Source organism: Pezoporus wallicus, unplaced genomic scaffold (assembly GCF_028554395.1).
Source record: "Pezoporus wallicus isolate ANWC-B61680 ecotype Strahan unplaced genomic scaffold, APGP_CSIRO_Pwel_v1 contig_2871, whole genome shotgun sequence".
Classification (NCBI taxonomy): Eukaryota; Metazoa; Chordata; class Aves; order Psittaciformes; family Psittacidae; genus Pezoporus; species Pezoporus wallicus.
Window position 1 is genome coordinate 5,718,602 of NW_026640775.1, and position 144,179 is coordinate 5,862,780.

Consider the following 144,179-nt stretch of genomic DNA (forward strand, 5'->3'; position numbering starts at 1 on the left):
AATTCCCTCAAACTTCACCTTACTGCAGCATCCCCAGTCACTGCTGGGTGGCTATAAATGCTGCCTGGGCCAAGTCCGGTGACCATGAAGGAAGGTAATCAAAGGAGAGGGTGTCATCAAATTGAAGATGTGTTGAGCACTCAGCAGGAAAGCTTGTGGGTTAAAGCAAGTGGTGTGCTTAATCCCCGCCCTGGGGTTAAGATGAGCTTTTCTGACCAGGAAAAGTGGTTGTGATCAGGCCAAGAGATTTAGCACTGGAAAACAGAAACATGGGTGGAGGAAGCCAGCTCTCCCCTGTTGCAATCCAGAACATACGGCTGTGTTTCTTCCTGACCTGAGAGGATGGGGATTAGTGCAGTGGGGTGTGAGGCAGAGTATCAGGTTTGCCACCCTGCTCCTTGGCTGTTCCCACTCACTGGCTCTGCCTCAGTGCTCCCATGAGCAATTACAGAGTGCAGCACCTCTACAGCCCTCTCAACCCCAGCTCCCAAAGGGCAGCAATTTCTGCATTCAACAGGGGCAACCTGCTGCCAATCATGTTATGTCTTGTCTCTTGGAGATGCAGAATCTTTTGCCTGCCTCTGCATTTCACTCTCCTCTGGCTGGGGAAGGTTAGCAGGCCTCATCTTCCCTAAGGCAATCCCTGGCCAGCGCAATGCAATGAGTATTCTCTGTCAGTTCAACTAACTTATCTTGTGCAGTTTCTGTGTATTTTTCACCAGACCCACTATGGGATGGGACAGGTCTCAGTAGCTGCTTGAAACAAAGTCATGTTTGACCATGTCTTAATGTTTCCACTCCCACATGGGGAGCTGCTTTGCTGGCTTATTGCTTGGATGGCTTTGTGACTGCCCAGAGGTTTCACAGTTAAATCCCAGCTTTGCCTGACTGTGACGGTGGATCCCAGCAGGAGCTGCGATGGCCACTGCACCAAAAGAGGCAGAAAATACTATTGGTCTGGAGGAAATCTGCATGGAGAGACAAGAACCCCCAAAAGGTGGGTTTGTATTGACAGGACTAGGAATTTGGGTCCTCATTTAGCTGGGCAAGAGAGAGGGTCCCCAGTCCTGGCACTCTAGCTACCTAAAACCTCTGTACATGGAAACACGAGTATCAGCTCTGTACTGCTCTTCTCCCACCACAGCTACCAGGCTGGTGGCTGCTACATACAGTGGTGGGAAGAGCTGGCTGGCTTGGCTTTTCTCAGGCCTCTGCTTTGTGTATACATTTTATTATGTTGGTAATTCAAGCATTCTTTTCTTTTTAGCAAATAAATAAATGTATTCAAAATGATTTTTAAGTGAAAAAATGTAGAAAACCACTAAAAAGGCCTGAATTTGCAAAAAATAAAGAATTTTCGTCTGTTCCATTACATAGGTAATGTTGATGGGTTTGAGATGACTGAGTTGAGAGATAAATGGCCTGACAGAAAAATTTTTACAGCTCTGACTTCACCTGAATAAGAGCTTAAAAGCATACATATACTGAAAGCTTTCTGCCAGGTCTGTTTATAAAGCCACCCCAGCCCTGATCTTGAGATGCCTTTGTTAGCTCCTGAAATGGGGTGGAAAAGTCAGGAATAAAGGCTTAGGAGACAAAACTGAGCCCAGAGCTCCCAGCTGTGGTTTCTTGTAGGGCTTTGGGACTGGGGCAGCCCCTGGCTCACACTGCCCATGCTGGGAGTGGGCCCATACCCCAGAGGTGCAGAGGGAGTGAGCCTTAGGGCAGTTTGGGCATGGGAAGGGAATAGACAGAGTCCGAGCCATGGGTTTCCAAAGCATCTGGAGTAATTCAGTACAAGGATGTCCTTCAGGCCCATGCCCTCTTCCCTGCTGGCTGGTGTTTCAGCAACCACCCGATGTGTCCAGCCACCAATGTGCCCGGAGGCTGGTCAATGGACACACCACTAGTAGATGTTTCCAGCCTTTTTTCCGGTGCGGACCCACAGTAACAAGGAAAATGTTGGTATTTCATAAAAGGAAGGTACAATTTGACTGCTGACATGGGATTTTTTTTTTTCTCTGTCTTCCTTTCCCTTTGATGTTCAGAACAGAAGACGTTTACAGTGGAAGAAGCTGTGGAAACCATTGGATTCGGGAGGTTCCACATTTTGCTTTTCCTGATCATGGGGAGCACTGGGGTAGGTATCTGCAGCCATCTGCACTGGCCCGAGAAACACTTTCCTCATTTTCCTTATTATGTGCAGTAGCAACCATAAGCACCATATTGCAGCCCATATTTTTCACAAATACCTACTCAAGCAGGATTTCTGCTGTTGTCATCTTTGCTCAAAATAGATCTTGGCCACAACTGACATTGCTATTTCAGGGCAAAGCTGAGCAGGGTGGCTTAGAGCATCCTGGCCTGGCCCCTGCTGCAGAGCACTGTCCCACCTGGCAGCACTGATGGGGCATGTCTTCAGTAGCACCTGAGGGTTAGGTTCAGCCTCCCAACAGCAATTTTCATGCCATCCTGAGGGTACCAAAACCCTGTACACTCTGGCTGCTGTCCTCCTACCCTTGGCTACCCAAAAACCTTCCTAACTGGCAGGGTCTTGCCAGACAGGTCTGATTTGTGACCAGAGGTAAAAGCCTGAGGCCAGGCTGGGGTAAAGAGGCAATGGGGCTACATCCATGAGAATCACTGCAGCTGAGATGTAAATGCCTCCAGCTATGTGTAAATGATAGGCTCATTTCTTAACTGAAGCCAGCTGCTGGGGCAAATAGCCAAAGGAGCAATGAAATTTTTAATGAAAAACAGCTTTAAGAGGTCATCTTTGTGCTAGATGCCTGAATTTACAGCTAAGTACCTAACCAAGCAGCTTGGTTTCCAGAGGTAGTTGAAGGTCTTCCACTAGCACAGGTGGGTAAGAATGCCTTCCTTCTGGAAAGGATGAGTCTTTCCAGTCTTCCTAGTTACACAGTGTACCTAGATACCTGATTTTCAACAGCTTATGTCTTTCCAGATCAGGTGCAGGATTCAGACCAGTATGGAGGCACCTTGGCTTCACAGGGCTGTTTTGACATGACGAGACTGCCATGGCTGCAGGCTTGGTAGGACTGCAGGACTTTACCCTGTGGGCTTCCCTTCTTGCTAACTTGCACATTTGTTCCCAAAGGTGGCTGAAGCCATGGAGATCATGCTAATAGCTGTTGTGTCCCCTCACATCCGATGTGAATGGCAGCTTCAAGACTGGCAGGTGGCTTTAGTGACAACGGTGAGTGACTTATGTTCCCCTCATGCAGGTCATCCACCATGTGGTCATTGTCAGGGCACTGCCATGGGCTTTGTAAAGTACGTTTCCCAGGGGACCAAATAAATTCCTGGGGTCTCCTCTCAGGTACTAGAACTGCAGCAAAACAGAAAGCGAGCTGATGTGAACACGTATCCATGCCCAGAACTTTCATGTCAAAACAAGCCCCCACTTCCATATTGGAGTCCTTGCCACCCAACCCCCATCTTTGAGGGCTGAAGCAGTGAGTGCCTGCTTGGAGGAAGTCAGCCCCTGGTAGCCACCTCCCTCATGGTTCTGGGCACTGCAGTTCATCCTGCTGCTCAGAGAGAGCATTCATCTCACCTGCAGTTCAAGGAGCAGAGCTGACTGGTGCTGCTGGGACTGGGCCCTCCACAGCTGTGCTTCAATTCCCTTTAGATGGTGTTTTTTGGCTACATGGTGTTCAGCATAGTGCTCGGGCTGCTGGCCGACAGGTATGGCCGCTGGAAGGTGAGTGTATGCCATGGGGTGCATGTCTTCTCCTGAGCCCTACAGGAGCCATGCATCCTGCCGAGCCCATGGTCTGATGACGCTCATTTTTCCCCTTTTGCAGATTCTGCTGCTCTCATTCCTCTGGGGAGCCTATTTCTCCCTGCTGACCTCCTTTGCCCCATCCTACATCTGGTTTGTGTTCCTGCGGGCCATGGTAGGAGGTGGTGTATCGGGCCATGCGCAAGGGTAAGGTTATGCCTCATGCCTCGTAGTACAGGCAGCACCAAGCCAGCCTCCATAGGGAGGTTAATGAAGCCACCCATGGGCCCGGAGAGGCTGAGTTCCTGGGTTTGCAGCAAGAAAGGCTCTTCAGCTCATTTTGGCTGACCCTGGAAGTGTGCCCTCTTTCCCTTGAGCTGAGCCTGATAAGCCATGGCTGTGCTGCGACCGGGGGGAGACAGCAGGGAAGGGGCCTCCATCAGGGCTGGAAGTGGAAAAGGGAGCAAATTTCTACATCAGAAAGAGAAGCAAATTCCCACATCTCCTTAAAAAAAATGCCGTTCTGTAATTTCACTGAATCCTGGTTGATCAACCTAAACTGCAGTTCCCAAGGACTCCCAAGCCCGGGAATAGAGGAGGTAGCTGGTTTGCATTAAGCCAGTGACAAAAGGATTATTAAACACATATAAAACCAATTAGACAGGTAACAGATGAGCAAAGGCTGCTTCTTCCTAAAGAAGTCACAGCAATTCTGCTTAAGTAGCAAATTCTTCTTGAACTGATGTAAAACATTTCCACTTAAATGAAACTTTCTGCCCTGTTGGGGTGGGAAGGGGGACATGGCGAGGGAGAGCAGAAATTCCCAGTGTTGGCAACCAATGCACTAGGAGCCTGAGAAAGTAAATTGCTTTTTTGAGCTCTCTCAGGGAAAGCATCTTCCATGGTTCCTCGAAGCCTGGTTGCTGCCCAGGGAGAAAAAAACCAAACCAGTTGTGTTGACCCAAAAGCCCTTTGCCATGGGAAAGACAAGAGGGGCATAGGTGCTGCTGGGAGGGGAAGGCATCCTGCTCCTGGGTCCCATGTCTGCTGAGTAACCAACACTACCTCCTTCACAGGAAGGCCCCCATTCCCTGGCCATGAAGGCTGCTGTCCTGGGTTTAGCAGTAGCAGTCAATTTTTCTCCTTCTTGGCAGCTGGTGCAGCGTTGTGTTTTGACTTTCAGCCTGGGAACAATACTCAGAACACCGATGTTCTCAGTTGTTGCTAAGTAAGGACTTTGTGAGCCTCATGCTCTGCCAGGGAGGAGGGGAAGCTGTGAGGAAGCAGAGACAGGACACCTGACCCAGGCTAGCCAAAGGTATTCCATACCACAGCACGTCATGCCCAGGATGTAACTGGGAGTTACCCTGAAGGACAAGGGGTCTTCTGGGTCAGACTCGTTTCTTGGCCAGTGATATCGTATTCTCTTCCCTTGTTATTTTCTCTTATCATTGTTGTTGGTGGTGGTAGCGGTGGTGATTTGTGTTGTACATTGGTTGCTGGACTGTTCTTGTCTCAACCTGTGGGAGTTGCACTCTTTCGATCCTCCTCCCCATCCCTCCGGGAGTGGGGAAGGGGAGAGCCCCTGGGGGGGAAGGGGGGGTGGTGATGGGACAGGACGGGGGAGGGGGATGGGACGGGACGCAGGCCTCGACTGCTTCCAGCCCAGCACCACTTACTGGGAGTGAGTGAGTGAGTGAACGAGCTGGCTGGCTGGGTTTAAACCACAACAGCTGCTCATGAGCCTATTGAGGATGGAGGGAAATTGCACAGATATTGCACATGTTATAAAACACTTCAACAGCTGAGATAGAAGGAGCCAACATGGGTCTCTCCCCACCACTCTCTTTCCAGCCAAGGAAGCACAATTCCCACCTGTGAACTTGAGAGCTGCCCGTGAGAGCTCCTCCCCCAGGAGCTACCCAACCATTTGATAAAATGTGGAACAGGCTGTTTTCTGTAATGAAAAATAATGATTCACTAAAAATTGTCCATGGCTACAAACGTGCTCTATATCTGTGCTGACACCTTGGTCACCCCACAGGATCTTCCCATAGGTTTTCTGATGCACAGACTGAAGTGTTAACCTGCCTGTATCCTACAGCCATGGCTGTGGGAAAGGATTCGTGGTGTGTATCTCCTTTGCATGTAATTTGGTGCCTGAGTGGAAGGCATATTAAACAGGGATCCATCATCTTGGGGTGCTGCTCAGTGGTGGAAGAGGGACGGTAGTCTGTCTACAGGCAGCAACATCCAACACTGCCACAGAAAATATATGGACCCAGTCAGAGATCAATATGATCAGACAAAAGTCGTCTATTGCAAAGCCTTAAATCCATACATACTATTGCTTACAAGCACTTACAATGTTTTGGCATATTGTGATTGGATACATGCCTTGAAGACCCTTAGTGACTAACATATAATTGGCTAAGCACAGGTGTGAGAACCTGACCTCAAAAGCTTGCCAACAGTCCACAGTTCTCATTAGCTCGGTGAATTCCCGCTTCTTCTTATCTTGCTTGCTTAAGCTTCCCTGGGCCTCTCATGGCCTTGCTGTATCTCTCAGGATTATTCAGAGTTCATGTACCAATTATCCATTCTCCCGTGAGAACACTGCCTCCACATCTCCCCCTTTTTGTTTTATTTACCTTTTGGATGACCCTACGTGAGCAGGGGATTTGGGCTAGATCATATCTCCAACATATGCCACCTACAGGCTGCTGGGCCTGCCCTTTTTTCTCCTGTATGGCTCTCTGATAACAGGGGAGGCCATCCCCCACATCAAGGTCTGGCATGGCATTTTTTTTTATTTATTTATTTTTTTTTCTGCCACCCTGATGCTGCTTGGGTGACGACTCGTAAAGCTTGTGCTTGCACTACCCCTCTCGCTTTTTCAGTCAGCAGTTCTTGTTTCAACCGATCTACCTGTTCCTCCAAGTCTTGGATTCACCCCCAGGTTACTTTAAACATACTAAGCAAGGCTCCTACCGTGCACCCACTGTGTTGCAGGTGCTCTTTAGGCTTTGTCTGTGGTGTCTACAAACTGCCTCAATACCTCAATAGATTGAGAGGACTTTATGTGGGTTTGTTTGTTTGGTTGGTTGGTTTGGTTTTCTTTTCTTTCACTCCTCAGCTCTGGCGTCCATCCTGGCCGTTCCGCTGGTGGAGCGCTGGGAGCCGAATCAGAGGGCAACTGGGGGACCGAACTCTCTTCAAATACCCTTTTTTTTTTCCCCAAAGTCGCTCACCCTGCTTTGCACGGCTACAAACACCGGCCTGCTCGGCAGCTGCTGTAGATGCCTGCCTGCTTCAGCGGCAACCGTAAATACCTGCCGGCAACCGCACTTTTACATTAACCCTTTCTTGCCCGAAATGTTAAACTGCTGCCCGTTACAAACTTTTACATGAACCCGACAACAAAAAATACACAGAACACCATCTGTCCTCAACACAAGCACACGCACACACACACACACGTAAGGGATCCCACAAGCACACTCCACACAACTACAGTATTTGAAGCACAAAATCCAGACAGTCATTACTCCCACTACAGTCCCATGTACAGAACGTGGCACAAGGACCCTGTGGAAACTAACAGCAAACCAGCTCTGAGAAGCATCATTGCAGTGCGAGGTGGCAGGCTCAACCTTAGCGGGCGTCCCTGCAGAGGCTCTGCCTCCCCCACATCGCACGAGGCTTGGGCTTTTATACTGACCAAAATGCACACTCATTCTGACACAGGTGGCCAGCCTATGTTGGAAGAAGTGGCCAGCAATATCTATAAAGGTCTCCAAAGGTGGATACAAACCTGGACATACTTAATATTTACCAACTTCTAGTACATGAGTATCACAGAGAGACTATCAAATGAGTTGTATATGGGGTTCCAAGTCCACAGTCTGCCACAGTCCACCCGATACCCCTGATAAGAGCATACGAGAGACCTTCCCACCGTGGGTCTTGATCCAGCACATACACCACCAGGAAAGCACACAATACATCTGCATCCCCACTGGTCTCGCTTCTCCCTTTACAGCTGTGCATTTAACATGAAGATCTGGGGGATATAAATCAGGCTCCTTTTCTGGATGAATAGGCTCTGGGTCAAAAGGATCATCCAGGGCAGCATCAGAATTATCAGGCTTCAGAACCTCAGGAGCAGCAGCAGCAGTCTGATGGACATGCACAGGCTCCTTCTCGGGGTCAGTAGGGCCTGGGTTGAAAAGATTGTCTTCATCTCTGTCCTCAGTCTTCACAGCCACGGCAGCAACCGCCGGAGGTTTGGCGGGGGCAGGTGGGGTGGGGGGGATAGGGGAACGATGACTGGGCTCCACGATCTCATTTTTTGACTTTAACGTCTCTAAAATAGATCTCCAAGTGACTAACAAATTTTTCACAGTGTCATTGCCTTTTGTAAGTGCATCTCACAGCTTAACTCCTGCACCATTCCACAGAGACCTCAAATACGGTAGACTCGTCACTCTCTGGATAACGCGTCTTTCACCATTTCAACATTAAATTTAAGTCTGTCTCTTTAAAGGTTGCTCCCTTCACCTTAAGAAGGACCGGAAACATCCATAAAACAGAGGCTTCTTCCTTAGCGATTTTTTCCCAAGACCCAAGCTCAAAGGCTTCATTAACCCACTTGATCAGCTCTTTTTCTTTACTCCAGAGCAGCAGTCTTTTTGACAGATTATCATCATACTCTATCCCTCTCGTTGAGAGGATATGCTGGAAGAGCTTAAGGATGGCCATTTCTTCTTTACTTAATTGATTCCCCATCCTAATCCTCTTCCAGACCAGTCAGCTGTTACCTTATTTGCACTGCACAGTGTCTTCCGGGCTCACAAGACTCCGTTCCGAGGCATCTACCTGGTCCTGCTGGATCGAACCCAGCCGACATCCCTGCAGCTCTGCATTTTCCACTTTCTTTGGTGCCACGTGCTTTAATTCCTTCAGTTTCAATATGAAAAACAGGGGGGTGCCCCACATTGGGCACCATTTGCCGCAGAAAATATATGGACCCAGTCAGAGATCAATATGATCAGACAAAAGCCATTTATTAAAAAGCCTTAACCCCTTAAATACTGTTTCTTACAAGCACTTACAGTGATTTGGCATATTATGTTTGGATACATGCCTTGAAGACCCTTAGTGACTAACATATAATTGGTTAAGCACAGGTGTGAGAACTTGACCTCGAAAGCTTGCCAACAGTCCACAGTTCTCATTAACTCGGTGAAATCCAGCTTCTTCTTATCTTGCTTGCTTAAGCTTCCCTGGGCCTCTCACGGCCTTGCTGTATCTCTCAGGATTATTCAGAGTTCATGTACCAATTATCCATTCTCCCGTGAGCACAACTGACTGAGCTGAGCTGGTACTTCATTAGTATAGAAGTTCTCATTGTTGCTGTATTTCTGTATTTTTCCCCCTTTTTCCCTAGGCTTATCATAAAAACAGAATTTCTGCCCACCAAATACAGAGGATACATGTTGCCCTTATCTCAGGTAAGAGTGAGCACATTTCTGTTTTTCCAGCCCCAAGCCCCAGGAGATTTGTCCCACTGCTGTTTGGAAGCTGGATCTCCAGGACATCAGCCTTTCTCCCAGACTATTCACACTTGTCTGGGTCTGGCGTCTGCATTAGTAAAGGCAGTTGCCTGCAGAAAAGAGGCACTAACATCAAGTAACTGGCTGCTCCAACCACTGCATGGGAACTTTGAGTGATGGCTGGCACCGTGGCTTTAAGAGGGCCAGTGCTGATGAGCTGGTAGGCACTAGAGCCAGCAGTACTGCCAGCCCCCTCCAGGCCTGAGCTCATCCCCTCCTCTCTTTGGACCCCCATTGATAATAAGCAGTTAAAAAGGTCATGCCCAGATGAGGTCCTAATCTGTGCCTCTCCCTGTCCCTGCACATTGGACACTGTGCAGGATAGGGGTAACACAGATTCCCAAATTTGGCCCCAGACGTGCTGGGAGGGTTGTGCCCTCTTGCTGGGCAAAGACCACAGCAAGCATGACTTGGGTGGCTGCTTACGCCAGATTTCTGCAACGGGCGCTTGCTGCATGTGCAAATGATCTGTGGAGCCCTCATTGAGCACATGAATCCATCTGACTATTGAACCAAAAGCGTTTGTATATGGTCTTGGTGGAAGGGATAATTTGCTTTTCATTACTGCCTGTTTGATCCCAGGGCTTCGTTACCGAAGTGTCACCAGAAACACAAGGTTTTATAAAAAGGAACAATGTTATTTCTCCTCAGAAATTTATTTCTGCCCTCATGAACTTGTTGTGGCTCCTGTGTGTTTGTTTGTGCTTTGTGTTGGCTGAACTCCCTTGGGTGGTCCCCTGGAAAGGGATGTGTCTCCTAATGGCAACAAGTGAACTTCGGGAAGGAATGTACTTGCAGATCAGGGGGCCACATTCTCCATTGGTATAACTTGGCGTTGAGTCTCCTGGAGACACACCAACTTCCAGTGGTGGAAATCTGGCCCACTTTTGCCTTTGGTGCTAGTAAATCTGCTGCATCCCTGCAGAGATTTAGACAAGAGGAAAATTCATGGGCATGAGCATTAGCAGAGCAGTGACTGGAAGGACAAAAGAAGTGGCTTTAAATACAACATAACAGCAAGTGATCTGTTTGCATCTGTAGCTAATTAAGACCATCTTCAGCCATCCCTCCCCAGATACTTGTCTTTCATTCCCTCTTTCCTTCAACCCAAGCTGAGCTTCTCATGAATGGCATAGAATGGCTCAGTTTGAACTGCAGTGCTCCCCAGCACAGATCCCCACTTATCCAGGGAACCAGACATGAAGGGAAGAAAACAAACAAATTATTGCCATGTGTGCATGTTTTAACTCCCTCTTTTCCCTTGGAAAGGTGTTTTGGTTGGCAGGATCCATGTTAATCATTGGCCTGGCATCGGTGGTGAACCCAACCATTGGCTGGCGATGGCTGATCAGAATCGCCTCCATCCCCGGCATCCTTCTCATCCTGGTGTTCAAGGTAAGAAAAGCTGCCCTGCCCGCTCGCTGCCACTGACCTGGTATCTCCCCAGGCACCAAGAGGCATTGCCCTGAACCCCCACAAACCTGGGGATGTCATAGAATCATAGAATAGTTTGTGGAGGAGACCTTCAAAAGTCATCCGGTTCAAACCCCCCCTGCAATGAACAGGGATGTCTTCAACTAGATGAGGTTGCTCAGAAGCACAACCAGCCTGGCCTTCAGTGTCTCCAGGAATGGTACATCCACCACCTCTCTGGGAAATCTAGTCCAGTATTTTACCACCCTCACTCTGTCCTCCTTTCACCACTTCAGCCCTCTCGCCTGGGGGGAGAGTTGGGAAGGTCCTGATGGCCTGAGGAGGCTACAGATCTGATGCTGATCTTGGCTTTGCTGCCCTCCTGTAGCCCTCCAGCACCCCAGGCTCCAGTGTCCATGGTGCCAGTGGTACCCGGGGACCATGGTGATGGGCACCATCGAGAGGAAGACAGGCTAGGAAGGGTATCAAAATCACAATACCTTCAGTGTAGTGCTGGTCCCTTCAGTCTTTACATGTGTTAGTGCTGGTGAATGAAACCTCAGTAAAGTGTTCACACAGCAAATGGGTGTCTGGGTCAACTGCAGCTTCCCCAGGTTTACTCAAGCTTCAGAAATATCAGCCTCAGATATGGGGACAGTCTTATTTGTGGGGAGTGGTGTAGAAAATCCCTACTTACAGTGCCCATGGGTGCTGCAGCTGCTCCTGGTGCAAGATGTGCAGATGAGAAAGCTCCTCCTGCAGCTGAACAAATAGACAAGTCCATCCGGGGTGCTACCTGGGCAGTCAAATGCAAGGGCACTGTGAATGTCCACTCATATAACTTTGATGTTTGGTATTCCTGATATTTTGCCATTAGAAAGAAAAAGGAAAAAAGAGGGTACCAAAAGTTTTTAGTCTAGAAAGAATAAAAAAAAAGACACAGCATATATGCCTTTAGAAGAGAAGGAATCTTTAACTCCCATTTCAGTGATACAGATGTAATTGTTTATAATTTAGTGGAAACATCATTTAATGAAAAGGTATCTTATTTTGGAAAGACCACAGGTGTGGGTGAATGCTGCGAATGCTTGTGATGAGTTTGTTCCTAAATTTCATCCATGTCTTCCTTTTTTTTAATGGCTTTGCTCTGTCTTCTAAGACTTTTGCTTAAGTAAGTGGCAAGTGCCTCATCGTGTCTTAGAATTACAATCAATAAGGGTTGTCTTTGTTAAAAATGTGTCTTTGGCTTCCACCTCTTATAAGTGCCTGCCACAGTCAGCTCAGTAGCAGATCCCTAGGAAATGGACCAAGAAATGGGTTTGTTGGGCAGGGTGAGCTGCCCACCATGAGGTATGGGAAGCCGGGACACACAGGGATGCGCCAGAGCACGGCTGGGGAGGAGCACAGGCAAAAGGCTGCTCCAGCCGAGGTGGTGCCTGGCCAGGCTCCTGGGCATGGCAGGAAGCTGTGAGGAGGGTTGTGTGGACAGAGAGGTGCGGAAAGGCTTTCTGACGCTGCTCTGCTTTCAGTTCATCCCAGAGTCGGCACGGTACAACGTATCCGTGGGCAATGTGGCGGCTGCTTTGGCCACGCTGCAGAGGATAGCCAAGATGAATGGGGCGGCGATGCCCGAGGGGGAGCTGAGGGAGCCCGCCAAGGTAAGCTGAGCCATTGCACTGCTTGGGCCCTCTGTCCAGGGCTTCTGGGATCTGAGCATCGGGAAGGGCAGGATGGCCAAGCACATCTCACTCTGCCTCTGTTCCCCTCCTTGCCTGGCTTGGTTCCAAACAGCTATTGAATGTGATGATGAAGATGTCATTTTTCTTTTGGAGAGACAGCAATCTTGGCCCTCAAACTGGAATTGAGTTTTCTGGGGTTTTTTGCATTCCCTGTGTTCACTCAGAAAAATACTGTGCTGAGAAAAGATCTGCTTCCTTTGCTACACAGAGGGCTCTTGGCAAAGTATGCTCTCCCTCACTGCCCAGATATCCTCCAGGGTTGTCCCCTGTGCCATGAGACGTGGGACCTGCCCCTTGGGTTCCCTCTCAGGACTGTAGCCTCTCAGGGTCCCAGCCATGAGGTCAGCCCTTGTCTCTCAGAGGCTTCTCCCAGCCCCTGGCTGGGCTTATCCACTGGGTCCCAGTACCCAGGTCCCTGAATGTGGAGCCACGCACCAGCAGAAGGGGGTCAAAGCAGGAGAGGCCATTTCACAGCTACCACTGTTTCCACCTGTAAGCAGCTGAGCACTCAGGAGTTGATTACTGCTGGAACAAAATGCCCAGAAGCTTGTGTGGATGATGCAGGCAGAACAGGACAGGAGCTGGGAACCGGAATTTCCCCCCACAAGGTGGCTCTCCCTTACCCCCAGTCTAAGCAATGCTGACTCCGGGGAGTGAAGACTTATTCACGTGACTCCTTTGACCCCCAGGAGATGAAGATTGGACAAACCTATTGTCCAGGGCCTCAAATTGTTATCCAGCTCTTTTTAAGTAAGTCCCTTTCCTGGACCTCTTTGCTGCTTATTCAATCCCACAGGCACCAAGCATTGTCCTTAGCAATTCATGCAAGATGGTGCTATTGTATTGGAATTAATTAGGATTAAAGCTTCCCTGTAGTTTAATTGAATTTATGTAATGGACCCGCCTTGGCTGTGGGAAGGGGTTTTGTTCACTGTGCCCCCTCTCGGCCTTAACCAATGATGAGGAAAATAAAGGCAACCCAAAACACCCCTGGGAACTCTTGTCCCCTCGGCAGTGGGATGCTGGGGCAGCTGCCAGCTCCTGGGGAGCAGCAGGGCAGGCAGGGCCCTGCAGTGCCTGCATGTGTCTCTGCTCACTGGCATTTCAGGCCTCCCAGCAAGATGTATGTGGCCACAGACTTGCTCCACGTGCAGAGCAGGGGACACTGGGACCCTTTCCTCAGCACATGGGCAACAGGAGCTGCCAGCATCAACTGGGGCACCCTCTAGCACCATGATGGTCATGCTGGGGCCAGGCTGCTGAGAGCTGGGGGAGTTCTGTGGGTGCCAGGGGTGCTCAGGGTGTTCTCTTCTCCTCCTCTCCGTCCTTTGCAGCTCATCTTCCTGTGGACATCCTTTGGGAAGAGGGGCTTTCCTCTATGAAGGGCTGACGGGGTGCTGTCAGTCCATCTGTCAGTCTGTCTGTGCACCAGCAGCTTGGGGCGAGGGCAGGGAGACCCTGGGGTGCCTGCTGCTCTCACAGAACACTCACCCTGTATAAAATATGCCTTTTTAAAAACTTCCTATAATATATAATATTTCATAGTATGTAATTCATAATACCTCATTATATTTCTCTCAAATGATTTGCAGGAAAGGAGAGGAAGATTCAAGGACCTCATCCACCCCAAATACCTCAGAACCACTTTGCAGATATGGATCATATGGTAAAAAAAAGTCTTTTTTCTTCCTTTTTTTTGTTTGGTTATCAGCTCATTCTCTCAGCTGAATGTGTGCAGGGAGCAGAAGCCTCCCCATGACTCTGCCATTACAAGGCAGCTGTAGATCCTTGCCATCTGGAGGAGGAGTATGTGTGCATGGCTCCTGGTCTCAGACATCCTGTGTCAGTCGCTGCTAGCATAAGCAGAAGGCTGGACATCCAGGATGGTGCAGGGTGCTGTGAGCCCTTCCTCAGGACAGGGCAGCTCAGGGGAGGTGGGGTGGGAGCCATAGGAGAAAGGCAGCAGCGTGCACCCACTGTGTGCCTGTGGCTCTGGTTCCCTTCTTGGTGTGAACACGTTCCTCCCAAGAGGAGGACAAATGCACCACCTTCGAGGCCAGCCAATACATCAGTCCTACAGGGCTTCAGCAGAAACACATGAACTGTTTCCAGTGACACTGGCTGGGGAATATTAAGATTGAAGAGGGATGCATTTCATATGCAGTGTTCCCCGTAGCTGTATGCAAGGGTCGTATACATTTCATTGACTTTGCTGTCTGGAATGGAAATGTATAAATAATGAGTCCATGGGAACTCATTGACCCAAACTATTGCTAAGTCAGGCCTCAAATTTTTCATGTTCTCTCACCCTCCACTTGTATGTTATGAAATAATCCTTCTTTTTGTTTGCTAATCCTCCTTTCTTTCCTGGTTGCTAGCATGTTCTCAGGTTTGCATTCCCACCCCCTGTGTTCCCTAAGCATCCCTAGGCAGCTTGTCTCCTAGCCCAGATTCTGCTGCTCGTTTCTGGAACTGACAGGGGGGTTAAAGAAGAGTGAAAATTACTTCTTGGCCTGCTTGTGCTTAGGCGTGTGTAGAATTACTTGATAATGACACAGCCAGGCTGCCATCACCAGTGCTGTGCTCTTGACAGCCAGCCAGGGTGCAATGTGAGCCTCTCCAGCCACTTACTGAAAGCTCCTTTCAAAATCCCTGGGCAGGAAAGAGAAGAACAGCAAAACCCTGGGCAATTGCTTCGTGTGAGCTGCAGCATCAGGGCCTGATGTTGAGACTGCTGGGATTCCCAGGGAGGGGTGGTCTCCACTCACAGCCCTGCATGAGGAAAGGGACCGCAGGGGCAAGCTCTGCCCCGGTCACCTGCTGCAGAGCAAGGTGCAGCACTAATGGGCGAGCAAAGCGAGCGTGGTGGTTTGACCCTGGCTGGGCACACCAGAATAGGGCACCAAAACCTGCTGCATTTCCCCCTACCCTCCCCATGGTTGCTGCCGCTCACCGCAGCGTTCCTTCCCCACCCAGGCTTGGCATAGCTTTTGCTTACTACGGTGTCATCTTGGCCAGCGCCGAGTTACTGGAGCGGGACCTCGTCTGTGCCTCCACAGCTCCACCGATGCAGGACTCCGGCGATGACTCCGAGGAGAGCCGTAGCCCCTGCCACTGCCGCCTGTTCGAGCCTGCTGCCTACCAAACCATGATCATCAGCACTGTTGGAGAGATCGCACGTAACCTCCTCTCCTCTCCCTGCCAGCTCCTTCTTACAGCCAGCCAACGCTCACTGCAGAGCGTGTAGCTGTGTGTGCACTTACTGACGGGCCAGGTGTCGCAATGTCCTCCGCATTGCTGGCAACTGGCACTTCAAACAAAGGTCTGGGACACAGGCCATGAGCTGGTGGCAAGGAGTAAGAGAGGGTATTGCTCCCTAGGCAAGCAGCTCAGCTCCTGGTGATAGCACAGGTCCTTCCAACAGCAAAGACCTCCTTAGCAGTTAGTATGTACTGACAGCCTTGGTTAAAATTGCTCCCAACTTACAAGAACTGATCCCGGCTTCCCAAATTCCCAGACACGTAGCTTTTGGAAAGTCATAAATAAGCAAGGATTGCAAATAGTCAGATTGATGTAAATAAATGCATCACACGAGCGTCCTGCCTTCCAAGAGATGGTGGCCTCAGGAGCAGGTCCTATGCTGAGCACTACAGTAAAGGAAAGCTAAACTCCCAGCAAACCAAAATGCTTCCTGGTGCAGCCTTCCTGGGAGTGCTGGGGGATGGCAGGACATCCCAAAGGCACCCTTGAAAGAACCTGGCACTGTGCGTGTGTCTAGTATTGCAACATGCCTGAGACATCCATGTTTTCCCTGGTTCATGTCTCAGCAGCTGACCTACAAAGTGAGTGGGTTTTGGATGCTGCAGGTACAGCCAGGCTAGGATCAGCCCAGTGATGCACTCAGGTGCCTGCCTGGCTCCCAGTTCATTGGGGTCACGCTCTGGGCCTGGTTTTGGCTTGGCTGTGGCCAGAGGGAGCAAAACCACCCAGGGCTGTGGTACTCACCCAGTGGATGCCTTCAGAGGAGGGAAATGTCGGAGAAGCACAGGCTCCATCCTCTGAGGGCAAGGACAGACAAAGAGGAGCTATGGGAGCAAATGACAGGGTTGGGGTACAGGAAGAGAATTACAGGGTTTGTGCATTTTACAGAGCGTTTGGTAGGCAGTGGGGATGCAGAGAGGTATTTTGAGGCACACTGTACAAGGTTTATCAAGACACAGACAATCATCACAGTGAGGTCGTCTAACATTTTACAGTTTTCCTTTTTATCTGCAGTAAATCCTTTGAACATTCTTGGCATCAATTTCCTCGGAAGACGACTAAGCCTGAGTATCACCATGGGATGCACGGCCCTATTCTTTCTTCTCCTTAATATCTGCACCTCCAGGTAGCCTGGATCAGCATGAGTCTTTCTGGGGGGCTTGCAGTCCTGGGCAGAGGGCAAGTACCTGTGGTAGTCTCGGGTCATCGGTTGGTCAGGCCAGTAATTCCTGTACATCTGCAAAAACCCCACGGACTGGATCCCTCCCCTTCCTGGGAAAGCTGCAGCAGAACATGCTGTGGTGCAGGAGCGTGCAGGGGGGTCACTTGTATTATCGAGCCCACATGGCTTCCCCCAAGCATACAATAAGTTGTTTTCTACTAAATTCACATCAAAATGATGTGAATAACATCTGCCAGAAAGCAGTCGTATTTGTTATTCGTTTTTTCCTTTCCCTTTTTTGGCAATGCTAGATCTATTTCCTCAGTTCTATAATCAGGCACTTCACTGGGGGAAATCCAGCAACAGCCAGGACGGACGAGGCACTGAGCAATCTGGTCTAGTGGAAGGTATGCCCTTTGCAGAGGGTTGGAACTGGAAGAGCTTCAAGGTCCCTTCCAACCCAAACCCGTCTGTGATTCTATGTAACGCTGAAGGCACCAGCTGAGACACTATGGTCCTCTTCAGATGATTCCCTCCAGGGTCTAACACTTGCCTAGAGGAAAACAAAGGAGCAGTAGCCCATTTTCAAACATGCCATGCCCATGGACAAAAGAAAGTTTATTCTTGTCAGCAATCAACTTTTCCTTATGCTTTTCCTCGTATTAAGCTGTAAAAGCCTTAGCACAGTGCATATGCTAGGTTGCATCTCTGCTGATCCCGATTCAGTGCCTAACTCTTTGCTCCAGATAGCTTTCTCTCCAGTGCAGGCATGACTGGGTTTCTCTTCATGCTACGTGCCTTGGTTTCAGCCAACTTCAACACCATCTACATTTACACAGCAGAGGTGGGTGCTCCTGAAACTACGGTAACCTGCTCTGTTGTATGAAAGACCATTTTCCTATACCAAGGAATGTTGCCAGATTTATTGACTAGTTAGGGTCACCTTCCTTGTACTAAGTATCTCTGACTGATTTCATATGCAAGATCAGAGGAGGAATCAGAAAACTAGTTGAAGATGATAAGAGGAGGGGGAAGAGGAATGCCCTACTGAGGCATCTGCTGGTCAGCTACTAGAAAATGTTATTTTTGAAGATGTTGCGTACCACCACCTTCCAAACCCCACAATCTTTCCCCTGCAAAGTTAGAAAATAAGCTACCACTTAAAAATAACCTTTTCCAGTACCTAAGAAGCAGTATGAGGTTATATATACAATTTTTGTTCACTTAGGGCAAATTGCTGTGTTCCATCTGCAAAGTTTCAGTCCTTCCGCGAGCTTGTCCTTTGCACCACCTCAGAGCCATTAGTTCTGTGGGTGAAGTATGCACTGAGGATTGTTGTTCTTTACACAGTTGAGTGGAGTTAAATGGTTTGCCATGCAGATTTTGACTCAAATGATAAAAAGCAAGCAGGAGTAGCTCCCTGTGTTGGCCAGATACTTTTTAATAGTACACTGTTTTGTTTAAGCTTCCACTGGGCTCAAATAAATACCAACATTTTGGTAGTCCTGAATCGCATGCTGTTGATGTAAAGACCATTGCTGCCATGGCCATATCATAAGCTAATACTGCTCACAATTCAATCAGTGATCAAAACCATACTCAGAACTCCCACTTCTGGCCACATGCCTGGACTCTTCTTGACTTACTTCCATTGGCTTGGCCTAGTAAAGTAATTTTACAAAGGCTTGCATGAGTATACTTGCTAAAATCCATTGATAGTAGCAGGACTTAAAGTAAAACAAAATACATGCTTAAGTGTTTTACTGGCACAGGTGTTTAGAAGATATGAAAAAGAAAATAAACAAAGCACATTCTTCTAAGCCTGGAAGTTTCTTACTGGCATCTGTTTTAATTTTTCCTCCTTCTAAACAAAAGTGCTGTTGATACAGTCTCAAAGACTGCAGACAGTATCCTTTCTGCTTTCCAGATACAGAGCCTGACAATATAAATTGAGTTCTTCCTTTAGCATCCAGCCTAATCTCTATAACTTCGGTGTAGGCTGTCCAGCACAGCTGGGAAAAAGGGGGGAAGAGTGGCAAGCAAAGAGCAGAGGAACTGCATCCAGCTTTGATTTACTTGCCTTACAGCTTTCCCTAGGGCACAAAATGGCAGATTTTTAATGGCACAAATGAGACCAAAAGGAGCCTTCATTTCTTTTCATATCTTATCCCACTAGCTGCCCTTATTAAGATGAAGAGAAATTAAAAAGTAAAAATAAGGACACATTATCACAGATCATTGTTGCACTAAAGTCTGATTTCCTTCTGGCCTGTTTTAGGTTTATCCCACGACAATGCGGGCCCTGGGGATGGGAACAAGTGGGTCACTGTGCCGTGTTGGAGCTATGGTGGCCCCATTTATATCGCAAGTAAGAGCACGCTTGGTAATGTTGGTAAACATAGTGCCAACCACTGCTATCAAATATACAAAGAGATGTCCCTGAAGTTCACACACACACACACACACACACACACACACACAGAGAAAAGGTGGATGCAATCAGTTCTCTGCTCCCAACTCTGCATACAGGGTACTTACAAAGTCTTTGCCAGATGTAGCTCTGCATAAATCTCATCCCAGAGCTTGCTAGTATTTATTACTTTCTGAAAGCACTTAAGGATTCACAAGACATTGTTTTCCCTATCGTCACATCTTTCAGGTGCTTCCAAACCTTTGCCCACCCTTTTAATTCCTAACCGCTAGCCCCCCATACCACTGAACTGATGTTTGAACTGGTTTTTGCCTGCAGGTTCTCATAAATGCTTCTTTCCTCGGGGCCCTGTGTCTTTTCTCATCTGTGTGCGTTGTCTGTGCAATCTCTGCGTTCACACTGCCCATCGAGACCAAAGGCAGGGCACTGCAGGTTTGTATTACCACTCCAGGAGCTCCTGCTAAATGCTATTCTAAATGCTCTTTAGAAACTAGTAGATTATGATTCAGCTGGAATCCAAACCAAACTCTCCTGAGGATTAATAAACCAAAGAAAGGCCTGACTGGCAAGCACAGACCCTGCTGTGGCAGCAGCTTAAAGCACTGTCACCCCATTTGCCTAAAGCTCATTTCTCATAAAAGAACAAACCAGCACGCCGCCCCTAGTCCCAGCTACCTCATGCAAGAGTGTTAGCTTCAGCTAGTGCAAGCCTCTCTTTGCTAGTACCTTTCCAGCCCTGACTTGAACTTGCTGCTTCACAGGCACACAGGCCACAGTTCTAGGCTGCTGGTACTGCAGGAAGAAAGGACAGCAGACATGTAACACCTTCAACTACTAAAGCCATTTCTTCGCAAATTCAAGTCAAAACACCCAACTGTATCAGTACGTTAGCCAAGCCCTTGTTGCTAGCGTTTCCTATAAAACACTGTCAAAACACTAAACACGAAGACTATGTGGGAAGTTTAAATTCAGACAGCCTCCCTTGAACAGGTTTCATTAGTTTAATTACAGGAGGTGGTGAGTGGTTGTGTGATTCTAGTCCATTCAGCTACACGAGCGTGGACATTTTCGCATCATGCATGTGGCATGCCCCCACCACACTGCCTGTTATTCTGCAGTCTTACCTGTACAAACCAGAAGACCATGGGCTAAGTAATCCACGTTCTTCAGTGGCTTAGAGCAAAACAGATGTTCAAACAAACTGTTTTACGTCGGCTTTAGCACTACACTTTTGAAAAGCCAGACATACAACATACAAACACACATGTATTACATATATGCGCATACTTCACTGGGTCTTATCTAAGGTTTTCTCACTGGGACCTTAGGGTTTTCAGAAAAACAACATATTGATCATTGCCTGCTTCTTTAAATGGTTAACTTTTAGAAATGCTTGACTTCTATGTTTGTATGCCATTTAAAATATCTATATGATACTCTGTAAAAGATGGGGGGGGGGGAAATGAAAATCAAAGGTTAAGTAAGGAAGTGGACAAAGCAACTTAATCTTCCCTTGTGGGTGAAATTCAACCCCATGCACAGCGGCCAGAGAGCCACTTAGGCTTTCAAATGGTTGGATTTACAATAATTACTAAGCAAAACACTTCATTAAAACTTCTTTAGACATTAAAGGAAAGCTTTGATTCCACTACAGTTGAATTAACTTTGGCTAAGAGTGGTCAAGATAAATGGGAGTGTAATGATTCCTTAACAGGATCCCCCCTTTTCCTGCAGACTTAGCTCAATAGCATTATTATTCTCCTTGCTACAAATGAGAGTTATAAGCTCCAGCTGCTGGCCTTTACATGCACAAGTTGAAAGGATGGAATAATAAAAACCTGCAGAATTAGTTGTGTACTCTGGGAAGTTGCCATTAGATCTAAAATTGAACTTGCTAGCTCTCATCTCATGGTCATTTCAGAGATTACGTTTTGTGTACGTAGTCCTTCAGGGATTGCTGAATCATGACTACTGAACATATTGTCCAAGGGCCTCACAGAATAGTCATCCCACCCATACAAGAATTCAAACACATAATGTAAAAGCTCTGTTAACATGGAAGAAGTTCATCCCTGTGAGGGTGGTGAAGCACTGCCACAGGTTGCCCAGAGAAGCTGTGGCTGCCTCATCCCTGGTAATGTTCAAGGCCAGGTTGGACAGGGCTTGGAGCAACTTGGTCTTGTGGAAGGTGTCCCTTGGAACTAGATGATCTTAAGGTCCTTTCCAAACCAAACCATTCTATGTTAATATCTGAAGGGGGCCTATAGGGATGCTGGAGAGGGACTCTTCATTAGAGACTGTAGTGATAGGACAAGGGGTAATGGGTTAAAACTTAAACAGGGGAAGTTTAGATTGGATATAAGAAGGAAATTCTTTCCTGTTAGGGTGGTGAGGCACTGGAATGGGTTGCCCAGGGAGGTTGTGAATGCTCCATCCCTGGCAGTGTTCAAGACCAGGTTGGATGAGGCCTTGGGTGATATGGTTTAGTGTGAGGTGTCCCTGCCCATGGCAGGGGGGTTGGAACTAGATGATCTTAAGGTCCTTTCCAACCCTAAATATTATATGATTCTATGAATATTTAGACCTAAGGCTTCAGACAACAGATGTGTTCCTTCATTTAGAGCTAGTTTAAGCAACAGAACAAAAATTATGTAAGTAACTTTTTGTGAAATCTAGAAAATGACATTTAAAAAGCATATTTACTCATCAGTCCTCTCTCAAAGCACCCAAGGGGCAACAGCATTTGGGCAGATCCAAACGCACATTGTTTTCCCCTGTATTCATATTTCTGTTGGTTTTCATGTGCATTTTATTAATTTTATGTTTTTTCTTTTCTTTCCCCTTTTTAGCAAGTAAAATGAAAGCGAGTATTTGATGTTGGATTAGGTTGGAAAGAAAAATAAACCTTTGGAATCTGTCATTTCCTGGCAACTGCATTTGATGTTGATTATTTCTCCATACCATTTCCATTATTAAAAATGGCAACTGAACAGTGCAAGAGCTATGAATTGTATAGACAAATGGCAAATTTCTCAAGGACAATCCCTTTCTTATGATTCAATAAACAGATGCTTTCTACCTGTCCTGTGAAGTGAAATGAAGACTTTTTACTACCAAGTACTATTAGTAGTGACATTACACACACACCCCCCCTCAAGCAAAAAAAAAAAAACCAACCCCAAACCAACCAATCAAACCACCCCCCAAAAAAGGAAAACAACCACCATTCAGTGGACTGAGGCAAAGGGGGAAAAAATACATTAAAGTAGATAGAGTCTTTGCCATAGCAGCTTGAAAGAATGTAGTACTTTAAAATTGCTTCCTCAAGTATTTGTGCCTATACCACCTGTGTTAAAGTAGCTAAATTTAACATCTCAAAAACCTCACTGCAGAGACAATTTCTGACGATTCTCAGGGTGACATTCAAGAGCACAAAATGAAGGTTGAGTCAGATTTTTCCAGTGGATTAAACAAGACAGTTTCAGTTTACAGAAGACAGATAAGCAGCTGTACTGCAGGACTACATATATGCTCTTCTCCCCCGTATCTTGCACTGGGAGAAGAACTTGAGTGTGAAGCTGTAAAGGTATCTAACTTCACCTCTAAACGCAACAAGCCACCTAATAAATCTGTGCTTGCAACTTATGGTCCAGAGAAACATGCAGCACCTTCCTCTGGAAGCACTGTTAAACTTGATGACAAGGTAAACAGGATTTCCAGGCATTGCCAGATCTTTAAGATATCAAATGTTGCAGTGGCAGTGCCTCCTGTTTCTTAAGTCTGTGCTACTGCAGTGTGCACTGATCACATCTGTTCTGTTAGAATGGTCACCTTCCTGTTCTGCTCCTTCACCTCTATTCTTTCTTTGGTACTGTTGTGATGGTAAAACTCCTGCTGCAAACAACTTTCTCCAAGTAATAAAAACTTTCTACAGAAAACCACAACCAAACAAAAGGAACAAAATAACAACAACAAAACAAAAAGAAAATGAATGGTTCCTCTGAGAACCAATGAATGGTTCCTCTGAGCAGCTTAAAAATCAACCAATTTCAAAAGCTACAAAGGCTGCTGCAAACACAACCAAGTGTTCTTTTCTTGGAGTCCACTACATTTAAGCATGCAGTGCCACCCTACGACAAAGGCAGGTGGACAATATCTCATCTGATGAGAGGGGAAAAAAAGGGCCTTTTTCTGAGCGCATATGCACACAGCAGGGAGGCACAAGCAGCACTTTTATCTAGTCTCCTCAATGATCTATGCACAGCACCACATCAGTGCTACATAGCAAATCAGAAGCAGGCTTGTGTACACTCGGATATCTTCACGGGTCCACCTGCAAAATTCTAGCACACCAGAGCTCAGTTAATCCAAAGGACTGCCTGCACTCACAACAACGCAGTTTTCATTTAAGATAACAAATTAAGAATATAAACCACTAGCTAGAGCAACAAGAGACAAAGTACTTCTTTAACTCTGCAATCTCTGAGGGCAGAAACAACCATCTGCATTGTTGTCAGTGCTTCTGGGAAGTAGACAGAACTGAAAAAGGCCATTTGTCCTCACCTAACGGTAATTTTAGCAGGGACAGATGAAGGGTCAGAGAACAGTATCTTCCTTTTTTTGTCTACCTCTTCAAACTTTGTACTTCCAAGTGAATAATGGTGCTGGTTGCATTCTAAAATTTGGAAAAACAAGAACTTGTGGACAGAAAGGATGCCCTTGCCCCCCATTCTAAACGCACACAAAGACTTGCTGATAGTTGCAAGCAAACATTTTTCCCTTCAAAACTTTGTTGTCAACTCCATTAAAGAGAAATACATCAAAACTTGAGACACCATTTAACAAAAATAGTACAGAAATACTACTGTTTCTTGCTGGTGGTAAGAAAAATGGCGCAAATCGAAGTATTGTCCTTTACCTCCTCCATTAAAAACTCCCAAACAAATTCCTTTGTTTTCCTTTTCTTTTTCTTTTTTTTTTTTGAAGTTATTTTTAATACACTCTCCCTTACATTTTAAAATTACCAATAACTTCTTTGGGGGTAACTACACTTTCATTGTACGAGTCAATATTGCAGGACAATATTACACCATCTGTTCTCATGGCTTCTGTTAAATACAGTACAAAGAAATCAAATTATGGCCAGCCACATGCCTTTGGTAAAATTAAAAGTCTGGTGAGATCACATTTTCTTCAAACTCAGAAAGCCACATGTTGAACCCATGTAATGTTTTGAAGTTCAGTTCTATACAAAATTCTTTTCTTCGTCAAAGTAAACAGCTGTCATGCCACCCAAATGGCAATTTCTGTGCTGTTCCAGAAGTATGAGGAAAGCTTGGAACTTCAGAACTCTCCACGTGCCTTGATCACCATTAAATCTGTGTTCCAGACAAGGGGTAGAATGTCTAGTGAATACCCACAGACCTACCAGTCAAAGCAGTTATGACTTTTCCCCTGTTCACAATTAATAGTGATAAATACCCTTAGTTTTTTAAGAAGCCCATAGCAACACATGCAGCTCATTTGAGTGACTGACGGTCTTCTCCTTTGAGGCGTTTTTTCCGGGGCTGTACAACGTCATCATCTGAGTCACCAGTAAGTTCTGGATTATCTTTGTCACTCTGGCAGTTGGGTTGTACGGGGAACTTTCTCTCAGGATAAAGGTTCCTCAGAAGGTCTTCAAAGTATGCTTCAAGTTTCATGCCAGCATCAGCCACTTCGGAATCGGGCTGTTGGGTGAATTAACAACATCAGTGCACCACAAAATAGGCTTATAAGCAATTCACATTTGGTTTTTTAGGTGCTCTTACAAACTACCCTCAAAAACCCAATCAGCAGCAAGAATGTCACCTGTGGAACACTTGGTCCAAAAGAACACAAGCCTGCAAAACAGAGGGTAAGGACATCTTTTGGCCAACACCTCTAATGACTTTTTTCACTGATGGATTATCACAGAAGCCAATTGCAAAAGCCATATTGCCATCCTGAAAGCTATATAAAGAGATTCTAAAAACTCTTAGGTATTTACTGGAAAATAAATAAATAAATAAAGAGGAAAGTTGGGTTATATTGTGAAATACATAGGTATGCCTTCAGGATGTTAACATGTTTTGGAATGTCTGATTCACTCAGTATCCGCATTCCTTTTTCACCATGTGTTCCCTTACGCGCAGTGAGGGTAATAACAATCACTAAACATGCAACTACAAATCATAAGGGTGAGTATAGACCTCCCAGAATAAAAACCCCACGGAATTTAATATTTGAGGCAAGGAGGAATAACCCAATTTTTAAAAAGCAAATGGCCACCATTAATCTTTATGATAAAAAAATCATCCTATTCTTTACCTGCTATCCTGCCATCCAGCTAGCATGTCTGTTACAGTCCTCCTTCCTTCTGTGGAAGGATCTCCACTGCACAGTAACCTAGCACCCCAGCAGTTTCAAACGTGATGTTTTCACTGCAATCTCATCAAACTAAGTTTAATACTGTTAATTCTTATGCTGTAAGTTCTACCCCCACTACAGTTTTCCTAAAAGAAACTACACCTACAAAACAAGATAAAGTATCTACTTTTCTAACCTCATTAAATTCAGCACAGTTTTGGAAAATCAGTCTGAAATCAGCCACAAAATCTTCTGGCTTTGTGTAGAATGAATTGGTCACTTCAAGCCTTTTCTTGATGGTTGACAAGTCCATAGGCTTTTTGATTATTTTGTAGTAATCAGGAACCTACATGGAGAAAAACAAAATTTACTGAACGCAGTCACATTCATTACTTACTGTTTTATAAACCTTTGCCTCTGAGGGAGAAACCAAGATTTAGTCTCATCTTCAAATTACAATTCTAAGATGTAAGAATGGTACTTTTTAACTACGGTGTATGCATAGTTTCTGGATTAACAGTGGTGTACGCTAGCTTTGCTGCCTAAATATACTTCTGCCTATTTTAAAATAAAAAAAACCAAACCAACAAATAAGCCCCCACTTACATTGATTATATACAACAGAGGAAGCAATATGGACATTATTTTTGGATGCAGTCAAATGAGCCATCTATTAAGTTTCACTCTCAAGACCACCATATGGTAACTTTGGCAACCCACTCAAACGGAGATGGTGCATCGGTTGCTTAAAATGAATTTTCTGAATGCATTATGAATTAATGCATTCAAAAATAAAAATTAGTGAAATACGTCCTTGGAAATGGTGGCAAATTTCAGAGATAAATAGATGATTTTGGAACTCAAACTGTGGATGTAGGGATTAAGATTTATTCTTTCTTTAGAATTAATTAGAAATTATAAAATAGGGTATGAAAGCCAATTATAATGGTTTTATACATTCTCCTAAGTCAATTCACATTTTGAGAGATATGCATATTTTAATGTTATAATACCTGAATTTACTATTTCATGACCATTATATGAATTAATCTCTTGTGTCATTTCTTATTATTAAACTCTGCTGAATGTTCTCCAAAAGAAAAATTCTTATTCAAATGGAATAAAAAGGGCGCATAGGAGCATATTGCTTATTGATGAATTCTTTTCCCACTGACTTGTCTTGAAGAACATAAAAGAGGTATTTTTCACCTGATCATGCTGGTAACTCTTCTGGGCACCCTTGCATTCCCAATATCCCCAGGTATTGTTTACTATCTTAACCTAATACATTTCAAGCTAATAACAAAGAAATTCAGCATCATATTAGTATTATGGAGTATCCTAATTCTCAAAATAAATTGGAAAAAAAGAAAGAAATCCAAAACCAAACAACATACTCCAATTCACCTTTCCAGTGAGATCACTCAGCATTGTGAAATCAGCTTAGAACTTACTTTTTCTGTCTACATTTGAAGTGTTAAGTAAAATCACTTCTTGAGGAATTTTACTAGTAAATCACCTTCTAACCCAGTGCTTCAACTTTAAACTGCGCTTCAGACAGTATTAATAAAACACATTTAATACACTCAATGCCTGGGAAACAACTGCTCATAACGATAAGACGTAAAAATGTCATTAGAAATATGCCAGTTATGCTTCTTAACATAAAATGGAAAGAAGCAAGGTACATACTGTGGGAGAAACTGGATCTTGAAAAGCAAGACTCATTTCATGACAGTAGAGATACAGCAGCAGTCTTTCACACTTCTGTGACAAGAAAAATAGGTATACAAGTTAATAGAGAACCCTGCATGATTTCTTCTAAAATAACAGACTACAGAAAATGCAAAACACATGCCCTGTACTCCCTCAGACCTAAAGTGAAAAGTGAGCACAGAAATTGTATTTGGAAGCAAGATTAACTGCAGTATTCCTTCTTGGCAATAGTTACATCCTTATCAACTCTCAAATGCAAGCTACAAAATCTCATACAGTTACTAACAGTGTTATTCAGCATTTGCTGAGCCCAGCAGACATTCAAGGGAATAAATAAAAGCATGCATGGCTCTTAGTGCTTTACAGATATTCAGAATAGCTATAATGTTTTTCCTGGTCTGGGTAGAACTGCTCTGTAACTGCAAAGCCCACAGTGTTTTTGTTAGCAGTGGGAAGGAATCTCTTTTCTTTGCATATTCAAACACATTTAACTGCATCTTGATCCTCAAGCTTCTTAAAATAGATTTGAGATTTTGTGCTTGCTGGTCTCTTATTGGAATATTTACAGTAAGTTTATAACTTACATTTTTATAATTTACATTTAAGACAAAACACAGATGGAGCTAGCTTTTTTCCTTTTAGATAGCAGCACATGTAAATAGCTGTAGGTAGACAAAGGCCCCAAATAAACTACCAATTTCAGTGTATTTGCCAACTGAAAGCAAGTAAAAAACTGCTGGAAGTTTTAATAGAGCTCAAAATTGCTTAAAAAAAGTTTTGAATAATAATAACAACACACAACTACAAAGAAAAGAAAAATCAAAAAAAAAGGCAAACACCCCCTTTCCCAAAGTCCCCACGAACCCAAAAGACTCTGTTAAGCAGTTCAGCTGTCTGCTCAAATGTTCATAGACACAATTTTTTTAACACTGAGACTTAAGGGGGGGGGGGGAAGTTGTGAGACCCACTGTTTCCTTTGTCGCTGCTTTCACAGTAACATTCAAAGCTGCAAAAGGACAGCAGTTATTCTTGTGTTACTCTCTGGAGGATCAGTATTGTATCTCTGTATATCTTCATTGTGAAAGAACCACCTTAATTTTATGTAAGGATGCTGACACAGTGCTTTAAAGACTAAAACCATCAGTTGATAACATCAACCTATGCCAAATTTGGAAAGCACAAAGAAAAATTCTCAGTGCAAGTCACTGTGTACAAGAGTTCTGTTAAAAACAGCACTTGGTAATTCCTAGAACACATTCCCACTTCAGAGCACCAGACCACAACCACTCCTCAGACATTCATGTGTTTTTCAGCATGTTTACATGAAGGCTGCTATGACCGCAGAGCTTATTTCAAGAAGTTAATTCTCCTTTCTTACCATCACCTTTAAAAAGATGAATGCATTTCAGAATACAAGCAGCAGCAAGACAGTACTCATTTTATGCTTACCCTGCGGTCTATTGGTGCCAAACCCACAGTGTCTTCCAGTTTTCTTTTTTCAGAGCTGTGTGCAGGTTTATCACAGTCATATTCAACTTCTGGCTTGGACAAATCCCGACAGAATGTGCAGATCCACTCTCCACTAAAAACAAGACAGGCACATTGATCTCAATGACCATAGCGCACTCCCAACAGAAGGCTTTCCATATATTTCTGCATTAAGTTCCACATTTATGGGGTGTTAGTTTTTCCCCCACCCCGTATCATGTGTTGTTTTGGTGGTGGTGGTATTTTGAACACCACAAAAAGGCAGAGACTACTGGTAAAAGTGCTTTATTAGAACTTGCTTTTTATGGCACTGGTGTCATTAAAGGTGTCATAACAGAAAAATGTTTTTTTTATAGTAGACAAACTGTGTCTACCTTTGTTAGTACTGAAATATTTCACTTGAACTCGCAGTATTCAAGCAAAGCACTATTAAGAGTTTTGTGGCCTAACTTCAGATGCTGAAGGAACTGTATAGGCCAAACAGAAGGAAAAAGCATTATATTGTGAGAACTATATGTTATTTCTACAAGCTTGATCTACAGCGTGTTACTATTCTATATAGATTGCCCTAGACAAGATTTTTTGGAAAACTAGGAATTCTTCACTCCCCAAAACTTTTACATGTTCCTGATTTTATCAGTTGGTCTAGGAAAAACCTACAGATTTAAATGACAAAATAAGATTAGGATAAAATTAGTTCTGCAAGATATGTTAACTGATTCTGTAACACAATTTCTGAACTTCAAAGTGTTGAAAGCTCTGGTTTTGATGTTATTTCTCCACAAATGAAGAAACCTGCATGCTTGCAGATAACCACAAGAGGGCTGAATTGTACTTCTTAATAGTAGAATTCAGCAGTAACCAGTTTAGAGCTCTGGGTGTTAGTTACTCAGGGGTATATTATAATATGGGAAATAGTTTCTGCAGCACCTTTTAATTAATTTCAATAGTAAGGTAGGAGACTTTCCAAGTTAAAAGAAAAAAAAATTACTGTTTTTTATTCAGAGTAATCAAAAAATTTCCACCATCTGCTAGTTCTAGCACACAGTAGTGAGCAATGGGCATCTTACCACAAAGAGACTTTTACCTTCTACTGTCCTAACTGGATGGAGTTATTTATATGACAGCATCACCTCTGTGCCTGGACTAGCATCTCAGAAACGTGCTAGATATACAAAAATTGATATAGGCCATGACTAAAAGATCTTTTGATACAAGAAAACAAGAAACATGAAAGATGGCAGAATGATGCATTTAAATATTCGAGAATCAGAAAATTGTTGTGAGTTGGAGTGAAGGAAGAAAAGATGCAGTGACCTTGTGAATCTATGAGAACAGTGATAGGACAAGGGGTAATGGTTTTAAATTAAAGTAAAGTAGATTCAGAGTAGATGGAAGTAAGAATGTTTTTATGGTGAAGGTGGTGAAACACTGGAACAGGTTGCAGAGGTGCTCAACCTTCCATCCCTGGAAACATTCAAGGCCAGGTTGGACAGGATTTTGAGCAACTTAATCTAATTGAAGATGTCCTTGCTCATTGCAGGGGGTTGGATAAGATGACCTTTAAAGGTCTCTTCCAATCCAAACCATTCTGTGATTCTATGGTTCTATGAAATTGTTCTATCCACCTGAAGCAAGAACAAAAAGCAATCATGAAAGTAGAATGACACTGCTGACATAATAATAAAGGAATTATTTTGTGTGTTTGAAGGAACTAATGCTAAGAGACCAAAGTTTGTTAAGTAGAATGTTACAGCTGAAAACAAAACCCACAAAGATGAGAACAAAACCCTGATACATCTAAAGCTAACTTAAGATAACCTTGGTTCTGAAGTCTAGGAACAAAGTGCACTTGTGCCAATATGCACCTTCAGAGATCTAAATGGGTGTCAGAAAAGTTGATTTTGTTTCCCTTTCCCCCAGATATCATCATCTCAGTTCCGACACAGTGATCCAGTAAAAACAGAAATTTTAAAGACTTATTCTTGAAGCTTTAATTTTCATAGAAACAAAGCCTTGTAAATACATTTTTTCCTATCTGCCTGAAGATTTCTGTTTTCTTGTCAAGCACAGATGTTTATTAGTTTAAGTACTTACCGTAACTTTGCTAGGTTTCCCTTATGGCACAAAGCTGTAAGGTAGCATCATTTTACTAAAACAAACAAACAAAACCCAAGCGAAAACCCCAAACTGTAATTTGAAGCTTCAGAAGGTAGGAAACATTTTCATGTGCCATTTCAGCTGACATTTAAAGGAGCAGATACGGTTGCAAAAGTATGCTTGCACAGAGCAGCACAGAGATGATCAAAACCTAAGTTGCTATGCAAATGTTTTACTCCAGCAAACTATGCTGATATTTAATAACGAAACCTAATATTTATAAAAGCATTAAACAATGAGCATGTTATGACAGATGTTTTTATCCTTTAATACTAATAAGCTTATTGCATGGCATTTCCAAGTTGGAACATTGCAAAATACCATTTATTTTCATCAAAGACACTAATTCCAGAAGCAAATGCCAGTAATGCTTATAAGAACAACCTATTTAAGACTGTATTTTGAAACTCAAGAAACTGAGTAGTTGTTCTGTAACAGCCAGTCAAGAAAGCCTGCTGCTTGTTTCAACACTGCCCGAGATATTACTAGATGTCAGTCACTACCTTCAATGCTTGGAGTGCAGCCATGTTTAGCACGATAGTAAATAATATATTTAATATTATATTGGCTTGGATTTTTCTTTAAGTTTTTTATTGTTATTAAAGAAATGTAAATCTTTTCCATCACCCTTAAAGCATCTACGATGGACTGGCAATTTTGTGGCCTAGTTTTAACAATAGATGCCCTAGATGTTAAGTGATCTTGCTTAACTGTAAAATAAGTGAAGAATTTTGTTACAGATTTTGCAGACACAAGAAAGTTAAATTGAAGTTTCACCATAGTTTCCAATTTTCACCAGTTACTAAAACTTCTGGATTCAAGACTTCAAAACCACCACTGCTTCCTTTGAGGCTGAAACTTCTTGTACTGGATTTCACAATACAAAGTTTGTGTCTTTTAATGCAAGTTTATACAGAATGGAAGGGGTCATAGTTACCTTGGAAAGCTCATTAACGTAGGGACATGACAAGATAGATGGAATACTTTGGGACATTTCTCACAGCAAAGGAGCTCCCCTCCATTTTGACATACTGCGCACCAATCTTCATTGGGATCATCCTCTTTTCTGCCCTCCCCTGTGTGAGAGGGGCCTATCCATCCTGTCTTTCCACTGGATGAGTTCTCCTGCAGTATCCCTGGTTGATCATCTGTACTGTCTGGTGCATCTGTTCTTAAGACAGCTTCATCAGAAGCAGCATTATTATTGCTATCTAACAGCAATGAAGTAAGTATGCTTCTTGAAAAGTTGGTCTGTAAGAAGACACAGAGGAAGCCAAATTGTAGTATTTATGTGAATTTACATGACCTTAACAACAGGTAAACTGTTCAGAATAACAAATTCATACACAAGCAGCCACACAACTTGCAATATACATCCAAAAGTTACTACTGTAGTATAACATCAAGCAACTAAACATGCGAAATTCAGTATAAAAGACTATTTACTGCTCCACTAATAAAAACCTAATCTTTGATGCCCCAGAAGTCTAGCAATCTTATATATATATATATATATATATATATATATATATATATTTAGTTTACTATGTATTAGAAACACTTCCTAGCACACAAAAATTTGTTGTTTGCAAGCTATTTCCTACTTCCCCAGGTTTTCAATGGATAAAAGCACCCTGATCACACCAGTTAATTGAATTGGCAGTAGAGCTAGTCTGATTTTGAATTTCACCTCTTCCTTTTATTTAGCTTTTTAGCTTTCCCCTTTGAAAGTCCCCAACAGAATATTAGTAAATTATTTTATTCCCCAGAGATGCAAAAGACCCTCCAAAAAGCAAGGAGATATTTATAACTGTTAATATTACATTCTGAGGCCGGGATTCCTCCTCCGTCTCTTGCTTCACTATAACAATTGGGAAATCAAAGTTCTCATTTGATGCACTTGACTCCTGCTTAATTCTAATTGGCTCCAACATAACAACCGGGACTTTGTGCGTAGAATCAGCTCTTGGTGGCCTGCTGGAGGAGCCAGAACTGTAAATGACAGAATAAAGTAGTAAAAGAGAGGAAACTGAGTCAAAACTGGACACCTTTGGTACACTGATGGTTTCTGAGACCTCAGGATGCTAATCCACTTTGCTTCTTTGACTCTTGAGCACTACCGTATTACTTTTACATAATGGCACATCCAAGTTTATTCCTTTAATGTACATGGAAAATGCTTTACAAAAAGGGAAAATTTTAGTGGTGCAGTTCCAGAATTGGAAAACTGCTCATGGTTTGACTTAACATTAGCACAAGATTTGCAAATAATCTGTTTCTTTAACACAAAAAAAACCCCACTTCCACTGAATATCAGCCCACTTTGGAGAGGATGCAGCATATTTTGAGAAAGGCTAGTGTTTCTCCAGAGCCGAATTGATGATTGTAAACCACCCAAGTGAATGTGACAGATAAAACACATTTACATTATCTTGGAAGAGTTTCTTACAGCCTTGCTGCTCTAAAGAAACTGAGGCCCTACTTTTAGAACTAGATCCACCTTTTTTCGTGTGTTTAGTAGTAATAGGATAAGAATTGACATCCAAACTCAAAAATATCAGCTTATTATTTTTAATAATAATGAAGAACTTTAAATCTAACAAAATTAATTCAAGCAGCAGCAGATAGTCACATTTTTTAAATTCAAGTAAAAGACTCTTCAGATGAAGATTTAAACAGCTCATAAGAGTCCTTCACAGAATTTACCGTGTAAATGGAATAGAACAAAAGGTATTCTATATTAAAAAGCATCTGCATTTCCAATTTAAGTAGGATGACTGTCATCTGATTTTTCTCTGCATGAAAAATTAATCACATGTCAGATGTATGCTCTAATTTATTGAAACACATTAATGGATCTGCACTCTTCAAACAACATTGTGTAAATATATTTGTTCATTAATATTCCATCACTAAGGGATAAAAACATTTGTGTAGACTCTCAGTAGATAGCTAGTGCTCACTTATCTAACTGTATCATGGCAGAAAAGTCTAAATAACAATTTGTAGCATCAGTTCCTTAAATCTGAAGTAATTTATAGTTCCATGAGGACTTTCAATATGCAACTTTTTCCTTTAGCAGATTTTTCTGAATTTAAAGCCTAATTTAGAATTCTTTTACTAACGCCAACCTAGCCATCATTTACAGAGCTCATGTTTTTAAATGTGCTATTAATACATTACAAATGAAATTACTACTTTTAGAATGCAAAGAGTGCCGTAATAACCATCATGCCTGGCCTGTTAACACAGAAGGTGAAGCAAATTGACTTCTGTATGCATGAATGAGAGAAGAGACTGAGAAATGTTCTATGGAGACTGAAGTTACATTTTCTTCTCCCCCACTCTGTCCTTACCTCTCTCTGCTCCCAACGCTGGAGGCACTGGGTGAACGAATTGGAGGGTTTATGTTTGTCACACTGACTCCTCCTAGGATAGAAGGATCAGATTAGAACAAAACACAGGTCTGTGCCAAGTCTGAGATGTGACTCAAATACACAAGTTTTGGGGAAAATTTCCCATGCAGTGTAGTTTATTTAATCCATGTCTCATTTAATACAAATTCATGACAGGGTGAGAAGCATGGGATAATAGAGGCAAAGAGAGGATTTAAAAAGGGGCCCATTGCAGGTAAGCAGGCTAATGGTAGTACCTTTGCCTGGCTGAGCCCCCCACCTGATCACTGCAGCTTATTTTGTCTTACCTTATTAAATTCTAACAGATCTCTCAGGACATCTGCTAGGAAACTTTAAGCCAGACAAGATAGCAAGTAAGAAGAAGCCTAGGGGTCAGATATGGGAGAGACCAAGGGTATGGGAACCAGATAGCTGAAAGACTTATGAAGGATACTTTTGCAAGCATTGGTCCTGAGAAACCAGATTGGGCTGTTTGTGCTACCTGTGAATGCATTATTCACCTGTCTCAGCTAATCTTCCTAAGCACATAAACACCATGTAAGTGCATGAATGTTACACAAGTGCTGACTGGGAATTCACACTCCCAGAGGCTCACTACAGGTCAGATCAGGAAATGGGAGTAAGGAACAGCTATTGATTGTCACCAGTCATGGTGACAGGAATCCCCTGGGTCCTTCAAGTCCACCACATTTAGCTACCCACAAAAATAACTTTTATTAACCTTTATCACTGCTGCACTACTCTTCCAGTGAAAAAGAAATTTTTAATATCCAAATTGAACTTCTCAAGTTACCATTTGTAGCCACTGCCTCCTGTTACATCCTATCCTGCTTTTTCAAATACTGGTCTCTTACCACAGCTTACAGGTATTAATTTGGTGTACCCCTAACAGTACCATTTTTCTATAGATTTTTGTGCAATTTGAGAAAATCTGCTGCATTTTTCCTCCATATTTTTAAGATCTGGCCATTTTTGATCACAACACTAAAATATTGCTTCAACTTTACCCCTCCTTAGTAGGGTTTCTACATCTTTGCATTATTTTCATTACCAGCGTTAACACTGCCACATGACATTTTTCCATTACACTACTTAAACAGAAAATTGCACGACATTGCAGTTACCCGAGAGGCCTGGTGATGGTACCGATGAATTTGGTGACTGCACAGTCCTGTTTGAAGGGGGTTTTGGCTGATTCTGCTCCACAGTGCCATCCTTCCTTACAACATTATCTAGTGTGATGTTTCCTGAACAATCAATCTAAAAGGTGGGGGAAGAGAGGGAAAGCAGTTAGTGTTGAGATGGGTGAAAAAAAATAAACCACAAAACACACCCCCTCCAACAACAAAGCACCCCATGCCTCTGCCATCCTGTTACTTTGAAGGTGAAGACAAAATGCATTTCACCTAGCTCTGGCCATCCAAAAAATGAGATCGTTACTTTAAAACGGGTCACCTTGTTTTCTCTAAAATGAAAAGAAATGGCCACATCCAGACAGTGCTTCATTTTAAGACCAGGTATTTGTTTAAGTGCCTTTTTTTCCTCCATCAGTTCAGAGGAGGCTTACATCAGACAGCTACCCTTCACACACTGAAGTACGAGACAAACTTTTATCTCCATACTTTTTGTTTTGACATGCTCACCTTATATACTCTATATATAAATAAAAAAGTAATAAGCAATACACAAACTACCCATTAATCCACTAGTGTTTAACAGGACTGGAAGAATGTCTATGAACACTCAATTCCATCTGTCCCACGTATCTTCTGGGCAGCTGCCACGCATACCGATTCAAAATGCAAACAGCAAACCAGCACTTGTTCTTTCCACCCATAGCTCAGGCCAGACAACTGAACTTGTTTTAAGGACTCACAATTTACCATTCTAACTTTCTGTAAAAATTACGCATCCTGGTTTGATACAGAGAAAAGACCTTTTGAAATATTAGGGAGTTTTGCAATACATAGGTTATTTTTGTTAAGTATATAGGTTACCTTGATATAAGTTCTCAATTATCCAGATACCTCATGAATTCACTGGTATAAACTGCATTGATCACTGAAACTTCTATTTATAAGCTAGATTTACCAGGAGCAGATGCCAAACCTCAGCTAGGCCACCAGCATATTTACAGTGATTTGGGACACGTATTTTGATAACAAACTTCACCAATAGAAGAGTTCATAATACCGTGTACAAAATTCAGTATACTAAAGTGTCTCAGACTAATGAGTATACTTGTAGTTTTATGATCGTGTAGTGTAGTTCCTCTTTTAAGCCTGACAGATACTGTGTTACTGTACTCTACTTAAAAAAAAAAAATATAACACTTACCTGAGGAAACAGGTGGGAAAAGAGGGAGTACCAGTAAGTTATGACTAGAAAACCATGACATTTCAGATATCTACAAACCTTAGACCACAAAAATGGGCTTGGCAGTTGGTTGAAAGAATAAAGTCAACTGACCAGAACTCAATAGCTAACATGCATCTCTGACAAACATGCACCAATAAGAAGAAACTATGAATATGTCCTGGGTTCAGCAGTAGCAGTCATTTTTCTCCTTCTTAGTAGCTGGTGCAGTGCTGTGCTTTTGACTTTCAGCCTGGGAACAATGCTGATAACCCCGATGTTTTCAGCTGTTGCCTAGTAATGTTTACTCTGACCAGGGACTTTCTCAGTCTCATGCTCTGCCAGGGAGGAGGGGAAGTCAGGAGGAAGCAGAGACAGGACACCTGACCCAAACTACTCATAGGGGTATTCCACACCACAGCACGTCATGCCCAGAATATAAACTTAGGGAAGTTCCTCGGAAGGGCTAGATCGCTGCTTGGGTCGGGCTGGGTATCGGTTGGCGGGTGGTAAGGACTATATTCTCTTCCCTTGTTATTTCCCTTAACACTGTTCTTACTGGTGGTAGCAGTAGTGATTTGTGTTATACCTTAGTTACTGGACTGCTCTTATCTCAACCCATGGGAGTTACATTCTTTTGATTCTCCTCCCTATCCCTCCAGGAGCAGGGGGAGGAAGGAGAGAGTGGGCGAGCAGCTGCGTGGTTCTGAGTTACCAGCTGGGCTTAAACCACAACAGAAGGTCAGAAGCATAAGAAAAGATGACCTTATGATGCTCTATCGTCAGCTCACAGGCATGTTAGAAGATATATGAAAAAAAGAAGTACCGAAAAGATAAATGGAATTTATCTCATATACCAACAGTTAATACCTACCTAAGATAGACCTTTTGATGAATTAAAAGTATATTTTAAAATGTTTTATAATTACCAGAAATATCATCAGCAAACCAATGCTACCCATGGACACTGCTACGCTAATTCATTTTTGTTAGTATCATTATGGGGGCTGAGGGAAAAACATGCACCACCCAAATAAACAACTCCAATTACAACCTGCAATATTATTTTTCTTAGTTGTCCTAACAGCTGTCTCCCAGAATAGTTCTGAGTCTTGCCAGAAACATGTAGGCAATCCTGCAGTGTTGTTTTCTGCAACTGTTTTGACAGAGCAAGAATTTCAGACTAAAAGGCTTCCAATTCTCACAAATATTAAGACTTACTTCAAAACAGAATCCACAAAACATCACCCTTATGTTACACTTACATCAGGAAGAGATGGTAGGTTGTAAGAGCTACCCACTGGAGAACTCAAGTCTATCACAGGGGGACCATATGTCTTCCCATCACATCCTACAGCACTAGTGACTGTGGGGCTGGATGGAGTAGATGTTGTGCTGCTTGCAGTTGAAGGGGCAGTTGAAGCTTGTCCACTACAGATCTGCCACTAAAAAGAAGAGACAACAATCCACAATTAATCTTTGGATCCCCCCCCCCCCCCCAGCTGTTCACATCTACTGCATATACTGGTTCTAACTCAGCAGTTAAACAAGCAGCTTAGTTCAGGAAGCTGAATTCAAACATAAAATCCCAATTTACTCTGAAGATATCTAATTTCAAGAGCCAATCTTACACGACAAGGGAAGATGACAAGTAGCTGAAAACTGAATAGAAGAAATGAATGTGAATTCTTAAATTCAAAGCTGTATCTCCATGTTAAGTATCTATTAATATTTCATGCTAAATTGACACTGTTGTGGGAGAAATGTAACAGTTTTAGTGAAATAAAAGCATTACAGATAATAGGCTGAATGCACGACTTTTCCAGTGCTTTATTAAGTAAACAGCTATAGTGTCACTTGGACACCATCAAGTATTTGACGTTGTGCTTCCCTTAACTTAAAGAGATTAAGAATTTGAAATGCTGACTGGATCTCTACCCACGTATACATTTAATACTATGATATGAAGTGCACAGTCAAGTCAGACTAAATTTCTTTCTCATTTAGGCATATGCAGTTTTCAACTACTTTAATGGAATTTCATGGCAACCGTAGGCAAAATTTGATCCTGCTCAATTCCTTTGTAATCACTCATTCTATTTACTCATTTCTAGTTTCAGAAAGACATTACTAGATAATGGAAATGCTTGAAAGAAAGACTTGCAGACAGGCCAATCTTCTTTTCAAAGGCAGAGAATACAAGTAACTTAGTTTTATTACTACAGGTTTTCTTAAGATATTTTACAATTTCTTCAATTTAGTTGAAATTAGTTCTCTGACATCATAAGCACTGCAAAGATGAATGGTATTACTCCACTTCTCAGGTCACGGATCAGTCTCATTTGATTCTTCCCTGCTTACTTCTAGTGACGTGATTTTCTCTTTCCCTCCACATAGCTAACAACTCACGTGTTAATATGCTTTTCAATGAGGATCTGCCTTCCTGAGCATCCAGAGAATGTATTATGTATTTGCTTCTGCCCCAGTTAAGTCTTACTTAGCAGAGGTCCCACAATTGTGCACTTCTTTTTAATCTCCTTCTCAGTAAAAGTTAATATGTGGCATACTCTGGAGAGTGGTGGCAGCCATAGCTTTTTTGGCAAGCTTTTACCTGGTTCCTAGCGAAATCATTAGCATCAAGTGAAAGAGAGGGATTTTCTATCTCACCGATTGCTGTGTGTAGACTAAGGCTGTGCTGTCTTGCATAAATGGCCAGAAACCACAGTAATAGCAAGCAAGAGAATGAAACACCTACATAGCACACACAGTGGCTCACTTCTGTAATGCTTCAGCTGCTTAGAACTGTCAAAATGAAGCTTGACAGTTATCTCATTAACAAAACTGAGTAGCTTGTCATAGGGAAAATGCAATCTCTGTTCTAATTGCAAAGCACTCTAGAAACATAATCTAAAAGTAAGATGATATAAAGCACATTTGATGTTTTACTTGTACATGATGAGTTAAAAGGGAAAGAAACTCTACCTGTTTTATAGCTTGCTGTGCCAAGAATGCCATTTGCAGTGGGTTGGGCTTTATTGCTTGCCTTGGTAGGTTCTGAGTTTGGGGAAATCTCATCTGTTGTGCAGGAAGAGCTGAACCATTAGGCTTGGGGCTATGATTCTGAAAATGAATCAGGCGTGGAGGTGCCTACATGAAAACAAACAATTCTGCAAGTTAACTGATACATATTCAATGTTCCACAAAGTTTTACTAAGTGGACCTTTTAAAGTTCTGAAACCCTTAAAAAATTAGATGCCGGCAAACAGTACCACACCATTTATCTGAATGATCACACAATGATTTTCAATGTTAAAAAAAAATCTAGCAGATGGGTTTGAATTATTCTGGTATAATAAATGCAGATGCATGACAAGAGCCAATGAGAATATTACCAACTTTTAAAGTTACATGGGAGAATCACAAAGTTCTGTGCAAAAACACCTTGGAAAAAATTAATGACAGATTCACCTTTTAATCATTTGACAAAAAAAAACAAAATATGTAACTCAGCACTATACATGGTTGGATAACATATGTTGGGGGTTTTATTTATTTGTAAAAATAGGCTAAGAAGTGCTACTGCACAGGCAAGTTTAAAGTGCTGATTCAATTCTCTGTGAAGAAAACGTTCTGTAACCTAATTTTAAACAGCCATATGCTATGAAGATATCTGAAGTTATGTATCTAGACTTAATTTCTTTCTCTTTTCTTATCTTTATTTTCTCCTTCACTGCCATGGAAAAAGACTCTCCTCTGGAAACAGTCGTAACTTACCTGATGAGTAGCAGGAGGCTGCTGCATGGTTCCTGGCATTCTTGGATTTGGTAAACTTACTGGACCTGCTCTGCGTTGAGCTTGCTGTCTCTGAGCCATGACCTGTTGCTGCATGTGCTGAAGTCGGAGCTGGGCTAAGCTTATCTGAGTTGGGAACTTGGAGAGCTGGTTTGAAGGTAAGCTGCCTGGCGGCTGTGAGTTTGTTTCCATCACAGGGTTCTTGGGCACATGTGGTGGGGTTTCTTTATCTTCAATTACCAAAGAACCTAGTTTAAACCAGATAAATAGAAGACCAAAATACTGCAATAAGCAAAAATGTTATTTTTTCCACATTTAGTTCCTAGCTGTCATCATTCATTAATGTAAAGAATGGATAAACATGAGCTAGAGGGCTCCCATTAATTTTGTTTCCCTGAAAAGAAACAGGTGTATTTTGAAGCAAACTGTCTTATGCTGCAGCCTCCTCTATATGGTAGAGTTCCCTAGAAAAGTGTCCTGGTCTCTCCAGACAAGCAAGAGAGCAAAGGAAAAAGGGGATCTTGATACAAACTGATAAAAATCATATGATAAAAAAATAATAAAACGTAACTGTATCATAAAACTTAAAGGATCACAATATCTTTCTGGCCTCTAAATTAACATCATGGAATACTCAAATGATACTTTCAGTTGCTGCACACCACCAATTCAAGGATGTGATGGGCACCTCCAGGAGATATTTTCTCTCCACTGACTTAGAAGGAACTATGACTCGACAGGAACTTTTAGAAATTAATGCTGGGTGATAGATTTTATCTTAAGACGCGTATAGTGTGGTTACACAAAATTCTCACTTAAAGTTCAGGATACCTCATCCAAAGAAACATGAATTCCTACTAGAACAGAGTCTGATTTGATTCAAGGGAAGAACACACTGTACAGTAAAAGAGACACTGTTTAAAACAGAGTTAAATTAAGAAAGTTATGGTCCAAGATGAGCTAAAAAATTCCAGTGATTTTTGGAAGGCTGCACAATAGCTTTTCAATACAAGTGGGAGATAAACAACTCATACTCCCTTCTCTCCCAGAGATTCAGGGCTGCTTCCCAGGAGAGTTCACTTCATGAGGTGGGTATGCCACATGACAGTTTGACAATCCCTGTTACAGCAAAACTTGAAATCACTCACTGCAGCTTCTCTCCTCCTCTCTCTGTGGATCCTATGCAGTTTAGCCTGGCTCATTTTGGGGCAGATTATCTCAAGAAGGAGGAAAAACTTCTTGCATTTTGTATTCTTTTCATCCTAAGAGCTGAGAAGCTGAGCAGCATCAGCTCGGTGCCCCATCTAGACACAGGCACAGAAGGAATCTAGGCTAGTCAACATAATGTAGCACAGAACAGGTAAGAAAGCTAACAATACTATTCCTGTATTGACACTTGGTAATTTTGGTGTTGCATATGTTTTAATTATGATTCTACCACATCAGTTATTAACAAAGAAATTAAACACATCAAAATTGAAAAACCCTACCAACCTATTGCCTAACACCCTTTATTAAGCTCATAACAGGTCCAGTCAATGTTTCCCATAAAGTGAGCAGAGTAAATTGAAAATTAGTACTACTGTTTCCTATACACAGCTGTATGAAATATTCCACTACAGTCATACAGTCAATAGAGCTGTTTAATTTTCTGTCTCTACAAAAGGAATTGCCTTGACAGAGAATGGTATTGACTGTACTACAGTCAATTGTCAATTGACCACACCTTTATTCTGCTCTCTCCAAGTCTAATCACACCTTCAAATGTCTTTCCAGACTTATGACCTGTGGTATAGCTATTTACCCAAAGGTACTATAGATTCCATTATTCTAAGAAAATCAACCACGGGTTATCATACAATTTATGGAATCAAAACATTTTAGGTGATTTTTTCCCTAAATACATTCTGAAGTTTGTAAGAGAGCTATCCTATTAGTGTGCAGATGCTATCACTCTGTCAGCAACATGCTGCCTGACTAGAATTCAAGCCATTCAAGCCAAGTTGCTTCTTTACTCAGACTTAATTTTTAATTCAGGGGTTCTTAAATCTGGTTTATCTACAGAAATTGAACGTGTTTGATCACAAACATAACAGCCTAAAGGTTCTGATTTCTGAAACCAGATAGATAAAACCAGAACACATTTACCTATCACTGTTACAAGAACTCCTGTAGTGATCTATACAGGTGTCATCTCTATGGTAGCACTTTTCAGAATTTAAGGGAACATATTTAAGCATCTCATTGAATAAACAAATTTTCTTAAAAGAGCCAAAAACAAAACACACGAAAAAGGCCCCTCTTGGCAAGCATCATTTCAGTTTAGCAGCAGTTCACAATTATTACCACACAGCTTGACAGTTTGTTTCTGGAAACGAGAGATTCACTTTCAGTTCCTTTCCCAAAGAAAAATACAGAGAAGAAACTTGGGAGAATTTCCCTGCTACCATCCAATGTCCCAGGGTGTGGGAAAAGGAGCTTGTTCACCTTAAAGCACTGCTATAACACCTTCTTTCTCTACCTTTGTAGAGAATCACACATTTGCACCTCTCTGTACCTTTGTAGAGGTTACTGTACTTCCTGATAAAAGGCAGAAAAAGATCTCACAGGTATCTCACAAAGCATTCTGCACATGACAGAAGAACAAAATGCCCATCAAGCTACCAATGGAGAGAGAAAGGAAGCATAACAGCAGTCAAAAACCTAAAAAGATCCCTGTTTTAATTCCTGCTCCTAAGCTAATGAATTCCTATGGTTATCTCCATTAAACTCAGGATTTCAGGCAATCACATAAGCTTCCAGGTTCTGGAATTCACCAGTATCATAAAATTCTAGCAACTCGGAGTTGCAAGAAAAAGAAAAATGTAGAGACCAGTTTGGAGACTAGATCAAATCTATTAAGATAACGAAGTACGTTTGCAAATCTGTTAAAAACATGCTTTCTTAAGATTCCACCCCACAACTTCACAATCTAAAAAGCCAGACAACTGAAGTTATGAAGAAAGGTGTTCTCTTCCCTGCTATTCTGGTTTTCTTTGGTATATTCTTCCCTTCTCTTCATCTCAGTTCTGCAAGGCTTATTGTTCAGCTTGACAGGGGAGCAAATAGGGGTTCTTGGACATTTACGCTGCTGCTATGGATTTCATCTTGGGAAGACAGGATTGAAAGAGATGAAAGGGCTGGAAGATGTAGAATGAGGATGACTTCTGAAATCCTTTCTTAGGATGTGGAGTAGGGTTATAGGTTGTGCTCCTTGTTTTATTGTATTGCCCAGTAAACTGAAAGTTTCTATTTTCACCACCACATGTACCATTCAAACAGCGCAAGACTGTTAATACTTTATCGTAAGTATTCATGAACAATACTTTTCTCCATACAACACAGTTTAAATGTCTTCTGTAGACAAGGAAATAAACCTAACAAAGTAAATCAAGAACTGAATAGTGCAGAGGCTATTTATCTTCACAAAAATAAAGCTGCTTTCAAAATGGGATCAAGACACCAAAGGGCTAATAAAACTTTACCATACCTAGATTGAAAATATTTTGAGCCCAGAAGCTAGGATCACAGTGAAACTGGATGGTATTGTTAGTTACTGGTGAAGCATCACACCTTGCTCGGAGAAGATACCGTAGTCGATATGTAATCTAGAATGGGAGTAAAACAAGATTATTTTTTCTCTGGCGTCAGAGCCATGTAGCCAAACTGCATAAAAGGCCTTTAACAAAAAACACAAAACAAACAAATAAAACCACCATCACCACAAAAACTCTGTACTCCCCAAAATGAAAAAGCACAAACCAAGAAAACAAAAAAAAAACAACTGAACAAGCACCTAGAGAACCAAGGTGAAAAAGAAATTTATCCAAGCTACAAATAAAGGAGGTGTTCTCAACCTTTTTCCCTTGTTCCTAAAGTAGTTCTAAAAGCAATCAACTGCAGAAAAAAAAAAAAAAATCATTTTTCCCTTGTAGAAATACAAATACTTCCACAAACTTGGTCATTACATTAAATAACTTAAACTACTTGCAAGTGAAGTACAGATTCACATAACCATTGTTGTTCTGTTTTCTCCCAAACCTACGCTAGCCCATTCATTTTTCTTTCAAAGAAAAGTATCAAATCCTACTGGCAACCAGTATCATGACAAAGATTTTTCCTTTTCCCCGTAATAAATTTTAAGTTTTCTTCAGATCCAAACAGCATATTTTATAAGCTTCAGTCACCTTGGTTCCAAAGGACTGGACTATGATCATATTACACAAACAGAATACTCCATCAAATGCTCAGTATTTATCTAGTTCCCAGGAAGAAAGTATTTTCTCACAGCTGTTTCACTAGAAATAGCTAACACGGGCACTAGTTTTAGAATAACAAGCAGCAGGTACAGGAAAAACAACACTTCTATACCTATTTTTCTTGAATAATAGATGATTTCCTGGAAAACTTATCTGCTTAAAATTACACTGATTATCTTTTACATAGGATTTTGTAAGAGCTTCCAGTTAACAAGTTTTTTCTTTCAGTTTTAGACAGGTCAGTTTTAGATCAAATACAAAAGCATTTAGCAGGACTTCAATATTTTCTATGAACATGGAAAATTTTAAGTAACTACTATTTTGAATATAGATTTCCTAGGATTTCTATGTACACTACCAGAATCAAGTATACTACACTATAGAAATTCCAGTCCTGTCACTAACACTGCTTGCACACAGTTCTTGTCATAGCTTGTTCCACGTATTCCTCTTACTGTGCACATACACATATATATTGTTGATAAACTCATGAGTAGACTACTTACCCCCTGTAAGTAACAGTAGTAGCTACCAGTGTTTTGTTCATGCGAGGCGACTAGGCTGGCAAACTGCTGTCTTTCAGCAAACCATTTAGTGTGTTATTTCCCTGAAGCCCAGACATTACTTCCTAAGTCCAACTACATTGAAGTCTGCTGAGCATTACCCCCTCCTACTTTCAAGTGGCTGGATATGCTGGAGCAGAAGTCTCACAGGCTCTCTATGCATCACTATTCAGGAACAGATTTTCCAGGGTCCACAGACAGGACAGCTACTCAATTCCCAGATAACACCAACTTTCACCAAAAAAAACCCAGGAGCCTAAAGCTTATCTTTTGAAAAAATATTTCTCATTTGTTGAGGCCTTATGGGCTCAAAGCTCTTTTTCTTCAAATGCATGTTTATAAACTTAAGATGCCTGCAACAACTTGTTTTCTCACTCACATAGCAGAAGTCTTTGTAGCAACACTAAGCAGCTATAAACAATATGACTCAGACTGATGTCATTTTTCTCTATTCAATTAAAAAAAATATGACTGGCTGAGGCAGTACAAGGCAGGCAAAATGAATTTAACTACTTGAAGTTGATAAAACCAAGTAATATTCTGCTATCTGCTATAGCCTGCAGCATTTTAATGAGTATCAAAAAGTAATTCTAAATTATTAGAAACATTCTGTATTTATGTTTAAGAGAAAACTGACATCTGTACACAAATACACCTATTGGTAGAGAGTCATTAGAAAGTCTAATTCCCTAGCATTACTGACAAGTGTGTGTGTGTGTGCACGCGCGTGTGAGAGAGACTAACAACAGTCACAGTATCACAGTATGCTAGAGATTGGAAGGGACCTCGAAAGATCATCTAGTCCAATCCCCCTGCCGGAGCAGGAACACCTAGATAAGGTTACACAGGAATGTGTCCAGGCGGGTTTTGAATGTCTCCAGGAAAGGAGACTCCACAATCTCCCTGGGCAGCCTGTTCCAGTGTTCCTGGGCAGTGTTCCTGGGCAGCCTGTTCCAGTCTCTAAGTAAATGGAGAGAGCTATCGTTCTAACCTTACCAAGCGTTTGCTGTACAGTAGTGCTGTGCTGCTCCCACTGGAGACTGCCCATTTGGAAAAATTCATGACATGTTCCAGCTGTTTAGAGAGACCTGCCACTTCCTGCTGCTGCTGCAGAAGTTTCGTTCGATGCTCTTTTGCCAGGGTCTACAAATGGAAATGCAGTTCCAAGTCAACAGGTTCAATTTACAGTTAACAGGCGTTAGTTTTCATATTTGTAATTCACAACGATTGCTTAGCTCTCCTGAAGAGCACTCCTGCCCCCAGCTGCAGCTATCAAACAGAAAAGTCAGTATACATTTATTCAAGATATCAGGGCTTCCTGTACGTATTCTGATATTCTCTTATGATACATTTTCACATACATACATGCCTCCCTATGATACATTTTCACATACATACATGCCTCCCCGTGCGCACACACTCTTTTGAAAAAAAATAGCTGGAGGTAGTATTTTTCCAGGTATTCATTCTAGACAATTCTCTACTTTGGTTTGTCACTGGATTGATGAATTTATGGAAAATTCTGATGGAAATACTTTTCATGCATGACATGACTTGTAAAAGCATGGAGAAAGAAACTGGGCTCAGAGGCAGCCCTGATTCACAAAGCAGGGAACACATAATAGTTACAAACAAAACAACCACCACCCCCTAAACACAAACATTCCTCTCCTCCCCCATCAAAATCCCACTTCGTCATATAGCTTTCGTGGGACATCTCTGTACTTTGGAACTGTGACAGGACATGCACAGGTGTCTGATACTAGACATCAATTTTATTTTAGAATCATCTAGATTGGACTTTTTAATGTGAATCTACAAATAAAAAAGAAATATGAAGACTGATTTTTTTTTCTTATGATAGAAATTAAATTACCTCCAACTGATGCAGCAAAGCTTTTCCCTTTTTATTTATTTCCACCATCAGTGTAAATATGGCAACTTTAATATCTTGCTCCACCTGCTTTTGATTCTGATTCACTTCAAGAATTCTGTAAGTAGACAGCATAGAAAACGGTGGTTTTTAGTTCACAAATCCACCTCTAATCTGTTGCTGAGATTACAATATTTCTTGGTCATATGCACCAATTAATACATATACCATCAGATACTTATGGTCAGGAAAATTACTGGGAGAAATAGAAAGAAAAAGTAACAGTAAGCTATGATAAAATTAACTGGTGGCAAATTCTGCCATAAGTCTGTAAAATTACTGACATGTGCCACTGATAAAAAAATAAATGCTTACTGGAATTAAAATTCTTGATTTTTAATGGTCCGGTACATATCTTGAATAGCCATAGCAATCAAAACTGTTTAAGTCTAATTTCTATCTAAGGTAGAATGATACTCCACAAACAAAACAAAACAAAAAAAACGCCCAATAAACAGATTTTCCAATTTAGCTATTTCAACAACAGTGGTCAAACTTGTAACAGCAAATCATCATCTTACACAGTGAAAACCACTACTGCTAATATACAAGGCAGAATAACTACTCAGATGCAGCAAAACAGAAGGATGTCTGCTGGTTTTTTCCACCTCCACCATACTCAAAGACAGGCACAGAGAGAGGAAGAGTTCAGGCTGCACTCAACATCCCGTACAGAGTTGAGTCTTCTGGGTACTGCCTTTGAATTAGGCTGAAGGAGCAGTTACAAAGGCCTACTGCAGCACGCATTTTACAGATTTATTTTTCTCCTAGGTTTGTAATACCCAGTGAATAAAGCCCCAAGCATAGAAGTATTACATAAATCTTCAAAATGTGTCACAAGCATTATGGAAACATGAGTCACAGCCTTTCGCTTTCTAAGAGGGATCTACGCAGAGAAACTAAGAGTGCTGATGGTGGGGAAAGAATGCAAGATGCCTTGCACAGGCTTTATTGCCTCAGTTCTGTTGCACCCAAGCTATTTGCTGCCTATGAAGTCTTCTGGCTAAACAGAAAAGTTACCTAACACAACCAAGCCCATTAAACAGGCCACAGTTACTACAGTAAACTGGAGAGTTTAGTATTTCTCTTTCTGGAAGGATAAAAGGAGAGAGGTACAAAACGCACTTACCTAAACATTTCAAGAAATTACAGTGTATATAAAGTTGTCCCCTGTGGCAGTTTTAACATCAAAACCTGATACTTACCTGTTTTGGATCTGCTTCCCTGTATATTTTATGTACTTAGTTTTTTCCATCAATTTGGTGATTAGTGTCTCAATGATCACTTTCTGGTTCTGAAAAGCTTCCTCTATAAACTGGTACCTGTAGTAAAAAACAGTGAGTATTTACACATGCAAAATGCACAGTTATACTTGCTAAAAAGCAGTCTGCCTTACAAAAAACTTCTTTAATTCAAGAAAGATGTTGCTCAAGTCCAAAACTTTAACTGTCATCATGGAAGTACGTCAGCAAACGCTGATTTTATTTATATTTGAATTTATAGTATATTTTCTGTATTTTTTGAGAAATTTATTTTCATAAATATGAGGGGATACTGCAAGACAATAGCCCAATTTTAGCAAAGTAAAAATTAACGTTGTGCTGTAGTCATCACTTTGAAAATGAAAGTGCATGTAAGCTATTACTTCATGCAAGATAAGGTTGTAGAAACAGAATCGAGATTGCTGAGTCAGTAGAAGTCAGCAACATTTTAAATCATGGAACTGGAATCATCAAAAATTTGAGGAGAAAAAAAAAGAAAGGGATATAAATTCTAAGAAAAAGAAAATTGAAGAGGAAGACTGCAGTTATGCAGGAGCAAGGCCAACACTTCAGCCAACTGATGTTCACCTTGTTGGGTGAGCAAGTTCTTTGGGGGTTGCGTCAGGAATAACAAGCACATTAATATTTAACCTAAGATTACATCTGTCCCAGACAGGTACTGTATGTGTTAGCCAGCAAGATTATTGTCTTGTACTAAGAAGTTGTATATAATCCTGCTTTTCAGCTTCTACGGCCAGTAAGAGATAACCAAAAACCAGCAACCCAGAGGCCTGAGTGCTATAGTGTTGTCAAAGTACAGTACAGCCAAACTTTAGGTCAACTTTTCCATTTAAAGGGCTCTTTACAGGAAAAAAAAAACGCCCATTTGTTCCATTCTGAAATTCTTCGGTAATGTTCCATTATATAATCACCTTGTTCAAAGACAAATTAAATTGCACATAAGTGTACAGTTGCATAACACAGCCCCTGCACTTTAAGACTCTGAAGAGCTGCATACCAACAAATTCTATCCAAATAACTTGACAGTAAAGAAAGGTCTAGCACTTAAGTCACCAGATTAATAATGGGAAGAATCAGGCTTTATTCCAAACTCAGCCGCCACACTCTCAGATACAAACTCCCTTTATCTGTGGGCTTCGTTTCTAAGCCAAAGATTTTATTTTGCACTTTTTCCACCTGACTCTATTCCATACAGTTACAATCAACTTCAGGCTATCTTCCTGTAAGTGAGTTGCATAAAACATGTACTTTGTTTCAATACCTGTGCTCTTTGTGTTCTAGTAACTGACAGTCTCGGCAGGTCAACTTGTCACAGGTTTCACAATACAACTTCAACTGCTCCTTTTTGTGGTAAGGGCAAAACACAGGTCTCTGACTGGTCACACCAACTGCTTCTGTTGAATAAAGGAAGATGTCAGTCCAGTCTTCTGCAATTATTAAAGATTTGCATTCTTTTGTTTTTCCTTACCGCATTCCTCAACTAGACCCTACAAGCGTGTATCAGGCCACCTAATCAAGAATGTAACAGCTGTAAGCTCAAACTGCAATGTCTCACTCTTGATCAAGCATGCAGCTAACACCCTCTCTCATGGAGAATGCCTAGCACCAATTTTACCATACCTTATTGTGGCCCCACAAAACTATTTACAGAAGGAGTAGCCAGTATTGTTGCAGTTGCAAAAGACATTGCACAACCAAGCAAGTTCCTTTTTCTTAAATGGGAATTAGGAGATTGCTGATTTAAGTCATTACTGTGTTCCTTCTCAGTCAAATGGCTGAAAAGGGGTCTGAGGATATCAAGACACAGGCATTCAGAAGTGTACAATATACAGAACATAACAATCAGAAGTTACCAGAAGCACCCCTTCAGGACTCCATTCTAGATGGATGAGAGGTCCTACTTCAGTTTACAGTGGGCAAATACCAAAGAGCATAGGAAACACCACCAGATGATAGATATGAAATCTCTTCTTTAGAACAGCTGAACCAACAAAACTCAATTTGTTTCGAGTTAGATTGGACACTGAATTCATAAGGATTATATGGCCTCTGATGAAAATTGGCTTCACACTGCACTTGTCCTTCACTGCAGATCAATAAGGTTTCTTTTCCACACCCATTTGTTCACTTATTTTCATGAAACATGGAAGAAGTTATTTTCAGACTTGTATCCTTCAATCAAAGTCCAATTAATTCAAAATTCTTGGAAACTGACCAGCAGACTCAGAGGAGGCCTGCATGCACAGACAGCATTCCTACCACCAAGTCACACTGAATGTGACCAGCCAAACACTTTTACCTACTGCTTTTGTCCTCTCCTGAAAGTACACACAGTACTCACTTTTGATTAACCACATCTGAACATGGGATACAGAATACAGTATATACATTCAAAGTATCATATTGGGAGCTTCCCTTTGAACAATAAAGATTACAGAAGTAAAAGCTCATGTTGCATATAAAATTCACACGACTAGATATAATGGAATGAAAATAAGTATGTATTACAATACATATGTTTATAATAATTTATAACAATATATAGTCATTTATAAAAATTTTATAAATTTACAAGATAAATCATGCAAGTCCAATGGACTCACTAGCACGAGTAGAATGACAGCATCCTATTATGTTTATAATTGCCTGCAATGTCACTAAAAAACAAGACATAAGAGGCATAAACTGAAACAGAACAGGTTCTCAAGGAATAAAAGTACAATATTTTTAACCACAAGAACAGTCAAGATTTCTCAGAGGCTATACTTTACACGATGTCCACCCTTGTTGGTACTCAAGGCCCAAATGGATAAAGCCCTGAGCAACTTAATCTGATCTCACAGCTGACTGCTTTAAGCAGGCTGGACTAGAAGTGTAGACAAAAATTTGCAATCACTGTGGCTGAATGATAAAAAAACAAAATCTATGTGTATTTACTGGTTTAAAACACTTTGCATAAAAATATGAAAAATCGATTTCTGGAGTTTCTTGCCACTATGTAATGTATCTGACAGAAAAGCAGCTGCCATGTGCTCAGGCATGACAAAGATTCCCTTTTCAATAGCTATGTTATAATGCAGCCAATACTTAAAATAGTTTTCCTCTTTGTTAGGTGGACCATTTAAGAGATCCACTTCAATGGAGAGCTGGCAAAGGAACACCAGAATTTGTCCAGATGCTCGCAGCCTTCAGCAATGTAATTGAAATAAGCGTGAGGCAGGAGACTGCTAAAACATATCCATTCCCAACCAGAAAAATAACATAATTCCATCAATCCATATACACCAAAGGGTTACATCATAATTAATCTGTCTTTTTACATTTACTAGGATTAAGGAATTTATTTTTTTTAATCACTTTAAAAAGAAATGTGGTGGCCTAACAACACAGTTTTCCAGTGCTGACACATATTCTTTATGAAATTATATATCAAGTATGTTACCTGGAGATACTTCCTCTTTCTGTCTCACAGTATGATCCTTTGTAAACTTAACCCTCTGGTGAGCTCTGATGCAGGTCTTGCACAGCCATTCTACACATTCCACACAAAACCCATTAGCTTCTGCATTGTCGTCACAGCTTGTGCAGACCTGACATGAGAAAGGAGAGCTGGCTGTTAAAATAAATATGGAATATACATACAAGCTGTTGTTCATGTATCAGTGCACTTCTACAGTTTTCTGAAAACACTGAAATGAGAATGGAAAACTGCCTGAGGTACAGGAACACTATAAATAACCGCATAAAAGTAACTGAATGTGACTTTTCAAAGATAGTGGTCATTTTGTCAGCGTTACTCTAAAACCTTTACTTTCTGCCCAACACTGCACGCTTAAGTCATATAATGTTTCCTATATATACGATACACTTTTGTGAAATATTTACTCCAGACAGAGCACGATCAACACTGTTTCAAGTTTTTAGAAGCCTCCCTCAGTTCACACAGTACTGAACAGAAGGATACTTCTCAGGAATCTCTGCATCACTGCTTAGAGAGAGCATTCCAGTTAAGCTTATCAGTAAAGCTACCCCAGAACAGATTTGCAACCAATGCATAATAATTTTCAAACTACTGCCTGTTAATTCCTGGGCCTCTCTGGACTATACCCAAGAGATCTAGGAAAAAAAACATAAAAAGGAAAATAAACCTGAAAGCAGACCAAAACCTCTCTGCACAAAGTCAATACACACAAGAACAAAATCCTATGGATCCACAGTTTGAACAACAGGTTGAAAAGTATGAATGAAGGACACTACCACATGTCCGTAACTTACTTCATTTTTAACTCCTCCTTTAAAATGCCTCTGTAGTCATGCCTTCAAGGGTTTTTTGGTGGTAAACCCAGTGAACATGCTTATGCAGATACTTGCTCAGGTAATTACCATCCATTTCTATCAACATCTAGCACTGCTGCAAATGAAAGCCTCAAGATACCTGAAGATGTCTATACCCTACAGATCAGAGTGATGGAATTCTGCATGCAGGAACAACAAGGTGAAAATTTTATATTTTAGTCTAGTTTTCAGTTTGATTTAAATAAAAAAAAATAAAAACATAGCCAAAAAAAAAAGCGCCAACTCCTGCACCCACACGAGATAAATGTAGGTTAAGTTAAAGAGGAAGCAAGTATTTACATCCTATGCAAATATACATGTAGAGCTATGTCCCAGTTTCCCCTTCAAGAAAAAGAGGAAAATTAGCACAGAACTTGCCTTAGGCCACACAGCAAGTTACTGACAGAACTGGAATTTGAATATAGGCGTTCCAGATTCCCAGTGCTGTGCTTATTCTTCTGGATCATGTTGCCTCTCAAAGCAAGTATCTTCTGAGAAAGGAAGTGAAAACACAAGGGTTGTTGACCCCTCTCTGGTTGTCACTTGGAGTTTGAAGCAGTTCCTTTTCATTAAAGGTGACCTGCAAAGGAGAAAAAATTGGGCTTGTGCCCCTTTTTCTGTTTCTCTACAAAAAGGAGGCCTGAAAGTTTTATTTTTAAAAATCTATTTTTTTAATCTTCTATTTGTTTTTCCTTTTTTTCACCCTGTTCTCTTAACAATAAAATTCTAATCCTATCCAGTCTAGGTGACTAGGGAGAAATACAAAATTCAAGATGTCATTTAAAAGTCAAGAAAATGAAAGTATAGCAATTGAGAAGTTAATTGTAATTAGAAAACTGAAAATTTTACTTGCTCTTTTTGTTTCAATGATATTTTGGAGGGAAAAAAAAAAAAACACAACAACCTATACTTAAGGACTCAGCACAGCTTCTTGAAGAAAAAAAAAGAAAAAGAAAAGTTCAATTTAAAACAAGCAGGTACACTGAAGCATTACTGCAATGGTACATTTTCTCTGGCAGGAAATCCTATGAAAGTGTCCTGGGTTCAGCAGTAGCAGTCATGTTTTTCCTTTGTGTTAACTGGTGCAGTGCTGTGTTTTGACTTCTAGTTTGAGAGCAGCGTTGGTGAAGCCGATGTTTTCGGTTGTTGCTAAGTGATGTTTACCTTGACCAAGGACTCTGTGAGGCTCATGCTCTCCCGGGCTAGCCGGGGAGGTATTCCATACCACAGCACGTCATGCCCGGGGTGGGGGGTAACTGGGAGTTACCCGGAAGGACAGGGGCTTCCGGGTGGAACTCGTTTTTCTTGGCCGGTGGTATCGTATTCTCTTCCCTTGTTATTTTCCCTTATCATTGTTTTAGCTGATAGTAGCGGTGGTGATTTGTTGCTGGACTGTTCTTGTCTCAACCCGTGGGAGTTGCACTCTCTCGATCCTCCTCCCCGTTCCTCCGGGAGCGGGGAAGGGGAGAGCCCCGGTGCAGGGAGGGGGGAGACGAACACGGACCTTGATTGTTGTCAGCTCGGCACCACTCACTGGGAGTGAGTGAACAAGTTACCTGACTGGGTTTAAACCACGACAGTTCTTTTTTGGCGCCCAACGTGGGGCTCGAAGGGGTTGAGATAAGAACAGATCTGACTGGATTGAGAGTCACTCGTCACAATGCTGATTTATTGGCTCTCAAGGTTTTTCCTCTTGATCTCACAGTTTCAGTATACCATATCTTACGTCCATCCGGTATTGGCTGTATTAGTGTTTTTCAAGTGTGGGGCTTGGGCTAAGGTTTTTATCCCATTGTACTTTATGGTAATGACTTGTAATACAATAGAATCGTTGATCATGAAACTGATCTGGTTTATGTTCCCAGTGTGGTCACCACCTTTATACTTTGGGAGGTATATGATGGAGGTGCTTAGCAATTACACATCTTTTTTCTCCTTCTCAGGTGCTCAACCTGTGAAGGAGACATCCTTTTACCCTCCTAGTCGTCCCCCCAGACCATTTACATTTGAGAGTTTTGAATTTTTTAAATGGCCTTTTAATGCTCTTGAGACTTGTTTACTGATGGTGATGGGAATCACCATGCTAACACGCATACAGAGTGTGTTTTGCCCACTACTGATTTCAAGAATTAAGCAGATTCAGGTTTGGGTCTTGTCTGGGGTCAAACGACGATGTAGGAGGACCGAGAGATTTTCCCAGAGGCTGGACAGCCATGAGTGGCAGGGTGTGTGGGATAGTATGGGCAAGTATCTAGGTCAGTGGGCCCCTCCAGTATTTTGGAATTTCACTACCGAACAACTGCAAAATCCAGAAGAATTAGTAAAACACTTAAATGAGGTGTGTGGTCATTCTGGCCATACCAGAGATGGACAAATCACGGCAACGTGCTGGGGCTTGGCCTATGCTTACAGGGCCTTGTTCAACACTATCCAGCACCTTCAAAAGGAAAAGAATGTCGGCGGATTTGAGGGCAAAGTGACAGTCGCTACTCAAACTTTGGCTGCAATGAACTGCGCAGCTACCCCAGTGGCAAGTACAGCAGCTGCTCAAACTTCAACTGCAACAGACAGCGCGGTTACCCCAGCTCCAAGCACAGTAGCTACACCACCCCCAGCAACAAGTACAGTCGCCACTCAAACCACAGTGATAATCACTGCAGCCAAACCAGAGGACCAATTCGTACCAATATCAGTTGCCCCTGTACGCAAGAGAACAAGCAAAAAGGAGGCAAAAAGGGTGAAGCGAGATGAAGAACCAATGAATTCACCACCCGGTCCAGAATCTGATCAGGAGTCATCCTCACATGACGAAGAAGAAGAAGAAGAGGTAACTTCTCGAACTCGGACCTCAACCGAGCTGCGGAATATGCGAAAAGATTTTACCCGTCAACCAGGGGAGCACATCATCACCTGGTTACTCCGATGCTGGGACAATGGGGCCGATGGTCACGAACTAGAAGGTACAGAAGCCAAGCAGCTGGGATCACTTGCTAGAGAAGGGGGAATTGACAAAGCAATTGCAAGAGAGAAAAAGTCCCTCAGCCTTTGGAGGAGGCTCTTGGCAGCTGTGAAAGAAAGGTTTCCGTACAAGGACGATGTTACGAGTCGTTCGGCCAAGTGGACTACTATAGACAAAGGCATCCAGTCTCTGAGGGAATCGGCCATCGTAGAGATGATCTATCACATCAAGCCGAATAACGGGGATACACCTATAGATCCAGATGAAGTTGAATGTACACGACCCATGTGGCGAAAACTTACACGGAATGCACCGTCATCATATGCCCATTCATTGGCAACAGTGACCTGGAATGACATAGTACCACTAACAGTGGATGAAATGGTTCATAAACTCCGAGAGTTCGAAGACAATCTCACTCCTTCCATCATCTCAGCTGTGAAAAAACTGTCCCAGGACCTCGACAAATTGAGGGACGATGTATCTGATTTATCCAGCTCCTCACGTGTACCAACACGCGTCTCAGCTATTAACAAAAGACGTCCTATTGTTCAAGAGAGGAGATACAGAAGGTATACGCCACGGGGTACCCTATGGTTTTACCTGCTGGATCACGGAGAAGACATGACAAAGTGGGATGGAAAACCTACTTCAGCTTTGGAGGAACGGGTGAGTGAACTGAAGAGGGGAGCAAGGGCCAAGACTGATCGTCCCATGAGAGCTACGGCTTCAGTCTCTGGTGAGCAGTTTCCCAGATGGAGTGGAAGAGCTGATTTTACTCCAGCTCCTGTGATAAGGAAGAATAATCCCTTTCAACACGACTTAAGTGTCCAATGCTGTGACGACCATTAGAGGGGCCCTGCCTCCAGCCAGGTGGAGGTAGGGGACAATCGGATTTACTGGACTGTGTGGATCAGATGGCCTGGCACATCAGTCCCACAGAAGTATAAGGCTCTAGTAGATACCGGTGCACAGTGTACCCTGATGCCATCAAGCTGTCAAGGGGTGGAACCCATCTATATTTCTGGAGTAACAGGAGGATCCCAAGAGTTGACTGTGCTGGAGGCTGAAATCAGCCTGACTGGGAGGGAGTGGCAAAAGCACCCTATTGTGACTGGTCCAGAGGCTCCATGCATCCTCGGCATAGACTACCTCAAGAGAGGGTACTTCAAAGACCCAAAAGGGTACCGGTGGGCTTTTGGTATTGCTGCTTTGGAGACTGAGGAAATTGAGCAGCTGTCCACCTTGCCTGGTCTCTCAGAAGATCCCTCTGCTGTGGGGTTGCTGAAAGTTGAAGAACAACAAGTGCCAATTGCGACCACAACAGTGCACCGGCGGCAATATCGCACCAACCGAGACTCCCTGATTCCCATCCATCAGCTGATCCGTAGACTGGAGAGTCAGGGGGTGATCAGCAGGACCCGCTCACCCTTCAATAGCCCCATATGGCCAGTGCGAAAGTCTAATGGAGAATGGAGACTAACAGTAGACTATCGTGGCCTGAATGAAGTCACACCACCATTGAGTGCTGCCGTACCGGACATGCTAGAACTTCAGTATGAACTAGAGTCAAAGGCAGCCAAGTGGTATGCCACGATTGATATTGCCAATGCATTTTTCTCCATTCCTTTGGCAGCAGAGTGCAGGCCACAGTTTGCTTTTACTTGGAGGGGTGTCCAGTTCACTTGGAACCGACTGCCCCAGGGGTGGAAACACAGCCCTACCATTTGCCATGGACTGATCCAGACTGCACTGGAACAGGGGCAAGCTCCAGAACACCTGCAATACATTGATGACATTATTGTGTGGGGCGATACAGCGGAAGAAGTCTTTGAGAAAGGGAGGAAAATAATCCAAATCCTGCTGAAAGCCGGTTTTGCCATAAAACGGAGTAAGGTCAAGGGACCTGCACAGGAGATTCAATTTTTGGGAATAAAATGGCAAGATGGACGTAGACAGATCCCCACAGATGTGATCAACAAGATAACAGCAATGTCTCCACCAACTAATAAGAAAGAAACGCAAGCTTTCTTGGGTGCAGTGGGGTTCTGGAGAATGCACATCCCAAATTACAGTTCGATTGTAAGCCCTCTCTATCATGTGACCCGGAAGAAGAATGATTTTAAATGGGGCCCTGAGCAGCAACAAGCCTTTGAGCAAATTAAACGCGAGATAGTTCATGCAGTAGCCCTTGGACCTGTCCGGACCGGGCCAGATGTAAAAAATGTGCTGTACACTGCAGCTGGGGAGAACGGTCCTACCTGGAGCCTCTGGCAGAAAGCTCCAGGGGAGACTCGAGGTCGACCCCTCGGCTTTTGGAGTCGGGGATACAAAGGATCTGAGGCCAGCTATACCCCAACTGAGAAAGAGATACTGGCAGCCTATGAAGGGGTTCGAGCTGCTTCGGAAGTGATTGGCACTGAAGCACAGCTCCTCCTGGCACCCCGGCTGCCCGTGCTGGGCTGGATGTTCAAAGGCAGGGTCTCCTCTACACATCATGCAACTGATGCTACATGGAGTAAATGGGCTGCACTAATTACACAACGAACTCGAATAGGAAATCCCAGTCGTCCAGGCATTCTAGAAGTCATCATGGACTGGCCAGAGGGCAAAGATTTCGGAATGTCACCAGAGGAGGAGGTGGTGCGTGCTGAAGAGGCCCCACCATATAATAAACTGTCAGAAAGTGAAAAGCAGTATGCCTTGTTTACTGATGGCTCTTGCCGTATTGTGGGAAAGCATCGGAGATGGAAGGCAGCTGTATGGAGTCCTGGACGACAAGTTGCAGAAACTGCTGAAGGAGAGGGTGAATCGAGTCAATTTGCCGAGGTGAAAGCCATCCAGCTGGCCCTGGACATTGCTGAACGAGAGTGGCCAGTACTTTATCTCTATACTGACTCATGGATGGTGGCAAATGCCCTGTGGGGGTGGTTGAAGCAATGGAAGCAGAGCAACTGGCAACGCAGAGGTAAACCCATCTGGGCTGCTGCACTGTGGAAAGATATTGCTGCCCGGGTGCAGAACCTGGTGGTGAAGGTACGTCATGTAGATGCCCATGTACCCAAGAGTCGGGCCACTGAGGAACACCAGAACAACCAACAAGTGGATAAAGCGGCTAAGATTGAAGTGGCTCAGATGGACTTAGATTGGCAACATAAAGGTGAATTATTTCTGGCCCGGTGGGCCCATGACACTTCAGGCCATCAGGGCAGAGATGCAACATACAGATGGGCCCGTGACCGAGGGGTGGACTTAACAATGGACACTATTGCCCAGGTTATTCATGAGTGTGAAACATGTGCTGCAATTAAACAAGCCAAGCGGTTGAAGCCTCTTTGGTATGGAGGACGATGGTTGAAATATGGGGAGGCCTGGCAGATTGACTATATCACACTGCCACCAACCCGCCAAGGCAAGCGCCATGTGCTTACCATGGTGGAAGCAACCACCGGGTGGCTGGAAACATACGCTGTGCCCCATGCCACTGCCCGGAACACTATCCTGGGACTTGAGAAACAGATTTTGTGGCGACACGGCACCCCAGAGAGAATTGAATCAGACAATGGGACTCATTTCCGGAATAACCTTATAGATATTTGGGCCAAAGAGCATGGCATTGAGTGGGTATATCACATCCCCTACCATGCACCAGCCTCTGGGAAAATCGAACGGTACAATGGGCTGTTAAAAACTACACTGAGAGCGATGGGTGGGGGAACTTTCAAGCATTGGGATACACATTTACCAAAGGCCACCTGGTTGGTCAACACCAGAGGATCTGCCAACAGGGCTGGCCCAGCCCAGTCAGAACTTTTACATATTGTAGAGGGGGACAAAGTTCCTGTGGTGCATATGAAGAATTTGCTGGGGAAGACAGTCTGGGTTATTCCTGCTTCAGGTAAAGGCAAACCCACTCGTGGGATTGCTTTTGCTCAGGGACCTGGATATACTTGGTGGGTAATGCGGGAAGATGGGGAAGTCCGATGTATACCTCAAGGGGATTTGATTTTAGGGGAAAACAGCCAGTGAACTCAATTGTATACTGTTGCCTGCTGTGTAATGCTTTTATAGCCCATCAACTAGATGTCTCCAGGTCACCAGCGACTGGCCCTGACTTCCTTCCAGCCATCATCCCAACAGAGAATGAACTTGGAACATCATGGACCGAATGGACTCAGCAGCATTATAGGGATTGGTCCATGCACTAAGAAAATGATTTTTTTTCCTCTTGGTCTGTATGTATATGGATGTATATATGTGGGAGAGCGATGGTGTATTGAAAATGTGGGATCTGAGCACGACGTGAATGGTATGGAATAAGGGGTGGATAATGTCCTGGGTTCAGCAGTAGCAGTCATGTTTTTCCTTTGTGTTAACTGGTGCAGTGCTGTGTTTTGACTTCTAGTTTGAGAGCAGCGTTGGTGAAGCCGATGTTTTCGGTTGTTGCTAAGTGATGTTTACCTTGACCAAGGACTCTGTGAGGCTCATGCTCTGCCAGGGAGGAGGGGAAGCTGTGAGGAGGCAGAGACGGTCAGATAACCAGAGGTAGTTTTGCAAGCTAGAGTGGAGAGTGAGGGATTGGGTATTTGTTTTTCCAGTGCAAAAAAAACCCCAACAGTGAAAACAAAATAAAGAAAAAGACAAATAAAACACAAACAACAAAAAAAAAAAAACCAAAACAAACCAACAGAACAAAAAAAGTACTTCAGGCATTCTCTAAACCAAAAAAAGCAAAACAAAGACAAAACAAAAACCAGGGGTGGGGAGAAGAAAGAGGCAGGAGCCCAATTAAAAATAATAGTAATATAAGAAATGCAGAAAAAAAAAAACAACAAACAAACCAAAACCCAGATCAGCCTTTCCAGGTCACCTTTAGCAAACTTGGGCAAATAAACTTGCTACATGCCAGGGCATTTAAGTAAGTTCAAAAGATTTTTGAAGTTAGTCATTCCTCCTAGATTCCAAGACCTTCATCTATTTTCTTTTTTCGATATGCTTCAGGGGCTTTTTTCAACTGGTTTGACCTGCTATAGTTAGAATGAAGGCTGTCATTCAGTAACCAATAATCAGGCGGTGCCAAATGAACTGCAATTCCTCCTTTATAGTCTCAAATATATATATACTCCAGCTTTATACATCAAGTGGAAAAGAGTCATTTCTACAATTTTTCACAGACATCGTAACTCATGCTGTCAAAATAGCTGTGCCTTCTAGGTAGAAACTAGATTCCCTTCTACTCACTTCTTATTTGAAATACCCATTTCCAGATATACCTTGGATTTTGCTAGAGAACTCTTAGTTATTACAATAAGTCATATAGCCAAAGTACATGAAGTACAATTACTACAAGTATTTGCTGTGGTCTTACAAAACACAAAACTTATTTCATTCTTATTTTTGTGAGTCATACAAGCAATGCTTCAGTGATTTCAAAGAAAACTCTCCCTAGTTAACCTGTAAGCCTTTATTCTGGTTGGACAGATATTTATTTTTAATTGAGTTTCCCTTGTAATTATATTTAATTCAGTTACTAGTTCTAGTATTTATAACCCCGGGAAGTATTCATTCAGCCTTCATTCAAATGTAACGAAAGCTGAAATTACTCAGCATGTTGCAGGTAAGTACCATTTTTTCTGTTGTAAAAGCTTATATATTTACTTAAAAACAGAATTACATGCAAGGAGTTGAGATAATAAAACTGTCTTTTCAACTACTATAGTAACTAACCACTCTTTCAAATAAATATACTTTGAGTATTAAAGAGATTAAATGAGCAAGCAAAGGTTTCTGAGTTTCAAAGGAAAAGAGCAAAGTAGTCCAGTGGAATATTCCGTGAACTAACATTCCAAGCTTCATCAGTGTAAATTAGACTCAATTGTTTCCTTCATTGGATACTGCCCTGGTTTTGGCTGGGATAGTTAATTTTCTTCCTAATAGCTGGTACAGTTCTAAGTTCTGGCTTTAGTCTGAGAACAACACTGATAACACATCGATGCTAAGTAATGCTTAAACTCTGATCAAGGACTTTTCAGTCTCTCATGCTCTACCAGTTAGTAGGGGCACAAGAAGCCAGGAGGAAGCAGAGAGAGGACAACTGACCCAAACTAGCCAAAGGGGCTACAGCACATCATGCCCAGTATATAAACTGGGAGGAGTTACCTGGAAGGGAGATCATTCTCAAGGATGGAATGGGCATCTGTCAGTAGGGGGTGAGGAATTGTACTGTGCATCACTTGTGTTTATTGGGTTTTATTCCTCTTTCATTCTCTCCTTTTCATTATCATTTCCATTATTAAACTATTCTTATCTCAACCCATGAATTTTACCTTTTTCTGATTCTCCTCCCCATCCCACCAGGGGAAGATGGGAATGAGTGAGCAGCTGTGTGGTCCTTAGATGCCAGCTGGGGTTAAACTACAGTAGATCCAAAAAACATTGATGCTAATAGTTACATAATTACCTCACGGCGCACACACAATTACCAAAGATAGCACCTGGGACAGCCACCCCATATGTAACTCTAATACGAACCACATGCTGATGTCTCAAAAATGCATGAATCCTGATCAACATATTGTCCTTTCCCCTATATCTAATCATCAGCTGCTTCTCTTTGAAGCACAACAAAACCTTATCATGACTTGAGTATATTACTCACTGCCAGTGGGCATGGCTACAGCTTTGATAAGCTATTTAGCATACCAGTTCTTTGGAAGAATACATGGTGGAAGAATACATGGATGGCACCATACAAAACCAGGTAAATTTTTTGTTCTAAATTGTCCTCATTAATTACCCTATTATGCCAGTCAGACTTGCTGTCTTACTATCCAGATCTAGGAAGACATCTGGACTTGTACCTTGTTGTGTTAGTACATTCCCAGTATCTCACAAAGTCCAACTGTTCCTCATTCCTACTACAACATTTCAAACTCTCAGGTCAGTAACTGGTAAAGATACAGAAAGTGTTCTTACTATCAAAAATAATTTTACATATGATCTCTTTTGGACACAGAAGCTGTAAGAATTAGGACCTAAACTAAAACACATTACTCTATATGCTGCAGCAACATCAGTTATCACTATGATCTTCTGCATCAATCTCACACTTTGCATTTTTACTTTCATGGCTTTCCACATCCATTAAACAATTTTCTTCTGTTAAGTTCCTAGATTTCCTTCACTTGTCCACCCTTTAGTCTTATTCAAATTTAGAATTTGCTTCAGTAACATCTCCTGGGCTTGAAAATCCTTTGCATTCAATTTCATGAATCAAGTCTAATTAATTTATTTTTTAACTTCTCTCCAGCATTCAATACTTTTGCTGAGACTTTTAGTAAATCATAAAGTGAAAAAAATATAAAGGATCTGCTCTTCCCAAGTATTTAAGTTCCAGCTGCCTACAACCTACAGTGATTCTTTGAGAAAGATCACAAATGCATTTCCCGTTAGTCTCTCTTCTTCTGGAAAGCTTACTATGCTAATAGCCAGCACAAAATCCTTAATGTTCTCTAATGTTAGCCAAGGAAATTCCTTGCAGAACACATACTAGGGAGTTTTACACTTTCTTTATGCTTACTTCTTTTGCCACTGAAGTTTGCAGCAGTAATTGCTAGAAAGCATAGCTATGTAAGCAGAGTACTAAACTGCCAAAATCAGGCTCAGATAAGATAAACATGATTTTAGACAGATGGCTAGCACGTTCATGGGTTCTAGTTATTATTCTTATCCCACAGTGCCAGGCTCCATGATATTTTATGATATTTTAGCATTAGTACCCTTTTAGAACTGAAACAACTGATCACTGAATTTGAAAGGGGGGTGGGTTTTTTTCTGCTGTCTTGAATTGAAATAAACCAGTCTTTCCTGACAACACACATACACAGGCTACTCATAGATATGGACCAGTGGTTCTAAGCCACCATGTCACTTGCAGAAAACCTACAGCTTACCTCCAATTCCAATTTCTTCAGCATCCCGCTAAAGCTACTAAACTATCAAAGCCAAACTAACCAGTAGAAAATGTCTATAAAATGTCTATCTCAGTAGAAAATGTCTATAAAATAGCCAAAGAATTTGGATGATCCGTCATCCAGTACTCTCTGCAAGTCTCAGTATCTTTTCCACTTCAGTTCCTCTGATCTGTTCCCCACCTTCCTACTCGCATTTTTTTCTCATTTCTCTTTGCTCCTTCCAAGACAAAACAAGACAGGCCAATTAGAAGGATGCTCCTGCCTTAAACCTCCTAACAGTACCGTTGAACAAGACACTGATCTATTTAAGTGTTATTAACTTCACTATTCCACACAGGGAGCTTTATAGAATGGTGCAGCTTTTTTTTTTTCTCCTTTTGTTCCAACGTGAAAGTCCAAAAAAACTTCATTACCAGACCAAAATAAATCTACTCAAACAAAACAGAACTATGTATCATTCAATTCCAGGAGGTAAGGCACACACTTACTTGGCAGGTATCTCACAAATCATCTAGCTCCATTTAAAACAAACAAACCAAACCAAACTAAACCCCAAACCAAAAAAAAGGTCAGCAAGTGTGCTGGTCTGCCTTCAACTGCTGCAGAAAGTATGCAGAGTTCAGCCAGGGAATTTAGCTGAAGAACAGACATGCTTTCTGAATGGCAAGCCTGCTGGTTTTTGTTAGGGAGAGAGAGAAACAAACATGGAAGGGTAAACAGAAGTCTGAGGAGGGAACATCAGGAAACACAAATGCTTTGAAGAACCTCCCTGACGTTTGCTTACACAATGGATGATTCCACAACAGCTGCTGAAATACGTGGAATTTCTCTGTATTTGCCTCCAGCAGATCAAGATCCAAAAGGTAAACAAAAAAGACATTTCCCTCAATTCCAAGGAAGCGCCTGACTTACCCTGACATCACTGACTGAGTTTGGCACATACACCAACTTTTGACACGCTATGACCCACTGGAGTCCATCCAGTTGTACATGATTATGATCAACATATATTATTATGATCAAGAATATAAAGAACCCTTCTTGAATTTTCAGTTGCTAATCCAAGTCTCAAAGGCATCAACTGCCCACGTAACTTTCGCTGAAAGTAGGAAAAAAAAACCCCAAACAAACCACCTCACAACCCAACTTTGTGACTAAACGCAGGAAAAATAATTGTACTTCCATCATCCTTCCCCAGAGAAACATCTTAGAGGACTTGTTACATAACTGAGCAGAGGTTATGGCACAGGCCCAAAAAAAAGTTCAGGACTGCTGCTGCATAACAAAGTTATTTTTTATCTTTTTTTTTCTTCCTGATTTTAAAGTCTCTAAAAAAGTTCTGATCAAATTTTCAATACAAGATGGACTATTAATTTTCTCAGCCTTACTGTTAGAGTATTGAGAGAACTTGTGTAAATCTCACAACCACCTCCAAAACTCAGATGTTTTCCTGCAAAATCCAGGAGGAAAAACAAACAAAACCAAAACAAGCAAACCAAACCCCAAATAAAACAAGGAAAAAACCCCACAACAAACCAAAACACACACAAATGCAAAAAGCTGTCCTACATTAAGAGAACACTGCTTGTACTTCTGGCAACTCCCAAATAAGATTCAATTTCTGGTAGGGTCTATCATTTCTCACAAATCCAGCTGTAAAGCTCCTTATAAGCTGAATGCAGATTAATGATTTTCAGACGTAAGTTAATTCCTCTTCCTCAGAGATTATGACAAAATTTATGCCCTTAATCATCAGTGAGCTTGTATCACAAACCTGACTAGGTGCTGTCACCTGTTCCTGAGTGACATACTCATTTATAGATGTAAGCACAAATTCCAGTTAAGCTTTGAGAGAAGCAGAGTACATAATAGAGGACCTGTAAGAAGCTGCCCCCAAGACAAATGGATCTGGAGCCAGTGGTACAGGTCTCAAGCAGAAAACTAAAAAGAGGCATTTTCAAAATAAAAGGAGACCACCATCCAAATGTTGGAGGAAGAGTTGAAATGCAAGCAACGTTGACATAGCAACCCTGTGTACTATTATTATGAAGAATGCAGCAACATTTAAAGAAGCTGATTTACAGTAAGTTCCTAGAGTTCAATAAAAAGTTTATGAGTAAAGAAATACTTGACATACTCTGTTACTAGCTAAAAATGAAGACATGCAATATTTTGTTACCAGAAATAGCTAAACTGTGATACTATAGAGACGTGATTTATTAATTTGGTATGCTTCCACATTAGCACTCTTCTCCCAAAAAACCATCATGAGGAAAAACCCAGTATTACTATTCTTCCAGATAAGCAGGTTCTGGTTTTATGAGATGGCTATTATTTGACTACAAAAGGAACAATAAGCTACCTACATAAGAAAAGCAAGAAACCACTACAACATACCATCTTCCTCAGTTAGAAGTCTGAGCCTCTATTTAGTGCTATGCTTTGTCAGTGATGAGATTTAAAAAAAAAAAAAAAGGCCGATTTAACTAGAGGATTCCATTTTACACTGGGATCCCTTAATACAGTGTTGCTCAGGTTTCTGTTTCAAAAAGCGCTTTAAGTGCCCTGTCCTAAGTATAGGAACTTCCACTCTTATGCCCACCCCTTACTTACAGTATCAACAATACCAAGCAATATAATCTTGTATCAACAATTAAAAATAGTTCAGAGTAAGAAAACCACTTCTTCCCATGTGCTTTCATCAATTTTAACTGGTTTTTTAGAGTAGCTACCCCATGTGATGACTAGGCACTTGAAGTATTTTTCTGCTTATAAACAGCAAAAAGGCCACACAGCAAGCAGTCAAGGCTACTCATACACATCCAAAAGGTGTTGATTACATGTTAATGAACTTACCTGATTTGATTTCTCAACTGTGCTACTGGGAACCTCTGTGGTATCCTTCACAAAAAAGTTATCTATGATGTGTCTCTCTGCACATTCCTGACCACAAATTGGACAGCGGATAACACCAACTGGGGAAAAAAAATAAAAACTGATTATGGTTGTGCAACTTAAGACAAGATATATCAAACAACTTCAAAGACAGCTTGTAAGGATAAATCTTTAAAAGGATGTTTTAATACCTTCTTGTGAATAAGATGTGAGTAAAAGCAGCTAATTCACATTTATCACTGAAGTAACCTTTACATGTTATTCCCTCATGGTGTGTTCTTTCAACCAAGGTCAAGCACCTTTTTGTTTCTTTCCTATAAAGTACTTGCCATAATCTTACAGAACATTAATTCCTTTTCTCTAAAGGGAAACTATTCCGTTTGAAAATTTGTTACAGAATTGATTAAAGTAAACACATATTAGTGTGGAGTATTAGTGACACTATTACATACACACCAGCAGTGTGAAATGACTGACTTCCAACTACATAATATGAGGAAATGAAATGTAAGAAATTTTATTTTCATTATTATTTCAATTTCATAATAAATGAGGCAAGTTCTATAGAGGAAGAACAGACCTGTATTAACATTGTGAGTATCTTTATACTAAGCAAGGGAAAACAAGCACAACAGACATAAGAATAAGCAAACACAGTCATCTCCCTCCACTCCTCTGCAAGACACACTGGGGAATAATTCTAAGACAATAACATTAGACTCCAGGTTGAAGAAAGACCTGAGAACCAGTCATCATCATCATGGCTTGACTTCAAAAACAAAGATTTGGGAAGGGCTTTAGCCATGCTTACTACAAACACGCTGATGACTGAAAAGGACAATGTGAGATAGGCAAATCCGGCTGCAAAAAGCACAACAAAAGGTCTCCTTGGGTGGTATAGGCGGGGCGCGATTCTTTCTACTTTGCCTTTTCTCCTCGAGACTAGTTCTGCGTGAGTTCTCAAAGGAGTCAGTGGCACTATGTATGGTGCGTCTCCAAGTCTCCCAATTGGAGGCCAAGGCGGACCACTGATGGTAGTCAATATGGCCAAGGCTAAGGTACTGTTTCAGGGAGTCGTTATATCTCTTCTTTGGGGCACTTCTCTTGCGGCAACCGGTGGCAAGTTCACCTTAAAATGTTATCTTAGGGAGGTGGTGATCCTTCATCCTAGAGACGTGCCCTGCCCAATGCAGCTGCAATTTCAGCAATATGGCCTCAATACTGGTGACTCCTGCCTGTTCGAGGTCAGTAACATTTGACACACAGTCAGTCCAATGGATGTTTAGAATTGTACGGAGGCAACGCTGATGAAAGCGTTCAAGGAGTCGCAGGTGATGACAGTAGATGAACCATGATTCAGACCCATATAAAAGAGTAGACAGCACAATGGCTCTATAGACACTAATCTTTGTACCTTTCTTCAGATGTTTATTGCACCAGACTCTTTTATGGAGTTTTCCGAAGGCTCTATGTGCCTTTGCTATTCTGTTGTCTATCTCTTTGTCGATCGTGGCATTTGAGGAAATAATGCTTTCCAGAGATCTGAACTGCTGAACTGACTTAAGCTCTGACTTGCCAATGGTAATGTGGGGATGATGGTAATCTTCTTGTGGTGCAGGTTGGTAGAGAACTACTGTCTTCTTCAAGCTGACTTCCAGTCCAAAAAGCTCAGCCGCCTCTGCAAAGCAAGATGTTAAACGCTGCAGATCTGCTTCTGTGTGCGCGACAAGGGCGGCATCGTCAGCAAAATGCAGTTCACGGACCAGAGGATTTACAGTCTTAGTGTGGGCCTTCAGTCGCCTTAGATTGAATAGGCTACCATCAGTACGATATCGAATATAAATGCCGTTTGTCCATCGAGGTCTACCGTAGCCCTCTGGAGCATCAGGCTGAGGAAGACTGTGAATAAAGTTGGTGAGAGAACGCAACCTTGTTTCACACCTTTGGTTATTGGGAAGGGCTCAGAGAGTGCATCGCCGTATCTGACTTGCCCTTGCTGATCCTCATGCAACAGAATAATTATTTTGAAGAACTTGGGGGAAAACCTAATCAGCCAAAATTCCAAGATCAGCCACAGGCCTTCTCTGCTCATAGTGTCAAATGCTTTGGTGAGGTCAACGGAAGTTACATAGAGCCCCTTATTCTGTTCTCTGCACTTTTCTTGCAGTTGTCTGACAACAAATACCATGTCTGTGGTACTTCTATTAGCTCTGAAACCACACCGACTTTCAGGTAGAAGTTCTTCTGCGATAGCGGGTACTAGTCTGTTCGACAGTAATCTTGCAAGAATTTTTCCAGCAATGGAGAGCAGAGTTATACCTCGGTAGCTTGAGCAGTCTGACTTTACACCTTTTTTCTTATACAGAGTGATGATGATTGCATCAGGAAAATCTGATGGTAATTTACCTTGGTCCCAACAGCACACAACTAGCTCGTGAAATTTAGCATTAAATGCTTGGCCTCCATGCTTCCAGACTTCAGGTGGGATTCTGTCAACCCCAGCTGCCTTGCCAGTTTTCACCTGCTGTAGAGCCTTAAGAGTCTCTCCCATAGTAGGGGCTAAATCCAATTCATTTTTCAGCGGTTGTTGTAGAATGTGCTGGATTCCTTTGCCTTGGACTACACGGTTAGCACTAAAGAGTGAAAATGTTCAGACCAACGATTCAGGATGGAGATTTTATCTGTAAGAAGCATTTGGCCATCTGCACTAAGTAAGGGGCTTTGAACCTGAAATGTTGGTCCATACACTGCTTTCAGAGCCTCATAGAATCCTCTGTGGTCACCCAAATCTGCACGTAATTGAGTCTTTTCTGCTAGGTTGAGCCACCACTTGTTCTGGATGTTTCCAAGTTTCTGTTGGAGTTTGCTACATGCAAGACAAAAGGCTGCTTTTCTTACATGGCAAAGTGGCTGAGCGAGGTGTGCTTGATGAGCAGATCTCGTCAGCAATTCCTGGACCTCCTGGTTGCTATCGTCAAACCAGTCTTTGTTTTGTTTTTTTTTTTTTTTTAAAAGAGAACCCAATGGATTCTACAGAGGACTGCAGGATGCTATTTTTAGTATGTTGCCAAAGCGCTTCAGGATCTATAAGCTGATCTTCAAGCCTAGTTTGAAGGTTAGCCTGAAAGCTGTCCCTCACTGCAGCTATTTGGAGATTATTAACATTGAGCCTCTTCCTCGGAATGCTGCCCCTCTTAGGTTTGGGCTCGAAGTGGAAGTTAAGTTTGCAATGCACAAGGTGGTGGTCTGTTTGACATTCTGCACTAGGCATCACTCGGGTGTGACATCACTCAATGTAATGCAAAGGCTTAAACAATGAATAATTTTCTCAAGAGAAGAAAAAGGACAAAGTCAAGGTCAAAACTTGGGGTTTAACAATGAGTAGAACAGACTGAAATGGAAAAGATCTATACAAACATTTTAAAGTAGACACTTTTCCTAGCTGCAGAAAACAGAACGTCTTATTAGCACTGAGGCTTGTTAATCATCCAAGGAAAATCTCTATGCATTAACATCTTGCTTTAAGAGAATTATCACAGTCATTAACTCCCCAAAAAAGCTAATTGAAACTAAGTTAGGTTAAAATAATCACTTAAGAGGTGGAAGTCACCATGCAAAGCTAACAGTAGAATAGTCACGAGTCTAGAGATTGATTCTAGACATACAGCTGCCATTTGAGAGAAGGCACAATCGTAGGGCCTTAAAGAAAATCAGAAGCACCGTTTAACTCAGGGAATTTAACACTAGTATATAATTCATCACTTGCATATTTAACTAAACCTGAATGGGCTTAATTCTGTTCCTGCTTCACTTTTATAATAAAATGTAGAAGAAAGAAACTACTCAAACATTTTGTTTTCTGCAGAACTTAATTCCTTACTCTAAGTGCATCATACAAGATTTAAGTAACTTTTTCATTACGTTCTTCCAACGCATGCTAGAGATTTAACTGGCCAACCCACTAGAAAGCAATTCTCTAATAAAAGTCCACCAGTTTTACTAAATTAGGTCTTCACTCTGAAAATTTAGCTGGTAGTTTTCATCACTTGTATACAAGAAGGTATTTTATCTGAAAGGCTACGATGTTAAGCCTGCTTTCATTATAATTGCTGTTTTGCAAGTCTGCATTTCAATACATATTTGTGTAGCTTCCTTTGATAGAAAGTCTGTAGTTTTGGTTAAAACCCTTGTAAAATTTTTATACCATCATCATGAAGGATAATTAAGAAGTCCAATTCTGGTGTATCAGGTAGTAGAACTCCAATGACAGTATTCCTCCTTTTATTAAGCAAATCAATTTACCACAGTCAACAGTGAACAAACCTCTTAATATTCAAGATACATGCTTGCTGAAAAAGACTATTTTTTACATTTTTCAATAGTGCCTATTACAAATTGCCCTCTGTTCCTCCACTGCTTATTCCTGACCCTGACAAAACACAGTGCTCTGTGTCAGCGTAAGTGACTGGGCCAGTCTTTGCTTGTGTTTGGGAGCTGGATATAGAGAAAGAATGAGACAGGCAAACTGATTCAAACATGGATGTCTTTCTCCAGCTCTCCCAAGCATCACCTTCAGTCCCCAGTCTGCTTCACTGACCAAATGCACTGCTGTTTACACTGAAGCAACATGAGAAGCAGGATGAGGATGGGAAAAAGCCAACACTGCCACTGAAGATTAAACATGGAACCACTGAAACAGATTAGTTCTATTAAGCTGATGTCATGGTTTAACCACTGCTTATAAATCAGCTCAAATTGAAAACATGGTGAGCAAGGAAGGGGCAGGGTACAAGTTAGGAAAAGTGTTAATGTAAATCAAATGTTTAATCTGCATGCTCACCAATAGAATACTGCCAACTACATGTTCAATAGATGACAAATTCTAGACTGAGATGAGAGAAGGAGAAAAGGAAAACTGCCCAAATCTCTCAAATCCTCTTGAAACTTTTTCTAGAATTCCTTACGCTGTCTACCCTTAAGTCAAGGTTTTATTCTGCAACTGTGTGTGGGTAAATTTGCTTTTGTTCTGATCCTGGATTGATGACTGCTACACAAATCAGTTTTAAACTAGGTTTAGTCAACCTCAGCATCATGGGTTTGAGTGAAAATACCTAGTATCATGATCTCAGTGTGTTACAGCCAGCTTACATTGCTAGGCACACAGCTGGCAACAAAGGCCTTTTTGGCACAAAATGTAAAATGCAAATTTGTCAGGCAGTATTTCTTTCAGGTCCTTATCTACCGTTTCTAATGTATCCAAGGCTTTTTCAGTAACGTACTGAAGAATATAAACCATGTGTGGTCTTTTCCTCTCCACTCTCCACATCAGAAATGGAAGGTACAAGCAGGGTGCTCTGTACACATGCTTTCATGCATGGTGCTTTTGAGACAGAAAGGCTCATGGCAAGCAACAGTGCCTAACAAACTCATGCAGATTTGTTTCAGAACTTCAGTCTAGCCACCTAGAGACACTGGAATTTCTATCCATGCTCCTTATCAGTAAACAAATAGTACAATGAAGTGTGCTGCGTGATCGCCACAGTCCTGCAGAACATGGTGAGGGGCTGGCAGCTCACCAGAACCCATGTAACTAAGAGAGACACTAAGTTACTGGGAAAGAAAACTATGGTTTACAATGAACCCTGAATTGAGAACTTAGAAAACTGGAGATGAAAGACAATGACTATTCTGGAATTAAGTGGAAAACTTGAGTAAATATGAAAACAATACATTTAAAGGTTAAAAAGGAACACCGATTACGTTCAAGGAAAGACACATGCTCTAAGTTATCAGAACTCATAGACAAACATATCTCCGTTTTAACATCAGCATTTTACTGACTTTGTCAGCATTACCGGTCATAAGCAAGTACTAAAGCTTTTTTCGCAAATCATAATTTTCAAGTGAATTCTTACTTTGCAATAATAGTTGCAGAATTCAGTTTTTTGTACAAAATGATAAAACTACATATAGGACAAGCAAAGTTTTCAGCCATGCATCCAATACAAAAAGTACAGGTGTCAACTATCACAGATCTGATGGCATTTGCTTACAGCTGAAAACGCATCAGCACAACCCTAAGAGCACACACCTGTAAACACCAAGCTGCAGAGATTTATAAACAAGAAATACTAGGAAAAGGAAAGTTACTGGATTTGTTCAGTTTCTGAGGATGATGCATAACAGTCAGGTTTTTTCATGTGCAGAGTCCTCTTTCAGAATAATGTTTGGGCAAGCAACACAGTGCATTGCGTTCATATATCCATGGTTTGGTAACAGGGGCAAGAGGGAGCTGCAGGGGTGTACTCTGGGAGAAGACGCTGAGGCAGCCCCCATGTCAGATAGAGCCAATTCCAGCTGGCTCTGAGATGGACCCACCATTGGCCAAAGCTGAATTCGTCAGCAACACTGGTGGCACCTCTGTGTGGGTGATTAAGGGTAAAAAACTGCAACAGCACTGGGAGAGTTAGAAGGAACTGAAAGAAACAGCCCTGCAGAGATCAGGTCAGTGCAGAAGGTGGGGAGAAGGTGCTTCAGGTGCCAGAGATTCCCCTGCAGCCTAATGAGCAGACCATGGTGAGGCAGGCTGTGTCTCCTGTGGAGGTCCCCAGGCTGCAGGAGGTGGATATATGCTGAAGGAGGCTGCAGTCTGTGGAAAGCTCATGCCAGAGGAGGTTTTGTGGCAGGAACTTGCAGCATACAGTGGACCCACACTAGAGCAGCCTGCTCCTGAAGGACTGTACCCCACGGAGAGGACCCATGCTGGAGAAGGTCTTGAAGGACAGTATTCTGTGAAGAGACCCCACACTGGAGACAGGAACAAGTGGGTGGAGGATGAAGTGGCAGAGAAGAATTGCAATGAACTGACCACAACCCCCATTTCCCATCCCCACTCTACCACTTGAGGAGGTAAATTTGGGAATGAAAGAGTGAAGTTGAAGAGACGTGTGAGGGGCAAGGCAATCGGGTTTTTAGATTTTATTTTTGTGTTCATTTCTCACCATCCAAATCTATTTCATAAAAATGGAAATGCTGTACAATAAATATCAACACACTAATGAGTTGACAGTTTAAATAGTTTTATCCCTACTATCTCAAATCCTGTTGCTGATAATGTATTTTGTATGTACAGAGATAATTTGATATACGAACCACAGACCTTGTTTGAAACCCTTTTTTCCTCATCCAATTTTCCAGTACAAAGGCTTAACTCAAGACCATGGACAAGTATGCCTCTCCTAGATACAGTGGTAGTAACAAAACACAACACTGCACACTAAGCATTACTGCACTCCCCAGCCTACTACAAGTCCTGATAGAGGAGTTTGACTTCTTTAGATGCATAAAAAGTAAAGCTGGTTTAAAATCATAACTGACAGTATAAAGACAGATGGCTGAAGCAAACACAGGAACACACAAGAGCTTTTTGCTAACAAGCCAACAGGTGCTGTAGCAAGCAATTAACTAACTTTTTTTGAACAACCTAAAGGACAGTGGTATTTTCCAAAGATATTTATGCTTGTATTTCATTAAAGGGTTACAGTAACATACAGGAAGAAGGAATGCAACACAAAGGCAGCTTTAATAAAGCTGCAGCATCCAGCATTTTTTTACTACATTCAATATATGTATTTGCTTTTAATGTTCATTGGTACGCCATTTTTCCTAATAAACATTTAATTACATTTTTAACTGTTCCTTAAGCATGCATAGAATGGCATTCCTAAATTTACCTCTGAATTAGTTAACATTTGTTCCACTGAGTCCCTCTGCACTTTCCTACTGTAACAAGGAAACCCTTTTTGGGTTTTTCTGAAGTGTTTGGAAGCAATCATACAATCGCTTTCTAAACATGCTTAATCTTATTGCCAGCACTTACTTCCACTTGTTTCAAGACACCTGCTTTCTGAAAATTATATCACAATTTATTTCAGTCCTTTCAAGGTTGGGAACCCTTGCTATTCTATTATGGTCTGTTCAAGAAAATTCAAATTCTGAGTAGCAGGATATTAAAAGCCATTTAGTTGATTTCTTATATAAATTGGTAAGGACAATCATTCATCATCTAATGAAACTATAAGAGAAGCATACTATGACATCAGAACAAGAACTACATTACTGCTTTAAAGAAAAATTCCCCAAACTTATTGTTCATTTCCCAACTACTAACTGCTAAGGTACTGCCAAGTACATTACCAAGTAAGCCCAAACCTAGTATCCTCACAAAAGAGGAAAAAAAACCCAGTACCTTTATTTAAACATTGTCAGATAAATTATAATGCACTAGCAGTAGAAACAACATCAGATTCAGGTTAGCGTTCTGGCTAACCTTGTTCAGGTTAAGCATGTTCCTGGATGCTGATGCTCTACTGTTTATCCTGATTAAATCAGGAGTGAGGAAGACCTCTAATTCCACATTAATGTTCCAATGCTCAAGTAATTCTTGATCCAACCAGCTCTAAAGAGCTTTGAGATATTTGTGTGTGAACTGAACAATATATTTAGGAGACTTCCAAGACAACGTTATATTTTAGTGAACAAAGTAATTTTCTTTCCTGATGGTTCTCTTAAAGATAACTTGCTATGATAAAAAATTCCCAAAAATAGTTGACACTTGGCATTTTTAGTGTCATTTCCTTTCAGAATGCCTGATGTTGCACTACAATCTAGAGACACAAGGAATATCTCAGAAAACCAGATCTAGTATAACTTATAAAAGGAAGCAAGTTGAGATCAACTACCTTTCCTGTTTTTCCTTAGAGTGTGGGGGAATGGGGAATTGAGGAAGGGTGACCTTACATTTTCCTAAAATTGCCTAAAGTAGCATCACCTAACACCATCTACATCCTGCAGTTTAAAGGAAACAAACACCAAAGAGGATCCAGTGGTGACTCCAGCACAGCACAGCAGCTACAGGAGTAGTTAACCAGGGACTTTTTGTGGTTGAACAAGTGATAGATCCCCTTCCCTCCTACCATCAGATAGAAGGAGTAAACTTAAGGGACAAGAAAGTATGGAGAGAGGTCCCTCCTCGGAGAGGTAAGCGAAAACCCTCACAATCCCTTCCTTCCTCCCAGTTGCCCTTGAGTAACAGGTATGAGGTCTTGGAACTACAGGACCAGGTAAATGGAGATGGAGGGATAGATCCATCTAGTGAGTCACCTAGGGCTTGTCACTCACTCCCATGCCTTAGAACTTCCTCAACGAAGAAGAAGAGTAATTGTGGTGGGTGACTCCCTTCTGAGGGGAACAGAAGGGCCCATTTGTCAACTTGATCCATCCCACAGGGAAGTCTGCTGCCTACCTGGGGCTCGGATTGGAGATGTTAAAAGGAAACTCTCTGATCTGGTGCAGCCCTCTGACTACTATCTGCTGCTGGTTTTTCAGGTTGGCAGTGATGAAATTATTACAAGCAGGGCAAGGGCAATGAAGAGACTTCAGGGCCCTGGGACGGCCGGTTAGAGGGTCTGGAGCACAAGTGGTGTTTGCCTCCATACCTGTTACAAGCAAAGGTGAAGTGATAAATAGGAAGAGACTGCAGATTAATGTATGGCTATGGGACTGGTGCCAAAGGCAGGGATTTGGGTTTTTCAATCATGGGCTGCTATATGAGACACCTGGTTTGCTGGTGGCAGGTGGGATACATCAGTCCCAGAGGGGGAGGTTTCTGGGACAGGAGTTAGCAGGGCTCATTGACAGCGCTTTAAACTAGGTAGGAAGGGGGAAGGGGAGATAACTGGGCCTGTTGGGGACAAGCCCAAGAGAAACATGCTAGGGCTTGAAGAACGGCAGACTAGGGAGAACTCTCAATCTATTGTTTCATTTGAGGGAAAGGGTAGTTGTTTAAACCCTGTCCTGCAGGGGAAAAAGGGTACCAGGGCAAGAGTTAGGAGAGCTCACTCACAGAGCTCTAGGTTAGATTCAAAGTGCGAGGGGGTTGTAGCTGGGTTTGAACTAGTGGGGCAATGTTCTAGTATTAATTAAGACCAGAAGGCCTCCCACCTTCCAAGGGTGCCACTAGTGTGCTCTGCTCACTCCCTGGAATGTCTGTACACCAATGCACGCAGCATGGGGAATAAACAGGAGGAGTTAGAAGTCTGTGTGCGGTCTAATGGTTATGACCTGGTGGCAATTACAGAGACATGGTGGGACAGCTCACATGACTGGAATGTGGTCATGGGTGGCTATGTCCTTTTTAGGAAAGATAGATCAGCAAAGAGAGGTGGTGGAGTTGCTCTTTATGCGAAAGAGCGACTAGAATGTATTGAGTTCTGTCCAGGGGCAGATGAGGAGCAAGTGGAAAGTCTGTGGGTGCGAATTAAGGGACAGGCTGGTATGCGTGGCACAGTTGTGGGGGTCTATTACAGACCTCCTGATCAGGACGAAGGAGTTGATGAGGCTTTCTACAGGCAATTGAAAGCAGCCTCACGACTACATGCCTTGGTCCTTATGGGGGATTTTAACTACCCTGACATTTGCTGGAAGACTTACACAGCCAGTCATTCACAGTCTAGGAGGTTCCTCCAGTGCATTGATGATACCTTCTTAATGCAAATGGTGGACGAACCAACTAGGAGAGGAGTGCTGCTGGATCTGGTACTCACCAACAAGGAGAGTCTGGCTGAAGTAGTGATGGTCAATGGCAGCCTGGGCTGCAGTGACCATGAGATGGTGGAGTTTAGGATCTTGTGTGGGAGGAATAGAATACCTAGCAAGGCCACATTTCTGGATTTCCGCAGGGCAAACTCTGGCCTCTTCAATCGCTAAGGGAAGTATCATGGCAAAGGGTACTAGGTGGTAAAGGGGCTCAAGACGGTCAGCATTCAAGGACCACTTCTTCAAAGCTCAGGATCAGAGTGTCCCAGTGAGTAGGAAGTCAAGTAGGGGAGCCAGGAGACCTGCATGGTTAAACAAGGAACTGCTGGGCAAACTTGTACGGAAAAAGAGAATCTATGGATTATGGAAGGAGGGGCTGGCCACTTGGGAGGAATATAGGACAGCTGTTAGAGGATGTAGGGAAGCAATTAGGACAGCTAAGGACTCCTTGGAACTTAATCTGGCAAGTCGGGTCAAGGACAATAGAAAGGGCTTCTTCAAATACATAGCGAATAAAACTAACACAAGAAGCAGTATAGGCCCATGAGATGGGTGCCCTGAAGACAGAGGATATAAAGAAGGCAGAGGTGTTGAATGCCTTCTTTGCCTCTGTCTTTACTCCTGCAGACTCTCCCCAGGGGACCCAGATTCCTATAGCCCCAGAAGGAGTCAGGATAAAGGAGGAGTTTGCTTTGGTAGATGAGGATTGGGTTAGGGATCAGTTAAGTAATCTGGACATCTATAAATCGATGGGTCCGGATGGAATACATCCGCGGGTGCTGAGGGAGCTGGTGGAAGTCATTGCTGAGCCACTCTCCATCATCTTTGGTAAGTCGTGGGAAACAGGTGAGGTGCCTGAGGATTGGAGGATGGCAAATGTCATGCCAGTCTATAAGAAGGGCAAGAAGGAGGACCCAGGTAATTATAGACCGGTCAGCCTTACCTCCATCCCTGGAAAGGTGATGGAACAACTTATTCTTGACACCATCTCTAGGCATATCAAGGATGAGGGGGTCATTAAGAGCAGCCAACGTGGCTTTACCAAGGGGAAGTCATGTTTGACCAACCTTATAGCCTTCTATGAGCAAGTAACTAGGTGGATGGATGATGGTAGAGCGGTAGATGTGGTTTTTCTTGATTTCAGTAAGGCATTTGATACTGCCTCCCACAGCATCCTCACAGATAAGCTAAGGAAGTGTGGGCTTGATGATCAGGTAGTGAGGTGGATCAAGAACTGGTTGGAAGGAAGAAGGCAGAGAGTTGCGGTCAATAGGGCAGAATCTAGCTGGAGGTCTGTGACTAGTGGAGTCCCTCAGGGGTCGGTGCTGGGACCAGTGCTGTTTAATATTCTCATCAACGACCTGGATGAGGGAACTGAATGTACCCTCAGCAAGTTTGCTGATGATACCAAACTGGGAGGAGTGGCTGACATACCAGAGGGCTGTGCTGCCATTCAGCGAGACCTGGACAGGTTGGAGAGTTGGGCGGAGAGGATGAAATTCAACAAGGGCAAGTGTAGAGTCTTGCATCTGGGGAAGAACAACTCCATGTACCAGTACAGGTTGGGGGCTGACCTGCTGGACAGTAGTGAAGGGGAAAGGGACCTGGGGGTCCTGGTGGATAGGAGGATGACCATGAGCCAGCAATATGCCCTCATGGCCAAGAAGGCCAATGGCATCCTAGGGTGCATTAGAAAGGGTGTGGTTAGTAGCTCAAGAGAGGTTCTCCTCCCCCTCTACTCTGCCTTGGTGAGGCCGCATCTGGAATATTGTGTCCAGTTCTGGGCCCCTCAGTTCAAGAAGGACAGGGAATTGCTTGAAAGAGTCCAGCGCAGAGCTACAAAGATAATTAAGGGAATGGAACATCTCTCTTATGAGGAGAGGCTGAGGGAGCTGGGACTCTTTAGCTTGGAGGAGACTGAGGGGTGACCTCATCAATGTTTACAAGTATGTAAAGGGTGAGTGTCAGGATGATGGAGCTAGGTTTTTTTCAGTGATGTCCAGTGATAGGACAAGGGGCAATGGGTGTAAACTGGAGCATAGGAGGTTCCATGTGAACATCAGGAAAAATTTCTTTACTGTGAGAGTGACAGATCATTGGAACAGTTGCCCAGGGGGGTTGTGGAGTCTCCTATGTTGGAGATATTCAAGGCCCGCCTGGACAAGTTCCTGTGCGATGTACTCTAGGTTACCCTGCTCTTGCAGGAGGGTTGGACTAGATGATCTTTTGAGGTCCCTTCCAACCCTTAGGATTCTGTGACTTTCAGTCAGCTGTTCCATATTTGACTGGACTTGCCCTTCCCCAATTGCCTGTTCATTTAAAACCCTGTTTCCCTCACAAGCTTTTGTCAAGATTCAGTTGCCAACTGATTTGTCATCATTCCTTCCAATTCAGAGTATTCACTCCTACAGAATCTCATTTTCTATAGTGGTAACAAGAATGCCGTTTTCTGGTTCTAACCATTATCAGTATTATTCACATCAAACGTAACTTCCTGCTTCCAGTCCTGTAGTGCCCACCACAATGGGGCAGCTGCAGAGGAAAAGAGAATCAAGAAAAGCTCACAAGATTCATCCGTAACATAACTGAAAATTTCGTTGTGTTTGGGCCTGAAGCAGGATATAAATCAAAAAAGGAAAAACATCCAAGGAGTGGAGACCACAAAAAAAAACCAAACCCACAACAAAACAACCATGTCTTGTTAGATAGGTACAGTTCTTCCATAGTCTTAGCACCTCCTGAATCTTCAAAAGGTCAACACTGCAAGGGATAATACGTGTTAAAATGCCTTTCACTGAGAAAAGTCCCATTTTACATGGGGTTACAACTTCAAATTTTAGAATCCTAACAGGAATTGCATAGTCTGCTCTCTTAATAACCAATAGTTACATAAGTACCTTAATTCAAAGGTATAAAATGAAGAAAATATTTGTCTATCAAGAATGAAGTGAGGCTTGAAACTGTTTCTCCTTTCATCTCTGTAAGATTCAAGCTGTGGGAGAGCCTAATTCTAGGCAGGCAGTCCACTAAGCTTTAAGTGTAGGTATTTTGAATGTGTCAGTTTGTAACTGTGTCTAACATGGAATCACTACAAGAAGTAAGATGTTACAAGCATACTTACCTGTTTGTTTTTTCTCAGAAGAATGAAGCTCTCAAATGTCTCAAACGTCAGGGTCTGTTTTTGTCAAAATAATCCTATAAGATTTTAAACTTTTTTTTTATGGAGCAAGCATTTCCAGAGTGCTCCAGTGGGTAGGTGAAAAAATATTACTTAGCTTGGGAGGAGTTCCACAGTGTCCATCATTATTATTGTGAGGATGCTAAGTGAAAAGAACCCACATTTTCATCTACTCCCTCGTGCTAGGATAGTTGTTTATGCAGCTTTACAGTGAGTTGGATCAAGAGCACATGGCTCTTGCATAGGAGGAGTAGAGGGGAAAGACCTCCAGCCTTTTTAGCAGCAGCATCCATTCATATAAAAATCAAGCAGCTGTGGAACCTTACATTCAGACTTTGCTTGAACCAGGCCTGGACAACAGACTGCTAACAATAGTAACAATGCAGAATCCTCTGCCCATTCATTTCTATACCGTGCTAACACAGATTTATGCTGCCATGCAATGAGCTGGATTAGGGAATAATGGTGCCTGTAACAATTCTCACTGCTTCAGGCTCACAGTGCATATGCCTCTTCAAGTAATGCTAGCCTGCATTTTAGACAAGTAGGAGAAACCACAGCACATTCTCACTCTTCTTCACAACACTCTAGCCATTTAGCAGAATGGATTCACAGCAGAAACTATTATTTCCAACTCAATTCTCAATTTCCTGGGAGTACATTTCAGACTACTGAAGCATCCTGAGACAATAGGAGGACACTGCTCTGGTCTGTGCCCCAGTTTCATCTCATTTGCATCTTCACTGTAGTGAACAGGCTTCAGAGATGATTTAATAAAGCCACTGGATAATCACTTGTAGATCCAAAAGGGTAATTTTGTTTGTAGATGCAAAGTATTTTAATAAAAAAAAATTTTTTTTTTTTTTTAAAAGGGCTTAAGAGTTCCCTTTCTTCAGTACAGATCAGTCAAAAATGCACTAGTTTTATGAAAGAGAGCTCTCTCTTTAACAGAGTGCTTGGAAACAACTGGTAGCTAGTTTTATCTAAAAAAAAACCAGTCATCTACAGAATTAATTAGGCTTGCACAAGGCAATTTTCCTCAATTTTACAGAAACCTTGTTTGAAATTTTAACTATAAAGATTTCAGAATAGAAAACACTAATAGAGCAAGTCACACATATAGTTAAAGTCTTTTAACTACAGATAGCCCAGTTAACATTAACAAAAAGTATGTCGGAGACCCAAAGACAGTGCCAGCTGTAGACATAATGACTGAGACCAAGCCATTAGGCCTTAGTTGACGTAACTTGGCTATTTAGCATGAGGATGACTCAGCACTTTAAAACACCACCACAAGGAAGGAGCTGCCCTCCTGGTAGGGCATGATTTACATTAAGTTACAATTCAGGTATGTAGGCAGCCTTGCATCTGCTTCTCTAAGCTGCTTTTAAGCAGGGACATCCCTAATGGCAAAATAGGATAACAATTTGAATGAAGAACCAAGCACATAATTCATAAGTATTAGCAGTTAACCAATAATACTAAACTAAAAGGTAAACAGCTGTAAGAATCCTGATTAATACTGTGATGAGTAAATTCCTGTTTGTTAACCAAATCTTGCTTGCTTAAGAGTTACTGGAAAATTATGACACTTTGACATTTTGCTTATAGACCATAGGCATCCGTTAAAGTGAGCAATGTATGGGGAAGGAGATAAGGAGCCTTCCTCCCCACGCCCACCGGGAGGCAGAATGAGACCCCTTATCAACTGGCCACACAGACGCAGAGTACACCAAGAAGTGACAGGTATATCGGATGAAGAAGAGTATAAAACCAGTGATTTTGGGGAAGTGGGGTGCGTGCCACTGGCGGAGCAGAGACTCCCCAGCTGCCCAGAGCTGTTTTGCTTGCTGTTGCTTGCTCAATAAACCAATTCAATTCATTGGTCTGGTTCTCGTCAATTTATTTGAGCCACATTTATAACAATACTAACCCATAGACTATCGCTGTAGCCCTAACTCAAATGCACAACAGGGTAAAAAAAAACACAGTTATGCAACTTACCAAATTGTATGAAAGTATGCTTTAGATAAAATTGTATTGAGATGAAAAGTAGGTATAAAAGAACCCCTAAGATTTACTGTTCTTTGGACACACGTATGGAGGTTTGAACCCCCACGCGCTCCTGGCACTAATAAGGGTTTCTGCTTTACTTTACACTGCGTACTGTGGAGTGATTTCTTTGAATCACATCAAAGAAAATTAGGGCATTTCCATTGTGACCTGCAGAATCCTTTCTCCCCTCGCTGTGCATATAAACACCATGAATACTCTCAAGGTTTTTCATTAAAATGCATGGGGTTGAAGTTAAACTGGTGATATTTACACAGGTCATGTTTTTCTGTTAAAAACACTTAGAACACTTAATTCAAGAGACAGTTTCATGTGCAATGATATCTGAATCAATTTTAAAAATAATTACTGCTTTCCTCTTGTTTCTCATTAAGCCAACACTGGTGCTGCAAAATTGGCAACTTCTTCCAACCAGTTTGCTCCGGAAAAAACTGCTCCTATCTAGTTCTGACAGCCTGTTGTTGCTAGTGGAAGGGAGATAGGTTAAACCAATAAGCAAGCTTATCTCAAGGGGAAACTAGCACCTACTGCCAAAATACAAATACTCAAAGCAACCACTAATCAATTGGCTAAGTTTATTAAAATCAGCATGCTTTATTTACCACCTTTTAAAATGTAAACAGGTGAAAAGCAGACAAAGATTACTAGCTGTAATTCCCCCTCTGGAAGAGTGTTACAGGCCAGTTTTTATGCTGCAGTGCATTGACTTTCTTGGAAAGCACTGCAGAGCTGAATTAAAATATTTCAGCTGCTCTGTGAAATGGTTCATTGTTTTTGCTATACATACCCAATCTTCAAACACTTCAAATATCATGTATTGCACTCCATAAATTGTAATTTTTGAAAAGGCTGACTCTCCAGCTATTCCTGAATACGTTCAGAAATGCCGAAGGGAGAGTTTATGTTCACATCCAAGGCTGTCCAATGCATTTTCTTCAACAACACAACTATAAGAAGTGTCATAATGGTAACAAAGGAAAACACTGCTGTTGTGAGATACGACAATATTCAAATACAAAATGATGAATAAGAAACTTCACTGCCTTGCAATGAACATGCTTAAACAACAATGCAATGCAGAAGCTGCCAACAATTACACCAATTGTCACTGCTGCCTGTGATGAGCATTTCTTTCATCAAAATTAAAATACACTCTTTCAAGTCCTGAAACTGTCAAGTATTTCCACCTTATATGTAATGAATTCAAGCATACAAGATGCAAGGATTTTTAAGATTCAGTTCTATGCTTGCATTGTTTTCTCTGAGCAGCCAAATATTTTTCAAGTTGCTAACATTTTGAAAGTGGGTTTAATGCTGTCTAGATTCATACATTCTACTGATATACCATTTTGCAGACACTCTAGGATCCTGCCAACAGTGCTTAAGTCCATTGTACCCATGTGCTTCTGGGACAAGTAAATTAATAACCTTTCTCCTTGAATAGCAGCATGTTAGAATGTTTTATTACTATTTATAAAAGATCACCAGGGTAAAAAAACTCTGTTGCCAGAATCTCTAGTAAGGAGATGGACCCCACCTTAAAAGAACTACACAGCTACTACTCATTTCTTTGTAGCAAGAAATGTCATGCTCTGGTCTTCATCTTTTCAAATTCTCAACTACTACCAGCTGACAGTTTAGTAGTTACAGTACAATGTGTTTATTACCAGAAATTATAGAAGAAGTACGTAAGCAGATTAACACATTTGGGCAGTTGGAATAGGTCACAAGCCAAAGAACCAAGCCTTTCTGGAAGGCACTGAAGGAGCTGGCTCCTCTTAACCCTTTGTTGAAAAGATTGCAACTATACAACATATGACACTCTTCACTATTTAATAGAATCATAGACCAGTTAACAGTTGGAAAAGACCTTAAGATCATCTAGTTCCAATCCCCCTGCCATGGGCAGGGACACCTCACACTAAACCATGCCACCCAAGGCTTCATCCAACCTGACCTTGAACACCACCAGTGATGGAGCATTCACAACCTCCCTGGGCAACCATTCCAGTGCCTCACAGTAAAGAACTTCTTCCTTATATCCAATCTAAGGATAAGTTTCACCCACTTACTCCATTTAGCCCCAGATACCATAAAGTTCCCATCAACACTGATCAGATGTGAAGGTAAAAAAATCAAAAGCCTTAAAAAAACCGAACATCTAAGAATCTGGACCACATTGAGGGAATTAAGTTGGAAGCAGTAGGGGGAACAACATTAGTAACAGGCTTTACTCAAGAGTATTTCAATAGAAATATCCCAAACAGGATAATGCAATGAAAGGCTTTTGACTGGCTCATGTTTCTCCCTCTCTTTTGAGTGCTCAGATGCACGCTTGCAACCTGTTCTTTCACAAGTCTCCTCCCATTCTCAATATAATCACTGCTCAGTAACTGGAAATTACCTATCAGGAGTTAGGAAACTAGTCTCTTGGCCCTCATTTTTCAAGCCACTAGCCTCAGGGGAGCAATTCAGATACCTAAAAAGGCACACCTAATCTAAGGAGAATATCCTGCCCTGCTTTAAGCCACTGTTCCATAAGGAAATAAGTTTCCCTAGATTATGCAGTACATCTGCCAACCCCTTTTTAATATCACAGTCATCCCAGAAACTCAAAAGTGGCCGAGAATATTCCAGTTTGGACAGATGAATCTCAATTTACCCATCTACTCTATTCCAAAATAATATACTCTATATCTTCAAAAATGTGATGTCAAATTTCTGGTGGAAAACACAACCGAGGCACACAGAAGATCTCTCGCATAGCACCCAAACAAACTGCAGTCTGTAGCTCCAAAGGAAAACTTGGTTAAAAATCACTTAAGTGTCAATATTCAGAGTCATCAGCTTATTAACTGCAGTGTTTACTACATCCATCTGTATTCTGCTATATAAATGAAAGAGTGCAAATGGCAGCACAGAAATAGTGATTTGTTCACAGAATAATAGGTTGGAAGCTACCTCAATGATCATCTGGTCCAACCTTGCTAGGCAACAGATGACCTAGACTAGATGTCCGAGCACCCTGTTCAGCCAAGTCTTTAAAAGCATCCAACACTGGCGAGTCTACCACTTCCCTGGTGAGAATATTCCAGTGGCCGATTGTTCTCATCGTGAAAAATTTTCCTTATGTCCAGTTACAATCTCCTCAGGGGTAACTTGTACTCATTACCCCTCATCTTTCCCATGCGACTCCTTCTAAAAAGGGAGTCATCATCTTCTTTGTAGCCACACGTTAAATACTCCCCTGAGCCTTCTTTTCTCTAGGCTGAACAAACCCAACTCTCTCAGCCTTTCCTCAGAGAGCAGGCTTCCCAGTCCTCTGATCATCTTTACAGCTTTTCTTTGGACCCTCTCCAGCCTGTCTGCACCTTTTTTTGCACAGCGGGGACCAAAACTGAAGACAGTGTTCCAGGTGTGGCCTGACAAGCACCAAGTAGAGTGGGATAATAACATTTTTATATCTGCTGGTGATGCCAAGTGATTCCATAAAGTTAAATTTTGCACTTGAAAGGGGGATGAAGTTTCTTTGTAGTGTTGCCTAATTTTAATACCTTTGATGGAATTCAACTGAGTGTCAATTTACACCAAGTTCCCTTCATAGTCAATGCAGACCTAAGTAATACAGTTAGGTTATGAGGTGTCTCATCCTAAAAGCAGGTGGCAACACTTGGTCAGATGAATTGTGCCTTAAAAACATTCGCTTCTTTCCCGTAACTACATTGATACTCTTATCCACTACTAGGCATCCATTTCAATTGCAAGAATCCCTCTAATATTCTAAAACCAGTAACTAAAGACCAGAATGTCCTCCAAATTATCTGCAAGCATTGCACTTTTGGGTATAGATGTGCAGGAATAAAAAGACAACTCACTGTACATTCCTCTCATATGTGCCTAGTATCCCACATGGCAGATGTTAGCGTTCAAAATCCAAAGTAACCAGCTTTTTCTAGTTCCCACATAACTTTAAGACACAAAGACACCAATATATGCACTGAGATCAAATCAGATTATACAGCCTCCAAACACCAGCATTAATTAAGCAGTAGGGTTGCTCCTTCTACTCTGACACTGCATTAATGAATTGCAATAAGAAAATTACTGAATGTTAACTAACAAAATGTATTCCTTCTGGGTTGAAGAGCTGCACTGATTGATCAAGAAAGAACAACAGTGATTTCAAACAGCTGCTCTACAGCTCTCAGAAAACAGCACGTTACAGAAGCAGCACTAACACTACTTGTGTTTCCACTTCATATCTCCTGATCACTTTTGCTGTAATCTGCAGTAGACGAGTAAACCATGAGCTAGACCCTGTTGGCTGATGTGAACATCCACTGAAGATATGTGATCTTCCTAGTTTTCCCCTCATCTTCACAAAACCGAAGAGTTCCTTCAAAAGCACTTTCTCAGCATGACACACTCTGTATTGAGAATGAATCTTCTATCAAAACTGCTCTTCATAAGTGCCATTTACCTGTCCTTTAGATTCACTTCATCTGTTTTTACCTTGTTCTGCCATACTGCCTGATAGTATGATCATACACTAGCTTAGATAATAAAGTTCTGGGAGCATTACACTTTGCCTCCAATACCAGTTTGGGAATGAACTAGGATGATGCTTCTATTCTTAGTTTATTTTTAAGGAATATTCACAAGGGTTCAACCATGGCATTGTGGCTCATAGCATACTTGGCTGGCATAATGACAAATGAAAAAGACAAAACGAGCAACCAAAGCTTTAAGGCAGAACAACTGCTCTGGCAATGGCTTGAAGTCGGACATCCTGCAGCTCATAGCACCTACACTGTATTCTCAATTTAAATCAGTCAAAAGGCAGCCAAAGAAAACAAGAAAACCTTATTAAATCTGATCTCATTCCAATAGAGCTGGGAGCAGTAAAAAAAAAAAACAAAAAAAAAACAAAAAAAACCCCCACACAATAAATACAACCATATTAGAACGCAATACAATAATACTGTTGTTAAATGGACTTTAATAGGATTGGCATTTAGCTTCTTAAAGAATCCAAAATACATTCAGCTCTTGCACAAAGGGTGGAATGCTGGAAGAAGACTGTCAGTTCAGTCCATTTGGGATGCCAATACATAAAGTCTTCTTCATTTTGCCAAAGCAGCTTCTAGAATGATTATTTTGAAAATAGATCTTTGGCCCCATTGAGGTAAACAGCAGTGACCATAATCTAGAAGACATATGAGCTACCATAAATTGTGGTTTTGCTTTTAAGTTGGATCTGGTCCCAGTTATAAGGCCATTTCTAAGAAAAAGGCAACAGAGGACTGTCTTTCCATCCACAGTTGAATCTGCTCAGTCTATCAAGATACACACAATTTTACTGATGGTGCAAATCCCAACAACCTATACAAAAAGCACTTACATGGGTGCTCACAGCAATTCTTGCAGGTCATTCTTAACATACAGACAAAGAATTAAGAAAAATGTAAAATAAACCCCTGCTACTAGGGGTCTAGGTTTTGGAGGGTTTTTTGTTTAACCTTCACTGCTAGATATGGGAAGACCACAGGCCCTCCCATACGTTTCATCCCAGGCTCTTCCGAACACTTTCACAATGTTGGACTGCTATGAAGCAGAGAATAATCATTCTATTTTAGTTTGGAGCATAATATTTGAAGGAAGAGCTCCTAGCATCTCTGGACTCACATTCATGTAGACTATGGGAGGTAAATTATCTTACGTTTATCCCAGGAAAGACCTCTGTATTTCTATATTTTGAGATAATACTTAGGAAAATTTAAAGCATGAGCTCTGAAACCACATTTGAGTTCCTTCCATAGAAAAGGGACTGAGGAAAAGTTAAGTAGAGCTTCTCAAGGGAGATCAAGTTGACATTAAACTAGCAATCCAAAGTATTCTAAATTATTTTGGGGGTGTCGTGGTTTAAGCCCAGCCAGTAACTTAGAACCATGCAGCTGCTCACTCACCCCCCCTCGCCCTTCTTTCTCCCCCTGCTCCCAGAGAGACAGGGAGGAGAACTGAAAGAATGCAGCTCCCACGGGTTGAGATGAGAACAGTCCAGTAACTAAGGTGCAACACAAACCCACTACTGCTACCACCAATAATAATAATAATGAGAAAATAACAAGGGAAGAGGATACAACTGCTCACCACCTGCTGACCGATACCCAGCCCGACCCGAGCAGTGATCTCGCCCTTCCGGGTAAACCGTCCCCAGTTTATATAGTGGGCATGACATGCTGTGGTATGGAATAACTCTTTGGCTAGTTTGGGTCAGGTGTCCTGTCTCTGCTTCCTCCCAGCTTCCCCTCCTCCCTGGCAGAGCATGAGACTCAAAAAGTCCTTGATCAGAGTAAGCATTTCTTAGCAACAACTGGAAACATTGGTGTTATCAGCATTGTTCCCAGGCTGAAACCAGCTACTAAGAAGGAGAAAAATGACTGCTACTGCTGAACCCAGGACAGGGGGTTTCAAAGATTTTCTAGCTAGTGGGTTATAACCTCACAGTGCCCTTTCACTACTAGCCATGGAAAGAGAAAACAGAACCACCGAAGGCCCAGTAGTCTGTAGCTGGTAAACTCAGCAGTTCATAGGCTGAAACAGATGAGAACAGTAGCTGCTAACAGGTGACAAAGACCCCCAAAGAAGAGAAAAGCAAGCAAGAAACAGAAATACTGAGGGTTGAAAACCAACTGCTGAAGCAAGCAGAGACAATACTGGAAACTGGGAATCTGTAAAAACTCAAAAGAGCTAAATCTAACCCTGATGTATGCTAGCTCCAGGATTTCAAAGTTACCATGACATTTAGCCATTACTGAGGTTCCACTATTGGACACTACATATCATTTAATTGCTCTATATTCATTCAGCAAAGCTGGTCTACTAAATAGACTGTGTTTACCTCAGCTCCTGAGTATCAGTTGCTCAGTACCCTAATTTATCACTTTGGGGCTGGACAGAGCTACATATTTGAACTTTTAATTGAAAACATTGAAACAATACTTACAAGTCACAGAAGTTTTGCAAACAGCAAAGAGATTCCAAAGTTACTTTCACTTCTCTTTAAACCAACTGACAAGGAGGGCATGTAATTTACACTCCCACATTACTTCAGCAAGTAGTTTACTCATTTTAAAGCAGAGTCCAGGTTGAAAAACAAACAAAACAGAAGTACGTTTCAACTTCAACTTCTGCTGCTCAGGCCAATCTTATATACCGCTCATTTCTAGTAACAGACCTGTTGGTGCTGGGCTGTTTTATGAAGGCACTGCTCCTTGCATTTAAAGTCAGATCCTTGCAACCACTTTAAATGTCTTATTCTCCAGCCCCAGCAGACTGCTGCAGCTCTCCACCTCTCCTTCCCACCTACTCATTCCCTGCACAATTGCCAGGCAAGCAGCATTAGTGTTACAAGTATCCTGACATACCAAGTTGAGCAGCAGCCTAGGGGGTAACATGAATTTCTGTTAGGCTGGCTTACAGACTAGTTCAACAAACTTCAACTCCTCACATCCTTAACCATGCTGTGACTCTGTATCAGATGAAATGAATGAAGCTGACTAAGTGAACCTCATTACACACTTTCTGAACTCAAGCAGACATCCTAGAAAATACATGGGGCTTTCCAAGTCAATATTTACATAAAAATAGCCATGTTTCTTTTTTACTATGTACAGTACAGAAACATGTGTCAGGTCACTGGGAAAATATAAAGTCACTTTTTAAATCAGAATCATTTTAGTTCAAAGGGTGCTTCAGCTACAGCTGGTTTCATTCAAATTGCACTATATTCCCTTAAAGGACAACAGTGAATATACTGAATACTACTATATACAGAATATAATGCGGGAACTCACCATTTAAAAAAGTTGCCTATGGCAACTTATTTAATCAGAAGCAGGAATCTTTCTACAGTCAGAAAGCAACTGGCTCAGTTCTCGTGTCCATGTACTCCCACTTATGGAGCTTTTAGCACTGCAGTTGCAGATTTCTTTTTTGAAACGAGGATGTGCCTGTGACCCAAATCCATGCTAGAAACAAGGGCCCTCAAAACCCATGAGTGCAGTTCAAACAGCGGAGCCCTGCTTACTGTCTTTGCTTTTCCCAAAGCCCACTGATACACTTCAAAAATAACTAGAAACCTTGTTTAACATCAGTCCTCCATCATAAGTTAGTAATGTATGCAAGGTAAGACACAATTCTCTCCCACATAATACTTGAAGCACTGGAGAGACAATACCAAGTAATTACGAACATTCTTTAGCTCAGTCTTTGGTTTTATACCCGATTTTACAAGACTGTTTCTAATTAAGAATGGTGTAATTTTCTTAGCTACTTTACACAACTATTTAATGCTCTTTGACGGTAAACATTTACGGTTTTATACATTCTATCTGGCCACTAGGACAAAAGCCACGCAGACATTTAGTCAGTTTGTCTGACACCAACATCTTCAAAGCACATTTGAGTTACAAGTACATAGTATAAACATTAAATAACTCCACAGCTACCTAGCTGCTGAGGTAAATTTTAACATCATCACTGGAATTTTATTAGGAGAAGAATTTTTCTGCAATCTTGAAATTAGACAGACAAAAAAAAGAACTGTTACAGCAGATAAAAGTTAAAGAAGAAACAGTAAGTTCTATAGGAGACCTTGCTACTATTCACAGTTCACCTTGATCAACTGCCTAGGTCCACAATGCAAGCTATGGGGCCATCTTCACCTGAAGAACCCTGCCTGACCAGCATACTATTGTTAGGAAATCAGTGAAAATTATTGCAATTAAAAGTATTTCTTCTTATTGTAAAAATATTTTAAAAGTCCAAATTTCCAGTTTCAGAAATAACTGACTTTTCAAAAACAGCCACTCATAATGAAATACATTCACATTAAAATTCACTTAATATTCTTTTTGGGTTTCCCCCACCTTGTTTTTCGATTAGATACAGTAGGCAAAATACCAGCTTCACAAGCTGGTACCATTACCGGGAAATTCTACTCAAGACTACGGAAATTCCACCTACAGCATCTTAACATTAATGTAGACTATTGTACAGGGGGGTTGTACAAGGGGGTACCGTTTAAGTTACATGACTTACTCAACAGATATATCGCTCAGCAAAAACCCACTGTGCCTTACCCAGAGAGTTAGGGTTAAGGAATGATTTATTAGGGGCTGCAGCTGCTTGCTAAACAATGTACATTGCTTGCTTAACATTTCTTGTGCTTGCCAAAGCAGGATGGGAGGATGCAAGGCTATTGATAGGAGAAAGGAACCATAACCTGGTTCCTGCTCTCTGGACCCCTAAACCAGCTGAAACTAGCTTTACAGTCTGGATGGTGGCCAACCAACCAGGGAGCATGCGTGATGACTAAAGGTGAAAAGTTCAGGCCCGAGGAAGACTCATTTACTCCATCTGAAGACCCTAGCCCACGACCACCAGGAGGCACTGCGCATGTGCAAAGGACCTTTGAGCTCATTATAATGTGAAGCGGGGATAGGACATGAATATGTATAGGCGTATTGTGTAACCTAATGCATACGTAGTACTTTAGAGGATAAATACAGAGAACAATGCTGGGGCGCGCATGCTTTTGGAGGAGCAATCCCCCATGCGCCTCAGCTGAATAAAGGCATACCTACTTTACAACTTTAATGAGTTGTGGAGTCTATCTGCATAATAACAAACTCACAGAACCCAGCACAAAGCCTTTTCTGTACAGAAGAACAGCTTCTTCAAACAGCACTACATTCAGAATCAAAAGTTTCAACAAAATTCCTTTCTTAAATTTAAGAAGCTGGGTAAAGCTGAGTGAATGTGATCATTTTGTAGTACTTACGTAAGTCACCAGGCCACCTTAAGCATGCTGCATGGCCTACAGTACATTTCTCCTACAAATGAGCTATCCCACAGAGTTAGGACAAATATGCTTCCTTGACTTGCCTCTTCATGAACATATGCACCATTATCTTCCCTTGCTTTTCAGAAGTAATTTTCTTACAAAGTCTCTCATATCCATTAAAAAAATTCAATCCTTTCAACTAGGCATACATCTGAGAATTTCTAATACATTAGTATATATTTCCTCTCATGTTACTTTATGATCTCAGATTCCTTTCCATTATTAAAAGTACTAATTGCTTACCAGAGACATTATAAGCTGATTTTGAATCAGAACAGAGCTAGGTTGGCCTCTGAGGATTTAAATCATTGCTTATAAAAAAGCCAACAAATAAACCCCCAAACAAATGAAGAAAAAAAAAAGTTTCACACAAGCATTCAGCAATTTTTATAACTTCTACAGCCTCATTTCTAAAAGGCTTCTAATTCAAATGAACCTGGGTACATAAGTGCAGTAGTTTTAACACTCACCTGATGTTTCTGATGGCTTCAGCTTCTCAATCTCCCACTTCCTATTAGTAAATGAAGCAACTATGTATATGCATCTAACCTACCCTTGATGTATTATCCTGTAGATATACATGAGATAATAAACATATACTATATGCTTATATTAAGCATATATTGGAGCAAGCACGGTTAAAGCTTCTTTCAGCATCATGCTGTTGTCCATCTTAATAATGGCTGCATAGGTATATTCACAGATTTCTGTGGAATTCTTGGTAGAAAAGAATGCAGGAATTTTTGGCAAATACATCCTCTACTTCAAATTACACTTGCACAATTAGTATCATATCTCATCATATATATCTTGAAAGTACTGCTTTTCTAAACAAAGGGCATTATAATTAGAAAAATAAAAATCTTCTCTGGATAGCTTAGTGATTAATATTTTAAGGTTTTACTAGTTTCATGACTTTCTAGCCGAGAGGTTTGTCCATTACAGGCTATCAAAACAATAATATTACCTTTCACCTGCAACAATGCTAATTTATTTTTTTTTTTTCACATGCACAATCTCTGGGGCTCCAGGATTTTTCAATTCAAAGTAAGCACAAATCAAAACCAGTAAGAAAATCAGGTGTATCTTTCCTACACATATTCCTATAATAGACATTATTTTCAAGTGTCATCATTCCCAAATATCCTTAGTTAAACAGGTTAAACAGTTCTGTTCTTGATGGCACCACAAGAGAAATAAGACTTGTGAAAAGATACACAAATGCAACTATATATGTTCAAGTGTGAGTGTTTACCCACACAGGATATGGACTCTTTCTATTGGTGAAGATGGAGAGAATTCACTTAAAGCAAGTAGTAATATGAAAGATGAAATGGAAATAACTATTATTATAACTATATATAACTATAGCACGCAGATTAAAAAAAAAAAAATGTTATATGACTTTTTAGAGTACCAAGACCTGGAAGAAAAAAAAATTATTTTCACTGCAAGAAACCCCAAATGAAGCTATCATATCCTTCATACTAGCTAACTGGGGTCTTAATCATTATCAAACTGAAAGAGGGAAAGAACAGGTTACATTCAGATAAATAAGAAAAATTTAAGTCAATTTCAAAAGCTGTATTTTCAAGGTCAAACTGATGACATCAAAGTCAAGATATCAAGATGAGATGAGAGTCTGAAAGAGTTTAAAGCTATCTGGATAAGGACTGACTGTGGGACATAATAAAACAGCAGATGCTATCCACACACAAGGGGGTATGAAGGTCTTCATGCCATGCCTTATTAAGCCTCCAAATTCTATTAGTAAACAAATACTTTATGGGAAGTAATAATCTGAAATATGAACATCACCAAAATCCTTGCTTTGTAAATATGAAGTATGCATTCCTTAAATAACATCAAGTACTGAACATATTCAAGTTGTTGGTCGGGACATTCTCCAGTAATTTATATCCTGGGAGCATCAAAATATTACATGCTTTCAACAACTTCATAGATTTGTTTGCTAGTAGGTTTGTCTATAGATAAAACAAACAAAGCAAATCATCCCTCCACTATTTTTGGTATTGACACATTTAATCATGACATCTGCATAAAACTCTGCTACACATTTCCATTCACAAGTTTTTTCCCATACCAATTCCCAATCTATTTGCTGTACAGATTGATGATAAAAAGTAAACAAAATTTTTGGAAAGGAACAGAATCTCACCATGTAACTTTGCAGTTTTCATATACCTTTTTCATTTAAAAATTACACAAGAGTACTATGATGTCCCGATACTCCTCACATTATGAATGCTGTCCTTTAATTAAGGATGAACTACTACTCAACTAGCCACTGAAGCACCACTCTGGACAAAATTTGGGCAAATGGCAGATTTCTAATAACAGCCTTCTTGTATGCACCAGTTACAGCTCACACAATCAAGTAGTACATAATGTCCATTTGAGAGACAAAAAAAGAAAACGCACATGAAGTTAGCCAAGTTATTTAGTTGCAGAGTCATAGAATCATAGAATGGTTTCGGTTGGAAAGGACCTTAAGATCATCTAGTTCCAACCCCCCTGCCATGGGCAAGGACACCTCACACTAGACCATGTTGCCCAAGGCTCTGTCCAGCCTGGCCTTGAACTCTTGCTCACAAGCTAATATCACACTTACAGACCTACATTTGCAGCACTTCCCATAGGTTGTAATGTTCTGTACCTGGAAGCCTGGTTTCTGGCAATGCAACAGGAACAACAAAAAAATCGTATCAAGTAAGCTGCCACTGGACATTGAGAAAACAAGCTGTGAGTTCTTCAGTGCTAGCTAAGACCACTGAAGGCTGACACACAGCTGATTCTGCAACATCTTAAACTTCAGAAATGGTACAGAGATCAGAAACTCCAGGTTTCCTTTTCTATAGGAATTATTTTATTACAAAACTGAATGCATGTGGCAGTGTAATGTACACCCATGTCAACTGGCCTTGCCACAATCATGCCTTTGCAGGAGAAATACTGATTAACATCCACTGCAGGAAACTCCTTTGCATGCCTTGACATTTGTCTTTGCCATTATCAATGCTAAACTTCATATTCAAGAAAGCAACACTAGAATTGTTAACCCATTCTAGATCTTTATGTTTGAACATTTTTTTCACAGCACTCAGTTGTTAGCATATTTACAGGAAGCAAGCCAACATTCTCCCAGGTAAACTTGTCTGTACCTTGGAAGTTGAAGGTATGAATTATTCCAGTAAAGCGAAGGACCATTTCTGCCTGGGAACACTCCACTGAAGACAAAAAGCATATCCAGAACATACTTGAACCTCAGTTCCTCTTTGACTAACTGTTTCTCAACTCATTTGGGTGTTAGCACTCCTTCTGAAGGCTGGCCTAGTGAAGCACTTTTCAAATGAAGAATGGGGTTGATTGAAGAATGGGGTTGTAAATAAGTAACTTCAAGGAAGTTAGGCTTTGTTAGCAACTATAGACATAAGGAAATGGCTAAGATAAGCACTGGACAAGAACTGGCCAGAACCAGCCTGGTGGTTACTGACATGACAACGATCCTAAAACAAAGTGATGAAGAGGAAGATGAGGAAGAAATAACTACTAAGGGTCCCAAAGCCCACTACCACATTTTAGTGCGTATGCGGGAGGAATTCTCTAGAAGCATGATGTAATGTATAAGTAACTCAATGAATATGTATGTAATCTAATGAATATGTATGTTTAAGGACAATATAATCACAGCCTGGTTCATGGTCGGACAAGACACGCTAGGAGGAGCTATCCTCCGTGTCTCCAGGCACCGCGATAAAGAATACCTGCTTGTCAACTTAAAGATTTTTTGAGAGTTCCTGAAGATCTCTCCAAATCACAAATCACATCACCTGCTTTGTCCAAGCCAGACTCCTTTCTACCACTCCTTCTTCAGGCTTCTTTGTGTAACATCTTACTGCACAGCACATGTACATAAGCAGTCTGCTTATCTTTCAGTATCTTTTCATAGTTTGCAGTACTATTGTATTCCTTACCTGGGACGTTCCTTCCAGCACAAACAGCTTCCTTGCTGTTCATTTCTTCAGTTTAGTCATAGTAATCTCATAATTTAAATTATGAGGGACATTTACAATCCAACTTTCTAAGATTCTACTCCAGTTTATTTCTTCAGGTCACTCCACAGAAACATTTTGCACAACATATTAGCAGAAGGGGTAACAGATTTGCACTGCTTTGTCCTTCCTTTCATTTTCTGAGAATTTAAGAACTCCTCCAACCATAACATTTTTCCTCAGTATAATCAAAATCAGCTCCAAGGACCGACACTTGGGTTGTTTTTGTTTGTTTGTTTTTAAATCAATTCTAACTTAAGCTCAGAACTTTTTTATATCAACTGGAAAACAGCAGCCCACACACATCATCAGGTTAGGACTTAGCTTGCTAATGTACAGACATCATAATTTTAAATGGGCTAAAAACCTCGAGAAGATGTAAGAATGCATCAAGGAGAGCGAGATCTATACAGGTTTCTTCTTCCCATTGGCCAATGAATGGTAGCATAGAAGCATGAAAATAACTTGAAAGAAAAGACAACAGGGTAAAAATAACATCACCAAACAATAGTATGTCTGTAGATTTGTAGGAGGAGGAATATATACTGTATCCGTCATTCGTACAGAGCCACCACACTTAGGCTCCACATTTACTGTTGCTATAATTCATTATTTTGCCTAATATTTTTCCCTTCAAGCAGATGTTTGAATAGCACTAATCTTTTCATTCTTACGATGCATCTTATTTCTTACTCGAGAGCCTTTTTTTGCTATATTTAAACTGAACATCTGGGAATTGAGGTACACTGTTCATGACCTCAAAACTTGTAGGACAATGATTATGTTGTTTCTCAGCCTGTGTTGCAACCCCTAAGCTAGCTACGTCTCTGCCCTCTTTCTCACTTCTCATCTTGAAATATCCCATCATACGCCAAAGCTTGTGCTGCTTCTGTTCCTCTCATGCAGAACTTTACAGTTCTACTTGTAGATGTACAAGGAATAACACCTCCTGGATCAACCAAGCTTAAATATACCGCAGCTTTGGGCTCAGATTTTCCCACTCTGGAACTACTGACTAGGCAGTCTGACTACTATACAAATCACATGCTAAAATTAAAGACTGAATGAATACACTAACACAGACATTCACACAGATGATGAGGCTTAGCGTATCCTGTTAATAGCATACTCGGGACCTTCTCAGATATTCTGAAGCAAGGTTGTCTCTGGTCCAGTTGTCCCAAATATTCCTTTCTCTCATGAGGGTGTGCTCCTGTATGAATTGCTGCAAGCATATTGCATATTCATGTCGTAATCTTTCTGTTCATCAGAACTGCTGGCACGACAGCAAAGGTTTCCTAAATGTACTTCAAGGACAATAGCCAATATTTATTTAAGAATGGCCAACCTGGAGTTACTACTCCTTTCTTCATGAAGAGCTTTCAATTGAGCCCCCACTACACATCCCAATAAGCACAACCTCCACTGATACTTAGAGAAACTCAGCTTCCACCACAGTTGCTCTTTTCTATTTAGTTTCTCCAGGATCTTCACCCATTTACACTAGAGGATGCTTGTCTGCACCTTCTCCTCAGATGAAGTTGCCTTTTACAAAATTAAACAACCCACTAGACCTAAGAAAAACATTAGGAAAATACTTTTGGATTGCAGGAGTTTATAAAACCGCACCTCGCTGTGGAAGATGTACCGTAAACACACTGACATGAGTTACTATGTCAGTAGCTGTCAGTACCAAAACTTCGTCACGGCATTCTCCCTTCAGCGCCACAGTCAAGCACGTAATTTACACAGTAATGCGTGACCAGATCCAGGCTGCCCATCACGTGTACAAGTATTGCTTGCCCGACCGCACTCGGTACGGCCCCGGCGCTCCGACCCTCCCCGCGAACCCCGTGTGAAGAGGCTGTCATGTGCCGGATCCCCCCCCACCCCCCCCACCCCCCCCCGCCGTCCATCTCCCTTCCCCCCGGCCACCAAACAGAACTCAAGCCTATTTCCTCGCTACGTTTTCGTGCCTCACCACGCCGATTTCAAGTTTCCCGCCGGCCGCAGTGCAAAAGCAAACCCGTTCTAGGTGCAACCCCCCAACACACACAGAGGGAAGTGGCCCCGTACCCGCGATCCTGCGGGGGGAGAAGAGAAACTGCTCCCGCCTCTCCGCTCTACCGGCACAGAGAGAGGTCCTGGGAAAGTGCAATTACCGCCGTCCCTTCCGAGGTGGGAAATTTAAACACAAATAATTAAAACCCGAAACATACACAACACACACAGACCCTTGGCGCTGGCGAGCACAGCCCGCCCCGAGCACTGACAGGTCCATGCCCCAGCAGCCCCGCGCCCGGCTACCGGCGCCCCGCCATTGCACCCGCTGCTTCCCAAGGGCCCGTCGCGACAGCTCCCACCCCCACGTCTATCGCGACACACACGGCTCCGGCGGAAGGGAGTGAGACAGCACCCCCAACTTCGGGCGCCGGCAGCGAAAGGGCGACTTACCGGGAGTGCAGTGCACGGGTGAGGCCGGAGATGAGACGGACGAAGAGGAGGGCACCGGCGGCTGCGGCTCCTTCGGGGTACCGACGGCCGAGAAGGGGATAGCGGGGGGAAGCATGAGGTAGCGTTCGGGCTGCGGCAGGCAGCGGAGGCAGACGGAGTGGAGGCAGGGCAGCAATTTGGGACGCCGGCTCTGGATGGGCTGTCCGCACACGCCGCAAGTATCCAACAGGTTGAGCGGGGCCACCTCCCCGCCGCGCTCCGCCGGACCTTGCCGGCTCTCGGCCTCGTTTTCCCCGCTCAGCGCCGCCGCTCCCGTGCGATCCGCCGGGCAAGGCCCCCCCGCCGCGCCCGCTACCGTCGCCGCCGCCTCTTCCATTGTCCTGCGCCGGCCGCCGCAGTCCTGAAGGGAGGCGTGGCGGCCCCGCTGCTCCCTAGGCTCCTCCCTCTCCCTAGGGCGGAGGGTAGCGCGGGAAGGTAGGTAGCGCGCCGCACGCACATGGCGTTGACGACTGGAGCCCATGGTCCTCACAGACCCTGCCAAATAACGGGTTGACACGGTGGTGAGAAGGGATGGGATCCAGAGGGATCTGGACATGCTTGAGAGGTGGCCAGTGCCAACCTTATGAAGTTCAACCAGGCCAAGTGCAGGGTCCTGCAGCTCTGTCAGAGCTGTCCCAGGCACAGCTACAGGTTGGGCAAAGAAGAGATTCAGAGCAGCCCTGCGGAGGAGGACTTGGGGGTGTTGGTCGATGAGAAACTGAAAATGAGCCAGCTTCATTGTGCGCTCACAGCCCAGAAAGCCAACTGTATCCTGGGCTGCATCAAAAGGAGATGTAACACTTGGAACTTAAGTCCATGTGCAAACATGAAGGAAGCACTGCTTACATGTTTGTCACAGGTAAATCATAAACTGCTCCGAGCTTCTGAGAATATTCCAGATACCTGCGTTTAAAATCCCAGAGCCTGTGTGCTTCCCACTGTTCTGCATTCCCGTCAAGATCCTAACATCAGACCCATAATAAATAGAAGCACAGAAAAGCCTTTCATGACAAATTTCTTCAGTGCATAGAACTGCATACAGAGCGTTGTCATCATTCAGCGTGTCTCACATCCATAATTTACCATCATAACAGGAGAACAATACTACAAGTTGTTTCAGGGAGAGAAGCAGATTTGGCTTTACAATGAGGAAAAGTTAAAGAGATAAGTGTCATTCCCTGCTTAAGTCATGCCTTCTCAACCCCTGGCCTGCCAAAATTATAGGGGAAAAGGTGTCACCAGAAGCAGTTTCCTGAAGCACACCTTCTGCCTCTCAGCCCAGCTTCCTCTCTCCATTTGCTAAGAATCACCAGCTCACAGGGCAGAGTTCCATTGTACGCTTCCTCTAATCCCCTCCACACTGCCTTGGCTATCCAACATCGTACAGTGATGTTCTAATAATTCCTTGTGACAGGAGCTAACATGCTCAGAGCAGTGTAAGTGTTAATGATGAAATGGATTGAGGAGTTAAAGCTAAAGAGAACAGTACAGATTCCTTAAGGTGAAAAAGCATCAAAAAGGCCATTAGAATGGGTCTGTCAGGGAACAGGCGATAACTGAAGTACGTTTGATTACTTTTAATAGCAAACAGGAAAGTCAGTGAATGATTTATTTGTGAGGAATGATAGCAAGTCATAAGATCATCAAACTAGATGGCTTCTTTAAGTAGTATGAGCTGTCTCTCCGATAGATGTCAACACAGGAAAACGGAGATACTCTCTTAAGGCTATGAAGAACATCCTGCAAAAGATCTGAGCAGACACTTGAAAATGATGATCCCCACGAGTATCCCAGAGATTAGCAAAATGATATGATTACGTTTCCTGAAAAATTTGTTTGCTTGGGATGTTTGGAAAGCTCCCTCAAACTGCTGTAAAATATGTAGTCACATGGCATCTGAACAGCATTTGATTTAAAATACTGCATCATTTGAATTTGAAAGTGAAGAAAGCCCTGCTCTCCTTCCTCCTAGTGGTGGCATCGTGTTAGGAGTATTTAGGACAGGAGCAAAAAGCATGAAGAGGAACAGAAATAAGCTTGAGATAACAAGTTGTTCAGTGTATGAAGAAAAGAGAGTGAAGGAAAAAGATTTTAAGTGTAAGTGCATTGCTCAGACAAAATGTGGAAACAGTCAGTGAAGGATGCTGCGTCCATTATGCTCACCTGGGTGCGCTGCTTGGGACCACAGCTGTAAGGTATGTGGCCAACAGGGACCCCAGGCAAAGCTGGCTTGGGGCTGCTTGTAAAAGGCAATGTAGACAAACTCGCCATAGGGCAGTACTTGCTACACTGCCTTCAGTCTGAAAACAGCAGCTAGTTTTGTCTAGTTTCTGTCAGAAGATTTGTTGGGTTTTCCGGTGATTGACTGGGATGAGGCAAATCAATGGAGAAAGAAAGATGGTGTTAAACTGATAGAGACAGTTTAGAAATCATAGAAATCATGTTGACTGGCTGCAGGAAATGACTAGAACTTGAGATTACTTCATCTGTTGTCCCCTTTTCGATACTCACAGAAGAGCATAAGAGCTGTTAACAGTATGTGAATTTTATTAAATCCCAATTAAAGCAATATTATTCCTCCAGCATTTCGCCTTCTGTTCAGATATGCACTTTGTGACCACAGTCTAGATTTTTGCCATTTTTAATCTGGATTCCTGCAACATTCTCTACAAAAAGTTATTCAGAAACTTTGACTGCAGAAGGAAATGGCTGACAACTGCCCAGCAGAACTTCTCAGTGGAGGGCTCATACCTAGGAGCTCTTTGTACTCTGTGTTTCTAGATTTTCTAGTAGTCAGTCACTCAGCCTTACAAAACACAACCCGTCACAGATTACCCCTAACCATCAGCATGTACATTTCCTGCTCCTAAAACAGCCATGCAACATGAAACAGTCTCTTTCCAAAGTTTTTCCATAGACCAAAATAAAGCTGCAGGGCTTGCAGTGTGATCCAGACAGCTGAGTTTTGTCCTTTGTGTGGCAACTGTGAAGGAAGTGGTGGAAGAGACTCAGCACTCTGTATCATTAAAAAATGCTTTTGCCACTGTGGTCATCCAAGACCTGGGCAGAGCAGCTTTTTGGCCAGACTCTACTACCAATAACATGAAGCAGTCTATAGGAGGATCTGCTCCAGAACATAAAGCATTTACTAGTCTGGCTACTCCTGACAAATGGATGTCTTAATATATGTTTGGTTTTGCTGTTGGGTGTAAACCATAAAATATAAAAGATGTTCACTGGGGACAAGATGAGTGCATTAGAAACTCACAGATAGGTATATGTAATGTAAAGAAAACTTTACGTACCCAAACAGTTGGAATAAGCAGTGCATGAACATAGTGCCTCCCTAGCTATAGTGGCTGAATTAGGAATTAAACTAGAATATGGTTTAGGCCTGTAGACTGCCTTTTTGAACTCCACAACCAAGGGTCTATAAAGCTATAGTAGACTGCTTGTTACAGAGAACCTACTTGTCCTCTCAGCCATGAAAGAGTGAGATAAACCTGATTTGGGTAATTTTCTTAGGAATTTCAACTTTCTGTTCTCTATACTTCACTAACCCAACATATGCACACACATGAAAAAAAACTTTTCTTCCATGTTGAGGATGGTTTCTTAGAAACTTTATTTGTTCTATATGATAGGGCAAAAGAATATTTCAAACATTTCTTCAGTACCTTGGCAAATGACTGCTGGCATTCTACTTTCACAATCCAGAGATTTACTTGACCAGCTTGGTCTCAGATGGAAACTCACCACAGATGGGTCTGTGCCCAAAACCCTGGAGTGGGCCAGCCGCCCTGTGATGTTTCTCTTGCCCCACCCAAATGCCTCCACTGTAACTATGGAATAACACCACTATTACATAGCTTCACATTAGTTTCATGTTCAGAGAAGTCACTGTGCTTTTGCAAATTAACCCTGCGGTCATCCCATTGGGTTCCTTTTCATGGAAAAGGGGCTTGCCCAAGGGGAGAGGCAACATGCTACTTCTGAATGCCCAGTATTAGACAAAAACTGCTGAAAAATACCTGTGGTGTTCACAAACCTTTTTTCTTCAAAAGTGTATGTTTTAGGGTTAACCTTCACTTCCACAGAAAATTCCACAAATACATGATACCAGCATGGCTAAACATGAACGCGTCCCAGTTAATGTCCCTTAACAATGCTCTATCCAGTTGTTTTATCACACAGTTACAGGTCCCATCTCTAATCCCCCCTGGGCCTCCTAGGGATGAGCAGGATGCTAGGACTGCCCGTGTAGAGGTGCTGGGGTTCAAAACTGTATCTATTCCCTGTTCCAAGTCCCTGTGCCCTCTGTCTGTTCAGCCTCAGTGGAAGTGGGGCATCCCAGAATTGCAAGTACAGACTGGCCCAATGATAATGTAAGAGTGCAGTTGCATGCCAACCCCTGATGAGTTAGACATTCATCCAAATAATCAGGTCAACGGACCATATTCCTAAATTATCACAGGGCAGCTCCAAATCTATCACATCCAGTTTCTTTTCTGACATGTAAAGGGCCAGAAATATCTTTCTGCAGCAGCACAAGTAACCTTGTTGGGTATAAGGCTCATTTCAAGGAACTCTGGAATTATCCAGTGCGGGCAACAGCTTCTGTTGATATGTCTCAGTAATCTTAGGAATTATAAGGTAGGGGGTATGACTATAGTGTCTGTAGATCTGAAATTCAGAAAAAATTGAGTGCTTAGCTCCCTACCTGCCTAAGCACTTGCCTTGCCCCTGTCTCTATCTGATGAGGGTTTCCTACTCAGATTCTGGTTAGCATTAGCCCTGCTAGAAAAAAATGAAGCATTGCAAACTCCTGTTAATGTTTTTGGGAAGGTCCAAGGAGACCTGCAGAACAGTGTTGAGAAGTCAAGTCACCTGGCTCCACTGGGAGACTGTAATGCACCAGGATGAGACTCTGCCCTGACTTCACTCCTGGAAAGGGACTTGCTTATTTGAATTTTTATGGGAGGGTGGGGTAGGAAAAAAATACTGTTTTAACAGTCACTTTCAGCGTCAGCATTGATTATAGGAAGTGAATACATATGGAAAGGAAGCTCGTGTGACATCTTTTTTCACTTCCTTAGTGTTAGTCTTTAGCTGTAAGGAGAGTCAAAATTTTATTTAACAAAATATTCTTACGTTTCAGAATGTGCTAATTCAGATTAGGGAAGTTTCCCCAATTTTTAAATAATTTGTGAAGAAAAGCTTTTGAGACATAGTCTGGATTAGATTAAAAAACTATGCTGTCAATGAAAATATTTTGTTTGGATTTTTGTTCTTTATTTATTACTATGCTAAATAAATGTTATACTGCAACAGAAAGTATTTGAAATCTTTCTTGCTTGTTTTCTTCCCTACAAAAAAACTATCTATATTTACCAAATTACCAGAACTCTTACTCCAACTTCAGAATTTTCTGAAGCATTTTTATTAAAATGACAAAACCTGAAAAAATAATAATTAAAAAATCCCCAAGCCTCTGCAGACGGCAAAGAAAAATGGTTATTATCTCATTAGTGGTATTCCTCCTGTCACCTCACTTGCTGACCCCACCTGGTTTTCAGTAATGCCTTCACAGGCTGTACCATTTTTCACTCTTAGTTTTTTGGCTGAATACCTACAGTAAGGTACATTTTGTTCTCATTCTTAATGAGTGTCAGAGGTTTGTTTTCCCTCTTGTGGACCACAGATCACATTAAATTACTAAGAACAGCCCAGGACCAAAAAGACATTCATTTTCGCTTCTGTTCTGAAAAGTAACTATAAAATTGAGTTATGCAATCACATATTTGTTTTCCCAGTGACTTTAAGGTCAAATGTACTCAGTTTAAAGGCAAAGAGTGTTTTTAAAAGTATTCATCTATCTGTAAAGCTACTGCAACTTGCAACCTAAAGGTCATGATACTCCTTCACGATCGATGGTACTCCTAACGAACCCTTATTTTTGACCAGAAAGTACCTTTCTTTCAACTTAGGCTTTCAGGGCCATCCGTATCTATCACATTAAGGAATCAGTTGGGACGAATAGCATCTCTCACTTTCACTTCATTTTAAGTATTGTATATGTTCAGAAATGCCCTACTTTGCACACAGGCATTACATCTGTATGAGGGATTTGCATCAGTGTGACTAAATTGATTTTGCTGCATCATTGCACATTTGCTTAATGTAAACAAGGCCTTTACTGTCGGCTGTGCTGAACTAATAAGAAAAAAAACAGCAAAAACTTTCTCTAAGGTTCTTTGGTGATATGATTCTAATCACACATCTAGGGAAAATAAGAAGGGTTGGTTTGCTTTTGTGTGTTGCTACTTTTAAAGAGTTGGTTTTCAATGGAGCAAAGCAGATTAGAAAATTCAGAATCCATCAATTTAAGCCAAAGGAGCATGCTACAAGTTTCCTAGCAGAAAGATATAACCAACATTATCTTGGTTACTGAAAATTTTATTTGCAGTAGCAATTAGCTGGTAAATAAAATGTTCACCTCCTAAAAAGCCCTGGAGCTATTTTGAGTTTCCCTTTCATTGTGCCCCAAGTCTCATCCACACAACTAAACTGAAGCCATAGTGGACAACAGGCAGCAGGACTAGCCAGAGTCAAACCAATTCCTCTGTTTTATTATGCATTTTTTCCTAAACAGCCCTGAATGGAGGGTGGGACAATGAAACAGAGGATAAACAAGTCACAGTCTTGGCTAAAAGCCACAGTGGGTGACACAGGACTGCATTACCTAGAATAACACTTCCAAGCCCTCCAGCCATCTGAGTCTGGACAGATGTCAGAACTGTTGCACACAAAGTTCAAGGCTCTCACCTGGCCTCTCAGCTCTGCAAGCCTTCTTTGGGATGGGAGACATTGCTCTCTGGACTTGTTTAAGCCCGAAGACTTAAGGGAAGAAATAGCCCAAGCCTCTGTCCATTTTTTTTTCATTCTGTCATCACTATTTAAGGTTCTAATTCTTAGGGGATTATATTATAATGAAATAAAAGGTAATAGAAAATATATATATATATATGTATATATATATATATATATGAACTTGAGACAGATAGACAGAATCTAAACCCCACACACTTTACTCTCAATTAGCACCATTCATTTATGGATATAGGCAAATACGGAACATCTAAGAGCATTTCCTTCTCAAAGTCTTTGTGCTTCTTGGTTAGCATCTTGGGAAGAAGGGTGGGAGACAGGGAAAGGTATTTTTTGCCTTTGCTTTTCCACATGCAATTTCCAGCCATAGAGAAATTTCTTACTGGGGTTACAATTTGACATACAACTATTTGGCGCCAGTGCCAATGATAAGGTGGTGTCAACATAGCTGTTCAAATGTTGAGTCATGGCCTACAAGAACATAGCACTGATAAGATGACAAATAAGACATTTTTTGTGGTCCATTTTTTTGTGGGGCAAGTCACAGTCATCCTTCTGTGACTACTGGAAAGAAAATCTTTAGGAGTCAATGACTATGCCAATGGCAACTCTGCTGTCCCATCACAATGGACTTATAGAGCCTTGATGATAATCTTATGACTATGTTTCAGTTTCGCAGGCACTCACCTCTTGCTTTAAAATAAAGGCATGATTCTTGATTACATTTATGATCAGAAACAGTATTGTACAAACTAAAAAAGAATACATAAGCTGACAGAAATATTTCTCTAATTATTGTGAGCTGAGATGCACACCTGTCGGTGTTGGTTCCATCCAGTTTCTTTCTTGTTAAATACCCTAACAGAGCAGCCATTGCTGGAGAAACTGCAGTATTCCAACCGACTCTTTCAGTTCTGACAGGCTAAAGAAAGATTGACTGTAAGATTGGCCTATGTGGTTCACATGGATCAATGGGTGACTATTGATTTAGGGTGTTAAATGACTGGGGCAGTCCATTCAGTCTGGCAGATTTGAGAGGAATGGATAGCAGATTTGAGAGGACATGCTAAAATTTTTGCTTTCTGCTCCATTACACTGGTGTAGCAAACAATAGGATTTGAGATTTGCATAATCCAAATTTGTACAAGCAAAATTGATGAGGTTAAGACTGAGACCAGCTTTTGTATTTGTTGACTTGCTTTATTTAAATTTGTAATATTAATAGAAGGAGTCACAATGATGCTTCAACTGCATAGATAAGAACCTTCAGAAGTACTGGTAAGTAAAGGAAAACAGCCATATATCAGGATTCAGTTAGTTATATTTCCTATGAAATCATGCATGTGCTGGGACACCTATTAGAAATGTTCTTACCAGATGCTGTCATATTCTGCCCCTCCTAGATTAATACCTTAGTATGTATTTTTATGTTTAAAGCAGTGTTGGCATTGTGCAGCCATATAATACTGTGACAAAACCTACTCCGTCACTCATGTGCATTTCCATCCTAAATCAAATGTGAGTAAACCAAGCAGAGTTTGACCCTAAATTGGAGAGCTTCATAAGCAGAAGCTATGCATTACAGTCACAGAAATCTAATGTCCAGATCTGCGGAGCTGCATGTTTATGATTTTCCAATACTTGAACAGATTTTAAAATAAGCCAGTCTGTAAATACAAGGGAAAATCTGACTGCAGCATTATGAAACTGTGCAATGCAGCACTCCAGATTTGTTTTCTTCACAACTCTGTAGAACTGTAGGCAATATGTAATGCCTAAATGCCTAATTTATTTCTTTTACTTCTTTTCAAACAAGCTATACCCCATAGGAATAATTTAGTAATCTCCAGCATTGTGAATTTTAATGTATTTTTTGAAAGTATCATTTGACTTTTCAGCTAGGGTCAAGGGTGATGCTTCATCGATTAGAGACATACTCTGGGATTAAGGACAACAGGCTTGTCTTGTTTTATATAGATCACATACTTCCCTGGGAAGATTATTGGATCTATAGCTCTATTTGCATTTGCACAAAAATAGCATTTTTCTGTCCAAGCATGTTGTGAGGGACCTCAAAGATTGAGACATCTCACATGTTGTTGTAATTTGAAATCACATAAAATGTGCAGCAGGAGAATATCCTAAATGTTAAAATGAAGTTGGAACTCAGAAGTAATTTCTAATCTATTATTATTGTCATCCAGTAAGAGACTAAATTTACGCATATTGCTTTTTTTTTTCTTGCTTTCAAGTAATAACTGTGTGTATTTTTGTCTTGGGAGACAACTCACAGCTAATGACATAATTTTCAATTAGATATTGGCCAAAATGAAGTTATTACTCTTACAAAGACTATACTGTGTAAAAAAGAACATACGAGGAAACTCAGAATTGTGATTATCAGCAAATATGGCTCAGCATAACTCCACTGAAGTAGCTTTAACTAGATGGAGTTGGACTTCCTGACAGTCTGTCCTAGTGTCCCCACTTACGGTTTTGCAGTGACTGATATCTTAGTTCATCTTTACAAAAAAAATAATTTCATTTCTTAGCTTCTGCTTGATTAATCACAGGTGAGTGACAAACTGAGAAGGATTAATGTGAAATCAGTCCTGAATACTATCAGTGTCAAGCAATGAACATGACATTTTTTTTTCCCTTGAGATAAATTAACAACCAAACAGGAGCAGTTAAAAGAAAAAAGAAAAAAAAAAGAAAAGAAAAAAGAAGGAAAAACAAAAAAGGGAGTACTAGCTTAAAAAAAAAATTTTTTTGGTAAAAGGAATATAAATATAATAAAACTACATAACAGCATAGTCAACTGTCCACTGAATTGTAGAAATCAAGACAGAAGTTGCTTTAAATTATTTATGGTTATCCAGTAGGCCAGTGCATAATATTTTCCCTCTGTAATTTTCTACAGATTTGCCCAGAGAGGAATGCAAAATAGCTCAAGTGAGTAATCCTTCCTCTTGCCACTGGAATATAATGGCACAGTCCAACATCCTTCACAGTTTTGGGTGCATTTGTTAATGTTTTTCTTCTATTTTCCTAACTCATTTTTCCTACATACTTATTCTTCTCTATGCCAGTATCTGCATTTACAGTAGAACCCTTGCTCTCCATTATTTTTTCCTGAATGTATTCACTATTATTATTCCATTTCAGTCTTTCCATTCCTTTGCGCACGTTTTGTCACACTTGACTCCTTCTTCCCAATTTTGCTGCATTTCTGTTGCAGCCTTTGCACTTTCCCACCAGCATTGTGGCAGCTCTGTGCTGACTGCAATGTAGTAATCACGTCCTGAAAGCGTTAAGATGAGCTTGTGTCAGATCAGAGTCATGCAGTAGACATATCAGATATACTACACTCTTCTTATATGATTACCTGTGATGTGTTGTAGCCGAGGCACAGGTTTATATTAAGAAAAATGCCTAAGGACTATTAGAGGAAATATAAGGAGCTGAAGAAAGCCAATGTTTCAAAAGGGAAAGGCTTCTTCCACTTCAACAACATAGAGGAAAAAGGTAACTCTGTCAGTGATAATGCACGCCGCTAAAACTTGAGTAATTCAGACTTGCAAGCAATCGGCGGTTACCTCTAATATGTCAGTCTTGATGAAAGCAGTATTTCAGTCCTTCCCTCTTCAGGCTGCAGGTCCTGTGGCCATCACCAGCTTGTCAGAGCCTGGAAATCCTGTAATTGGGCAGTGTGAAGGAGACAAAGCAGGTGGGCCCCTACACTTTGGGTACTGTAGGAGCTGGAGTGTTGGAACCGAAGAGTACTGAGAATTTTTAGGCTCCCTCTGTGTCCTGGGTTCAGCAGTAGCAGTCATTTTTCTCCTTCTTGGTAGCTGGTGCAGTGCAGTGTTTTGACCTTCAGCTCAGGAACAGAGCTGATAACAAGGATGTTTTGGTTTGGCCAAGGACTTTGTGAGCCTCATGCTCTGCCAGGGAGGAGGGGAGGCCAGGAGGAAGCAGAGACAGGACACCTGACCCAAACTGACCAAAGAGGTATTCCATACCACAGCACGTCATGCCCAGGATGTAACTGGGAGTTAGCCGGAAGGTCTGAGACTGCAGGGTTGGAGGAGGCATCGGTCAGAGCTTGGTCGGGCTGGGGGGGGGGGGGCGAGTTATCGGTTGGCTGGTGGTGAGGTGTTGTATTCTCTTCCCTTGTTATTTCCTTTATCATTGTTATTATTGATGGTAGCAGTAGTGATTTGTGTTATACCTTAGTTACTAAACTGTTCTTATCTCAACCCGTGGGAGTTGCATTCCTTTTGACTCTCCTCTCCGTCCCTCCAGGAGTAGGGGGAGGGCAAGAAGGGGGGGAGTGAGTGAGCAAGATGTCTGGCTGGGTTTAAACCACGACACTCTGTAATCTGCTCAGCCAAGGACGTTGTTGTATGTCAGTTTATAAATTCCTCCTCTCAGGCTGCATGGGGAGAATGGTTTGGCTTAATGGGGAGAAGAGGAAAAGAAAATAACAGCCCACTTAGAAACATCTCAGTCTGTTTGGCCAGACCAGGAGCCTGCAGATCAAAAAGACCGGACACATTTCAAGTAGATTTCCCTGAAACAGGGAATGAGCTGGTTTATGGCTTAAGGTAGCGGACTGTTTTGCCCAGATTATAATGTTTAACATAAAATGGGGGAGAAGGGGAGGGGAAGGGCGAAGAAAGAAAATAAAAGCCTTATCTGACCAACCCTTAATTCTTTTCCAATAGACTCACAGTGCTGAGGTGAAAGACGTATTCCTGGCTTCCCGTAGCCAAACATGGAAATAAATGTCATTTTCCTATAGTGGTTTACTCCAGCACATCCTTAAACAGCTGATTTATCTGTTTTACTAGTTAATGAATATTGAAAAAAAAAAAGAAGACAATAAAATTTGCACACAAAAGTATATAGCAAGAGGGAAGAATAAACCATGTTGATTGGACAGTATGGAGTAATTGCAGAATAATGTTTCCATAGTTTTCTTATTTGCAATCACATGGAGAAACCTTTCAAACATAGAAAATGCCATCTTTTAGATTTTGTTCCAGAGCCCGTCATTACAGACCAGTTCCCCAAATTAAGAAAAAATAAAAAAATAAATTCAAAAAGAGCTAATAATAAAAAAAAAAGGTTACTTCATGGTATCCAGTCAAGAATTGTGCTTAATACAATGAGAGTATTCTCCTCTCCCCTTACATAAAAATATTACCTAAGCCAAGGAAAAAGAGTGTCTGTAGACACAGTAATTAATATACTGTTTATCGTTCCAGTACTCATTAAGCATCCCATAGAAATTAAGTGCATTTCTATAAACCCACCACAATTTCTTTTTCCATTCGGCCGCACTAGTGCTAACTGGTATATTGGGTGGGAGTTGATTATGCAGCTTAAGAGATGAATTGGTTTGTATTCAGACATAAAATGAGTTGTCTTGCAGGATGATATAAGGGGTTTTAACTTTGCTGAGTCAAATTTCAGCAAAATAAATAGACCCAAAGGGTCAAATGTACTAAAGGTATTGTGTCACTCTAACAAAACTATACTGCTAAACATGTTTTGGGGTAGGGTTTGAGGTTTTAGGTGCATGAATCTTAGCTTATTTGTTCCCATGGCAACATGAAACACAGCAAATCTTTTAAATCCTTTATTAAAGAGAAAAAAATAATAAAAATATTTGGAATACAAAAAAGTAAGGCTTTAATTTTAAAAAACCTCCAGTTTCCATTCACTGTGAAGAATCTGTGTAAGGAAATTACCATTGTTTAACAGGCTTAAAGAGATAGTAAGAAAGATAATGTACTGTTGTTTTTTTCTATTTTAGAAAAGAGAGTTATTCAGCTCACTGAGATGGGCTGGAACTGCTACTGGAGCTGCTGTCAGAGCTCAGTCCTTCCCTAGAGAGGCAGGCAATACGAACAAGGCACAAAGACAATGTAAGAACTGCAGGGGAAGGGAACTCAGCCTCTCACTCTGGTGTTGGCTTTGAATAGCAAGTTCATTGCTAGAAAAACTCCAGCACAGCGTACTGTCTGTTGGTCACACTGAAACATGGAAATTGTAGCAGTGCCCTGCTGTTTCTAACATAGCTTTTTGGAAGCTGTTTATTAACAGCGTTGCAGCAGCTCTCCAAAGGACACAGCTTTAACATCTCAAGCACATTCTTCTTAAACAGCAAAGGGAAACACAAGCGAAAAAAAAAAAGAGAAAATGGGAGGGAAGGAAAAGCACAGACTGGGGGCCTATGACAGTCTGCTTCCAGGTGTTGTTCAGGATTTAGCCAATGCAAGTGGAGGCATAAGGGTACCTGAATTCCTCCTTCTGGCCCAATCCATTCTCTACACCTTTCATACTGATAATAAATGCCCATTGCAAAGGAGCTGTGGTGGACTGACTGCAGGGGATGGGGCATATGACTGCAACCATACTGGACTGTGTTCCTGCTATCTACCTGTCTTCCTGCAATTTGGGTCAAATTAAGCATCCTTCCAGCTGACTTACAAGGTTGGGAGCACCAGAGAGGTGGAATAGCCCATCCACTCATGATATTGTTCATCAGCAAGGCTTACTCTACAGTATATCAATTTTGTCCCACTTAATCCAGTCCCACACTTTTTTCCTTTACTGGACATGATTTATGTCTTTCAGGCTTATCACTGGGTCTTTTTTTTCTCAAAAAAACCTTGTGATTTTGTCTTTAATTTTTACTGACCTTTTCAAATTATTTTATGTAGCAGGCTGAGCTGCACATAGGTCACCTTGAATGATTTAGAGCGTAGGCCTTGGCACAGCAGGATCTAGTTTTTCTTACTTGCAAGGACATTACTTATCTTCTCTAAAAAGTGAAAGTCTGTATATTGGTCATTAAGATGCTTTCTGCGAGATTAAATGTATCAGCCCCATTGTCCTATCTAAACAATTTGGAATCGTACAATTTGAGACTTCTTCTTGACACACATTCTCAAGGGGAACTAGTGTAAAACAACTCAGACATATCTGATGTGTCTGACAGGCTGTAGGAGAAGGTGTTCTGCACTTAAAAATTCCAGTGTCTTCTGTGACAAAACCTAGTAGAAGATAGCATTTGTGTCAGGCATGTGTTGTTTATATCCTCTTGAAATAAATGTATGAAAAGTCACAGTGCACATTTAATAAAGATGACTTTGATTTTAACAGCAAAGTTTGCAAAAGGTCCCATTTGCTATAGCTAGGCATCTGCTACCATGAGCAAATGGAAAGCAAAAGTCTGCCTTCCTCTGGTCCCAGCTGCCCCGTTGCTTGAACCAAGAGTACAAAGAGCAGAGCTGTTCAAATGCACCATGGAGAAAATCTCAGACAGATACACTGAATCCCAGAGCTGTGTCATATGAGGAACAGGCTTGGGAGGAGGGACTGGGGAGTTAGGGCAGCCCAGCCAAGTAGACTGGGCATAAAGGACATCATACTGGGAGTAAGCAAAGGGCTGATTGGATCAAGAGATCAGGAGTTGGGGGTCTACTGTGACTTGCTGTAGGAGGAGACTGGGTCTGGGATGAAGCAGGGAAGGCAAAGGGTGAGGATGGTGAGAGGCTGGAAGAGGTGCAGCAGGTTATCTTACATCTGGAGTATACATCTATCAGATTACTTGTTACCCCAGCTGAGAATCAAATCCTCAGTTCATGTTTCTCACGAGTGCCCATCAGTGATCCTCTTTTGGGAGTGTTTTACTCAGAGGATGAGAACCCATGACTGGTAGTAGCACTCCATTAGCTCAAGTAGCAGAAATCTCTGCTAATTCTGCAGTTCTCAGCCTGCTGAGGAAAATTAGGTATTTTGATGAAATCCATCTTTTTTTCATTTTGTTTTAATTTTTCTCTTTTTTTCTATTTCAGAAAATAAATAAAGAATTTGTTGAAGAACATTACCAAGATTGCTAAGTCAAGCAATTGAAAGAGGAAATAGCAGAATCAAATAAATTATGTTTATTCTGTTTAATTAATTTTTTCTAATGAGATTTTAGGAGCTTATCTGCCCCTCTTATCCCTGTGTGGCCTGATAAATAATTAGCTCAAGCTCATTTAGAGCAGAGAATATGCTAATACAACATAAATATTTCTTTCAGTATGTCTTTTTTTCATGTCTTTGCTTCACAGGCTTATTTTGTGCTCCCTGTGAGTTATTACAGTGGAAAAACAAGAATGCAACTATGCAGTCCTTCTGATTTATCTGTTTTGTACATTGTGCCTGCTGCCCTTGTATTTAATCTCAGTTGTTTCTAGGCTGTCTGTTCTTGTCACAGACTCTCTTTCCACCTCTGTGTGGTATCTGGAATATTTGGAAAGTGACCTGTGGGATAAGAGAGACAAGGTAATTTACCCAAATACCTGCAAAATATAAAGTATTCTTTGCTCACTCAGGGGAGTAGCATAGTGCTGCCTAAGAAGAAAATGAAAACATAATCATATTTTTCAAAGTAACATAGGGGCCATACTTGTGTCTCGGCTCACATTCCCTTTCTCTTTGAAACAAGCTTTAATGTTCCATCTTATGTGAGCTATGGCTGAACCTGCAAGATCACCCTCAAGAGGCAAGGTCTTGTATCAAAAGTCATTGTTTTCACAGAGATGAAATTAAGTCAATATTAATCCAAGAAAATTACTGAAGCCGTTGAAGAGTCTTAGCTATTCCTAAGGCTTGCAGCTGCTCCACCCAGCCATTAGCCTGTGCAAGAGCAGAGCTGCAGCTGGAATCCAAAGAGAAATAATTTATTAGCGGATAATAACAAAAAGCGTGCATCACCCCACTGTTCTCTGCCATGGGGGCTCTCGGTGCTGATCTGGCTGCTGTGGCCATAGGACCAACACAGGGGAGCTGACATGGCAGGGCAGGCAAGCACATCACTTGCTTAATTTTGTCCCCAGTCAGTGCTGGGATCTTATCTCCACCTCTTATCGCTGCCTGGCCTGTTAGGAAATTAACCCAACCTCATTTACAGCAGTGAATGTTCTGATATAGTGTAAGTTTGTCTTCCAGTCTATAATTGAATGCTCTAATTATATAACAAAATTGAATGTCATAACGTAGCTATTGCTTTGTCACGGCTGTATTCTGGGACCCATGGCCTTCATCCTCATGCTTCCACTGCATAAAGGCGTGATACTTTACAGCATGATCTCAGCCGAGGAACTGTTGTATAATTACATGCAATGTGTACAATGCATTCTTGTATTATTGGTGAGGCGAGCATGAGCTATGGTTTATACACCCTTGTTGCTGGCAGCCTTGTAAGCAGTAAGTGATCCAGGCAGTGACACTTCAGTCAAGGTTTTGATTCCAGTAAGCAAGCCTGTTCTTCCATGCACCCCCATTCAGAAAAGCATGTAAATGCATATCGAACTTACTTTCAGTAGGTTCTAAAAAAGAAGGCACAGATTTAAGAACCTCTCCTGAATAAGGGTCTTTACTTCAACTGCTATATACGTATAAATACATATGGGCTTTGGTGGGCAGACTCACACATCTAAAATAAAAACAAAACACAATGTATTTAGCTGTTTTACTTGGAGAACAAGAACAATGTTATTTTGAAAATGAGGTTAAGCCTCTATGAAAACAGTGAATAAATTCTCATTATGAATACATGTGAGAAGCACTGATGCTCCTTTATGGAGGCAGATATCTAAAATAACAGCAGTCTGTATTCAAAACACAGACACATGCTACTGCTCAAGACATAGGAATATATATAGCACAAGAAGGTGGAAAAATTTCACCAGATACCACTGAGGAATCTGGGCTATGTGTGGGTCTGATTTTGTGAGAAAAGTAAAAGAAAGATAAGAAAATACTTCAGAGTTTTTTGTTTTTTTTTTTAAATATAGAAATAGTGGGTTTGTGTTCAAACTTGGCAAAGAAAATGACTGGGAATTGTAGCAGAGATGACATATATCCTGAATGTATTCAGGATACAGTGTAACAGACCTCCGTGTGCCCTCTTCCATCAACTGCATTACCTCAAAAAGCGCGTTCGGATCTAAGCTCCAATTTAACAAGCTGAAGCTGAAGCAACAATCCGAGATCACTCAGATAAAAATGTCTACTTATTTATAGATATTAGCAACCTTGCAGATCAACACCAGATTGCACACCCAAATATTTATGGTTAAACAGCAGAACTGTCTCTAATGCAACTCAGTTTGATTAAAGATCTGTCACTTACTCTAGGTAATAAAAAATAATCCATTGTTACTTATGACACCAGTAGGCTCCAGATACTTGAAAAGCAAAAGCCCTTTAATCATGGATCATGTAATTTCCACTGTGGCATGACTACCTGAGTCCCACACCTGCCAAGTTTTCTTGGCATGGGCTTCCTCACCAGTCTATCATGACCACAGCAATCACACGGCAGTGCCTTAGCAACAGGACCCTGGCTCCTTGAAGCATTTGGCAGAGTGCTTTAGCCTGGACATCAGGTACTCTCTGCATCTCTGGAGCGAGAGCTTTATTTTCCACCCTTTCAGTAAGGCTCACAACCATTATCTCCAGTGGCAGCTGATAAACCAAGGTAGCTAACACAAGTTTTGCTTTACAGAGAAAACAAAGCAATTATGGGGAATATACTTGATTCTCTAGTAGCCCTTATGTTATTCTTACTGTCTTTTTCCTATAGCAAGGTTGGGACATGCAGTGAAAGCAAATGTCTTCCATTCCCCTCTGTCATTCACTGGTGTTTCTAGTGGACACAGTCGAGATTGATCCTGACATTTGAGACTGGTCTTCTTAAGATCTCTAATGATCTTTATACACACTGGTGTCCACCAGCTTGTTTTGGGAGCTGCCCTACAGAGAGCACATGCCAAATACATCCTATGCTCCTTGCTGACTCTGGTGAAAGATGAGCTAGTGGTTGTTCAACTCTCTGCTGAGAATGTTCAGACTTTTACATCGGCACTTTTTTTTCCAAGGCATCTGGTTTTGTAGAAGCTTTGATGTCTTTACTTTGCAGGGTCTATTTTAGCATTGTAATTACATGCAAATAATAATTTTTAAAAACCTTGTTTTAATTCTGGGATTGAATATCTTGGATTTCCATATGCTGAAATGAGCATGAATGGTGGGAGACTCTCCTGTTCCTGCTGTCAGTTCCTTCCTAATTACTCAGAAGTGGGGTATGGACAGGACAGGCAAGCTGTTCTGCTTTCCCAGAATTTATGTTTTCTAACATGACTTTGATGCTTGGTGTTAAGCTTTCAGGGATGTTTGCTTTGATAGCTGATTTTGAATCCTGTTTGGTTTACTTTTTTTGCTAGGCTTATGTATCTTCACAGTTTTTTTCAGGTCTGTGTTTCAGTAACATGATACTACTAGCACAATTTACACTTCCAAGATATGTGTAATCCACCCCATGGTATGCTGCTACTTGTGCTGCCTACGTAGTAGCTGTGTATGATAATGTGAAACAGCAACAGAAAGCAAGCATACCCTTGTTTTACATTAGTGTTGAAAGCGAAGCAGTCTGTTGCTTAGATGCACTCCCAGATGCAGCCATCCATGCCTCTCTGCAAGGCTGTGATGACGGAGGATGAGCTGAAGTGCTGTAGTTCACAGGGCATTCCCGAGGCTGCCGTCAAGTAACCTTAAAAAAACAATCAATGAAACTGATGACGAGCAACGCCTGTCATTGCATGCGTTCTTTCAGGAGGCTCTTTTTGAGCCTGGATATTTTTGTGTGAATATCCAGTTTCCTGGGCCTGAGTCCAGAGGCTGTTCTCCTCCAGTGCTGCATCCATCACTTGTGTCATTTTGTGTGGCATTGCACTGCAAATGACCTCCCCTGTAATGGCAGCGAGAGACACACTATCCCAGACTAATTTTAAAATATTTTATCAATTCTATATTCCCCCTCATCAAAAGTTGGGGGTTTTCCCCAATTTCATTCAACTCTTTTTAAATTTTACGCTTGCAGTGAAATTGTCGGCTCTTAATATTTCTGATGCAATCAAATTGTCTTTCATTGTGTTGTTTTTGCTACAACTTGCTTTTCTGATATCCCCACTGAGCCAGTGGCAATCTCCTGTTATTTGAAGTCACATCATCTCGTGTCACAGAATCTCATGTCAAGGTAGGGCTAAGGTTGCACTGCTGACTTCTTTAAAACGCTTTGCCCATCAATTTTATCTCTACTGTACGCATTTCCCTATCTTTGCTTCTGATCAGCCCATTTCCTGTTTAAACTAGCCACACAGGATTTTTATAACTTGGTAAACGAGATCTGTGGCTTCCTACCATGGTAGGAGCTTCAGTTTCAAGTGTTAGGTCTTCAATGTATTTCTGTTCAGCTTTCCTTGAGCATTATTTTTCACTGATTCCTCTCTTTTTTTGTAGTTCCACACTTTTCATCTGTCCTAACGTTAAATCATTTTAATTTCTGAGGTTTTATTTTCTTTATGATGCATCCTTTTTGGGCTTACGCAATTGTTGTTATGCCCATATTGAAGCAGTTGCAGATACATCACATTGTTTCATGAGGCAGCAAAGCAAATTTAACGGCTCACTCCCACTGGGAAGGCCCTGCCCAACCTTAACTCATTCCAATTTCAACCACATGTTCCCACCTCCTCTTCATGCTGTGCTGCTCATCTGTCTCTCAGTGAAATAGTTCAGCTAACTAAATCAGCAGAAAGCCAACCAGTTTAGAAAAACTAATCAGCTTCTGCCAGGCCGGTGAGCTGAAACAGCTCACTGGGATGTTGGACAAGGGCCAGTGCTAGCTCAAGAGGGAGACTAGGAACACCAGGACAGGACCTGGAGAGAGACGGGATCACCTTACACAGGAGGACGCAGTTTTACAGAGACTCAGTCATACTAGGAAATGTCATGCTAGGCATTCGCCCTTTGTACCACCGTTTCTCCACCTCACCTACCCCTGGCTCCAGCAGTAACTTAAACCACAGGATGACCAAATGATCCAAGCTGGAAGAGGACTCAGGAGGTCCTTGGTCCATTCACTTCATTCAATGCAAGGTCAATGCTGAGCTCACACTAGGCTGTTCGGGGGTTTATCCAGTCATGCCTGGAAAACCTCCAAGGATGGAAACAGCCAAACCCCTCTGAGCAACCTGTGCCAGTGATAAATTGTCGTCACAGCAAATTATTTATTTTTTCCCATAAATCTGTATATGGTCAAAGTCAGAATATCCTGCAGCACTGTTTCATTTTCATTTTGTATCACTGATTTATAAGCAATTTTCCCTTTGAGGTCCATCCTTCCCAGAATTTTCTCCTTGGTATTATGAAGGACATCACTGATACCACCAGTTATAAAGCCCATCTGACCCCCACATGGTCTTGTCAGTATCTATTTCTTGAAGTCTTTTAGCCATCTGGCAAGATCCATGTTTTTAAGCCAGAGAGGTTCTTAGGAGTATGTCAGACAAGAAGCATAGATTGGTGTCTGTCTATACATTTTGGTAGGTCTTTCACACACTCTTACCATTTTAGCGCGAGGCCTAGGTCAGCTGTATGACCCTAGCTCTGCTTTACTAAAAGAAAAGGTTGCTAAGCTATTTGAGTGACAGCACATAAACTGAAGCCAAGCAAAATATATAAAAGGAGCAGAAACAAGGACAGAAGTGAAATTGTTGAGTCGGTAGCAGTTACTCAAGGACTGAAGGGAAAAAATATTAACTGAAAAAAATATCCAAATAGAAGATAGCAACTCAGCAAAACTGAGGATCAGCCTATTGCAAGGAGCAATGGAGACTGGCACTTCCCCATGTGATTACCATCTGCCTGACCAGCAAAAACCCTGTGGATACCTGCATCAGAGGTGGTGAGGAGAGTAGTGCTTAGGCTAATAGCATGTTAGTCCCAGCCACTCATTACGTGTACAATAATAAATAGCATAATTGTTGCATACTCATAAATTGTGTTTGTGATCCTGCTTTTGAGCCTCCATGCACAGGAAAGGCACCCAAATAAAACTGACCAAAAATGCTAGAGGGTTATGCTATACCACTGCTTTATCCATTTCAGGATTGTTATATTCACCTTTGGAATTAAAGTGATCCGTGAAAAGAAATACCTGCGTTTTGATGTTTCTTTAATTCCTACTTGGAAGGTCCTTTTGTAAACCATGCTTCTGCTCTTCTCCGCATTTCTCCGTCATAGCACGGTATTGTGCAATATCCATTTTGGCACGTGGGGTGCAGTGCATGGCTCAGGTCACCTGTTTTGCTGGCACACTTCCTTCTTCTCGATCCTAATTGCCAGATGACGCTATACCTTCCTGCATTGACTCAGCCTGCACGCTGGCTGTCTCACCTGTCATTCCTCCTGTCATCTGCACACGGATGTGTGTCAAGGCAGGATATGAGTGGAGATGGAAGCACAGCCCAATTACAGAATCAAGAATGCAAGAAGGAATGCATGAAATTACTATAGGTAGAGTGGAAATGCTGGCTTTCTTCCTAAAATCTTAAACTCTACCCACCTCTTAGGATGGCTTCCAGCAGAGCTAAAGAATTGAGCTGGTGCTGCAATCTAGGGAAATGGTATTCACAGACAAGTGACAGATTCAGGCAATTCACTGTATTAGCCAAAGAAGCTAGCCAGCAAAGCTGAAGAAAGGGGAGGGGGAAGGAGAAGGGAAACAAACCAACCAACCACAAAAACAACAACGAAACCCACCAAAAAAAACCTCAACCAAAAACCAAAACCCAAAACAAACAAAAAATCCCAAAACAAAATGAAAGAACACAGAAAGACCCTCAACCCTGAAGAAAACCTCAAAACAAACTAGGAACAAATGTAAAGAAAAGTTATTTTTTGATGTTGAAATAAATGATCAGTTTATTTCAGATAAAAATATTATTAAAATTACATAACAGTGGGAATGTCAAGGTTTGAGAGAAGATGCTGATTAAGACGGAGTGATGAGGCAAAGAGGGAATTTGACCTATGAAGCCCACCTCATCCACAGGTCACAGTCCCTTTGACTTGAGGTCACACAGGAGTTCCAGCCTGTTCAATACAGCAGCACAGAACCAGCAGCAGTGCCCTGGCCATCTGCCACCCAAACGCATCACCATTGCTGCTATCTAAATGTTCCCAGGCACAGCAGAGCAAGGTGATAAGCAGCACATCACTAGAGCAAGCAGCAAAAGCAAAAAGCAGCCACTAACAAACGCAAGACTCTACAGTAATGCAAGCAAACCCTATGGCAAGGTACGGAAGCCTGCCATCAAAAGCTAAACAGCAATAACAGCTATAAATTCCAGCCAAATCTACTGTTCTCTTGAACTCCTGAAGCCTCATGTTTGGCCCCGAAAAGGACTGTCATGGTTTAACCCCAAACAGCAGCTAAGCATCACACAGCTGATGCAAAGGGTTAACCGATGTACAGGGGGGCTAGGGTTAAGCTGCTTGCTTAACAATGTTACTGCTTACTCGTGCTTACTCAACAAATGCGTGCTCAACGCTTATCGTGCTTGCCGGAACAGGGTGGGAGGACCAAGGCTATTGATAAGAGGAAGGAACAGTAACTCCTGTTCTCTGGACCCCTAAACCGGCTGAAATCAGCTTTGCAGTTTGGACAGTGACTAAATCACCAGGGAACATGCACAACGACTAGAGATGAAAAGTTCAAGGAAGATTCATTTACTTCATCTTGAGACCCTCACCCATGACCACCAGGAGACACTACGCAAGCAAGGACCTTTTTACTCATTATAATATGAAGTGGGGATAGGTCATGAGTATGTATAGGCGTGTTGTGTAACTTCATGAATATGTAATAGTTTAGAGGATAAATATGAAGGAGAATAACATTGAGGTGCGCATGCTTTTGGAGGAGCGATCCCCCATGTGTCTCAGCGCTGAATAAAGCATAACTACTTCACAACTCTGATGAGTTGTGGAGTCTGTCCGCATATCACAGCCACTCACTCACTCCTCCCTGGTGAGATGGTGGAGAGAATTGGAAGGGAAAATACAACTGAGAAAACTCCTGGGTTGAGTTACAGACAGTTTTATAGATAAAACAAAAGCCATGCACACAAAGAAAGCAAAAGAAGGAATTCATTCACCACTTCCCACTGGTAGGAAGGTGTTCAGCCATGCCCAGGATAGCGGGGCTACATCATGTGTAATGGTTACTTGGGAAGACAAACGCCATAACCCCAAAAGTTACCCCCCTTCCTCCTTCTTCCCCCTAGTTTACATGCTGAGCATGACACCATCCGGCATGGGAAGTACCTGTGGTCAGCTGGGATCAGCTGTCCCAGCTGTGCACCTTCCTAGCCTCTTGTGCACCCCCAGCCTGCTCACTGGTGGGGTGGTGTGAGAGGCAGAAAAGACCTTGACTCTGTGGTATGCATTGCTCAGCAGTAACTAAAACATCTCTGTATTACCAACACTGTTTTCAGCACAAATCCAAACCACAGTCCCATATCAGCTACTGTGAAGAAAACAAGCTCTGTCTCAGCCAAAACCATCACACTGTCCTGTATCAAGATCAACTATAATCCTACACTCTCATCAAAGAGACAGTTGTCTTGAGTCTCAGGAAGGAAGGAAGGGAGTCTGCTGTCCCATACATTTTTGCTATGTGAGCAGCTGGTAATCAGAGCAGTAGCCTTCAATGATAGGCCAGCACCTGGTTGTCTGCCCAGCATAGGATGCCAGCAGTTTGCCAGCACTTGGTGGTACAGTCCAACAGCAGCTCTGAACAAGTTTGTTTTTCCATTGGTGGACCAGTACTGATGTGTGCCTAGCTAGGCTCAATTCAGTCAATGATTTTTCCTGGCCCACGTGCAGTTCTTTATCAAGGCATGCAAACATGCAGTGCCACTATTGCCTAAAGTTGCAGAGTTAATTTTAACAGACACTGAAGTTTCCTGGAAGCCAAGAGAAATAAAATTCTAATTGAAAAATTGGATACATATGTAAATGTCTGCCAAACTGCAACCTCTGTACATGAGCTGGTGCCTGATGTTTTGTGTTTCCTGGTTTACAGATGTTAAAAAAGTCACTCAGATCTGAAATTACCCAAACTGTCTTCTAACATGAACAGAACCTTTTTCTTCTCAGAAGAAAAATATTTGAAAGAAAATGCATAACTTACCAATAGGTGACTACATATAGTTTTTCAGAATTAAAAAAAAAAGATGATTTTTTCATGCTAGTCATTAATCAGCAAAGCCCATGGGCAGCCCACACAACCTGCCTTTTCTCTTGCCAAAATGGCTAGAGCTTGAGAAGGAGCTGGGGCTAGCAGGACGCTGTTGTAGGTGCCATGCTCCAACTTTTCCAACAGTCCACTATGAATAACTGTGTTAACTACCAGTGGTGTCATCTGATAGGAGCATATCAAATCAATATTTAATGAAGAGAAATAATTCAGTCACTTACAAGCTAGTGAATCCTACTGGCATCATATGTGGAGTTTTAGAACACATTTTGAAGGAAGGAATAATTGACAACTGGGCAAATGGAAAAAGGGATTCAAATGCATTGATGACTTGAAAAAAATAGATCATGATAGAAATTATTTTCTTCAATAAAAATGATGATAAACATGCTTTCAGGCTGCTGGGGAAAAAGATAGCATTTGGTATAAGTTAAGCCTCGACAAAAGTATTATGTGATACTTGAATAAATATGCCACATTGGACATGCTGTGTGTGCAATACACATTATAGTGATATGTAACATCATTTAGGAATGCATAACATAGATAACAGGCAAAAAATAGAGCAGTGAGTAAGGCTGACCATGATCCCTCTTCCTGCTTCCACCCTCAACTCTTTAGAACACAAAAGTAGTGAGTATATTAAGTTATTTGAGTATAATAAGTTATTGAGTATAATAAGTTTTACAGTTCCATTTCACAGCTGAATTTTGATTGGAATGTGTAATATATATATAAGTCACATGTGATGGGACTGCATAATCCTGTGAAAAATATGGGGTCAGTTAAGTTGAGGACTGTGGAGAAACAAACCTGAGAAAGTGGGTTATGATCCCAAGAAATAAGTGAAGGATATGAGAGTAGGGGTTATGATCCCAAAAAATAAGTGAAGGATATGAGAGTAGGGGTTATGATCCCAAGAAATAAGTGAAGGATGTGAGAGAAGAGCAGAACGTTCCTACTAAAGGAATGGGAAAAAAAATTCAAACATGAATAAAACAGGACGATATAAGCCTGAGCAGATCCTCAGCAGCCAGGACATCACATCCAGCTCAAGTGCTCTAGTACATCATCACCACAGCCCGGTTAACAACATGGCAGTTTGAAGTGAACTGTCACTAAATGGTGACAACTGGCACTAAATTGAGCACTACTCAGTTGTACAATGCTGTCTTGTATGTAATGGGGAGGGGGTGTTACTTGCTTTGGCAAGAACAAGACAGCTTGTGGTTTGTGCAGCACTCCCCAAAATCAGAGAGATGGAGTGAAAACTGAACACAAAGTCTTTTCAGGCCTAAGAGATTACCAATGCAGGAAGACACGTTCACCCATTTTCTGGAGAGCTGTCCCCAAACTTCCTTCTTCTACATCCTTTCTGAAACCTCAAAAATATCAGGAAATGTGATCGGATTCGGCAAATTTTATTCCTTCTTCTGAATAATGCTAGCCCATCTGGTTACTTGCTTTCAGAAGTGACAATCTAATGGCTGCCGCTGGTACTTTCTGGGATTATTCAGTTCTGTTTTTGCACAATGCTTCTGTCAACTCAAGCCCTTCTTTTGAGAAAAAAAGAGTTCTAGATTTAGCTTAAACTATTGTGATACAAATGAACGGTTGCCCCCAGCACGGTTCTGTGGACTAAATAGACTGAATCGAAACATGTTTTCTTTATAAAAGTATATCACTGCAGTAAGAGCACTTCACTGATCTCTTTAGGCAGAATCAATTAGAGAGGAAACAGATACTGAAAGAGGACATGCAAAATGGGCAAAAATAGAAAAAAGAGAAGGAGGTGGCTGGGGAAGGGAAGTAGCTGCAAAAGAGGAAGAAACAGTGAACTAGCTGAGGGGAGTATATTTTTCATTATTTTACACAACATCATTGCAAAGGTAAGTCAGTACCAGTTGTCTGCATTTGAGAAGTCTCCTGGATGGACCTATGGCAAACCCGTAGCTCCTTCCTTCCAGCCGGTAGTGAGGGAGTAGCCAGCTTCCTTTCACTCCCCTGGTGAGGAGCAGCATTGTGAGGCCCTTGTTAAAGTCCTGTAGCAGTTTAAGAAGCTTAAACTGCTTTATAAGCTTAAAGTGTCTAAGTCTTCAAAGCTGCTTAAATCTATTTAAGCAGCTTAAGACACTTCAGGTTGTTGGAGTGTGCCATGGGGCTGTACACAACATCCTGGTCTGCAAACCAAACAGTTCACCTTCAAGTTTACGGGGCCCAGCAATGAAACCACCAGGACTGCACTAAGCAAGCTCAGCTGAGCTGAAATTTGTTCAGTTTGGTCTAATTGTCCTTAAGCACTTTGGGATTAAGGCTGTCCTTGACACCTAACAGGGTTGTCCCAGGATCTTTGAACTTCAGCAGCTTTTTTACTCTTGTTCAACAAGGGTAGGGTGTCTAATGGTAGACCTAGAGAAGATCCATTATATCAGTATTCATCCATTTTCACAGCAAAATTCACAAGCTCTGGTATTTGTTTATAAGAGAGAAGGTTCTTGTGCAGTATGGAATCATTATTCTGATGTCTAAAAACCATGCATAGTTTTTAAAAGAACAAAAGGACCATCACACAGACATTCACTGGAGTATGGCCTAATCAAGAAACACCAAACTTAAATATTTCTGAATATTTATATATAAATATATTTTAAAATTATATGTATATATTTGGTCTGATCTTTGATGCTTATAACCATCTTTCACTAAACTAAAATAACAACGGTGTCTGCAAACACTTCCAGTTTTTACAGTCATATTTGGGTCAACACCAGAGTGCATTGTGATGAGGAGATTTCTCTAGACAATATTAAAAAAAACATAACCTGTCTCAAAAATGTTAAGTAGTGACTAGATTTTGGCAGAAGTTTTGCACAGGTTTGAATCTCTAACAAAGAACATATTTCCTGAAAAACTTAAGTTTTGCTGAGTTTTCCTTTGGGAGTATGATTTTTAAGAGATTTATTTTCAGCTAACACACACACAAAAATATCTTACTGCAGAGTGCTACTTTATTTGCACTGTAATTCTGATTGGCATTTTCTTGTGTATACTAGGGCCCCTGGAGGACTGTGGCTCCTAAAATGCTCACTCCACTCCCCTACCTAAAATATATATGTGGTATGCCATTTTGGTTTTTGAATGTTGAAATGTTCACTTGTAATTCAAGCCCTCAAAAAAAGTTTCCAACCTTTCCAAAACACTTACGTTTAGTCTCTTTCCCATCTCCCATTCCCATTTTTAATATTTTTCCAATTAGAAAAAAAGAAATCCCTAAAATTTTGAATAAAAACTATTACTAAAATTCAGACTTTCTCACAGATTAAGAAGTCCTGACTTGTTAGTTTTACTGAGGTCTGAATCTGTGCAGACCCACTGGCATGAAAACGAGATTTTTTTTTTTTTCCTTTTCCATTGGCAAAGATGATTTAATTTGTTTATTTTGGATATGTTTGTTTAATTCCTCATTTAAAGACTATCATAAATGATTAGATCATTACTGCCCTGGGAAAAGAACTAGTTTAATATTTAACTTGTGCTTGCAAAGCTCTTCAACATCACAGAAAAAATACTGTAGATTGCACATGCATCACACAATTGTAGACTTGGATGGGATCTCAAGGGGTTTCATTGTCTGTTATTCCTCTATACTTTTAATCAAAGCTGTACCTAACCTTCCTAAGGTAAAAAAAAATACAAAACAGAACTACCCCACTACACAAAACCAAAGGAAAACAAGTTTTTTAAAAAAAGAAGTCCAGAGAACAGCCAGTGCAATCTTACATAATGGTTAATGAATATGCCCAGGTTCACACATGGAATTTTCAAGTTCTTTCTTAGTGAAACCCTGTTATAGATTACCTTGTAATAACTTGTACACCCTGTCAGAGTTCCAGGGATCTCAGTCATCTACTACAAAACATTCATCTAGTCCATCTTCTAACTCTGAAGAAAGACTGCAGTTTTCTTGATAATTGCAGATGGCAGTCCCTCTGATTCGTATCTAAAAACATTAATGACAGGAATTACATAACCTTCTTGGGTAATGAATTCCAGTGATAATCTTTTCTCTACTTAGAATGTGTTACTGCAATACCTATTATAGTATAACTAAAAAGAGTTTTTTCAGATTCTGCCCAGATCTTTAGCAAGCATGACCAAACATATCACTACTCTCTTTGTAATAACCTTTTATGTGCTTTAAGGCAGTTGAACTTGACATAGCCTTGTATTTTCAAGATAAAAACAAAGCAGAACTTGCAACCTTGCTTTATGGATCTGATTTTCCAAACTTCTTGTCACAGAATCATCAAAAGGTTGAGGTTGAAAGAGGCCACTGGGAATCATCAAGTCCAACATCTCTGCTCAAGCAGGGTCATCTAGAGCATGTTGCTCAGGATTGTGTCCAGACAGCTCTTTAATATCTCCAGAGAAGAAGACTCTGCAACCTCTCTGGGCGACCTATTCCAATGCTCAGACACCCTCACAGTAAAGAATGTTCAGGTGGAACTTCCTGTGTTTTAGTTTATCCCCATTGCCTCTTGTCCTGTCACTTGGTACCACCGAGATGAGTCCGTCCCCATGCTCTTGACACCCTCCCTTCAGATACTTATACACATTGATCAGATCACCCCTGAGTCTTCTTTTCTCTAGACTGAACAGTCCCAGCTCCCTCAGCCTTTTCTCAAATGAGAGGTGCTCCAGACCTTGAATCACTCTACTAGCTCTTTGCTGGGCTTGCTCCAGGAGCTCCATGTCTCTCTTTTACTGGGGATCCCAGAACTGGTTGCGGTACTCCAGGGGAGGTCTCACCAGGGCTCAGAAGAGAGGGAGGATCACCTCCTTCAACCTGCTGGCAATGCTAATGCAGCCCAGGAGCAACCACCCTTGGTCACAAGGGCATTTGCCTTCTCAGCAAGGACATTGTTTGTCCTTGTTGATGTTCTCTGGATTTTTCCCAGCTTAGTTATATCTTTCTTAAATTATGGTGCTTCAGAGTAAAATACGGTATTTTAGCTGAAGCCTCACCAGTGCCAGGAAGAGCACCCTCATTATCTCTAGCCTTACATAAACTGTTTTGAGCAGGCAATTCATAGAATCTAAAATTACATTTATCTCTTCCTCAACAGCATCACACTGTTGACTCATTCATGGCCCTAATTAATCACTAGATCTTTTTCTAAAGTGGCATTCTGTGGTTGTGCTTTTGATTCTGTCTTCCCAAACATGGTCCTCTGCAATTGTCTTTGTTCAAATTTTTAATGTTGGGTTTCAGAATATCTCAGAACCTATTGAGATACTTTTGAATTCTAATTTTGTCCCTGAATGCATTTTGCAAGTCTTTACATGGTGTCATCTACCAAGCTTGGAAGTATATAGTTATTTCTAATTATGTCACCTAAGTCTTTATTCATAGAAGATTTGGATTGGAAGGGACCTTAAAGATCATCCAGTTCCAACCCCCCTGTCATGGGCAGGGACACCTTCCACTCGACTGGTTGCTCAAAGCCCTGTCCAGCCTGGCCTTGAACACTGCCATGGGGCAGCCACAGCTTCTCTGGGCAACCTTTGCCCATGTTTCACCACCCTCCTAATGTCTAATCTAAATCTCCCCACTTTCACTTTAAAGCCATTCCCCTGCCACTACATGCCCCTGTAAAAAGTCTCTCTCCAGATTTCTTGTAGGCTCCGTTTAGGCACTGGAAGTTGCTCTAAGGTCTCCATGCAGCCTTCTCTTCTCCAGGCTGAACAAGCCCAACTCTCTCAGCCTATCTTCGCAGGAGAGGTGCTCCAGCCATTTGAGCATCTTCATGGCCTCCTCTGGACTCACTCCATCAGGTCCACATCCCTCTTGTGCTGGGTCCCTAGAACTGCACACAGTATTGCAGTTGGGGTCTCACGAAAGCAGAGTGGAGGGGAAGAGTCACCTCACTTGACCTGCCAGCCCCACTCCTTTGTATGCGGCCCAGGATACAGCTGGTTTCTGGGCTACAAGAATTCACTGCTGGCTCATGTTGAGCTTTTCATCAACCAACACCCCGAGTCCTTCTCCTCAGGGCTGCTCTCAATCCATTCTCCTTCTTTATTAAAATGCTGAACAGAAGCCTCCCTGTTAGGAGCTGTGATGACTCCTCTTTAACATCTTCCTAGTGCAACTAGCAATAGTCATGTTCAGTTTACATGTAACAGTGGATTGAATTAGGAGCGATTTCACATGGGACAGCTTTCCCAGTTCATTTCTGATCATACAGGACAGTGTCAAAAGCCTTACCTCAGGATACAGCTTGAGTTAATATAGAGTAGTTTCTACTGCTTTTCTTTATCTATTGGACCAGTTGGCCTGTTCAAGAAGGTAATTAGATTAGTTTGACAAATTTGCGTTGGCTGTTTCTTATCACATTATACTCATGGCATGTATATATTCACTTCTCAATAATTTGTCCCACTATCTTTCGTGATATTGAAGGTATGTAGAGTACTCTGTAATTCCCTAGGTTCTTCATTTCCAATTTTTAAAAGCAGAAATGGCCACAACCCTGCGAACCAGATCTGTAGCCAACAATTTCTAAATAGTGCCTGAATCTAAGCCTGCTGAGAATGCCACATTTAAGAAACTTGATTCATTTTTTCTTTTCTTAAGTCATGTGCCACAATGGCAAGAACTAAGGAAGAGCAAGCCTTAAACCAGATGGGCATTTTGTTTAAAATAATTTGGAAAATGTGTATTGCAATGTCAGATCTCTGTTTATTACCAAAAATCTCAGGTGTGATCCTGACTGTAGTTCCATCTTAGGCTACTAAGTCGCTGCAGGCCCCAGTGACTTAAACACTTCCAGGAAGTCTCAGGCATAAGTTGAGAGCCCAGTATGCATTAAGTGAATTTCAGCAAGCTCTAGAGACTTGCACAGATGTCATTTATTCAAGTATTCTTTTATTTGTTTTTTTTTTTTCCCCTATTCTGGTATATGTCATTCCCCTTGTTAAAAAAATAGTGTTGTCAGCTACCTATCATGAATGTTTATGTGCATGTGAATAATGTAGCAAAATTAATAGTAAAGCGTTTCACTCTTATTTGGGTATCTGTTATTTGTTTCTCTGCCCTTCAATTCCTCTAATTTCTTGGTATTTATAGAACCTCTTTTTCTTCCATTTTATGCTCCAAGAAAATTGTAACTCATTTTGTGACTTAATCTTCCTAGTTTTATCCTTTAGATGTTTATGCTAGTGCTTTATTACTCCTCTCACTTATATGCCCTTGCTTTCACTCTGTGCAGGATTTTCTTTTTGAGATTCAGGTTACTGGAGAATTCCTGATGCAGCCATAATGGTGTCTTACTACTTATCTGTCTCCCACATCAGGCTGGTTCACCTACATCACTATTTAATTTACTCACAGGTTTATTTTCCTTCACATAGTACAATTCCTAGCAGCACCCTGGTATATAGTGGTCATTTTTTAAATTAGCTTCATTTAAAAACAGAACAAAACTGGTGTTTTCATCTGACATTTTTCACATGAGAAAAATAACAGGTTTAAAATAGATAATATGTGGCTCTAAGCAACTTAATTATATCCCATTTTAAAAAGCTACTTTGCCAATGAGAAAAAAAAGGCATGTCAGGATTTCTGTGCTATGATTTATGATTCTGTCATACTGACAGATGTTCTTCATGTATCTCTGACATCGTAATCTGAAATCAATGTGCTTTTTTTCATGTTTGCTGGTAAAAAGAAAAGTATTATATGAATACACTGTAATTTGTCTTCAAGGCCTTGCCTTGCATTAGCTTGGAAAAGTGGTCTGGTTTTGAGATGAGTTCTGTAGTAAAACTACTTTAGTAGTGATGGTGCACCACAAAACCAGAACTGCAGACCCAGTTGCCCCCCTTTACTGGACACTTACCAGGCTGATATGCTCAAATACAGCAAGGATCTGGTATGCTGCTGTGCTCCTCTGAATCTTGGCAGACTTCAGCCATCATCTCCATCTTCAGGTTCTGGGTTCATCCTGCAGACTGAGATTCCTTATCTTAAGCACTCCTTGTCTGCATTCAGCATTTCTTACCCATACTGCTGCAGAGTTTAAGCCTAGTGGGAGAGAGAATCACTAAAGCCTGACCAGAGAAAGGTATTGAATCATGGAGGAAGAGAGGCATCAAACTGTACCAATAAGGAGCTTCTTTCTGCCACTCACCATCTCACTCACTGAAATTCAACAGCCCTCCATCTCTAGCCCTTTCTTTGGTACAAGAATTGTTCTTGCCACCCATGTTTCTGCTTAAAGGACTGCTGAGACAAGCTGAAGGAGCAAGACTTTAGTTCAGTAAAGGGGTGGAGTAACAAAGACACATGAATATCTATATACCTCCTTCTTGAAGTTTTGCTGATGCAGTGGAATTATACTAAAGGTTTCTACTAGCACAGCTCTATCAACCAGGGATTGTGCTTCTTCAGAGCATGGCCACATTGGTGACAGCTTGTGGGATAAACATAGCCAAGATTCAAAGGTTCCCCAAACCACATCTCATCTTGTTGTAACAGGGAGCTTTCCTAACAATTCCTATCAATTTCTTATTATGAGGTTGTTGCTGTGTAGTCCAGATCTCTACTACAGTTATGCTTACTGGTTAGTCTTGTTCAGCTCCGAGTTCCCAGAAAAAGCTGCAGAAAAAATTCATACCATGAAAGGAAGAAGCTACATGAAAATCCCTTTTGCCAGATACAACTTTATAACCTGTCTTCATTGGAAAAAAAGAAAAAGATTAAAAAAAAAATTGGTGACCGTCTGTAGACTCACTCATAAAGATGTAGTGAAATATTGCAACAAAGGATAGTTGTTAAGAGTGAATCTTCCAGACTGGTGCTATTCTTTTATGAGTATTTTTATAAGCAGGGTTTATAATTTTGATAAACTAGGCCAGAGCAAGATTCAGATTGAACAGTTCTACACTGAGGAAGCAAAAGATGTTAATGCATCTTTCTTATCTCTAGTTTCTATGAATGAGCGAACAAATAGGTGCAATCATCAACAAGCAATCCAAATTCTGAATTTAAAGACTGACTGTATGATTATCATCATCAGAGGATGACATTCTGGGGTTTCCTGAATACTGATTCACTAAACCAAGTATTCCCTGTTTATTTTACCTCGTGACTAATAGTAAGATACCTGATACATAAAAGGAGATCTACTGTTGAAAATGTCTGAAGCCACCATGAAGATGGACTTTCATTAACAAAAGGCACAGCTACATGAATAGGGGACTAATGGAAATAAACTCAACTGTGTGTGCTCAGGGATGCTGGGATTTAGGCCACCCTGGGAGCTAGAGAGGCACAAGAGTGGCTCTCCACTGGTGCTGATAACCCCAGACCTTCATCTAAAACAGCCACACAGCTTCCAGACCACAGATGGTCCACAGGAGGCAGGCGCAGAGCAAGGGCAGAGAAGTTTGGTTCTAGCTATAACTGCCCATGTGGCCATGCTTTGAGATACTCAACCGCAAGCTAACTTAGCAAAACTAGAACATAGAACATGAAAGAAGATTGCTTACATGAAAGCTACAAAAGGGCTTATTTTCAAGATGGTAGAGTTTAGCAATCTCAGTTCTTCAGAGCTTCAGACATCTGCAAAGTTGAAGGCTCAGAATCAGTTTTTAGGGTTTAGGAAATCAACAGAATTTAAACTTTAGGCAATAGACATGCAAATAATTCACTATTGTGATGCAAATACAGAAATCAAGTGTCACAGATGGTTGCTATTTCCTCCCTTCTTCAGGGCTGCAGATCTTTCAATTTATTTAGTCTTTAAAAAAAAAAAATGCAAGTGACATTGTTCAGAGATTTATACTTGCAAAATCAATATATCTGTCAGCTACTACATGAACTTGTTTGGTATTGAAATATTTACAACATGCCAGAAAAGCAAAGTATGAGTGGAGTTCCTTGTGTTATCACAAAACTGTTTCGTTCAGGAAATGTTCTTTTTGGTTTTCTCCATTTTGCAGAAATCCAGAAAGTAGGCAGTAATCATACTATTTCTTTGTAAGCATATACCTTTCAGGAAAACCATTAAGGAAAAAATAATACAGTATCTGATAAAAATTCTTGATCATGGTGGGGAACAGACGTACTCATGTGCTTTTAAGTCACAACCATTCTGTCTACCTTAAGAATTTCGTTCATAGCAATGTGGTAGCTTTGAAGCAAATTTTCAGACTGTTCCCACTTGTCACATAATAACTGGTGTCTCAAAGTGATCCCAATGTGCACAAAATAGATTCCCGGTGGATGAAACCTAACCAAGAGCTCTGTTCCACAGCACTCTCAGGCCTCAGTGGAGTAATTGATCCTAAATCCTTGTGTGGATTTTCCACTACAAGGACCTCCAGCATGTAGCTGAGGTAAATACATTCCCAGAAGGCTTTCAGACCCTGAAGAGTGGCCCCAAAGCCTGAAGGAGGTTGCAGGGTCAAGCACTATATGCATCTTCCTATTTGCTGTCATCTTCCAGTCCTCAACTGTTCAGCAGTGCCTGCCTATCTGCTGCTGCTTTATTCTCCCTCATTCATCCAGACTGAAACCTTTCCCTTATCATTTTTCCTGCCTTCTGTTGTTGAACCCCTTGCTGAACCTTTCTTTCATTATCCTCTTTTTTTGTGCTCCTGTAGGCTTGTTTCAGTCACGTTTTGTCATTTGAATGCTTGTGCCAGCCTGTTTCTGTTAGCTGCGCCTCTCCTCATACCTATCCTGGGTCTTTCCTTCAAGCCTTTCCTAGTGTCTACTTTACACTTTTTCCCCTTGGATGGGGGCATGGCAGGAGCAGGACCTATACGTGCTGATGGCTCATTGCAAGGGGAAAATGGGGAGCAGGAGAGAAGCACTTGCCCCCCCAGCCAAGGGAAATGGAGAGAAGGAAGCTTACCTTGCTAAAGGACTCTGTTCCCTTCCTCCAGCACCTAATCACCCCTAATCATACAAAAGCCTTGCACCTACCACTGGTCATCCTATCGATCTGACACTGTCAACATATTCCCATTCATTAGATTTATTTTATAATATACAATTAATTTTATTTATATTTTATATATATATTTATTTATAAATTATTTTATAATATATAGTTTACTTAAAATTCATATCCTATATTCAAAAAACACTGCAATATTTGAGCTTCAGCAATATATTATAGAAGGACACCATTATTTTTATACTCTTCCAGACCAAGGATATCCAACTGCTCAAACAAGATCTCACTGTGTTGCAAACTCCCCTAGAAAAAACATTTAAAACATTGCCATTACAATACTGAGTCAGACCCTCAACTGATCTAGTCCAAAAGGTAATCTCAGATGGAGAGTCATACCAAATATCCGTGAGTAAGTCTTGTGACTCATGGAGATGGTTGATACATTATTGGAAATTAGTCAGTGATGATCTCTTAGCTCATCTCCATAAAGCCTACTCCAGCCTTGCTCTAAAAGAATTTTCCAGCGAGACTTTGCTACAAATGCAAACAACCCAGACAGAAGATGTGTAACTGCAAGGCAATATTATGATTTTTTATTCACTCTGGATTGATGAGAAATCAGGTGCCTTTTCTTTTCAGTTAGATCTACATCTGAGAAAAGGGAAAAGAATTTTTACTATTTCTGTCGTTTTGAGAATATTAATATGGGCCTCAGCTCTCTTTTTCTCACCATCATTTTGTGGTTGTGAAGAATAGCTCATCGTATACTAGTGAAAATACAAACACTTCATTTTGAGAAAATTGGTGTCATTTTCCAGACTGGCTTTCTTTTCAGATCTCTTCATTCCCCCATTAGCCACAGCCAGCTTCTGCACATCCCGTGCCCCTCTTCAAAATGCATTTTTTTCTGCTTCCAACCCTGCACCTACAGCTCATTCTCCCTTCGATTGGGGTATTATGCATTGCTTCAGCAACCTCTTCTGTATGCACTGCCCATATCTATACCAAGTTGGCCACTCCCTCTGTACCCTTTTCTTTCTCATCTTTTGTTGGAGCTTGCATTTATTTTCAAAGACTCCTCTACTCAGCCTTTTACGTGCTGTGCTTTAAACCCTTTTATTCCCCTGAGCATTCTCAGCTCCATTCTTTCCCAGAGAGGGAGGTGGATCTTCCTTGAAGTCATTATTCAGGGAAAGGAGACCAGGCTCCATTATTTGATTGATTTCACAAGTCATTTAAATGAATAATACGCATGCACAACTAGCAGAAGCTTGTTAAAATGGTTAATTTGATAATTTCTTTTCAGTGATAGTGGAAGAATGTAAAAATCGCAAAATGAGTAACTGAGCAAAATGGCAAGAATTAATGTTTTGTCCTGCTTTCTTGAAATAATATTAAATGACAACATAAATCCTATAGAAATACTTAGAGTACTACTGCATCTACTAAGAGGTCATTATGTCTTTCATTATTAGAAAGAAAGGCAAAGAAATGAATTATTAGATTATGATGTTAAAGCTACACCATTTTTACTTAAGCAATTGCATTACTTGCAGCATAACAAGCCAAAAAAATGACTGGTTTGGTGATAGATCTTCGTTTCTATTACAAAGCCTCTTTTAAAATAATTAGCAACAGGACAGAAAGTAAAATACAAAATATCTTTAAATGTAGGGAAAAAAAAACGAGGAATTATTCTGATTATCTAAATTAGCCTGAAGCATTTGTTTGTAGGACAAAAAAATCACTGCAATAATTTGTTTAACTTTGTGGCCTTCATGCTAGGGAGGTTGAACACTTAAATAGGGTAGTGGTTAGGACAGGAATAACAGTGACAAAGCCCTTCAAACAAAATCTTGCAGCTCATTAAAAACATAAATAACAACTTCCTGATTTTAGTTAATTAAAAGCCCTTGGAAAATTCTACACAGGCTTCAAGTGAACAAATTAAGCTTCTGTTGCCAAACATTTGGGTATGATTTCCACTGGCTTTATCAGGAATTGCACCTGTAAAGGGAGAGAAAAATATGGCCATGGAAAGAAAGATTCAAAAGTCATGTCTGACAGCATCTCCAAATACGCCTGTGACAACTGCTGCAAGTATGGTTGGAACCCACGTTGGAACCCACACCACTAGATTTTGCCAGGCAAAATGATGACAGGCATTCTATGTTTGGAGACGTCATTTAGGGATAAATGTATTCCTTAATAACAGAGCCTTAGTCTTAATGCTGGAATTTCCTATGGCATCAGCATTTGTTAACCTCCAGCCCTGGTCCCAAGCTTACCTCCTTCGCTCAAACAGAGGAAAGGAACTGCAGGAACTCACCACTTCTTTCTGGCCAAGGACTTCTCTCCAGCACATCCCCAGTATCTTTACACCCAGCACAGTGCCAAGCTCTTTGCCATCACCTTTCACAGTTCTGGTCTTAGGGGTCTCTTAGGGACAGCTTCTGTGCAGAAATCCACAGCTGCCAAAAGCTCCCTGGAAGCCACAGGCAGAAGATACACTGTGAGTGTGAGGGCTAAATTAAAATGTTTCTACAGTCCTATTGCAGTTGGTCATCAGACTAAACTGCCATAAGGCACTCCTTTTACTAGTGTCAGCTTGAGTCCCATAAGGGACTCATTTGTGTATGTCAGTAACTTTATTATAACTCTTAACAAGGGCAGAGTCATATCTCATGCATCTCTTTCTAGCAGTGATTGGGAAGTACTTTGAAACTGGTTATTTTTAAGCTTGTTTATGCGTATGTGCAGTTTGCTAACACTTCCCAGACCAGACAGCAATGAACCTTTGTTCCTTGCCAAACCCTGAGCTTATAGAGCTGTGGCAGTGGGTCCATCTTTGTCAGAGATGTGCTGGGTTTTGATTGAAATCCCTTAGCTTTTTCTGAAGTCAGATGGAAATAGGGTCTGAAATGAAAAGTCACTCTTATTGAGGGCTGTGCAAAGCAGTGACTCCAGCAAAGAAAGTATCCTTCAGGATGTATAGTGCCTTCCATATACTGAAAACCACCAGTCTCTTATATGCATGCAGAGATATGCTTGCATAACTTGTATTATTTATGATCTCGACTTCATCACTTTTCCATATTAAAATGTGATGATTTCATATTCACTCTGTGGCACCATATGCTGATCATACTGGAAAATATTAATCATTTTTCTATGGTTTCAATTCTACAGAGTCATTGTTCTGCCATTTCCATCTTCACACTGGATGAAGGCTTACCCACTGGTGTCATTGTAAGATGATAGAGTGTTACCAGGTCCTTACTGGAGGCATAAAGCGTGTGTTTAAAGAATTAGGTTAATAAAGAAATAGAAACTCGGTGGTAGGAAATACCATTATAGACTTTAGAACACCAGGAGTGTAATTAGTACTGTGGCATAATGATGAAAGAAGGCAATAAAATAATTTTACTTCATTCTGTAATTCTTAGAGCAATGCAAATTAGCTTGCCAGCAGGGAAGGGTTGGTTTCTTTTCTTTGAATTTCATCTGTATGCTATCTTAATGTTATTTTCTTTTTAAAAGATTTTTGAATTCACATGGTACATGAATGATTGTCCTTTTTCAGATTGAGAATCTCATCTACGACACAATTAGAAGAGTTTGTAGTGGCTAGAGAATCCATGGTTCCTTGGTCCCAGGAAAAAACACAGGATGTGAGCATTTGATCTCTGATCTCTATAAAGTCATGGAGACTCAGGAGGTCTGAGATAACAGCATCATTGTACCAGCCTTATTCAAAGCAAAAAGAAATCATATCAGTGGCAATGTGAAAAATTCCGAGTGATGAGAGGAACCAATAGGCTCGAGTTATTTAAATTTTATGGAAAAAAAAAACCCACACCAAAAAAGAAACATACAAAGATTATCTCATAAAATAATGGTGGAGAGAAGTTGTAAAGCGTTAAACCACTAGAACAATTAGAGTAAAAGCATAATAGAAGCAGAAGCACAAGGCAAATGACACCAAGTGCCATCTCCACTTCCAGCTGATGGCCAAGTCCAAACGTCCTCTGCACTATCTGTTATTTCTACCATATATTAAAAGTACTGATCAGAGAGATTCTAGTGACACTGTTTTGTTCCAAATACTTACATTTTGTGTTTCACAAAGAGAGCATGTTGGCTCAGATTCAGCTGGCACATATTAAAGAACTGCAAAGGCACATGCTCTTCCAGTATCAGTACTGCATTTGCACTGCAACCATTATTACTGTTGGATATTTATTTACTGTTGACTGTATTGTGTATAAATTATAGAAATGTATTATAAATAATACATTTGCAGTGCAAAACTGAAACATTCTAATTTGCTTTTTATTTCTGGAGAATAATTGGATGTGATCTATTCTCTGCTTTTTATTTACCTTTACTATTTTCAGCAGAGTACTGGAATTCTGATTCCTTTAGAAAGAGGACTGTCAGTCTGTTTATATAGTAAGTCAGCTTGCTGCTATTTCATTAAAACCTAATTTAAATTGAACTAAACACTTCTCCAAACTAATTTATCTGACTTGGAAAACTTGAGAACACTAAATCACTAATGGTCTCATTTTATATTAATAAATGTAGGCAGATGTACTGACATCCTATATATTCATGTCTATGTGGCATAAAAACACAAAAGAAAAGGAAAGGCAAGACCTGACAGGGATATAAGTTTAGTGGAACCAAACTTGGTCAAGAAATGGAGCTGGGTCTTTTTAATGAGAAAGGTAGATAGGAATTATAGGCCCAGAAGATGGAATTTGGTGATGGGAATGAAGGCAACTCAGGAAACCATTTAGTCGGTTCCAGATGGTGGAGGCAGCATGGGAGAAGGAGCTCACTGCCAGCTGTGGCAAGACAGGCAGGGGAAACACAATGTTTAAATGATTTCTATTGAATTACATCAAAAGCCTACGTTCTAATAGTGTTAGGGTTGCAAAGCTGGGTATTTAGTGGGCAGGAAATGCCTGATTTAAAGTTTCCCAGACAAATTAAACTTGTAACTCTAACATGCACTGTAAAATCTTTAATTACAGGATAACACATACCTTTTTACACACAGGACCTTTAGCCTTTCTGTGCACGTGGATGGCATACATTTAATGAGCAAGTATTCATTAGCTTGTTTTATTCTCATTGTTAAGTGCATGGCCTCATGCCTCATTTACTATACCCTATTCAGACTCTGCCCTGAATACACAATTAGTAATATCCTCATAGGATCTCACATATAATTTATTGCTATAGTACTTAGTGCTTCACAAACATTAATTAACGTCTCCAACCTCCTTACAAGGTCATTTTTCTTATTTTTATGGTTGGGAATAGTGTTAGATGACAAAGGACTGATCTTTGTTGGTTTGGTTTTTGTTTTTTTTTTTTTTCATCCCTGGGACTTTTCTGAAGAAACAACCAATCACCATTTTCCTTCTGTATCCTGATGTGAAGGCCAGCCCTTTTCCCCTCCTCCTGCAGTAACACTGTACCAGCCATTTGACAAGCCAGTGAATCACGGCACTTTATTCTTCTGGGGCAAGTCTATCCCCCTGGGCCATCTACAGAAGGCAAGCAATCTCCTGTCCAAACCCACTGCTTGAAGTCTGAACTGCTTCAAAATGAACCAGCAGCCCCACAGATCCTTACATGTTATAATCAGGGGTGTACCAACCAGGGTTTGAGTGGCTGCTCCACTTGGCTGTGGCACACAAAGGGGAGCAATGTCACTGGCCAGAGCTGCCACTAGAAAATGATTAACTTCCTGCCTTGTCCCATGCAATGCCAACAGTGCAGCCATTATATAGAGGTCCAGCACTTCCAGCCTGTCACACTGTGGTTTTGCCAGCATGGGGCATACGGCCATTCCAGGCAGCCAATCTGGTATTCCTCCTCCTCCCATAGCAGTGGCATCCCATTGAGCCCTGCCTCCTTGCTGATAAGGGGGTCTTGCTCTGTGCCGGCCAATAAGTGTCCCTTGAGCAGAGCCTATTCACCGTATCTTTCATGAAATCATCACCGATGTCTTCACAAAGTGAGTTACCCCACTGACTTTGCATCTCCCTAGGCCAGGAGCAATATCCAGGTGAACACCCACGTGGATATTGCTCCTGTATGGGGAGATAAAGGTGGCCCAGATGATTATCCCTCGCTTCTAGAAGTATGGGTAGTTGTACAGCAGGCGAAGTTTGACCTCGTCCATGGCTTCCTCCTTAACACCCATGGCTGCCCCCGTGCCTGTAGACACACTGGCTTATGGGAGTTATAATGCTGTCCTGGGCCTAACAGAAGTGTACACCTTTAAAGTTGCTCTGGTGGACTCCTCAGTACAAATCCCAGGAAAATTATCCTAAAAGACACAGTTGTATTGAGTTTGTCTTACTGTTGTCCTACACATTCACATGAACTGGCTTTAATTTTAGAAGTTTGTATTTGCATTGCTCCCTATACAGCTGAAACAAGCCTGAGTTACTGCCATAGAGATTAGGAAATATTTCCCATAGGAAATGGCACCCCATTCCTCAGCCCTCTTCCTTCCTATTAGGCCTGTTAGACCCCAGCCTAGCAGAAGCAGAAGTGCTGCACATAATTCTTTGAAGAGCTGTAGTAGAAATGCCAGTTTGGTATGGACGAAACACAAGTGGGAAATTGTCTGGGTGTGGGAGAACAGGAAGAAGTGGAAGAATGGATGAAAGAATAGCATGTGTTAATGACACTTAAATTAGTAGGTCATAAAGTCCCCAGCACAAGTATCTGCAGTTTCTCTCAACACCCAGATAAGGAAAAATAATAAATAAATAAATAAAAAACAAGAACCAAAGGGCAGCCTAAATACAACACCCCACACTCAGGAGAGACAAAAGAACAAGGAGTTAATCATCAATTTCGCCTAATGACTCACAGAGGTGGGACAGCAGGAGAAACAAAGGATTCACAATCACTGTCAACATCTAAAAGGTAGAAAAGACACATTAAAAAACCAACCACATTGATGCCAATAATAAGAATACCCCAGAAGACACAATAAGAACTAAATAACTATCTTCCCCCATCCTGTCACAGCAAATAATCCTGCACAGACCACGTGCAGTTGCATTGCCAAGCGTCTGAGTAAGAAAGAATGAACGAGTAAAATCTGCAAGAGAATGACTGCGCACAGGCGATATCTGGTTTGTACAAAATAAAATGAACTTTCTTTCTTATGCTACTTCTGGTTGAGGGTTGCTCCATTAGCTGAGCTTCGCAGAACAATCCTGGATGTCAGATAGTGCAAGTGAGGCCACTCCTGATAACAAATTAAATTTGTATTTCACTGAATATAGAGACTTAGACATAGACAGGTCTACAAGGACTCTTAAACTAGAATTTTACTATGTAGAGAGGCTACAATTCTCAAGATAAGGAAGGCATACAACAAGAGAACCAGATGTTTTCTCTCAAACCAGTGTGTGCCTTCTTTCTGTTGATAAGGCCTGAGAAACAGATAGGTGTCTGTGAAATAAAACAATTCCAGGAGCCTTTCAGGGTTGTAAATTAGATCAAACAAGAACATGTAGTTAATTGGAAAGATTAAACACATTCTAAACTCCTTAGCTAACAGATTTCCATAAATGGGTAAAATGAATGGGGGCATTTCTCCCCAGAGAACCACTCCTCAAAATTCACAGCACCCAAATTACCATATGCATGATTAGTGAGAACTGGGTGGGCATTTCATGCACTTATAATGAGTATGTATATAATGAAGGTATATAAGCTGTAACCTGTCTTTTTTCAATGTGCATTAGGTGGAGCAATCGCCCATGCACCCAATGCCATAATAAAGTAATGCCAGCTTTCTAACCTGTCATTCTGGTTAGAGAGTTTACTTTCTGGGTTTCGGTAACACTCATGTGTGAATCGGCTGTCCTGGCTAAGAAGCATCACATGCTCCCAAATGTGATTTCCTGATGGAAATCAGATTTGATTTGAGTTCCAGGTCAGCTGAAGAGGTAAAACCAGCACACAGCAGAGGACTTGATGTGAGCATGGGCTCTGACTTTTTTGTAGGGACAGTGTATTTGACTTCCTGAAAGCCAGCATGTAAGCATCCAGCACAGGTTGTGCTATGCAGATTCCAAAAGAAATCTCCATGGCCCTTTGTAGGTCCTCTGTAATCACTGACAAGCTGTGTTAGTCACCTCTACTGTCTGCAGAAAAGCGACATCCATCTCCACTCCCAGATGCCCACCTATTGCGACAGTTTTAGGTCACCAGTCCACTGAAGCGCCCACTAAACTTTGCAGATTGGGAAGGGGATCTTAAATAACAAAGCCTACACAGTTCTTACAAGCAAGTCACTCCTCCCTTGCCTATTAATGGCTTTGCAAACTCCTGTAGCATGAGTACACATCTTTAAATGTTTTACGAGCTTGTAATAGTCACCCATTAATCATTTATGATCGAGCACTAAAATATTTTGCTGGCAACTGTATCTGACATTGGAAAGTGATAATAAATACCAGTTACACAGTAAGAATCACAACTCTCTTGTATGTAAGAAAGTTGCGATATCAGCATAATTAGGATTTTAATTTCCAAAGTACTTTAAAGAAGAATGATTCCATATAGGATCCTCATCAGAGAGGTAGCTGCAAAGAGAAACTATACCTATTTAATTTCCATGGAGCACTGGGAACATGAGCTTGGGTTAGTGTTTTGTGCCATCAGGGCTGGAAGCTCTGTTTACATATGAATAAGTAGCAGATACTGTAGTTGTATTTTCTCATGTACCACACTCTGCTTTCCTTACAGGAGAGCTTTCAGTCTGGGCTCCATGAAGTTACTGCTGAACAGGCTGCATTCAGGCACAGCAGCATTTTGGTTATTGTCAGGCAAAATAAACTGCTTCAGTGCATGGCTATCTACAAACATCATGCTTGCTCACAGTCAGTATTCACAGAAAATTAAGTTACTTTCTGTATCTAAAAACTAATCCTTTATTGTTAAACACATCTGCACCATTATAAGCAAGCAGAAAATAATGGTAAAGTAAATAATAAAGTACTAGTTTGTTTTCTCTGCACCATTTCAGCAGTGCAAAGGAATGCCAGTGAGAAAGATAATCATGGTCAAAGCCATCACACAGCACAGCTGTAAAATTACTCTAACAGTCTGAGGCAACAGCTATGCATTAGGTTCATCGCTCTTTAAATAGTTATTTTCCAGCCCAGCCAACTCTTGGAACTGATTTGTTACACAAATAACCATGCTGGCAAAGAGGGCAGAAAAGAGCAGTAAAAAAGAGGATGGCAAAAGAACTGGAGGGTGAAGTGTTCCTTAAGCCCTCAACACGGACAGGTGAAGATGCTTGGAGCTACAGCGTTATGCAAACAGTCCCATGGAGTTCATCATCAGTGTCTTTTAGGGACATGGTTATTGGTGGATTTGGCAGTGCTGGGTTAATGGTTGGACTTGATGATCATAGAGATCTTTTCCAACCTAAATGATTCTATGATCCTTCCATAGCAGTTTGCGTCCTTCCGTGTGATCATTAGGATGCAATATTTTTAGAACTAAGCAGCCAGGAGCCTGTGGTAGGAGAAAGTCCACTCTTAGGAAATCGTCAACAAAATGTAAACATTAGGTGACAGCTGATCAAATAATAAGCCTACACAAACTTAGCAGCAATTTGGCTGTGATGTGGTAAAGTAATAAACAGCTTTATATCATTACATAGCCACAGCCATCAATTAATTTCTGCAGATGTGTAATAAATGCATACAAAGTCCCAAAACAACTCATGTTATTTAGACTTGAAGTGAAAACTCAGAGCTGGTTTTTCCAGTCCTGGATGCTGTTATAGTAACAATGACTTCAAAAAGGACTTCGGTCTGATCAGGTATTGGAAAATGGTAGCTATAATTTTTCCCAGGCAGA

The 144,179-nt window shown here is 41.4% G+C and overlaps 2 protein-coding genes across 2 annotated transcripts; one reads left to right on the forward strand and one right to left on the reverse strand.

Moving 5' to 3' along the window:
- The first annotated feature begins 897 nt into the window (after positions 1–897).
- On the forward strand, positions 898–22,493 carry SVOPL (SVOP like). The gene is made up of 15 exons (XM_057420610.1): positions 898–997; positions 2,049–2,140; positions 3,119–3,217; positions 3,653–3,724; positions 3,828–3,952; positions 9,195–9,258; positions 10,630–10,755; positions 12,303–12,431; positions 14,105–14,178; positions 15,489–15,691; positions 16,788–16,899; positions 17,698–17,779; positions 19,214–19,303; positions 19,685–19,798; positions 22,216–22,493. The coding sequence occupies exons 1-15, from the start codon at positions 919–921 to the stop codon at positions 22,225–22,227; spliced, it is 1,473 nt and encodes a 490-aa protein (XP_057276593.1). The 5' UTR covers positions 898–918; the 3' UTR covers positions 22,228–22,493.
- Positions 22,494–24,750: 2,257 nt separating this feature from the next.
- Positions 24,751–99,590, reverse strand: TRIM24 (tripartite motif containing 24). Its single transcript, XM_057420725.1, has 19 exons — positions 99,201–99,590; positions 66,881–66,999; positions 52,200–52,347; positions 50,019–50,151; positions 48,680–48,796; positions 47,418–47,532; positions 46,538–46,684; positions 44,210–44,327; positions 40,663–40,928; positions 39,871–40,035; positions 38,154–38,333; positions 35,658–35,793; positions 34,474–34,546; positions 32,941–33,109; positions 32,055–32,368; positions 28,919–29,051; positions 27,446–27,520; positions 25,950–26,099; positions 24,751–25,095 (listed from the first exon to the last, which is right to left on the reverse strand). The coding sequence occupies exons 1-19, from the start codon at positions 99,574–99,576 to the stop codon at positions 24,886–24,888; spliced, it is 3,144 nt and encodes a 1,047-aa protein (XP_057276708.1). The 5' UTR covers positions 99,577–99,590; the 3' UTR covers positions 24,751–24,885.
- Between the last annotated feature and the right edge of the window lie 44,589 nt (positions 99,591–144,179).

What these genes read in the sequence shown, in the direction of transcription:
- SVOPL (XM_057420610.1), top strand. Translation starts at nt 919, where the DNA reads ATGGCCACTGCACCAAAAGAGGCAGAAAATACTATTGGTCTGGAGGAA. An exon ending in TTCTCATCCTGGTGTTCAAG is followed by an intron (nt 10,756 to 12,302) that starts GTAAGAAAAGCT and finishes CTCTGCTTTCAG; the next exon opens with TTCATCCCAGAGTCGGCACG. An exon ending in CACTGTTGGAGAGATCGCAC is followed by an intron (nt 15,692 to 16,787) that starts GTAACCTCCTCT and finishes TTTTATCTGCAG; the next exon opens with TAAATCCTTTGAACATTCTT.
- TRIM24 (XM_057420725.1), bottom strand. Translation starts at nt 99,576, where the DNA reads ATGGAAGAGGCGGCGGCGACGGTAGCGGGCGCGGCGGGGGGGCCTTGC. An exon ending in CAGTTGAGAAATCAAATCAG is followed by an intron (nt 52,348 to 66,880) that starts GTAAGTTCATTA and finishes TTCTCATGTCAG; the next exon opens with GTCTGCACAAGCTGTGACGA. An exon ending in ACGTTAATGAGCTTTCCAAG is followed by an intron (nt 29,052 to 32,054) that starts GTAACTATGACC and finishes TCTTGTTTTTAG; the next exon opens with TGGAGAGTGGATCTGCACAT.